Below are 144,179 nucleotides of genomic sequence, written 5' to 3' on the forward strand. Positions count from 1 at the left end.
AACGTACCTAACGTCTTCTTTCAAAATACGGTATCGAATCCCAGTATTGGTACGTCAGTTTTCTTATTCGTAAATCAGATTAACACCTTACATACGAATCCGAAAGCCCAATTATTCATTTTGCATGATGTTACAGCCAACATATGGCATGTCTACCAACGTAATCTCTCTCTCGCTAATTCAACCATTGCGAGTTAAGACACACACACATATTGTGTTTTTTTTTATTATTAACTGGACTTTTATTTATTTATAAAATTACGGCATAACTGCCGAGTTCAACATTACATCCGACTGGATTACTAAGATTTCCTAGCATAGCTAGCTTGTTACACGTACTAATAGACACCTTCCTAACCACATTGACCTGACATATCACTACTTAACATTTGCATTACTGGGGACGACGGACTTTGCAAAACATAGGAGTATCTTCGGCGACTGCTGCTTGTAAACCATGGTGTGCCAATAGTCTTTTTTATATATATGTGTGCATATGTATATGATTCGAGTCAAAATCAATAAACAGAATTGAACCTATTGTGAAAGCATTTTTTTTGCGCAGATTATCATTCTTTTGGTGTGGTCTTTAATTTTGCCCCTCAAATTGGTGGTCTTTAATTTTTGTCCTTCGCCTGATACCCCGAGGTTCTGGGTTCGAACCCTAGCTCAGTAAAAAAAAAAAAAATCAAGGCAGAGGTTTGGATTCGCAAGGCAAATTTTGCCTTCAAACCTCTTCCGTAAGGCAGAGTTTTGCCCAAAACTCTACCTTTGCGAAATTTTTTTAAAATTTTTAACTGAGCGGGAGTTCGAATTCGAAATCAAGGGGTTCTAACGAAGGGCAAAAATTAAAGACCACCTATTTAATGGGCAAAAATTAAAGATTACCCAAAAATAAGGGCATTCCTGCGAATTTCCCTTGTGAAAGCCTAAATCCGTCTTTGACTTATGACATTGCAAAAACATATATATGAGTTATACAAAAGATTTAATTGAGGCAAGTTATCTATATTATTTTAAAAGCATGCATATAAATATTGGTTGATCAAAATATCCTTCAAATATTGAACGACTTTTATATCCTTTTAAGTTGAAATTTTTCTAAACAATTATTTCATATTGGATAAAATTGTAATAGTATTTTTTTCCTAAAACTTAGGACTTTGAATTCAATTGGAAAGAACAACGAATATAAATGTTAGCTAACCAAAATATTCTTCGCTTATTCTTTCACAAAAACTCACAAGGAAGGACATAATTGAAAACACTGCATATTAGGATGAAGAGCTGTAGTACAATGGGTTTCTAATCCTATTTCAAATAAAATATTGTTATCAATTTACGTATATGTCTTTTGTGAAAAAACTTGATTTTAAATAAAGTAAATTATAAGCAGAAATTGATTGGAATGCATCTTCAAAATTTTGAAGGAAACAACACGTAAGGATACACAAAAATGTTTCTAATCCTATTTCTTTTTGTAAGTGGATTCTTAAATATTTACATTTTTCTAACACTATTTCTTCCACTACAATTATACACAAGAAGCTCTATTTATCACGAACTTTAGAATTCAATATTTAAAAAAGCATTATTGTTCGCATATTCTAAATTGTAAATAATAAGCAGATGTTTTTATATTTTAATTTTTATTTGCCAAATGACTTGCAGTAATGTTAAAGACACCCTTGCGATTAATTAATTAAAAAAGTATCTCAAATAGCCGTATACAAACGACTGTCGAAGTCAAGGCCAACAGTGCCGACGTGGTAGTTGGAGATAGGGGTGAATTCCTTTGCTTTGGAATTGCGTCGCGTAATGAAATTGGGTCAAATAATGGGTATAAAAATTGGGCGGGTCTTTTTAATTCTGAGTTGGGACGTGTCATTCCATTAAAAATAAGGGTATATTTGGATCGAAAGTATAACGGAAGGGGTATATTTGGACGAGCGGTATATTTAAACCATTTAACAGGGGTATATTTGGCCCTTTTTTGGTAAAATAAATGTACATAATTATAAATAATATATCTAATATTCCATCCGTCGCAATTTATATGAATTCTTTCTTTATTAGTCAGTCCCAAAAAGAATGACATTTTTCTATATTTAGTAACAATTTAACTTTAAAATACCATTTTACTCTTAATGAAATGATTTACAGCCAAACAAATATCTACGGCGTCTCATTTTTCTCCCACAAGTTTCAAATGTTTTCATTTCTTTCTTAAATTTCATGTCAAATCAAAAACTCTGATATAAATTGGAACGGAGGGATTACCTTTTACTATGATTGAGATTGTGAGGGAATAACGTGCAACTGCATGTTTATAGAGACTAGTATCAAGTAAACATATGATACAATGATATAATAACGCTAATATTCTCTATCGTTTAAATAATCCATACAAGTATCTCTTCTTTCTATATTTGATTTTTTTTTTTTTAAAAAAAAACTATTTTTCCACATGAATTAGTGAGCTTGCCAGAAGAAGCACAATTTGAACTAATCAGAGTAATATAATTTTTAAGAAAAAAAATGAATAAGAATACGTTTATCAAAATAATTTCTAATTAAATGACTCTTCAATTATCTTTTGATAAGAAAATTAGCATTCTTGAGTATTTGAAGATTTTTATAAAATCCATCTACCTCTACGGAGTTTTCAAAGTATTATCTTGAATGAAATGCATTTGTCAAAGAATTGATTCTCTTTCCTTGAAGCTCGATTAGACACCCAGTGTTTTTATATAAACTACGTTTTTTATTTTAAGTTTTAGATTTAAAAATTAGGTAATCATTGATTACAAATAAAAAGTTAGTTACTTAAATGCAAGAATTCACGAAGAGAATTCGAATTTTGAGATGCTAGTTCAGGAACTTAGCTGCTCGAGAAGACAACTCACTAGAACAAGAAAGAATATAGAGTAGACTAGAAGAGAGGAGAGAGAGATTGCGAGAAATAAAATGTATTATAATATTCATGATCTCAATTTGTACAATTCAATGTTTTATATGAAAGGAATACAATGAAAATACCTTCTAAGTAAGCCAGCTAAGTAACCGACTCCAACAATTTTAAAACTGTCAACTAACAGTCTAGTTGGCGTGTCTAACTAATTTCCGGAACTCAAAACTTATTTTCAAACTCCCACTCTTCAGCAACATATATTTGATATCAATAGCCTGTTCTCTAGATCCTTAACCTCAAGAATCAAACTGAGAAAATCTAATCTTAAGAGCATTGCAGTACTCTCATGTAGCATTATTCAGCAGCTAATCCTTTCCACTGCACTGAGACTTGGGAAACAACCTTATTTCCCTTCTTAACCATCCTCCTCTGTAGAATAGTTTCAGGAATGTGGATGAGCAATGTCAATGGTAGGTGAATAAGAGATCCGAGCAGGCACCTCATGACATTTCTTGATCAGCAAGGAGACATGGACACAGGGCCGGCTTTAGCGTAAAGCGGCTAAAGCACAGGCCTCTCATTTTTTTAGTAGGCAATGAATTAATCTTTTTTTAAGAAAAAACTTTGAATGGAGAAGTACTATAAAGCTACTATATTTTTATAAAAAAGGGAAACAAAGTTGTTTTAATTATGATTTTAACGATTGAGTATTACTTTTGAAAATAGGAATTTTATTCTCGATGCAAAAAAGTACTTTTTCAAGATCTAATATGAATAAAAAATATCAAGGAGTACAATCAAAACTACTCGATATAAATCCTAAATTATTTTACACATTATATGGTTGTCATAATTTAAATTTGATACTTTGTGCCATGACTAATTCTTGTACGGAAGTTATATCTTCTTTGGGATGGTACTATGTATATATTGATTGTTTTCCTTCTTTTACTAAGCGAGGTAGCGTTTTGAAAGATAGTTTATCTAGTCTAACTCTTAAATCATCGTCATAAGCACGTCAGAAAAATCGTATTGAAAGTAATAAAATAATAAGATTAATTTCATACTCCACAAATTAGTAGAATTTAGCGAGGATCCAAAAAAAAAACAAAAAAAAAAACATTTAGCGAGATATGAGCTTGAAAACATAATAGTCATCCTGATATTGATGACTTGGACTTTTTTTCGAATTAAAAGTGCTAAGGGAAATAGTATAAGTAGAAGATAATACTTTAACTAGTGTACTTGCCCGCGCTTCGCGCAGTTATAAAAAGAATATAAAATATAAATAGATATTATTTTTATAATTTTATAAAAGGAACAATGAACATCTTTTCATGAATTAACCAAATTTTCATGATTCTTTAGATAATCTATATATAGTCTTTTGACTGAAAGAATATGCGAGAGACATCAAGATAGTATATGAAACTACTCATTTAAATTAATATGTGATAACTTGAATAACAAACAAACCAAAAAAAGTAATGAAGAAGAGAAAAAAAATGTAAAAATTTGGAAATGCAAACCTAAGAAGTAGTCTGATTTTGTTTAATCCTTTATAAATGATATCTAATATGGTTAAAATATACAAAAAAAAAAAAAAGTTAGATTCATGTGCATATGTGTATACACAAATTTTTTGAACTTATAGGGGTGCTAATATTAATTACAGAATGTTGAAAATATAGATCTGAAGAGGACATCTCCAATAATTTACCTAGCAAAAACAATGAACAAAGAGGAGATCAAGCCAAATTTTTTTTTAAAAGAAAATAAATAATTACTATTATGAACAAAATTAAGCCATGCTAATATCCCGATTAGTAAGAAAAAAAATACATCGCATGTGGTGAAAAGGTGATCACCATTATTTTTTTTTGTAAAGTCAAATTAAAAGAACATTAATCTTAAGCTATTTAGATGAAGCAAAGAAAAGATTACACAAAAGGATATTCATATCAAGTGGCCAATGATTATATGCCTTGGCCCTTATCCTGAAATCTCCTCTAGTCATCTTCTATTCCTTTTTATCTATCCATCATTTGATCTTCTCCTTATCCTTGCAAGAGACAATACATCACAAAAATTATTGTACTATGAATGAAAATGGTAAGTAAACAAAGTAAAATTTTACATGTTAGATTCTTTTTTAGAATCAATATAGGATAAAAACGAATTTACTAAATGAAAATCTTAAAAAATATGATCATACAAGAAGTCTTTGTTATTAATACATTTTTACACAAAGGTGCAACATATGGAAATAACATGAATAAAAAGACATATATAGGGCCAAAAATAGAGAGGCAGAGGAATAAATGACTCTAGTTATTAGTGATTAATATTAAGAATTACTCCTGGGATACACATTAAAATCATTGATGCACAAACATGGGCAGACTTGAGGAAAGGAATGGAAAAAACAGCTTTTGACTTCATCGTAGAGAAATGTAATGTAGCAAGAAATATGTTGTCGTGGGCTGAATTAGCACCGTTTCTTTTCATTCAAATAGAATACAAATGAATAGTAATAATAATGTGGATTTGCTCATTTTTAAAGGGAATGCAAATAATTGTTGATATTTGGCCTTGTCCGGGGAACGCAAAAGGCAAAATGAAACCGATAAAATGTTACAGAGAGTTCAACATGGAGTTAATTTAATTTATTAAGCTTTTGTTTTTGTTAATCTAATTAATTACTTATGTAGAGAAATGGAGGAAAAAATGCCAAAAAAAGGAGAAAAAAGATAAATAGCAATGGTGGCCATTGAGAGGTGCCACATCACCTTGTCTATGCCTAGCTTTATAATATATATATATATATATATATATATACACACACACACACAATTGAATACTACTGTACTAATTAAGTTTTACATACGTTTTGCAAGCTTGTAAGGAGGTCATATTGTGATGTTTATATGCCGAGAAATGAAGCTCCACCTTCATAGGAATGGACCATCAAATTTGAAGAGCGACTCCATTTCCTTTGCAAATCTTCTTCCACATATATAAATGATTGGCTCAATATTGTTATAGGGTGTTGGTATAATTAATATTCTAATGTTAAGCATTTCTAGTTGGAAAAGATCTAAAAATACATATAAAAAACCACGTCGGAAAAGGTCTCAATACATATCACAAAGACAAAATCTACCTAAAATAAAGAAAGTAGAAAAAGAAGAAAAGAAAGAACCGATAAAATTGAATAACGGAGAGGAAGGGATGTGTAATGCTACAGGATGAGGGAGAGGTCATAACTCATATATAAGATTTAACAGAGGATGTATTTGAGTAAAGATGATAGTAACATGTCCGTTCATGTATGAGGTGTAATTATGTAGGAGTTAATGAGGTAATTGTTAAAAGAATAGGAAACGGTTGGAAGTTTTGTGGAGGAATACACCCATGAGAAGGACGGAAGAAAGCATAATTGGGTTTCAATGCAGCCAAGTTTATTAGCATTAAAGTCCTCTACTACGTGGGTTGATATCAATTTTTATTTTTTGAGGCTTTTTAAAGTCATTTAATTAGTAGATTATGTTATAAAAAAACTTTAAAAAAAGGAGAAAAAAGATAAATAGGAATGCTAGCCATAAAGAGGTGTCACATCACCTTGTCTGTGTCTAGCTTTATATTATATATAGATTGATATATTCAAACAAATAAAAGACTTGATTTTTTCAGATGCCTATATTGTTTATGGAATAGTGTTAACAGTTTCTATAACAATTGTCTATGTGGAACATAGAAAAATCTTACCTAAATCAACAATGTCTAAAGATATATTGATTTGATTAGCTAATTATCAATTTTAATATAATTATTAGAAGAAATCACTTAGAAAATAATTATTAACATCTATGCATCTAAAAAATTTAGGAAATAAGCCTAAAAAAATGGAATTTTTCTAAAAATATTTTTTAAAGCCTCTTATAAAAATTTGGCTTTAGGCCACAATGATCTCTGAACCTCCCCTGCATGGACAGTGGGGCGTTTATTCACAGAAGCTGGAAACCAGATCAAAGTGTATAGGCCACTGAACCAACCCTTTTAATAACTTGAAATAGACCATAATACCTAGCAGCCAATTTATGAAATGACTAAAACAGTCTTTCGATGTGGGAGATTCTGTATGCTTCAAAATTCAACCATATAGGCAACAGACTGTTTTCAATAAGTCATTTCATAAATTGGCTGCTGGGTACTATGGTCCATATATAGAAATATACAAAATATATATATATATATATATATATATATATATATATATATATATTGGTTTCTAGTTAAATGATAGTTATTTTCAATATTTCAATAAGTCATATAACTACCCCTCTTTTCAATATTCGATATGAGTACGACTGTTTTCAATATTTCAATAAGTCATTTCATAAATTGGCTACCAGTTGTACTAATTTTTGGCGAGCGAATTATTTGGCCGCTCGGTTTACATAATTATTGACTCTAGCTAATATACAAAAAATACTCCTTCCATTGAAATTTATTTGTCTGCTTTTGACTATACACAAAGTTTAAGAAATTAAAGAAGTTTTTTGAATCTTGTGGTCTTAAAATAAAGACCTGTAGAATGTATCAAAATGTCTTTTAATCTTGTGGTCTAAATATATCATGTCGAAAGATAGAATTAAAAGTGTTGTCAAAAGGGAAGATAAATTCCTTTTTAAACGGACTAAAAAGAAAAGTAAGACAAACAAATTGTAACAGAAGGTGTACACATTAACAAATAATATACGTTTCTGGCTATTATTTTTGATGGGCGACTAAACAGTATAAAAATCTCTTGATTCTTTCCAAATAGATTAAGAAGGGCAATTTGCACGACTATCCTTATTCAGGGGTGGTCTTTAATTTTTGCCCCTCAAATTGGTGGTATTTTATTTTTCGCCTTCGCTAAAAACCCCTTAGTTCAGAGTTTGAACTCGCGCTCAGTCAAAAATTTTTAAAAAATTCGCAAGGTAGAGTTTGGATTCTCAAAGCAGAGGTTTGCCTTAAACTCTACCTAATCAAGCAGAATTTCAAACATTACCTTAAGGCAGAGTTTGCTTCAACTCTACCTGATCAGGCAAAGCTTGACTGCAAACTCTACTTAAGGCAGAGTTTTGCCTTCAGGCATAAGGCAAAACTCTACCTTAAGGTAGAGGTTTGCATTAAGGCATTTTTTTTTACTCAGTTGAAATTTTGTAAAACTCTACCGTAAGGCCTAACTTTTGCTTGAGGCGTATTTTTGTTACGAAACTTTGCCTTGCGAAATTTTTCTTTTTTTTTTTTTACTAAATCGGGGTTCGAACTAAACCTCATGGCATTAGACGAAGGGCAAAAATTAAAAACCAGTGCCTTTGAAGGGCAATCCGCACAAAAAAAAATGGATTAAGAATGGCTGGATGTACGGGCCTTAAAGGTTTTTTTTTTTTTGTGCGGATTGCCCTTCAAAGGCACTGGTCTTTAATTTTTGTCCCTCAAATTGGTGGTCTTTAGTTTTTTCCCTTCACCTAATACCGCGAGGTTCTGGGTTCGAATCCCAACTTAGTTAAAAAAAAATCGCAAGGTAGAGATTTGTAGCAAAATTAGACCTATTCAGGAAAAAGTTAGCCTTAAGGCAGAGGTTTGACTTAAGGCAAACTTTTACCTAAAATTAAGCCTTAAAGCAAACCTCTGCCTTAAGGCCTAACTTTTGCCCAAAATTAGGTTTATTGGGGCAAAAGCTAGTCCTTAAGTCAGAGGTTTGTAAAATTTCAATTAAGTAAAAAAAAAAAAAATTGCCTGAAGGCAAAACTCTACCTTAAGGTAGAGTTTGAAACTCTGCCTAAAGAATCCAAAGTCTGTCTAGCGATTTAAAAAAAAAAAAATTGACTGAGCGAAGATTCAAACCCGAAACTAATTAATTTTTATTGAAAGACAAAAATTAAAGACCAGTGCCTTAGAAGGACAATCGTGCAAATGACCTTGAGCCGTTTGGGCCTATACGTGGTTGAATAAGGGCAATTGCAGGTTCGCACTTCGCTGGTGATGGTCTTTAATTTTTGCCTCTCAAAATGGTGGTTTTTAACTTTTATCCTCAAAATTCTGCCTTATGACCCAAATTCTGCTTGCATAGGCAGAATTCTGCCTTGCGATTTTTTTTATTTTTTATTTTTGCTGAGCTGGAGTTCAAATCCACAATCTCGGGACACTAGGCGAACAGCAAAAGTTAAACACCACCAATTTAAAGGGAAAAAATTAAAGACTGGCCCAAATGAGGGCAATCCGCACAAAAACAAAGGTTGAATAAAAGAAAGAGAGACACTTTTCATTAGTTCATCGGTTCTATGTTTGATAAAAAAAAATTGACGATGTCGTCTGATGTCATAGTTCGACTAGTGCGTCTGCCCCAATGGTGACCCTATTGGGTCCATCCCCTTATTTTGAGAAAGAAAACACCTCCCTTATTTTAGGGAAGAAAACACCTCCCTTGATTTGAGGAAGAAAACACTTCCCTTGTTTTGAGGAAGAAAACATCTTCCTTGTCTTTGAAAAATTGTCAAGTGCTTGCTTGAGTCACTAATGACATCAATAGGTTCATCTCATACCTATAAATAGGGAATCTTTCCCATTGACTAGACACACCAAAAAATTGAAGAAGACAACACATCCCATAGAGAAAAAAATCTAAGAGAAATACTCTTAGTGAAAGGCTTAAGTAAGAGAAGTCTTGAGAGAATTTTTAGTAAAACTTCTTAAGTGTAATTGGGATTGGGGTTGTGAGGTTGAGTGTTGTAAACACTTGTAATATTTCTTCTTTAATAAGATCTGCAGCAGCAACATGGACGTAGCTCTCACATTGAGAGTGAACCACTATAAATCTGTGTGTGCTATTTATTCTTCGCTTACATCACGACGTAAGTAGGTTCTGTCTAAGGAGGTTGGTATTTTAGTGGTCCAGTTGTGACCCTCCAATATTTCCTGGGAACCTGCTTACAAAGGTCGAATTTGGGATTCAAATCCTAATAACTGGTATCAGAGCAACAGGTTGTGTTATGATTTAGAAACGATGGGAGGCGAAGATGGTACGACGCACGGCATCGGTAAATTCGATGGTACAGATTTTGCGTTCTGGAGAATGCAAATTGAAGATTATTTATATGGCAGAAAGCTTCATGAACCTCTGAGTCCGAAACCAGAGGAGATGAAGCAAGCAGATTGGGATCTCCTCGACAAACAAGTTCTGGGAGTCATTCGGCTAACGCTGTCGAAGAACGTTGCTCACAACGTGGCAAAGGAGAAGACCACCGCAGATATGATGAAGGTATTGTCTGATATGTATGAGAAACCTTCGGCAAATAATAAGGTATTTCTCACGAAGAAACTATTTCATCTAAAGATGATGGAAAATGCTCATGTTGCTGCACACATAAATGAATTCAATACCATTGTAAATCAATTGTCATCGGTAAAAATTGATTTCAATGATAAAGTACAAGCTCTAATTTGTTGGCATCCCTACCAAATAGCTGGGAGCCAATGAGAGCAGCGGTTAGTAATTCTGTCGGCAGTGACAAACTAAAGTTCAACGATGTTAGGGATCGTATCCTTGCTGAGGAGGTGCAGGACAGATTCTGGAGAGGCATCGACGAGTTCTGCTTTTAATGTTGAAAACAGAAGCAGAAATTATGACAGAAACTACAATCGAAATAGGGGCAGATCGAAGTCAAGGAATGGCAGGGGTCAATCCAGACCAGGACGAACACTTAAGTGTTGGAACTGTGGAAAACCAGGTCACTTCAAGAAGAACTGCAGGGCGCCAAAGAAGGAGGACAACAAGGGGGCTGGAATCAACGCTGCTACGGAAGACATTGGCGATGCGTTGTTGCTATCGGTTGACAGCCCGACAGGCTCTTGGGTGCTTGACTCAGGAGCGTCCTTTCATACCACCCCACATCATGATATAATGACAAACTACGTGGCTGGGAATCTCGGCAAAGTTTATTTAGCCGATGGAGAGCCACTAGACGTTGTTGGCACGGGAGACATTAATTTGAAGATGTCAAATGGATCCTCGTGGAAGATTACAAAAGTTAGACATGTTCCAAAGCTGATGCGAAACCTGATCTCAGTAGGTCAGCTTGATGATGAGGGATATGATCTCAACTTTGGTAATGGGTCTTGGAAGGTGGCGAAAGGTGCTATGGTAGTTGGCCGAGGAAAGAAGATTGGCACTCTCTACATGACGACTAGTTGTCGTGATATTGTTGCTGTGGTTGACAACACAAAGAAGACAGATTTGTGGCATTGTCGGCTGAGATATATCAGCCAGAAGGGGATGAAGATGTTAGTGACAAATGGCTTAATTCCGGAGCTGAAGACGGTGGACCTTCATACGTGTGAGAGCTGTATTCTCGGAAAACAAAAGCGAGTAAGCTTCTCAAATGCAGGCAGGGAGTTGAAGGTCGAGAAGATGGAATTGGTGCACACAGACGTGTGGGGACCTACCACTGTCCCCTCTCTTGGAGGATCACACTACTACGTGACCTTCATTGATGATTCAACCAGGAAGGTGTGGGTTTACTTTATGAAAAATAAATCCGATGTGTTTAGTGTATTCAAAAGATGGAAAGCCATGGTTGAGAATGAAACAAACCTCAAGTTGAAGTGTTTGAGGTCCGACAACGGCAGAGAATACACTGATGGTGATTTCAAACGGTACTGTGCCGATAATGGGATCAAGATGATGAAGACTATTCCTGGAACGCCGCAATAAAATGGAATAGCCGAAAGAATGAACCGAACGTTGAACGAGCGTGCTCGGAGTATGAGAATACACTCTGGACTGCCCAAGACATTCTGGGCAGATGCAGTCAATACCGAGTTGCCAAAGATGAGATGGATTCACTATCGGCAAATCATACATGGGAATTAGCCGAGTTGCCAAAGGATAAGATGGCATTGCAAAACAAATGGGTTTATCGGATAAAGGAAGAACCCAATGGAAGAAAGCGTTATAAATCAAGGCTGGTTGCAAAGGGATTTCAACAGAAAGAAGGCATCGACTATACGGAGATCTTCTCTCCCGTAGTCAAGGCTCGAGTTCAGCTCTATATTTCCAAAAATCAAAAACAGGATTGCAAGGGTATGTTGATGCTGACAACGGTGGTGATGTTGATAGCAGAAAGAGCACATCCTGGTATGTTTACACCTTCGGAGGTACTGCAATCTCTTGGGTTTCCAAGTTGCAAAAGATAGTAGCTCTCTCTAGTTGTGAGGCTGAGTACGTTGCTGTGACGGAGGCCACAAAGGAAATGATGTGGCTACAATCTTTTCTGCGGGAATTGGATCAGGACCACGAGGGAAGTGTGCTATATTGTGATAGCCAAAGTGCTATTCATTTGGCAAAGAACCCGGTCTACCATGCTCGAACGAAGCACATACAACTCTGGTACCATTTCATTAGATCAGCTTTGGAAGATGGAGCGCTAGTGCTTGAGAAGATCGCAGGGAGTCAGAATCCAGCAGATATGCTGACAAAGGCAGTGACGATAGACAAACTGAAGCTATGCTCAGCTTCAATTGGCCTGCACGAAGTATGAAAGTAGGAAAGAGCTGCTGCATCGATCAAAGTGTGAAGACAAATTAAATTAGTCTTCAAGTGGGAGATTTATTGGGTCCATCCCCTTATTTTGAGGAAGAAAACACCTCCCTTATTTTAGGGAAGAAAACACTTCCCTTGTTTTGAGGAAGAAAACACTTCCCTTGTTTTGAGGAAGAAAACATCTTCCTTGTCTTTGGAAAATTGTCAAGTGCTTGCTTGAGTCACTAATGACATCAATAGGTTCATCTCATACCTATAAATAGGGAAGATTTTTCATTTGCTAGACACACCAAAAAATTAAAGAAGACAACACATCCCATAGAGAGAAAAATCTAAGAGAAATACTCTTAGTGAAAGGCTTAAGTAAGAGAAGTCTTTGAGAGAATTTTTAGTAAAAGTTCTCTCAGTGTAATTGGGATTGGGGTTGTGAGGTTGAGTGTTGTAAACACTTGTAATATTTCTTCTTTAATAAGATCTGCAGCAGCAACGTGGACGTAGCTCTAACATTGAGGGTGAACCACTATAAATCTGTGTGTGCTATTTATTCTTCGCTTACATCACGACGTAAGTAGGTTCTGTCTAAGGAGGTTGGTATTTAAGTGGTCCAGCTGTGACCCTCCAATCTTTCCTGGGAACCTGCTTACAAAGGTCGGATTTGGGATTCAAATCCTAACAGACCCCATCACCCTCAAATCTTGTGCCGCTCTGCGCTACACCTAATACCCAAATTTTTTTTTCTTGATAGCAACGTGAAACTATATTTACACACCCAACATGAGCCATGGTGCATGAGTGCGAGGAATAGAAACTCAACGATACTAACTTATTATTGTCGACTCTATGTAATGATTTGGAATTATATTCAACTGATAAGGGAGAAATTACAAGATAGCAATTCTCAACTTAGGGAAAACAAAAAGGGAAAACAGAAAAGGGAGATTCCAGAGTGCTAAAACTTTAGCTAAAGAAAAATAAGATGCCAGTTCTGTCATGCCCTATTCTAGAGTTCCTGTGTTGTTTATATAGGAGGGTCTTGATCTGAATATTCCTTGACAGCTGGTGCATTATCTGCAATGGTCTTTGGCAGGGGTAGTGGTCCTTTCTTGGCCTTAGGGACCACATACTCATCCAGGTATTTTGGGGACTGTTTGTCCCTGTTGCTGCGCCTCAGTGTACCCGAGTGGTCCTGCGGGTTTGTTACATTGCCGCCCCCATGAAGACGAACCTTTTCCTCAAGGTTCAAATCAGGAAAACGATGAGTGAGTGCAGGAAGGTCCTCCCAAGTGGCCTCAGTAAAAGGCAAGCCATGCCATTTGATCAAGAACTGGGTGATTTGATGTCCCCCTTTTGTGATAACGCGTTGCTCCAAAATTTCTTCAGGTGTGAGCATCAGAGAGGAGTCTTGGTCTATAAGATCAATGGGAGTAACCTGTTGATCAGGGGTCCCTAAACATTTTCGTAGAACCGAAACGTGAAAGACTGGGTGTATTTTGGAGGAAGACGGAAGGTCCAGTTTGTAGGCAACCTCACCCACACGATGGATCACCTTAAATGGCCCAAAGAACCTTCGACTGAGTTTGGTATGGCGTGAAGGCGCACAGAGAGCTGCCTATAGGGACGTAATCGAACATACACCCAATATCCAATCTGAAAGTTTGCATCTTTGCGACCCTTGTCAGCATTCCGCTTCATACGTTCCTGGGCAGATCGTAAATTGGACTTCAAGAGGGCCAATGTTTCATCTCGGCGACAAAGGGAATCAGCTACATCTGGATTGGACGTGCTGTCCATGATGTATCGAGCTACTATTGGTGGAGGGCGACCATAAACAACCTCAAAGGGAGTAAGCTTAGAGTTATGTTGGTATGATGTGTTGTACCAAAATTCGGCCCACGGAAGTAGACGAAACCAAGTGGCAGGTGTATCCGCAGCAAAACATCGAAGATACATTTCAAGACACTTATTAAGAGCCTCTGTTTGTCCATCCGATTGCGGATGATAAGCGGAGCTCTTAGCCAATTGGGTTCCCTGCAAGCGATTGATCTCAGCCCAAAAATCAGACAAGAAAATAGGATCACGGTCTGAAACAATTGAGGAGGGGAATCCATGTAGTCGGATGTATTCTTGGACAAACACCTCTGCGACCTTATGACTAGTGAATTTCGGGGGCAAGGCAATGAAATGGCCATATTTGGACAATCTATCCACTATTACTAGAATGACGGTGCGGCCATGAGAAGGTGGAAGACCCGTGACAAAATCCATAGAAATATCCTCAAAATTTGCAGCAGGTATAGGAAGTGGAAGGAGAAGTCCGGCAGGTTTGGAACATGTATCCTTCATTTGTTGGCATACCTGGCAATTTAGGACGAACTGCTTGACATCCTTGCGCATACCCGGCCAAAAAATATTGGAGGAGAGGCGGTGAAAGAACCTCGCAATACCAGCATGACCTCCTATTTTAGACGAATGAAATTCTTCTAAGAGCAAATGTTTTAGTGCCGGATCCGGGGGAATTATCAGACGTTTACGAAAGAGAAGTAGGCCATCCCGAAAGGTGAAGTGAGGCAGGGAATCAGGATCATCGTGCAATTGTTGCTGGAGTTGTAGCAAATAAGCATCAGTTTTGTTCAATTGCTTGAGTTTGTCAATCAAAGCTATTTCGGTGACAGCCAGAGTGAGGGCCATCAAGGCAGGCACTCGAGATAAGGCATCAGCAGCTGAATTTAACTTGCCAGGGCGATAAACAATCTCAAAGTCATAACCAATCAGCTTGCATAGCCACCTTTGTTGTTCAGGTGTTTGAATGACTTGACTCGTAAGGGACTTCAGCGGTTGTTGGTCAGTGATAATGATGAATTTACGATCCAAAAGGTATTGACGCCACTTTTGGACAACTTCGGTTACAACAAACATTTCCCTGGTGTAAGTGGAAGCCGCTTGCATCCTTGGTGATAATTTTTTACTAAAGAAAGCAATGGGATGCCCTTCCTAAGATAGAACCGCTCCAATGCCCGTACCAGAAGCATCAGTCCTGACAGAAAATATTTTAGAGAAGTCTGGTAAGGTAAGAACCGGAACAGAGCTAAGGGCTCGTTTGAGGTCAAAAAATGTTGTAGAGGCTCTGTCAGACCAAACAAAAGAATCCTTCTTTAGAAGGTCTGTGGGTGGTGAAGCAAGTTGGGCATATCCCTTTACAAATCGTCGATAATACCCTGTTAAGCCCAAAAAACCGCGAACTTCTTTGAGAGAGGAAGGCAGCGGCCAAGATTCAATAGACTGAATTTTTTCGGGGTCAACTTGCAAGCCGCATGAAGAAATAATATGGCCTAAATATGTAATAGAAGTCTGTCCAAATTGGCATTTGGACCGTTTAACCACCAAGGAATTCTGCTTGAGCAGCTCAAAAGTACTGCGCAAGTGAGCGAGATGATCCTGCCAGGTATGACTATAGATTAGTATATCATCGAAGAACACGAGGACAAACTGGCGAAGGAAAGGCTTGAAGATTGAGTTCATTGTCGCCTGAAAGGTTGATGGGGCGTTTGAGAGGCCAAATGGCATGACAAGAAACTCAAAGTGACCGGCATGGGTCCTGAAGGCCGTTTTTTCTATATCATCTTGATGGACACGGATCTGATGGTATCTAGCCAACAAGTCCAACTTAGAGAAGAAACACGCACTGTGGAGCTCGTCAAATAATTCATCAACTGTGGGAATAGGAAACCGATCCTTAACAGTGATGGAGTTCAATGCCCTGTAGTCGATGCAGAAGCGCCAGGTGCCATCTTTTGTTTTTTACCAAAAGGACGGGTGAGGAATAAGGGCTAGAGCTGTGGCGAATGATACCAGATTGAAGCATCTCAGAGACCATGCGTTCGATCTCGCTCTTCTGAAAATGTGGATACCTGTATGGGCGAACATTAACAGGAGAAGAGCTGGAAAGTAGTGGAATGCGATGATCGTGTGGCCTTGATGGTGGCAGGGAATTTGGGGCCGAAAATACATCTTCATAGGATGATAACATGCCTTGAAGATCAGGAGGATGATCTTGTACTATAGATGTGTCCGGGGAAAGTAGCTCAAGCCGGAACAAACATGCAATAGAGTCTGTCGCCGCGAAGCGTCGAAAAGCTGAAGGTTGAACTTGCTCCAGTGAGGTTGGAGGATTTCCGAACCAAGTAGCACGTTTTCCATTGCTCTCGAACTCAAATTGGAGTTTGGAATAATCTGAAATAGTCCGTCCAAGTGTCGCGAGCCATACCACACCTAATACCAAGTCAGCACCATTGAAATCCAGAACAAAAAAATTTGTAGTAAATGAATGGCCCTGGATAGTGACCAAAAAATTGTGAATAACTCCCAAACATGGGAAACGACCGCCATTACCCACAACAACAGAGAATTTGGGTGAAGACTCTACTGTGAGTTTGAGAGCCTTAGCAATACGAGGGTGTATAAAATTATCGGTGTTGCCCCCATCAATTAGAATCTGAGCCGACAAGCCCTTAATATTACATGTAAAACGAAGAGTAGTGGGGTGAGAACCACTGTTAAGAGCTTGGGAACTAATGGCGAGGAAAGATGATTCCTCGGAGAAAGCGGATAAATTGGTGTCCGGAGGAGGTGAATCAATATCCAACGGAGGAGGTTCCTCCACTGGTTCATCATCAGTGACGAGGAGAAGAAGTTGTGGAGAAGTAGCACAACGATGGCCCTTTTGAAATTTCTCATCACAGTTAAAGCATAAATTAAGGTCGCGTTTGCGTTGTAGTTCTGCTGGAGAAAGTTTCTTGAAAGGAATGCGGCCAATACCGGGAAGTGAAGCTGTCGGAGCAGATGTCGAAGACGGGGAAAGAGGTGGGGTTGATTTGTGGTGCGATGTCTGGTGGGGTGAGTAAGAGAGAGATAGATTTTTTGTGTTAGCAGTGGGCCGGGTCGGTGCTTGAGCTTGGGCCAAGAATTTTTGCTCCTGTACCAAGGCCAAACTAATAGCCTCATGAATGTCTTTGGGCCTAAATGATAAAACATCACTTTTAATATCTGGAGTCAGCCCAGATACAAAAAAATGACGCATCATCTCTGGAGAAGCATCTGTAGTGCGATTTTGCAAGCTGCTCAAATCGAGAGAGGTATTCAGTGACGGTGGAGGTCATCTGTAACTTCCCCAAAAGTCCCTCCGGTGCTTCAATGGATTTCGAACCAAAACGAGTTACCAAAGCTTTGGTAAAGTGATCCCAACCAACCAGTTGATGGTTCTTATACATCCATTGATACCAATCTCTAGCCATACCCTCAAGACAGAATGAGACAAGTTTTAAACGCTGCTCATCTTGGACATTATAGGCGTCAAAGTATTGGTTTGCTTGGAAAATCCAGCTTTCAGCAAACTTGCCGTAGCTGCCAAAAAGCATAAGCCAGAAAACACAATATGTGCTCCAGCTACACCTTCGTAACTCCAAATACCCGGATTCGTTACAGTCCCCCCTGTGATACTCCAACCGCCCCATGAATTGGTTATTCCTAAACGAGTCATGAAGGGTATAACGAACATACCCTGTCTCCACATTGGATCAAGAACAGGATCAGAAGGATCAAAAACCAAAACGGGCTAGATCTATGGGTGCTGGTTTATCTCTGCGAAAAGGGCCAAAAGGGTTGTGGTGTGGAGCAAGGGGCTGTGGTTGTTGTGGGGGGTTCAACTGCGGGACTGGGGTTTGTGGGGGTGGTACCGAAGAAGAACAAGGGTAAGAGGTTTGATTCTGGGTCTGGGTGTTTTGATTCTGGTGGAGAGTGGAGATCTGGAAAATAATTTCTTGTAGTGTGGAGTTAATGGAGTCAAAAGCCTTACCGTGAGAATCAACTGTGTCTTGTAGCTGCTTGACGGCCTCGTCCATTGTGCGCAAACGTGTGTTGGGAGCACCATCACCCATTGGTAAAGGAGGGTCAATGAAAGCACCAAATGTAATGATTTGGAATTATATTCAACTGATAAGGGAGAAATTACAAGATAGCAATTCTCAACTTAGGGAAAACAAAAAGAGAAAATAGAAAAGGGAGATTCCAGAGTGCTAAAACTTTAGCTAAGAAAAATAAGATGCAAGTTCTGTCATGCCCTATTCTAGAGTTCCTGTGTTGTTTATATAGGAGGGTCTTGATCTGGATATTCCTTGACAGCTGGTGCACTATCTGCAATGGTCTTTGGCAGGGGTAGTGGTCCTTTCTTGGCCTTAGGGACCACATACTCATCCAGGTATTTTAGGGACAAAGGGGACTGTTTGTCCCTGTTGCTGCGCCTCAGTGTACCCGAGTGGTCCTGCGGGTTTGTTACACTCTAGGACATGCATGTAGCGGGAAGCATGGAACAGATACAATGTTCTTTACTTTCTTTTCCTTTCCATTAACCATAATATAAAGGTGTAGTTGATGCGCTTCGCAATTTTACATTCCTCACTAAAAGATGTAAAAGCTAATGAAGAGATCCATAGACTATAACTACAATTTTACAATGAACCAATCCTTACCGAGGTTCCAAATAAATACACACTATGATATTCCTTCGTGAACACAAGTGTGCAGTGGCTGACGTCGACACAATTCACATTAACAAAAACTTGCAGATGCATTTTATCTTAACCAAATTGAGGCTGTTTAACAAAAAATTCCAGTAGAATCTGTCGAGTATATTACAGTCTAACCAATCAAAATCATGGAAAATCAATGGCTGAAAACTTTCGCTGAAAAGTAGTTTAACAAGTATGCTTTGAAGTATAGTTCCTCCTTTTCCTCATCTACGGGAAGAGCTCGTTTTCAGTTCTTGGCCCTGCTAAGTTAATAATGTTAAAACACAGTACATAAAAGAGAAGTGAATGTAACGACAAAACATCCATGTGACGTCTAAGTTGTCCACTACTTACGTGGTTGTATCTTTGGATCCTTCTTTTGGTGGATCTTCTTCTGATGACTCTGACGTTGGGAGGGCTGTCAGCTTACCGAATGACTCCTTAGCATCTCCGAAGAAGTCCTTCACTTTATCAACGACCGTTTTAAGCTTATCTGGGGTGGGAAGCTGAAAGGTTCAAATGAAGATTAGAATGATGTCATCTAGCGAAAAGCATAATAACGTGCTACTACACTAAGCAGTACACAAGGCACATACAGATCATTACTGAGAACTACATGGACCAACTCGATGTTCTTGCTCTCTAAACTTTTTCAGATAAATTTGTTCTTCAAATCAATGCCTTTAGCAAAACCGTATGTTTATAAGCTACATGGTACATATTATTTGGACAGATCATAATTTGATTGGTTAGTGATGCAGAACATGCTGTTGGAAATTGGTTAGTGATGCAGAACATGCTGTTGGGGAATAGCTAGTTTCATTTAACATCATAAGGCCACACTGTAGAAGTCTAGGGTCATATACAGAGGAAGTCAAATGAAATGATTAATAAACCTAAGAAATAGAACAAAATTTTATAATATAAAGGGTGCAAAACTCAGAAACAGGTGATACAGAGTTCCAGAAAGGAAATTATGCTGATTCTCAGACATTAATCTTTAAATAAACAAACAACAAATATGTAATAACGATTAGGGATTGAATTGTCTTTTTAGTAGATAAAAAAGAACCAGAATCCTGGAATGCAGTAGAGATTTCTATGTCAACGACTTGGCCTCAGTATTTCTTCTTTTCTTTTAACAAAGTCTTTTGCTCCTAAGATTTTGTTTATTTTCCCATGGTTTTGTATAATTGCTGTATACAAAAACCTTAAAACTGTTGTCAGTTCCATACCTCAATCACACCTGAGGTAGAAAGGGCGGCTCTCACATTGTTATTCTCCTGCATATCAGACAGATTAATAAAAAAGTTAGCTCTTTCTTTTACAGGTGTCCTATGAATTAGCAAGAATGCAAAATAAAATAAAAAATCAATAATAAATGGTACAGGGACTGAGAATATTACGACAAGTTTGTATCCATATCTAAATTCTGTCGCCGACCTCAATACACGATGCTGTTTCATTGCCAATTTCTTGATTTCCTTCTCATCCTGTTCCAAGTAGAAAGAAAGTTAAAGCATCTCAGAAACAAATTACTGTAAATAAACTTTACCAAAAAAAAACAAATTACTGTAAATAAACACTGCAATAATGTTAGGCGTATAGTTCTTGATCATTTACTCATTTTTCTGGATACTAACAAGGGACTAAGGTCTAACCAGTTATTTCACAGGCACTTACATTGTAAATCACTGCTGCGAGATTCCTAGCTAGAGTATCTTTGTATATATATTTCCCAAGAAAGTTGTCTTTTGCAGCAACCATAATTTTTGCAGTTGTGCCACCTGTTACGATATTGAGGGGGTACCAAAGGTAAACCTTCCCCAGGAATAAAACAAAACAAGAATCAGAATTTCCGCAAGAAAGATCTTGAGTTAGATTATGTGAAGGAAGAAATAAGAACAAAGCCTCAAAGTTTTAAATTTTAAAGTAGTCATGAGCTGCGGAACTACCTACATTCATTTCAGTCAATTCCATTTGACCTCCTATAGGAAGCGATGAAGGATGCCGAGTTAAGATGATAATAGGGGAACATGAGGATCAACTAGTAGAGACCTACTCAGCATACGAATTGTTTTCTATCAAAAGATTCAGTATCACTAGCTAATCATATGCAACTAATTATATCACCTGATTTCAAATCCATCCATCTTACCTTCACATAAGCTTTGAATTATTCAACTGAAATCTTGCTTCTAGTTTTGGATAATAGCACACATACAAGACTAGCCTGCTTACCGAACAAAAACGTACAAGTCCAGCCTTCTCTCTCAACCGTATCGGTACAACAAGCGTCAAGAAAATGGACATTTTTTTATAATGGTAAAAGCAGTGTCAAGAAAATGGACATTTGTCTATTCCATCTCAAAAGCTAGCTCGAACAAAAATGTACAAGTCCAGCCTTTTCTCTCAACCGTATCGGTACAACAAGCGTGAAGAAAATGGACTTTTTTTTTTTTTTTGATAATGGTAACAGCAGCATCAAGAAAATGGATATTTGTCTATTCCATCTCAAAAGCTAGCTCATGTGATGAGGATTGTCGAAGAACACAACAATTCACTCCCTCAACCAATGTATGATACCAAATGTCCCAACACACCTAGGATCAGATATCTAAAGCATGGACACAAAACATGGGGCCCAATATTGGATAAACCAAAAATTGAGATGAGTTCGACTCTGATATCATGCAAAGAAAATGAACATTGAGCCTAAACCAACCTTAAAAGCTAGCTCATGAGCGAAAGATTGATTGAGACAACAGCTCATTCCCTCAACCAATTAACAACAAGAATGTCAAAGGAGCTAACTTTACTATCCCAATTGACAAAAAAATGGCACAATTACAAATTTGGACTGCTCAAAAGAATAATAGCCAGAAAATGTATAGGTTTAGTATATTAAGTATAAATATACATATTATATACACAAAATATACATAGAATATACACAGAATATACTTGCGTATACATATAATATACATAACACTTTATAAATTTTGTATATTTTGGCTAGTGCCCGTAATTAATTTCCGGCTACAGGCCAAAAATGAAAAAGGCCCAAAAAATTCACTAATCTTTACCAGCTATAATCTCAAACTACAGCAGAATAAAGTAGTAATAAGTACAACAACAATCATAATCATTGACCCCAAGTGAAGTAAATAAAAGGCAAAAACATATAAAATAAAGAAAGTGGTTAAAGTTAGAACTAACATTAGCCATACGAATAAAGATAACAAACTTGGGGTTGCCATCATCTTCAATCTTTGGCATAGGTGGAGCCATACGTTGGTATTGACGAGCTGCCATTCCTCCTTTCCTTCCTTTTGCTTCAACCACTAACAATCTTCCATGTTGCCTCTTTTGGGTTGTTGTTGTTCTTGTTGTGGAGGAAAGTGAATGTTTAACAAGTGAAAAATCTTCATGTGTTCTTGAATTTGATGAAAGGGGTAATCTAACTAGTGGATTCAAAGACATGGCCACTTCCATATTGCTTTGTTATAATTTTCTCTGCTACTACGAGTTTGAGTTTTCCTTTTTTTTTTTTTTTTTTTTTTAAATGTTTGTGTATGGTTTTTGAGGTAGTTTTGCGAGGTGGATGGAGAGACAAATCACTCGTAGTGCTTGTGAGTTGTGAGATTCTTGGATCACCTTATCCACAAATTTCTTTTTTGTTTGCGACTTTGGTAATGAAAACTACTATATCTAATAAATATGTGCCATACACGTGCCATGGTAACTTCGTTTAAATTCAGGATAAAACTTCTACGTAGTAATATTTACATTTCAACCTTGTACTAATTAAAAGTGTGAAAAGCTTGAACTTTTTGGTATGCGTTGCCCTATTGTAAAGGGCATAATTGAGACTCTATCATGATTTGCTTTGGGACTAACGTCTGGATTGGTGAAAATTAAAATAATTCACCCAAGGTACATTTTATGTCTTGAATTATCCATCTTGTAAGTTCAAACACGTTTTATGTCTTGAATTATGAACATCTCAAACATTTTATTTTTTGAATATTTAATTATATTTATACACTATGTAATTACTCCCTCCGTTTCAATTTATATGAACTCATTTGACTAGGCACGATTTTAAGAAAGAAGGAAGACTTTTGAAACTTGTGATTCAAAATAAGCCTTGAAAATTTGTGTGGTTGTAAATCATTCATAAAGTGAATTTGTTTCTAAATTAGAAAAGATGTCATTCATTTTGGCACGGACTAAAAAGGAAATAGATTTAAACAAATTGAAACAGAGGGAGTATATAATAACAAATTTGGTGACATAACATGTTTTTTTGTACAAATATGTTTTGCATAGACAGTTAAATCCATTTTTGTAAATTAGTTTCTTTTGAATTTTTATATTTTTTTCAAATACTTTGATATGTTTATAATTGATATTTTATTATTTTTCAAAGTTCGTGAGACTTACGTTCAATGCTCGCGGATGAAGTAAAAGGCCATGTTCACCTTTTAAATCCTATTAGAGTCCGGAACCAAAATGACTCAATAAAAAAAGTCTTAAATCCAAATACTTTAGGAAAAAAAAAAAGTGGCACAAAAGTACTTTTAACAAAGTAAAATACTGCGTTAAAGGACTTAACCGAAGGACTTAACCGTAACGGCACGATTAAGTCCTTTAATGCAGTATTTTATTGCGCTAAAGGATATTCCCTTTCCCCTTTAGCGCAGTAAAATACTGCGCTATAGGACCTATTTGTTTTACTGCACTATAGGATCTATTTGTTTTAGTTAAACTCTCTTCTTCTTTTTTTTACATTTTCACACTTTTTTACGTACTTTAGCCATATATTAATCATGTTTCGAGACTCCAGAATTTTAATATTTTAGATAGAACCCTACTTATTTTTGTGCGATTAATAAGGTAGGTTCAATACATCAAGGATACGCAAAACTTCGGATTGTCGTTTTAGTGGTTGAAAAGTGCTCGAAGTCCATTTTTTTTAAAGACTTGTTGTCATTAGCTTTAAGTTATTTATGTTTTAGGGTTTCGTGTTATTTTTAAATTAATGCGTAACTTTATTTTGAATATGTCACGATTTTTTTTATTATCAATAGGAGGTGACACTATAAACGATAATAAAGACTAAGATAATAGTTATAAATATAAATAGATATACGATAAATATATAATGTTTACTTAAACTGTACAACTTAATTGTATATACACTATCGTGGATGGGTCCCACATGTGGTATGCCTGAGACTATCCTTAGGCCTAAGGCTCATACCATCCCCACCGCCGTCGCCATCGTCTCTGTCCCCCTTTTTCCTCTTAATAAGAGGACGCTCTAAGCAATGATCATCCCTCGCCCTTGCGCCCTTTTGCGTAACGTGCTTCTTCTTGAGATCTAGTCCCGCTAGTACGCTCGGAATCTCAAGCTAATCTGAGTCTGGAAACGAGACCTCATCCTCGTCGGGAGATGTCACCGCAGGTGCAGAAGGATGAATTTGAAAAATATATAAAAATGAGTATCAATTCTTATTTATATTGAATACTTTGATGTTTGTTAAATAATCAAACATGTGTATCGACGGGTGCCTGAGTAGGCTCCTGAGATTGGTCTGGTGCAGAATATGAAGTAGTCTCATGGACGAGATGCTATTCGAGGTCCAAATAAAGGTTAAAAAAATTAAATAAATATTCACCTTATATTGAATAAAATTAATTTTTACTAAAAATGTTGCCTGTGGCTCGAAAATCTCATGAGAAGACACCTCTGGCTTGGCAGGCCCATGAGAAAACGCCTAAGTGGGTCGCTCTGGTGGACCCACTGGCGCCGAATCCTAAAATATGAAAATTACAAAATACTACTCCCTCTGTTTCAATTTATGTGAACCTATTTCCTTTTTAGTCCGTGCCAAAATGAATGACCTATTTCCTAATTTGGAAACAAATTCACTTTATGAAATGATTTACAGTCACACAAATATTCAAGACTTATTTTGAACCACAAGTTTCAAAAGTCTTCACTTTTTCTTAAATATCGTGTCCAGTCAAATGAGTTCACATAAATTGAAACGGAGGGAGTAATTAACATATATATTTAAAATTAGTACTTAAAATAATCAACTAAGTATTTTAAACATTCACCTTGTATTGAATAAAATTAACTTTTAATAAAAATCTTACCTGTGGCTCGACAGTTTCATGAGAAGACACCTTCGGCTTGGCAGGCCCATGAGAAAACGCCTGAATGAGTGAACCCACTAGCGCCGAATCCTAAAATATAAAAAATTATGAAATAATAAGTAACATATATATTTAAAATAAGTACTTTAAATAATCAAATAAGTATTTTAAATACTAGCCGGGATTAAAAAGTCATCGAAGTCTAGAATCCTGGGACCGCCTAAATTTCTCACTGGCCGCTCATCATCTAATAATGCGCGAAACGCCGCCCAATCGATGTCATCACGTTCCTCCATGTACGCATTCTGACTAGGCTGAGATGAAGACCCAGATATCTTCGCAAGTTGGTGCGCCGGCATAAACGCAGGTGACTGTCCAACTGAGTGCCCACTGGCGTGGCCTGAAAGACTGCGGATGGACTTGAGTGGGAATAGCCTCTAGAATGGAAGTGGCCTCATCTATCTCATCTACCAGATGGTGTCCTCCACCACCAGGTCCTCTAGTAGCACCGCGCCCTCTAGCAGCATCGCGTCCTCTGGCAGCACCGCGTCCTCCTCCTCGCGCCGCCTGGTATTCACCCTCTGGAAGAGGATCATCCATATGCCTAAACTCTCTTGCCTACCGGATACCGTCCTCGGATATCAGTACCATCTCCGCAGCAAGCCCCGCAACCCTAAGGTAAGACATGTTCTAACCCCAATATGTGTAATTGTTGTACGGCCACCAGCTGCATTTGTGTTCAACAGTAAAAAATAGTTATTTTTAAAACATAATAATTAATACAATTGAATACATCTAAATGCGATAAACTTACCAACGCCTCGTACTGCCCCGCGAGTGCTACGTATCTTACATCCCTTGCGGGACGCAAAGCTGGGTTGCCAATCAATCGCGTGTGATCCTATAATACCAGTGCAGGTAATCCATGATGGGCGTCGCATGACCGACCATAGCTAAAGTCCCTAATCTGTCCTGCCAATGCTAGATCTGGACACCCATGAAAGCCAGAAATGAATCATTGATGGCCGCTCAATCGTCCCGCTGGTAGTGTCGGAGCTCATGACGAACGTCGGGGGATATATTCTGTATATGTCCAAACTGTCGTAAGACGCGCTCAGACATGTGGTCATCAACTATGTCTAGGTGTATCAATCGACACCGCGACCTCCACACGGCCTGACCAGCCCTGCAAAAGGTCGGCAATCCATCCAAAATAGCAGCGTACGACGTCCATATAAATAGCTGCATAAAATATATATATATATATATATATACAAATTAGTCATCACTAAGTAGAAAAGACGTTTAATTAAATTAATAGTGTAAAGTTAAATAGTTTTACTGCATCGTCCGTCATTTGATCAAGCTGGTCCCGGAATGGAAGAATATTATGGTGCATATCCATATCCCGTTCAAACCCTACTGTCCACCTCCTCGTGTAGGGCATGTCAATATCGAGGTGATGCCTAGGTACGGGCTGAAAAGGCAGCATCCTCTCCCACGCTCTTAACTGAAAGCGATATTAGAAAATACGATTTTTTAGTCTTCGATTCAAGAAGTTTGTTTATATTAAAGGAACACACACGTAAAATATTACCCGGAGAAGAGCAAAAAATCTACACACATCGCTGATACGGCCAATAGACGCTCGGCATAGACATCGATAGAGGTATGTCAAAGCAGCATCGCCCCAGCTGTAGTCTCCCAAGCGGTCTAGATGCTCCAAGAAGATCAAATATCGTAAGCTAACATAGGCACCCGATGTGTTCGGGAACAAGATGTCCCCGAATATAATGAGCAGATACAAACGGGCATGACGATTAACAACATCCTGATGAGTGTCGTCCTCAATAGGAGGCTCTGCGAGCAAATAAGTGCAGAGTACACTAATCTGCACCCAACTCAATCCCGAGACCTGGGCCACGACAACAGGCACGAAGTGGGTGAGCCTAGTCAACTCCGATACCCATGTCCTACAAGAAGGAGGCTCGTACCGACTGTATAATGGCTCTCCATCTACCTACAATCCAAACAAGACCACCACATCCTGAAGTGTAATCGTGGCCTCACCAGTGCGTAGATGGAAGGTATGTGTCTCCGGCCTCCACCACTCAACCATGACCGTAATGAGCGTCCAATCAGGCCGTACCCAACCAATAGACACGCAACGATAGATACCGGCTTAAAACAATATCTCTAAGATGCGGGGGTGTGGGGGGCGCTCGCGTAAGAGTCCACGCTCTCTACGACCTATAGGGACGGATCCTAGTCACTATCCCTATAGCACCAGTCCATAATAACTCAGACCTATTATTGTCTTGCAAAGAAAGTACTGATCTATCATCAGGCCCCGGGTGAACAGCGAGTCCCAAGTGAACATTCAGATCCATAAAAGAGTCGTGTCTGTATAAACTAAACTATTCATTATTCTAGCGTTACATCTCGGAGATTTCCGGATTGTCGTCTTGTGAGTAGACTAATGCGAGCTTAATATGAACACGAAGTTCTTATGATATTAAGTAGGGTATTTAATAGTTTTAAGAGCATACCATAAGATTTTGAAGTCGTATGAATATGTGAAGTTAAGTTTGTCAAAGGAGTGAGACGCAAGACGTGTTTGGAAAGGTTTTCGCAATAGCTGATTCGATGCGTATTTAGAAATGTCTTGAGGGGCCGCTATAGGTCCTATTATATGGTTGATGAAGAGTTATATATGTTCCACAAGGATTGGAAGTCAAACGAGTTGACGAGAATGAAATTCGGGAAGTTCCGGTTTGTACGGCCATTTGTACGGACCGTATAAATTATACGGCCCGTATAATGGTCCGTAGAATGCTTCCAGAGAAGGGTGACTCCTGGTGAGATTATACGGTCCAATTATACAGACCGTATAAATTATACGGCCAGTATAATTGGCCGTATATTCGGGTCGGGCCAGAATTCATTTTTGTTATATATGGCCACCCTTGTTCATTATTTCATTTCCCACATTTTCCCCAAGTCTTGAGAGCTCCAAAATCCTTCTCCAAGCATATTCCACTCAAACTCAAGAGAAAACAAATATCAAATAGCAAGAATCAAGGTATTCGTGTGTTGGAAGGCTCACTAGGGTTAGTAGACTTCAAGAATAACTTGGGTATTGAAGCTAGGGTTTCCATATAAGTTGATAGCTTGCTCCAAAGTTCATTCTTATGAGATAAAAGGTTAGTTTTCATGCTTATTTCATGTTATCAAGAATGCTTAGTTATTGAACAACTTGGGTAGAAGGAGAAAGTGGAAGATGAGGTTTAAATGTAGTTTTCATGATACTTTTGAGTAGTAAACCAACTTGAGTCATGATTTTTAGTACTGTTATGGATATAATCTTGATATGAAGGGTATTAATGATGACAAGGAAGTATTGTATAAAATTGTGCAAAGGGTAGATGTGAAGTTGTTGATGTAAGTTGATGAGAATGAATTTTGGAGGCTTAATTGAATATGACTACTTGAGTATGATGTTTTGGATGTTATTATGGTTGTTTGGGAGTTGTTTTGCGATATGGTGGAAGTCGATGAAATAGGGGAAATGCTGCCCAATTTTTGTTAGTTCATGAGTTGTTCTGGTTTGAATTCAATAGTGTCTCTAAGACTTAATCATGGTATGAATCCTTTTAAATGTAGATTTCTCAAGCCTTAGCGGTGAACGTTAGATAGTTGGGAAGACAAAGAGGTATGTAAGGCTAACCCTTCTTTCTTAAGGCATGATCCCATCGTTGTGTACCTTCATGTGAATTCTATAATGTCTTTCAAGATGACTTCATTCTTAGAATCACTAAGGATCATGATTCTTGATAATCTCATGATACCATTGGTCTCATCCTATAATAGTTGATCCTCTAAGGAAGGATATAATGAAGTAATGATGACAATGATGATGTTGAGGATACATATGTACCTAATATATATATATATATATATATATATATATATATATATATATATATATATGTGTGTGTGTGTGTGTGTGTGTGTGACTATTAAGAACACCGAGCTTATAGGCCGGGTATGATATCCATCGCGCGCGCACCACTACAGTGGGTACGAATAACATTGAGTCTTGGTGGGGCCAGGTACGTATAACACCGAACTTTGTTATGGTCGGGTACGTAAGACACTGAACCTCTATGGTCGGGTATGATACTACTATAAGTATAAATGTATGCAATGGAAGGTTCTCATTAGAAAGAGGGTAATTAAATACGACGAACGTCCCTAGAGGTATAAATAGCTCCATCCTCCCATGACTCTTCTATCTTATGTTATTTCTTATGCTTCCATTATGCTATTGATTATGCTTTACATACTCAGTACATTATTCGTACTGACATCCTTTTGTTTGTGGACGCTGCGTCGTGGACGCTGCGTCATGCCCGCAGGTGGACAGGGAGATAGACTTGATCCTTAGGCTGCTTATCCAGAGATTGCTTAGAGGAGCTCCATTTGATCCGGAGTTGCAGCTGTGGGTACTATTCTTTTGTGTATATATGGGCATGCCGGGGCCCTGTCCCGTCCTTATGATGATGTTTCATACTCTTTTTAGAGGCTCATAGACAGTTATGTATAGTAGATGTCTTTTGCCTTGTCGGCTCATACTTTTGGTATATTATTTCGTTAAGCCTCGTCGGCTTGTGTATATGTATATGGGCGTAGTTGTTGGTGTTGATATAAAAGTGTTTTAGCCGTTGGAAATGGAATTATTAAGGCATAGATTTTGTTGATAAGCCATGTGGCTCACCTAGATATGAATGTTAATGTACGATGAGAGGTGCGCGGTGGATTAGGTTCGGGTGCCCCTCATGGCCCTCCGGTTGAGTCGTGACATCTGGAAATTAAAGTGAAAATATATTAACTAATTAATCATTTATAGGGAATATGTGAATTATGTTGTATTATATTTTGTGAATAATTATATCTAATTACAATTATTCTCCTAACTACAATTAAAGAAATAATGAATTAATTTATTTAACGATTAACATGGGATAAACAAATAATTAACATGGGATAAACAATTTCACAAATAAATAAATTGACAATGCTATAATTAACAAATATTAGGAGATTACTATGTTTTTCTCTAATTAAATAATTAATAAAGAATTAACAAATTAATAATTCACAAACAATTAGCAAATAACAATTCATAATCAACAATTAACAACTAATAAATTAGCAATGACATAATTAACAAATAATAGTAGATTACTATATTTTTTCTAATTAAAAAAGTCATAAACAATTAGAAAAATAACAATTCATAAACAATTAACAAACTAACAATTCATAATCAACTAAAAAAAAAGTGCCAAAAAAGGGGCAGTCCAACAACCAACAAATGCAAAAATAACAATGATTTTCCGAAATTCGAGACTATCAAACGCTAAACATGCTTAGGATTATAATATATCTAACAAAATAATAAAAAAGTTCATGGTAGAATACCTTGATCTAGGCTTATTGTAGGGTTGTTTTAATTGAGTTGTACGTCGTTTTTTTCCAAAATTCAACCTTAGAATTTTACTCCTTGACTTGAATATACCGAGAATCTAAACTTTCCAAACGAAATTTGAATAGAAAACAACGTTTTTTGGAAGCGAGCCCTACCAGTTTTCTCCTTCAATGGCGTTTTTAATTTTTTTTCTTTTTTGGAAAAGGTTCATATATGCCCCGCGGACTATACGAAATTCCACGCATTTGCCCGTCGTTTAAAGGTCAGTCCGCCTATGCCCCTAACGTTACGTTTTGCGTCACCCATGCCCTTGAGTTAACGGAAACCTGACAAAAAGTATTGGAGGGCAAATTTGTGCAGCTCCGCGTAGTATAGGGTAATATTTGATCCACTGAAATTCCTAAATATTATGGCACAAAAGCAATAATATGACACAAAATATCACTGCATTCCAAAACATAAAAAACATTTGCAATTACAATTCATGCATCCACCATTACATTACATCTAAATTATACAATTAAAAGATCAAATGCAATTACAACCATCTTTTAAAGATTATTTTCACAAACAAGAGCACTATTTTACCTTTTCAAAAGATTTGTTTTACTAATGATAATATCTTTTTTTTGTCAATTTGTTGATGACCTGGATAATTCTTTCAAGATATTTTTTGTCTTCCCAGTCCCAATATCTACACGATAATGCATGCAACAACTTCTTATTGTACCAATAGTTCTTAGATTTTTTTTGTAGTGCACTTTATGCTAGCTAATGATTTTTTGATACTGCATTTTGAAACTTCATACTTATCATGCAACCCACACTTTTCTCTCTTATTCTTTCACTTGTTTATGAAATGTCGGAAGCCTCGAGTTCTTCAAATAGTTGTGAAAGGGTTCGTCACTCCATCTCACATCATGGACTCCAAATAATTCTACTAAATTTATGTTATGCATGGAATTCGCGAAAGGGCCAGACCACATTAAAATTTTATGTAAGACCATATAAATCCCTAAAATGTAATATTTTCTCTATTATTTCTATCAAAATTTCAGCACTGCAGGAGACTTTTTTTCAGGTGTCATAAGTATAATGTAAATTATCTCTTCTTCCTTGTGATTTTTTTGTGGCAGATCTGTGATGATTTTTTTTTATATTTATGTTTTGTGCAGCAATTGTTGCATGCATTATCGTATAGAAAGAGCTATCCAGATCATCAACTAATTGGAAAAAGAAGAAGATATTATCATTAGTAAAACAAATCTTTTGAAAAAGTAAAATGGTGCTCTTGTTTGTGAAAACAATCTTTAAAAGATGGTTATAATTGCATTTGATCTTTTAGTTATATAATTTAGATGTAATGTAATGATGGATGCATGGATTGTAATTGCAAATGTTTTTTATGTTTTGGAATACAGTGATATTTTGTGGCATATTGTTGCTTTTGTGTCATAATATTTAGGAATTTTAGTGGATCAAATATGACCCTATACTATGCGGAACTGCACAAATTTGCCCTCCAATATTTTTGTTAGGTTTCGTTAACTCAAGGGCGTGGGTGACGCAAAACGTAACGTTAGGGGCATGGATGGACTGACCTTTAAACGATGGGCAAATGCGTGAAATTTCGCATAGTCCGCGGACATATATGGACCTTAACCGTTTTTTGTTTAACTTTTGAGAGGGACTAGTGGTGGAACCCGATAGGTTTTTGTCGGGGTCTATAGCGCAGTATTTTACTGCGCTAAAGGAGAGAGGAAATATCCTTTAGCGCAATAAAATACAACGTTAAAGGACTTAACCGTGCTGTTACGGTTAAGTCCTTTAACGCAGTATTTTACTGCGTTAAAGGTTCTTTTATACCACTTTTTTTTTTCTGGGATATTTTGATTCAAGTCTTTTTATTAGGTCATTTTGGTTCCGGACTCATCCTATTCGATGAGAGTGGTCCGAAAATGTAAATGAGGTTAGTGTTTCGAAGAACTTAAACTTTTTTTGGAGGAAATAAGATCTCTTGCCTTTTTACAATTGAATAGAAGAAAATGTCTTTTCAAATCTCTTATATGTTTTTTTTTTCCAGATTTTTATGTGAAAAAAATGAAGATCTCTTATAAAAAAATCATAAAACTAAAAAAAGTTTATAAAGGACCAAAAATCCATTTATTTGGTGGGAAGGTTATTCTTATTATATACGAAAAAGGGCCAAATATACCCCTAAACTATCGGAAAATTGTCAAATATACCCTTTGTTATACTTTGGGTCTAAATATATCCCTACCGTTATACTATGAATTCAATATACCCTTTACAGTTAAAGTGGATCAAAATAGAGTTAAATCCTACCTGACATTAATATTTTAATGAAATAAATGTCATGCCACCTCACTAACAAATTCAATTTTACCCCTCCCCTCCTTATCTTCTTCCACCACCACCACCACCTCCTCCTCTACTACTACCCCTTATCCCCACCATCATTTTCACAAGCTCAAACTTAAATCCGGTGCATAAATACTTGGGAGTTGAGGGAGATGCACGCTCTTGTGTAATTGTTTTGTGAAAAAGAGAAAGGGATAAACAGATAAAAGAAACAAAAAATTCCAAGTGGTAAAGTGAGACGGAGGAAAAGGGTAACAGAGCAATTGGAAATTCTACTCAAAAACAATGGCTACACTTTGTAATTTGATTCTTCCCAAAGTTCCTCAATCCAGAGGAGGAATATCAAGTACTTGCGTTGTCCTAACGAGAGATTAGAAAATGAAGGTTCCTTATGAACTGAAGCAGGGGCAATCTCGTCTTTTTCACAAGCTCCCATCTGGTCTAACCATGGAGGTTCTCTTCCAAAAGGGCAGTGACCCAGATGAGGAACATAAAGGAATTACTAAAAACCCACCTTTGGTATTTGTACATGGAAGCTTTCATGCAGCTTGGTGTTGGGCTGAACACTGGTTGCCCTTCTTTTCGCAAAATGGATATGATTGTTACACAGCAATTGGGATTCCCGCTGATAATTAATGCATCGGCTTTGAGTTTGAGTTTGTGAAAATGGGGGTGGGCATAAGGAGGGTGGTAATAGAGGAGGAGGTGGTGGTGATGGAAGAGATAAAATTGGATTTGTTAGCAGGTGACATGCCACATGATATTTATTTCATTAAAATATTAATGTCATGTAGGATTTGATTTTATTTTGGTCAATTTTAACTGTGGAGGGGTATATTTGAACCCAAAGTATAGTATATTTGAACTCAAAGTATAATAGTAGAAGTATATTTAAATTCAAAGTATAACGAGAGGTATATTTGACCCTTTTCTGATAGTTTAAGGGTATATTTGGCCATTTTCCGTATTATATAACACATTCTATGATATGTTTTCCTATTTGGAAATTAGATATAATCTGAAACAAGGAAGGAATAAAAAAAGTATAAAAAATAAAAACCAGCAAAATCAGTTAGGGCGGAGGACTTGAAAACCCTTGAACGGGTCACATGAAAAGAATCAATCTGTCCAAATGTACACTTCATAGGGTTGAAATGGTACTAAAATTTTGCTACTGTTATTTTAAAAGATTGATCGTTTCTATCATTCTGGAAATTAAGGCTGCAGTGAACGTAACCTGTCAATCAAATGTTAATTTCTTGTCATTTCCTTCTTTTTTAATGGATAATTTAAATATTTTTATGTATTATTTCCAGCGAATTTGAGCTGACTAAACTGCGCAGTTCTATTTTAACCATACAATGAAATTCAAGAATGTACACATAATAGAACATTCAAAGAAAATGCCATCTTTGATTCTTGATCTGGCTGCTTATTTCTGTAGTCAAACTTCTCATCTTTTCAGATTAACCAACATAAGCTTCTTGATCTTCATTATGGCAAAGCCTGCAAAAAATAAGAAATTCCGCATATTTTGACCAATTCAATGGGGGTCGCTACCTCAGCAAACTGGGATAAAGTTGAGCCAGATGATCTTCGATTCAAGATAAATTTATAAGAAAGTGGCAGCTCTTTAGGATCTGCTTCGGCAGTGTCTAAGAAGACATGTAAGACACCGAGGGATGGGGGCTTCTTTATTGTAAGGCGTCTAAAAGCCCAATTTTTGGCTTTTAATTTGGTCATGTCTTGTGGGCACACAAACGTTAGGAAAGCCTCTCCATGGGCAGCATTTGCTTCAGCTCACAGCTAATAGGCTAATGACAAACTCTCATCTGCATTAACGACACACTATTTCCTTTGAGAGTTTTCATTCAAACTATGTCAAGTTACCAACCTTGAAAATAAGGCATGTTATTTGCCATATCTTAAATACTGATAGTGCTTTACACCATCAGTGGATATAAGTTAAATTCTCTTGTCAAATGGTCCCCCCAGGCAGCTGAAACCATAAAGGGAAACTTTAGGAATTTACATTAAAGAGCAAATTTACATTATTTTTCATTGTTTCCTCTCAAGTCTTAAGCTATGTACTGATCTACATACATTACATAAAAGAATAATCATGAATTAATAAATGAACTATTTACGTCTTAACTTCTAACAGGGATGAAAATTGCTACAAAAATCTCACTTTGCAACTAAATTACTACAAGAGCAGGAACCTGTGTCATTTCCTCTCTAATTCTCACTCAATATGAAAATTCATTGCCTCTGAGGGATATATACTTTTTGACCCATATTGAGATATCCTCTAAGCAAGCCTGAGCTTTAGGCGTTTTCTGAAGCACATTAAGGGTAGCAAAGTCATGTACAGCATCCTTGTAGTCAAGAAGAGGGGCATCAACATTCACTCTTCGAAGTTCCTCTGAATATGCAATGGCCCTATCTCGCATCCAATCATACTGTGCAACCACCGTAAGCGTTGGTGGCATATGCTTCAAGTTCAAGGATGTTTCATTTCCTGGTATAAGGGGATTTGCAGCAAGATGGTCAAGATTGAAATCTGTTTCTGGGAGGAAAAGTTTCCAAGCAAGAATGCATGTAGCTTTGTCATAGAGGTAAGAGTTTGCCAGTTTTGTCTCTGAATGTGTAGGAATGTTTCCAATGAAGAAAGGGTACATTAGAATTTGAGCCACTACTATTATAGGATCCAAACGTTTCCCTGCCTCAACAGCATATCGCGCAACATAATTTGCGATGTTGGCTCCACAACTTACTCCAAGGAGTACACACCTATAAGATCAGATTGAACCAAGTTACAAACACTTTCTTGGATAATTTCTCAAGTCATGATAATTTCTGTCTCTCATAAGGAATGTAATAAATTAACATGTATAGGTGTGGAAGGCAAGTAATTTGGTTTCATTTTTGCTTCTATAGATCAGCTAATAAACTGACAACATTCAAAAAGGTGCTCGCAAGCAGGTTTTTGAGGAGGATATATAGCTTAGTAATTAGTTATGATTTCATACTAGAGTCTTCTGTCTTTCAAACTGAATTTTGTCACACAATCTTACTCAAACTCTAATTTGGCCTCTTAGAACTCCCTGTTTCCCAGGTCTGCAGAATTAACTTAAAATACCATCAAAGGCCATCCCTGTTTACCTTACAGCTCAGGGAATCAAATGTAAGGATCATTCAAGTGGGAAAAAAAATAGAGTAAATGACTAGTACTTTTGTCTAATTTGATGTGTGATTTTGCATAATCCTAGCAGGTAATGTGCTATATATTAAGGAAATTCCTCAACAAACCACCTCATCTATCCGAATTGTAGCTGAAATTTCATAGATGGTATTAATTTCAAATTTGTAAATGATGAAATTAAAGCCAAATAATCTCCATCCTAAAAGTCTTAACTCTAGAAATGAAGCAAATATTCAAATGTTGTGGTGTGGCCTGGCGGTTACTGAATTGGATGAAAAACATGAGATACTAGGGATCAAATACTCGACAGAGACAAAAAAAAAAAAAAAAAACTACTATAATTGTTAATTTCTTCTTATCTGACTAAGCTTAGCTAAGGTGCACATAAATTGACTCAGACACAAGCGTTATAAAAAATAAAATAAAAAGTCAAAAGTTGAGTAACAGATCAAGGATTAGTAACTGAAAATTATACCTTGAAGGGTCTAGATGAGCTGCTAACCAAGGCTCAACCATAGAAGCCCCAAATCCATCAACAATTTGCCCATTAACAATCCTTTTATCCAAACTGGACCTGCTACATTCAGCCAAGTTAGCTTGTTTAGCTAACCATTTAATCGCCATAACCCCATCTTCAAAAGCAGCCGGATACCTACTCTCCGGTGCCAGCCTATATCCAATAGCAATCACAATAGCATCACAAGATTTCGCCAACTTCCTACAAAAAACATCATTAGAAACAGTATCATTACCCCCACTCACCCATGCACCACCATGAAACTGCAATATAACCGGCATTTTCTTGCAGTTTTTCGCATTTTTATCCGGTATATAACCCCCATAAACCCCTTCAGTGGAAATTAAAGCGGATTGAGGGAGGAAAATTCTGAGGGAAAGAGAAGTTAAAGGATCAATATGAAGGTCCTTAATTGCAACTTCATTGTTAGAGAAACTAGGATTAGAAGTGGTAATTGTTTCATCAGTACGTGAAATGACACAGTTAAAAGGGTTTGGAGTTGGGGGAGTTGAGGATTCGGTTAAGGCTTGTAATCGGTGTTTAAGGTTGTATTTGAAGAGTAAGCTATAAACTTTCACCATTAAACTCGGCATATCTCCGATGAATTAGCAGAAAAACAAAAGATATTTCAATTGAAAAAAAAAGGACTTGTGTTGGATTGGCACTACAAATCTCATTCAAATAAATTAAATGATCAAGGATGTTCTAGTGCGTTGTAGATTCGTATCTAAGATTTGTATCAAGTGATGATGCAACGTGAATCGCTAGAAACATGTGAAGTGTATGGCCAACTCAATAACCAAAGTTTTGTAAGAGGACTAAAACCTACTACCATGAGAAAAAAAAGAGATTTAATTCGGAACTATGGAGGATTTGAAAGCAGTACTAAGGATTTATTTATTTAAAAGTTGAAGATTAGGATATAACTGTTCCACCGCCGCGGAGGAATTTTGTTTTGTTCAAAGTAAAACTTTGAGAATGGACTTTTTTCCTAAACAATGGAAGCTTCGGTTCAAGGAGCAGTTGATACGTGTGGGCGTCAGCAATGAATCACTTTGAATTTGGCGCGGGATTTATTTAATCTTTTGAGATTTATTTACAATTAGTTTAACACACTTTTGAAGGAAAAAACTTAATTTAACACAATTACTACTCCCTCCATTCACTTTTACTTGTTCACCTTAAATTTCTTTCATTGTTTAAGAAATAATAAATGGAGTACATAATTTATCAATGTACTCATATTAATTGATGTATATTTTTATTGAATTTGAAAAATGATTTGAAGTAAGTAATTAATATTATGGGTAAACAGAGGGAATATATTATTTGGTTAAGCATATCTTATCTTAAAACAACTAAATTATGTGTTTGTGGTCCCTTTTTACATAAAAATACGATATAATTGTGATGATTAATTCTCAAAGAAATTAAAGTGCACATATCATATAATTGAAGCTTAAAATGTGATCGACAGAATCACAAGAATTAAAATTCGAATTTATCGATATTTTTGAGGGGTGAAAATATTTACCCTCTTCAATTTTGCTTTAAAAATCAAACTCCCCTTCAACTATAAATAATAGACGTTCTCCCTCCTTTATCCTGTACAATGTCTATCTTCCCCTTGATAATTCCTATTATCCATCTATGTAATATCTTTTAAAATTATACATAATATTTATTTTTCTTAACCTAGGTATTTATATATTTTTATTTAAGTTAACATTATAAGTAGAATAATCCTTTTATGAATTTGTCACAAGATCTAATGCTATTTTTTATGATTGTTATTTTAATATCACATGCCTTAAGTATATATATATATGTATATAGATGGATGTTCAATTCTCTCTTATTCTCTATTATCTATATAAGCAAGTTCTGGTTAACAATGTTGTTAAAAATGGAATATTTTCTAATAGATGGATGTTCAGTTCTCTATTGTGATCTATATAGATAAGCGAGTTTTGGTTAACAACATTGTTAATAATGGAATATTTTCTAAATTATAATTTAAAATCCATTTACAATGTAAATAGATAATCTCTTAGGAATTTGTTATACTATAAACCTCTATTTTTGTTAATTATTTTTGTATTACCTGCATGGAAATGTGTTTATAAAGTTATTATTACATATTATTTTCACTTGCATAGATAGATATTAGAGTTCTGATTATAATTAATAAAACTTTTTTTTTAATTCTGATCATTTATTTCATTATAGAACGTCATTAAGTATACTCAATTAGTGTTTCTCCTTTTTATTTTTTCGTCTGAAAAATAGTACCACTATCTATTTTTTTCATAGAAAATTTGTAACATAAATTAAAAAATAAAAAAATATCATGATTTTAAAGAAGTAAAATAAAAAATACAAAGGTTGATAATGTAAGGTACAATGGGCATTTAAAAAAGTTAATTAGGATAAAGGGGGAAAATATCTATTCTATAAAGTTGTGGGGGGAGGGGGGAGTTTGATTTTTAAAATAATGTTTGAGAGGATGAATGATTTTCACCCTATTTTTGAGGGATTAAAAGACAAAACTGCAATGGTAAAATATGTCAATTTCTGATTCTTTTTTAAAATTTCAAATATATGTTTTGAATAATATAAATTTAATATCCACCTCAAGTCCTCAAAGCTATCCAATTGGGATACCTTAAAGGTCAAAATAGCCGGTTGGATAATTCTTCGCTGTGATCCCAGGAAACGACATACAAAGATTCTAGAATTCCATCACTAACCGGAGCAGTAAATTTTCAAATGGTTACCTTGATGAATTTATATATTAAAGTTACTCTGCTTATTTTATATCAACAAAATAACTTAACTATTTTTATTGATACAAAATAAAACAAATCACTTTAGTAGATAAATTATCAATTTACTGAGAAAGTTTTACTCCTAATCGGAGATACCATTTAAATTTAAACGGAAATTTTAAAATTAATAGCATTGCATGATAGTAAAGAGAAAAGGACATAAATGGTCCCTTAACTATGAGAGTAGGTTCAAAATAGTCCCTTAACTATGCACTTAACGGTTTTGGTCCTTTAAGTTTGCCACAAGTTAACAAAAATGGTCTCTCAACTATGAGGGTTGGTTAAAAATAGTCCCTTAAGTATGTACTTAACAGTTTTGGTCCTTTAAGTTCGCCAAATGTTAACACGTTTAGTCTTCGACAAAATATTCATCGAACTCTGTTTATTAGATTTGACGAGAACTATGAAAAAATTAGCGAGAACTCACATTTGGGTGTACGCATTACTAAAGAAAAGGCCAAATACCTCAGGATAAAACCGACTGACATCAGTCGGTTATAGGAAAAAACCGAGGAAAAAACTACAGACTTGATAATGTCAGAAAATAGTATCTCGGAACAAAAAGACCGACGGATTCTGTCGATTAAAACCGACAGACTCCATCGGCTAAGTAAAATACACTAGACTCATTTTTACTGAAAACCCGAAAAAAAATTCTTCCATCATAGTGATTCTTTAAAAAAAAAATAGTTTCTGCGCATTTTCCTTGAAAATAACCGACGGACGTTCGTTGGTTTTCGTAAAAAATAATAATAGCTAAAAAAATTTAAAAAATAGTGTCCCTCGATTTTATCCATCGGTTTCCGTCCATCGTTTTTTTCGCTTGTTTTTAGTAGTGATAATTTTTGTAGTTTCTGCTATTTCTAATTTATTTCTAAGGTCTGGTGTATTTTTTTTCGGGTTTTCAGTAAAAATGAGTCTAGTGTATTTTACTTAGCCGATGGAGTCCGTCGGTTTTAATCGACAGAGTCCGTCGGTCTTTTTGTTCCGAGACACTATTTTCTGACATTATCAAGTCTGTAGGTTTTTTCTCTGTTTTTTCCTATAACCGACTGATGCCCGTCGGTTTTATCATGAGGTATTTGGCCTTTTCTTTAGTAATGTGTACACCCAAATGTGAGTTCTCACTAAATTTTTCATAGTTCTCGTCAAATCTAACAAATAGAGTTCGATGAATATTTTATCGGAGACTAAAAGTGTTAACATTTGACGAACTTAAAAGACCAAAACTGTTAAGTGCATACTTAAGGGACTATTTTTAACCAACCCTCATAGTTGAGGGACTATTTTTATTAACTTATGACAAACTTAAAGGACCAAAACCGTTAAATATATAGTTAAAGGACTATTTTGAACTTACTCTAGTAGTTTAGAGACCATTTATGTCCTTTTCTATCTGATAGTAAATGTATGAAATATTTGTTGGGAACCAAAATCTGAATAAACAGAACTTCCAGAGAACTCCAGAAACAAGCCAGAATATTAGCTCTCTGTGCACCATCCCATGCTTCCAGAACAATCTCCTTTTCCCTTTATATTATCACATTCCTCCAATTTTCTCTATGTCTGAAATTACAAAGATAAAATGGCTCACTGCTTATCAAGATTTCCAATTTCTCACCCTTTTTCATTTTCAATCAATCATCACAACCCAAAATATTCCCACTATAGCTACTCTGTTCCAAATTCTGGCAGAGATGGTAATAACACAGTGAAGGTCATGGCAGTTGATGAAAGACACAATCTTGATCACTTGCAAAGACAGAACAAGCATCAATCTCCTCAACTCAAAAAGAGATCACCCCAAGTGGCCCCTGTTGGTAAGAATCAACGATGCCTTTTGATTTTTTTTTTCTTTTTTTTATTTACTTTTTTTTTTGTGCATATATAATGCATGGTGTCAAAGTGCTTGATGATGAATTTGGCTAAGGGGTATGGGCTAAACTGGTTAAGGGGAAGTATGCACCAATCATTTTAGTAATCTTGATCTTTGACTTGCTACTAATTATCTCTACTTATCTTTGACTTGACACTAATTATCTTTGATTTGATCCATCAGTGTACAATTTAATTTTTTTCCTATATTGGTACTTATTTCATTTATGGGCCACTTTTAGGTTCACATATTTAGTAATCTTGATCTAGGCACTACCAATGCTATAGTTCACATTTTTTAATTTGAGCCTTTTTTTCAATTTATTTGATGATCGAGTTGATTCAATAGAGAACTTGAGTCTTCTTGAATATTTGCGGCAGGGTTATGGGATAGGTTCCCAACAGCAAGAACAGTCCAACAAATGATGGAGACAATGGACAGAATCAAGGAGGACCCTGTTGCTTTTGATGGAGGTTGGGTTGCAGGTATTGGCGGATTTAGAATTTTAATTTGATGTGTTGATTTTTAAACTCTTTAACACTATTTTTAAAATTGTTGGTTCTAGATATCATATTTATTGATATTTTAGTGATATTTTACTTACTATATACCTATACTCTGTATCAAAAATATTAATTCAGTTGAACTGATTAATTATGTCCGATTGCAGGGCCATCAACTGAGGAAGTTGGGTACAGAAGGGGAAGGACGCCATGGGAGATAAAAGAAAGTGAAGGAGAATACAAAATGAGATTTGACATGCCAGGTATGACTAAAGTGTGGGGTCCAGTCCCCTATCCCATATTTTAAGAAAGGAAGATTTTTCTTCCTTTGACAAATTATACATTGGCAATAATTGTGGACTTGGCTAACAAGCCAATTTCTTTATTCACATTTTCATGATGTAAGCGCTTACCTCATCATAATCGTGATGTAAGCGCTTACCTCACCATAGGAAATTCATTCCTATAAATAGGCAGCTTATGGTTCATTTGTAACACACCAAAATCTCAGACAATACATCTGAGTGAGAGCAAAAGTGAGGTATTCCATAGACTGTAAGAAAATAGTCTGTGAAGAAAAATAGAGTGTGAGTGATATTGTAGTGAGGTGGGAAAATCAAAAGAGTGTTATTTCTTTTGAGGGTGTAGTGGTCTTAGGAGTATTTGTACTCGTTACTACACAGTGTAAAATTCCTCTATAGTGATATCAGCTGCTCCTTTTGGCCGTGGTTTTTCCCTTATTCAGAAGGGTTTCCACATAAAATCTTGGTGTCATTATTGCTGCATTTTATTCTTGCTGATTTAACCATAAGTTAGTGTTCCGCGTTTATCACTAATACCGTGAATATTATTTTTGCGGGTCTATTTTATTCCCATCTAGTGGTATCAGAGCCAAGGTTCTGTCTGAGTATGCTCTGTGGTTGCAGCACAGTCTGAACTTCCACATCAGAAAAGAATTACTTTGGTCTTCGAATAAAATAATATTTGTATTTGTGATAAACGATGGAAGCCAACACTAGTAGAATGGTTACTTTAAGTGGCGTAAATTATGCCATTTGGAAGGGCAAAATGGAAGATTTGCTCTATGTCAAGAATTTTCATCAACCTGTCTTTGGAAATAAAAAGCCTGATAATAAATCAGATGAAGAGTGGAATTTGTTGCATCGGCAGGTTTGCGGCTTTATTAGACAGTGGGTTGACGATAATGTGTTGAATCATATTTCTGGAGAGACACATGCTCGGACCCTATGGGAGCATCTTGAAAGTTTGTATGCTCGAAAAACTGATAATAACAAGATGTTTCTGATAAAGCAAATGATGGGTTTAAAATACCACGATGGTTCCGCAATGACAGATCATCTGAATATTTTTCAGGGGATCATGAACCAGTTATCTGCTATGGGTATTAATTTTGATGAAGAAATTCAAGGCTTATTTCTACTTGGTTCCCTACCAGATTCTTGGGAAATTATTAGAACTTCATTATCAAATTCTGCTCCGGATGGTGTGATCTCTATGGATCTTGCCAAGAGCAGTCTTTTAAATGAAGAGATGAGAAGAAAATCTCAAGGTTCCTCCTCATCAGATGTCTTGGTGACTGACACTAGGGGGAGAGGCAAGAATCGTGGTTCTCAAAATAGAGAACATCATAGAAGCAAATCCAGAAGCAGACTTAAAGATATTGACTGCTATCATTGCGGGAAAAAAGGGCACACAAAGAAGTTCTGCCGGATTTTGAAAAAAGAGAATAGAGAAAAGGAGGAAAAGAAAGAAGATGGCAATCGTGTTGCCGCTGTCACTACAGAAGATCTTGTTACTGTCCTTGATGCGGATCTGATAAATATTGCTTGTGATGAGTCAAGCTGGGTTGTGGACAGTGGTGCCGCATCTCATGTGACATCAAGGAAGGAATTTTTCTCATCCTATACTCCGGGTGACTTTGGAACTTTGAGTATGGGTAATGAGACTGTATCCAGGGTGGCTGGTGTTGGAACGATTTGTTTGAAAACTAGTATTGGAACTAAACTAGTTTTAAACAATGTAAAGCATGCACCTGATGTTCGTTTGCACTTGATCTCTGTTGGTGTTTTGGATGATGAGGGATATGTCAGTACCAATGGTGCTGGAAAGTGGAAGCTTACTAAAGGTTCCATGATTGTGGCTCGTGGCGAAAAGCGTCGTGGTCTATACTGGACTACGGCCTCTACCTGTGTTGATATGGTGAATGCAGTTGAGAGCAATAGCTCTTCAACGTTATGGCATAAGAGGCTTAGCCACATTAGCGAGAAAGGACTAAATGTTCTGGCCAAAAAGAAATTATTGTCAAATTTCGAAAGTGCTAAATTAGAAAAGTGTGAGCACTGCTTGGCTGGAAAACAAAATAGAGTTTCTTTCAAGTCTCATCCTCCTTCAAGAAAGACAGAGTTGCTTGAGTTGGTGCATTCAGATTTATGTGGTCCAATGAAGACAAGGACTTTGGGTGGTGCACTTTATTTTGCTACCTTTATTGATGATTGCTCAAGGAAACTTCGGGTCTACGTCTTAAAGACTAAAGATCAAGTGTTGGGTGTCTTTAAGCAGTTTCAGGCCTCAGTTGAAAGAGAAACTGGAAAGAAGCTGAAGTGTATTCGTACTGATAACGGTGGTGAATATTGTGGACCGTTTGACGAATACTACAAGCAACAGGGTATCAGACACCAGAAGACTCCTCCTAAGACTCCTCAGCTTAATGGTTTAGCAGAGAGGATGAACAGGACCTTGATGGAAAGAGTCAGATGTTTGCTTTCTGAAGCAAAGTTGCCGAATTCCTTTTGGGGTGAGGCTTTATTGACCGCTGCACATGTTATTAATCTATCCCCTGCGGTTGCTTTGCAAAGTGATGTTCCAAACAGAGTTTGGTATGGAAAGGATGTTTCCTATGACCACTTGAAAGTGTTTGGTTGTAAAGCTTTTGTACATGTGCCTAAAGATGAAAGGTCGAAATTAACTGCCAAGACAAGGCAGTGCATCTTCATTGGTTATGGCCTTGATGAGTTTGGTTACAGGCTATATGATCCAATTGAGAAGAAGGTTGTGAGAAGCCGTGATGTTATCTTCATGGAGGATCAAACCATTGAAGATATTAACAAAGCGGAGAAGATAAAATCTTCAAGTTCTGAAGGTTTAGTTAATCTTGATCAAGTTCCTCATACAAATGCTGATGAAGTTGGTGGGCTCGATGACGATGGTGATGCCCAGAATCATGTTCCAGATCAGCATGTTGATGATGATAACGATGCTGCTATTGATGAAGTAGATGCTCCTACTCATGAAGTCGTGGATGAGTCAGATATTCCACTTAGAAGGTCTACTAGACAGCATGTTCCTTCTTCCCGTTATTCACCTAATGAGTATGTATTACTCACTGATGGGGGAGAACCTGAATGTTATGAGGAGGCCATGGAAGATGAGCACAAGGATCAATGGATTGAAGCCATGCAAGATGAGATGAAATCTCTGCGTGAGAACCATACTTATGAGTTGGTGAACTTGCCTAAGGGCATGAGAGCTTTGAAGAACAAGTGGGTGTTCAAAGTTAAAGCCGAAGAACACAGCTTGAAGCCCAGATACAAAGCTAGATTGGTTGTTAAGGGATTTGGTCAAAGGAAAGGTATTGACTTTGACGAAATATTTTCTCCTGTCGTGAAAATGTCCTCCATTCGGACAGTTCTTGGTTTGACTGCTAGTCTTGATTTGGAGATTGAGCAGATGGATGTGAAGACTGCTTTTCTTCATGGTGACTTAGAAGAGGAGATTTATATGGAACAACCTGAAGGCTTCAAGGCAAAAGGTAAAGAAAATCTTGTATGCAAACTCAAGAAGAGTCTCTATGGATTGAAGCAAGCTCCCAGACAGTGGTACAAGAAGTTTGAGTCTGTTATGGGGAAGCAAGGCTACAAGAAGACTTCTTCAGATCACTGTGTGTTTGTACAAAGATTTTCTGATGGTGACTTTATCATCCTTCTGCTATATGTGGATGATATGTTGATTGTAGGCAAAAATGCTTCCAGGATTGACGAGTTGAAGAAACAGTTGAGTAAGTCTTTTGCAATAAAAGACTTGGGTCATGCTAAGCAGATTTTGGGCATGAGAATTACTCGTTCGAGAGATGAAAAGAAGCTTTATTTGTCGCAGAAAAAGTACATAGAACGTGTACTAGAGCGCTTCAATATGAAGAGTGCTAAGTGGGTTAGCACACCTCTTCCTGGTCATCTGAAATTGAGCAAAAAGATGTGTCCTACAACAACAGAGGAAAAACAGAGAATGGCCAAGATTCCTTATTCCTCTGCCGTCGGAAGTTTAATGTATGCAATGGTATGCACTCGACCAGATATTGCTCATGCAGTCGGTGTTGTTAGCAGATTTCTCAAAAATCCAGGGAAAGAGCATTGGGAAGCTGTGAAGTGGATACTCAGGTATCTAAGAGGAAGATCAGATGAATGCTTGTGTTTTGGAGGATCAAATCCAATTTTGAAGGGCTATACAGATTCTGATATGGCAGGTGACCTTGATAACAGAAAATCCACTACTGGATATTTGTTTACTTTTTCAGGGGGAGCTATATCATGGCAGTCAAAGTTGCAGAAGTGTGTTGCACTATCTACAACGGAAGCGGAGTATATTGCGGCTACTGAAGCTGGCAAAGAGATGATATGGCTCAAGAGATTCCTTCAAGAACTTGGATTGCAGCAAATGGAGTATGTTGTCTATTGTGACAGTCAGAGTGCAATAGACTTGAGCAAGAACTCCATGTACCATGCGAGAACAAAACACATCGATGTCAGATATCATTGGATTCGTGAGCAATTGGAAAGCGAATTGTTCCAAGTCAAGAAGATTCACACGAATGAAAATCCTGCAGATATGCTGACCAAGGCGGTACCGAGAGACAAGTTCGAATCGTGCAAAGAACTTGTCGGCATGCACTCAAATTAGAAGCCAGTGTACCCTCCTTCAGGTGAATGGGACTGGAGGGGGAGATTTGTGGGGTCCAGTCCCCTATCCCATATTTTAAGAAAGGAAGATTTTTCTTCCTTTGACAAATTATACATTGGCAACAATTGTGGACTTGGCTAACAAGCCAATTTCTTTGTTCACATTTTCATGATGTAAGCGCTTACCTCATCATAATCGTGATGTAAGCGCTTACCTCACCATAGGAAATTCATTCCTATAAATAGGCAGCTTATGGTTCATTTGTAACACACCAAAATCTCAGACAATACATCTGAGTGAGAGCAAAAGTGAGGTATTCCATAGACTGTAAGAAAATAGTCTGTGAAGAAAAATAGAGTGTGAGTGATATTGTAGTGAGGTGGGAAAATCAAAAGAGTGTTATTTCTTTTGAGGGTGTAGTGGTCTTAGGAGTATTTGTACTCGTTACTACACAGTGTAAAATTCCTCTATAGTGATATCAGCTGCTCCTCTTGGCCGTGGTTTTTCCCTTATTCAGAAGGGTTTCCACATAAAATCTTGGTGTCATTATTGCTGCATTTTATTCTTGCTGATTTAATCATAAGTTAGTGTTCCGCGTTTATCACTAATACCGTGAATATTATTTTTGCGGGTCTATTTTATTCCCATCACAAAGAAGATGTGAAGGTTTGGGTAGAAGAAACATTGTTGGTTGTGAAAGCTGAGAAAGTGGCCAAGAATAATAAAGAGGAAGAGGAGGAAGAATGGTCTGCTAAGAGCTATGGAAAATATAGTACAAGAATTGCTTTGCCTGAGAATGTTGACTTTGAGAAAATTAAGGCTGAGGTTAGAGATGGTGTCTTGTATATTACTATACCAAAGGCTAGTTCTAATCCCAAATTTTTTGACATTAATGTTGAATGATAAATTTTGATGTCTGTTTAATGTTGATCCCAAGTTCACTTTCCGCTTGAAAAATTGAAATCTCTTTTTAATTTACGTACATAAATTTAGAAAAAATTATTTTTGGAACTTGTAAGTTTAGAATTTGACTTTTATATATTAATAAATGTAAAGGCTCATTGAGCTTTTGAATTTTCTTTTCGGATTTTTGTCCACTCACAAAGTTTAATTATATATTGAAAGTTTGAAACTAGTTAATTCGCCCGCGCTTTGCAAGGTCATAAAAGAAGATATAATCTTGTAATAAATTTGATCGAAAGATAAGAGATAATCGTTTAATGTATGTGCATACAAAAAAGTCTATTTACAATCTCATTTCAGTCAAATCCTAGAAGTAAGAAAAATGATTTGCAGTTGATGATCCCGTAAATTTCATTCAAATCCTAGAAAAAAGTCTATTTAATCTCATTTCATTCAAATCCTAGAAGTAAGAAAAATGATGCAGTTGATGATCCCGCACATCACTACTCATGTTACACCTCTGAGTAACCTATTATATAATGCACATGTTATCAATGCATGTTTGTATAAATGTAAAATGAATATTCCTACCTTGAGGCTCCCATCAATAAAATATTTCAAAAGACTTATTTGTGAATATGAATAAAGGGCAAACAGGGAATTCTGATTTAGTATGCATCTGAAGAAGGAACTCTTGGTTTTGCTAATATATGCGGGGAGCAATACAGAAAAAATAGTACCAACGCTTGCTCTCCAAGACTTTCTTCTAGGTGTCTCGAGTAAATAGTTCTTATCAGTGTTTCACTGTATTTTGGTAGAGCTCATATTTCACGACATAGCTCATTTATCCCTCACTTGTATAGATTTAACAAAGACTTGTTCTTATGAATTTGGATATTTTGAATGAAAAATAGAAACACAGCAGCTGAATATTGAATTAACCTGCATATTATTCACCAAAACATAATTTAGAAGAACAGGTTGATTCCTCTAATTAAAAGATAATCAAATCATCTTCTAAGCATATGGGAGAAGATATGGGAATAGACTAACTGACAATTCTGTTATTTGTGAAATTAAATGCATATTTCATTTCATTCAATCAAAAGAAACTTCATACCTGAACAGACGTTGTGTTGCTCGAGTTAGGAGAATGTGTTTCCATCCTAGTCATTTGACGATCAAAATCTTATCTCTATGTTGTTGTGTTTAACCAGTGTAACATCTGGTGATCCCCACATAATTTAAGTAGCTTTCCTGTTAAGAAGCTTCATCCATTTATTTATTTTAGTATTGTCGAACAAAGCACCATGAAATGCTAAAACATAAAAGAAAAACGAACACTAAAAGACATGGCCTCAATATTATTTTAATATCAATATACTGACTTGTCTTAGAATCTATGTTTCGTAAACTTTCCTTGCCTCATACACGGGTAATGGGGATTCAGTTCACAAAAGTCCATGCTTCATGAAGTTCTTGACAACATTATAACTGTCATGATCAATTATTTTCCCAAAAGGCTGCTGATTCTTCAGAGCTTGCATTAGTTGGAATTTTTTTATCTGAAAAACTCTGCATACGTAAAACTCAAGCAGCTTCAAAAAAAAGAATCTCAGTCTAATTCAATTGTAGAATGAAAACAACCAGAAGATGGCTGAAGTTCATAAAAAGTAAAAGCTATTGCTAAATTACTGAACTACATTTTTGGGATACCAACCATCATTTTTATTTTAAAATGAACATATTGACAAAAAAGAAGTATACAAATTGGGTTAGAAATTAAAGATGGCTAACTAATTCCAGCTTTACAAGTAAAATCAAGCGGCACATCTTAGTAACAAACAGATAAACAATTCCAACAAAAACTCTTAATCAACTTCAACTTTTGGTCCAGCACCGCTTCTATTTCCAGCATCACCACCAACGGAAGGATCATCTTCATCCATAGAAGCTCCATTGGCGTTGGTGATGGATCATCTTCATCCATAGAAGCTCCATTGGCGTTGGTGATGGATCATCTTCATCCATAGTAGCTCCATTGGCAATACCTTGATACATCTTAGCAATGTCTGGATTGCAGATGCTTTCCAATTCCGTCCTTTTGTTTTCAAATTCATCAGCATCTATAAGTTGGCTCATATTTCTCTTCCCACTCACTTCAACACAATCTATTTATCTCTACTCATCACCAAACGTCGCACTAAAAGCAGGCTTCTCCTACAAGTTTGTTTCACTGCATCCAAGAAATGGACCCAATCTATGGAGATGCTTTATACTCATGTTCCCCCACATCATGTCACAAAATCACATTAGAAAGATAAAAAAGTGATTATTGAATAATGGTTGAAATAACAGCAAGAGGAGGAGGCAACTCAAAACAGCAATACAAAAATGGTAAAATAATTAAACAATAGTAACTTCGAGAGAAAAGATAAATACAAGCTTTGACATGTCCCCCTGATACGATCCGGAATGGCTCAAGTGCTCAATTTTATCCAAGAACTTGTGCTAGAAGCGCAGACAAGGACTTTCAAGCTTTAGAAGCCATGTTCATGGAGAATGAAGCTATGGAAGCACTTAAAGGGAGTCATTGGAGGGCCTTCAAACTATGAAAGATAGAATGGAGGAAGAAGTCAAGAGACCAAGAGTCCAAGGCCCAAGGCTTGCCTCTTAAAGTGGCTACACTTGCAAGCTTGGGTGATTCAAGGCCGGAAGATGGCTATTTGCGCAAAGGGCTATTTGTGCAAGTGGCTACTTTGCGCAAGAAGGGTTATGCTTGCAAGAAGGCCATGCATGCAAGGTTGATTAGAGGGCCATCTATGCAAGGAGGGACGTGTTTGGCCATTGAACGTCAATCCTTGAATTGAAGACTACACTAAGAAGACTAGCCAAACAAGGCCCTTCCCTCATCAATGACATTTTTGTAATAACTTAATTAGTCTTCTTTAGTCTACGAGTATAAATACTAGACTTAGACATTTCATTTACTTAGATTATGATGAATTGAGAATACTCCTTTGGAGAGATAGATTGTTTAGCTAGGATTAGCTTTAGATTAATAATAGTTAATGATGAATTCCATTGTTGGTTTTGAACCGATTTCCATTGATTTCATGAAGGGTTGTTCATTTGTGGATTCAATTGAATTTTTCTTGCCTTGATTTTAAATAGTATATAGGTTCTTTGAATTAAATCAAATTGAGAGGGTCTAGGTTTCATATACTTAGGTTTGCTCATAGGTTCATTATTCATTGGGTCTTGCTTTTATCCTCTATTTCTCATCCCCTTTTTCTTCAACTCTCATCCCAATTTCTTGTTATCCTTTAATTTCGCGTTTTAGTGTTGAATTGGTGTTTTCCCCCAATTCAAATCGTATCATTTGGTATCAGAGCATAGGCTAAGAGATTTTTCCTACAATTTCTAATCCTAGGCTCAAAATTTGAAAATCCCAAAAAAATCAAAAATTTGAAAAATCAAGAAAAAAAAATCGGAAATCAAGGTTTTGATGTTTGTTTGTTGGATTTGAGGTTGAATCTGTGTTTATTGCTATCTAAAATCTATAAATCCAAAGTTTGGAGTGGTTTGGTGAAGATTGGAGCATTTCACCATTGTTAAGGTTTTGAAGCTCTTGAAGAACTTGAAAAAAAAATTGAAATTTTTCTTGTGTTGTTTTGGTGGATTTGAAGTTGGATTTGAGTTCCTTGATATTGAAAACCTCTAAATCCAAAGTTTGAGAGTATTTGGACAAGTTTGGAGTAATCCACCATTGGAGGACCTTCAAGCTTTGAAGAACACAAAGTGGGTTTGTTGATTATAGGTTTGATTGAGCTTAATTTTGATAGTGGGATTTGTTCTCCTAATTGAAGGGAACTTAGATCCGGAATTTGGGAGGAGGTAAAGAGGTCAAAAGTGTTTGTGGGCCCAAGTATCCCCAAAAAAAAAATCAAAAATATTTAGTCCAATTTTCTGATTTTTTTTTTTAAATGGAATTGCCACGTCAGTTGCCATGTCATCGCTGACATCAGCGCCTAACGCGCCTCTGCACGCGCGTGGGGCCCAAATTCAAAGGCTCGAATTTTTCAACACTTGAAAAAATTTCTAAGTGTTAGGTAGATTTTGGCCCAACTTTGAGGGGGCATATCTTTGTGTGTGTAAGGAGTTACGGGACCCATAATATATCTAAATTCAAGTTCAGAGAGTCTACTTTCCAAGTCAACAAGCCGTTCTTCAATCAGAGCTCTGTAGAAATAGTTATGAGCGTTTTAAAAAGATGCTGCAAGCAGCTCCGAATTTTCTAAGTGTTGGACAAAAACTTCTCAAATTTGTCTAAGTGTTTGGCCAAGGTTTGTTCACTTCTTCTTCTCATTTCTTTGATTGTCCTAGCTAATTAACAACTAGTAATTGATCCTTACTTGGTTGTTAACTAGTTCTTGTGTCCAAATTTCATTTCGTGCCAATTTCTTCCAAGCTTTCTCTTTTATTTCGTTGAAACTTTATTCACTCTTGTCCATTCACTTTGAGTCGTCCTTCTTTCATCTAAACAAGAATCTATTCTTCCCCAAAGCTTAGCAACCTTGTGAAATTGATTGGATAAGCGGTTCGTGACCAACTTTGGAATAAGCTTTAGGTTGAGAGGTAAGGCTTGAGTGTAAACACGAGTGACTTGAGAAATTTTACTACTAACGTTGTTTGCTAAGTTTTGCAGGTTTAATGTCTAATCTTGGAAAATATTCCCAACAAGGGAAGGACCCTAAGGCTATTATGAATTCACTTTCACTCATCTATAAACTCATGGACAAGCTAAGTAGGGGTATAGGAGGAATAAAGGAGACAATAGGAAGTCTGGAGTCTAGGTGGGAACAAATTAAGAGAGGAAAGATTGAGAGGATTAAGGGAGTGAAAAGTGACAACCCTAGAGTGAAAAAAGGAGAGGTTGTGAGGAGTGATGTGAAAGGGTTGTCACGACCTTTTTCTAACTCATGTAACTTTTCTTTTGTCTCTATTTGTCTTGATGATGTTGTAGGTATTCTTGGGAGCAAGCCAAGTGAAGAGCCTCAAGTGTCGAAAATACATGAGGCAATTAAAGGCTTTCCAAATGAGCAAATGGGCTATAAAGTTGAAAACCAAGGTAAAGAAGATGCTTTGTATATGCTTTAAGGTAAAATGGCTAAACTCAACTCTCCAAACGTTGTGAATGAGCATGATAATTCGAGTGTGAGTGATAGCTTATCCTTATGTGAGCTTAATATCCCTTTACCATGTGTTGAGTCTAATGGATCTTTAATGAATATTGACAATGTCTTTGATGTTGGTGTTCCAACACTAGTTGATCCTTTTGATGACCGAATTTATTCTCTTTGTGAGGTCAATTTGAGTCCACCTAGTGTTGACACTTGTGATTTGCATGTTAGAACGTTGTCATATGATATGATAGCTCACACACTAGTTGATCCTAACGATGACCGAATTGATTCTTATAGCAAGATCAATTTGAGTCCAACTAGTGTGGGTACTTGTGTTGATCAACTTGCTTGTAATGTTAATCCACTATTTGAGGAATTTTGTGTTGGGCTTAATGAACCTCAAATTAGTGATGATCTTGAACTAGTTGATAATGTGGAAGATTATGAATATGACACACCACCCTTATTTGATACATATGAAGATGAGTCCCTTGATCTTACCTTATTAGCATTTGATGAGACTTAAGTTATGATAGTGTTGTGTGTCATGTAGATAGTCATGAAATGGAAAGTGCTTTGAAAAATGATTATCTTTATGAGAGTAAATTCACTTGTTTTGAATCCTCACCATGTAGTGATTGTCCTCTCTTGAAAGATAATGTCGTATTTGATATTGACATGACTTTTGAAAATGATATACCTTGTGGAATGTATTGTAATGATGAAAGTGTAACCTCTTTTGGGGACTACAAGGTGTTTGAAAATCCACTATGGAATGATGACACTCTCCCCTTTGATGGAGATTTTCCCTTAGGGAATTATACTACATTTGTGGGGAAGAAATGCTTTGAAAAAGAAGGTGATGTTTGTATACAAATTGGTACTTCTTCCTTGTGTGCTCAAAAGTCTAGTAGTATGCTTGATTGTGTTCTTGAACCTTCTTGTAATACTACATGTGAAGGCACCATAGATGAAGTTATTTTAGGAGACACCTTTCTTTACTACTTGTTTGCTTATGATGACACTTATGCTTGTGTTGGAGGTACATCTTATGTTGAGAGAGGTCTTATTGAGGCATATTGTTGTTGTCTTGATTGAGATGTGTGTGTATTCTTCCCTTTTGACCTCAGTGATGTCTTAAACTTGCGTGAGTACTCTTGTTTGAATAATAAGGATCACTTGCTGACCATGCTTGCTAGGACCAATATAGTCTTACATGCTTTGTATTTTGAATCCATTGTTTTCCTACCATATACTTGTTTCATGATATTTGGAGGAATCAATTTTTTGATGCCTCATGTGTGGAGATTTTATTCTTAGTAATCATTGACCCGTGGTTGTACCACAAGTTTGCACATCCTTGGTATGAGAATAAAATTATTGTCTTTTGTGCTAACCCTCATGCTTTGAGGACCATGTTTTCGTATGTCTTCCCTTGATTTTGCTAGGTTCGGGTTCGAGGACGAATCCTTTTGAAGAAGGGGAGGATGATACGATCCGGAATGGCTCAAATGCTCAATTTATCCAAGAACTTGTGCTAGAAGCGGAGACAAGGACTTTCAAGCTTTAGAAGCCAAGTTCATGGAGAAAGAAGCTATGGAAGCACTTAAAGGGAGTCATTGGAGGGCCTTCAACCTATGGAAGATAGCATGGAGAAAGAAGTCAAGAGTCCAAGGCCTAAGGTTTGCCTCTTAAAGTGGCTACAATTGCAAGCTTGGGTGATTCAAGGCCGGAAGATGGCTATTTGCGCAAAGGGTTATTTGTGCAAGCGGCTACTTTGTGTAAGAAGGGTTATGCTCGTAAGAAAGTCATGCATGCAAGGTTGATTAGAGGGCCATCTATGCAAGGAGGGACGTGTTTGGCCATTGAACGTCAATCCTTGAATTGAAGACTACACTAAGAAGACTAGCCAAACAAGGCCCTTGTCTCATTAATGACATTTTTGTAATAACTTAGTCTTCTTTAGTCTAGGAGTATAAATACTAGACTTAGACATTTCATTTACTTAGATTATGATGAATTGAGAATACTCCTTTGGAGAGATAGATTGTTTAGCTAGGATTAGCTTTAGATTAGTAATAGTTAATGGCGGATTCCATTGTTGGTCTTGAACCGATTTTCCATTGATTTCATGAAGGGTTGTTCATTTGTGGATTCAATTGAATTTTCCTTGCCTTGATTTCAAATAGTATAGGTTCTTTGAATTGAATCAAATTGAGAGGGTCTAGGTTTCATATACTTAGGTTTGCTCATAGGTTCATTATTCATTGGGTCTTGCTTTTATCCTCTATTTCTCATCCCCTTTTTCTTCAATCTCATCTCAATTTCTTGTTATCCTTTAATTTCGCGTTTTAGTGTTGAATTGGTATTTTCCCCCCAATTCAAATCGTATCACCCCTCTTCCTATCGAAGGATGCATGGTGTCGCCTAACTCTAAGATCACAAATAGATTAGGAGATTCACGAGATATTTTTAAAATAGATAGAGTATCCTTCGTGTATTTTTTATAGGACACAAATAGTCCGGCAGTTTCATAGTTACTAAAGTGAAGACGGAAAGATAACGTAAATATTTATCATTTTCCTAGAAGAACAATGCAAAAGATGGTAACATGTGCTAAAAAAATTGATCTTAAACTGGGCACGCCCCTTTTTAAATTGTTACCCCATTCTTTCTTTGGTTTTCCCTTTGTCCCAAAGGAAAAAGAAAAAGCTAACAAAAGATCAGAGGGAAGTGAGGAAAAAAGAAAGGGAAAGTAGATAAGTCTGCAAAATTTTATTCTGCGATGACTATCCCTAAAGAAGGAATGAAATTCATCATATAAAACCAATTTGGCAGGGTATATATATTTAACTGGAATTTCAGAAATTCATGTACCAACCCTTGCTTTTGCACTAGAATTTAGAAATTCATTCCCCATTACCCTCTTTTTTCTCCCTCGTCAGTCATCACAATCTTGGGTTTTTTTTTTTTAAAGCTTTCCTCACCTTTCTTCTCTTCCTCCTTGGTTTCTGATTCATACGCCTCTTTAACTGTCACTTGCGAGTTCGTCAAGTCAAGCTCTCCGCAATATTGATGCTAGTTGGTGAACTCCTAACATTCTTTTAAACTAACTTCAAATTTGAAGGAGTTGAAGAGAATCGAAAGCTTTAATGATATAAGAGATTCGAGTTATAGACTGCACCATTGTGAAAGGTGCAAAGAACATAGAATCATTAAATACTGAAAGTTATTAAGGAGTTCAGGAAAAAAGGTAAAAGGTAAAAGATTGAAAACGAAATTATTATTTGACAGCGAATACAAATGAAAAGTGTAAAAACGCATAATCAGAGTAACAATTAGATGCAGCAACTGAATAAAATATAAACTGACAGAGAATAGTAATCCATACAAACCCAAATTAATGGGGAAAAAGAAAATACAAGTCTAACCTTTGATTCTCTGCATATGCCTTTGGTTTCTTCTTGATACCTTAGGACCTTATAATGCAAGGTTTATAACGCAAACCTAAATCAAGCAGGACACCATAATACAGCATACAGAGGTACATGAAACGTTTAAAAAAATATAAGAAAAAACCAAAAATCGCAAAGGTGGCAAGATGGAAGTTACCTTGGTGGCAAAGAGTGATTGTGAGGTCTAATCGACATTGGGGATGAGCCGTAAATGAAAAAAGGGAATGGAAAGAGAGACTCAAAAAAGAAGTGGCGTTTCTGAATGTTTGTGACGGGGTAAAGAACGCGGCTGTTGAAACTTTTTCAGACGGGCCTTTTTTTTTAAATGAAATTTTAAATAGAAAAAAGGCAAAATTCTATTAAAAAAGGTAAATGTGTTATAAAATAATAACTATAAAGTAAATATACGGAAGAAATATGTAGAGAGAATATGTAGAGAGATATCAGTTTATATTACTTCTGCTCTTTCAACATTGCATTTGTGCATCCTATTTATAGAGAAACAGGACATGAGATATTTTGAGATATTTTGGGATATTTTGGGATATTTTGGATATCCACTATTTGGGATATTTTTGACACTCCCCCTTGGATATCCATTAATAGATGATGTGTCTCGTTAAAACCTTATTAGAAAAAACCCTGTGGGAAAAAGTCCTAATGAAGGAAAAAGAGTGCGCATATCTAATAATACGCTTTGAGAGTTGCCTCATTAAAAACCTTACCAAGAAAACCCAATGGGACAAAACTTGGTTAAGGGAAAAAGAGTACAACACGTATTTCACTCCCCCTGACGAAGACCAAGATTCAGATGTCGGAGTCTTCGCATTCCAATCTTGAATATCATCTTCTCAAGAGTTGAAGTTGGCAAAGATTTAGTGAACAAATCTGCAGGATTGTCACTTGAACGGATTTGTTGCACATCAATATCACCATTCTTCTGGAGATCATGTGTGAAAAATAACTTTGGTGAAATGTGTTTTGTTCTATCTCCTTTTATGAAACCTCCTTTTAATTGAGCTATGCATGCAGCATTATCTTCATATAATACTGTGGGTATTTTTGTATCACACTTCAAGCCACATCTTTCTCTGATGAAATGTATTACTGATCTCAACCACACACATTCTCTACTTGCTTCATGAATAGCGATTATCTCAGCATGATTTGAAGAAGTAGCAACAATGGACTACTTGGTCGATCGCCATGATATAGCAGTACCTCCGCATGTAAACAGATAGCCCGTTTGAGATCGAGCTTTATGTGGATCAGATAAATAACCTGCATCTGCATAACCAACAAGATCTGTACTACCTTTGTTAGTATAAAACAGACCCATATCGCTAGTTCCCTTCAGATATCGCAATATATGCTTAATCCCGTTCCAATGCCTCCGTGTAGGAGAAGAGCTATATCTTGCTAGCAAATTAACAGAAAATGCTATGTCAGGTCTTGTAGCATTAGCAAGATATATAAGTGCACCTATTGCACTAAGATATGGTACTTCAGGACCAAGTAGCTCTTCGTTTTCTTCCTGAGGTCGGAACGGATCTTTGCTCACTTCAAGTGAGCGAACAACCATAGGAGTACTTAAAGGATGCGAATTGTCCATGTAAAATCGATTTAAAACTTTCTCAGTATAGGCAGATTGATGGATAAAGATCCCTTTTGCGAAATGTTCAATTTGCAGACCAAGACAGAGTTTTGTCTTTCCGAGATCTTTCATCTCAAATTCTTTCTTCAAATATTCAATCGCCTTTTGGAGCTCTTCTGGAGTTCCAATGAGGTTTATGTCATCAACATAAACAGCAAGTATAATGAACCCTGATTTTGTTTTCTTAATAAAAACACATGGACAAATGGCATCATTTATATATCCTTCATTTATCAAGTATTCACTTAGGCGATTATACCACATACGCCCTGATTGTTTTAAACCATATAATGATCTTTGTAATCTGATTGAATACATTTCCCGAGACTTAAAACCAAATGCTTCAGGCATTTTATATCCTTCCGGAATTTTCATATAAATTTCATTATCAAGTGAACCATAAAGATAAGCTGTAACCACATCCATAAGATGTATTTCAAGGGTTTCATAGACAGCTAAACCCATGAGGTATCGAAATGTTATAGCATCCATAACTGGTGAATATGTTTCTTCATAGTCGACGCCGGGTCTTTGAGAGAATCCTTGTGCAACAAGGCGTGCTTTGTATCGCACAATTTCATTTCTCTCATTTCTTTTCCGTACAAAGACCCATTTGTGACCAACTGGTTTTACACCATTAGGCGTTTGGACTACAGGTCCAAAAACCTCACGTTTAGCAAGTGAATTCAATTCTGATTGAATTGCTTCTTGTCATTTTGGCCAATCATATCTTCGTCGACATTCTCCGACAGATTGAGGTTCCTGATCCTCACTGCCCTTTATAATATTTAGTGCAACATTATATGCAAAAACACTATTCACCACAATTTTCGAACGATATAGTTCTTCACTCACTGAAGTCTCGGGTTTGCTGATTTCTTCAGGAATATCAGAATTAATCAGATCTTGAATCTCTTCATGAGATCCTTTCATAGTGTCATTCTGATCATTGTTTGTATTTCTTTTTCTTGGATTTTTATCCTTGGAGCCCAATGGCCTACCACGCTTCAGGCGTGGATGAGATTCAGAGGCTATGACACTAGTAGATTGTCCCTTTGGAACATCAATTCGAATAGGCACATTCTCTGCAGGGATATGCGACTTAGTTATTCTTTTCAAATCAGTAAATCCGTCTGGCATTTGATTTGCTATTTTCTGTAAGTGGATGATCTTCTGGATCTCCTGCTCACATATAGGGGTACGTGGATCAAAATGAGATAGTGATGGAACTCTCCACGCAATTTCTCTTTTGATTTCTTTTCTCTCTCCCCCTAATTGTGGAAAATTTGTTTCATCAAATCGACAATCTGCAAATCGGGCAGTGAATAAATCTCCCGTCAATGGCTCAAGATAGCGAATAATGGAGGGTGATTCAAACCCAACATATATTCCTAACCTTCTTTGGGGGCCCATCTTAGTGCGTTGTGGTGGTGCTACAGGCACATATACAGCACAGCCAAAGATTCGGAGATGAGCAATATTTGGTTCATGACCAAACACTAATTGTGACGGGGAGTATTTATTATAATGAGTCGGTCTAAGACGAACAAGAGATGCTGCATGTAAAATAGCATGACCCCAGACGGTTGTAGGCAACCGTGTTTTCATAAGTAATGGTCTTGCTATCAATTGCACACGCTTAATAAATGACTCAGCAAGGCCATTTTGGGTATGAACATGTGCTACAGGATGTTCAACCTTTATCCCAACTGATAAACAATAATCATCAAAAGCTTGGGATGTAAATTCTCCAGCATTATCAAGACGTATAGCCTTTATAGGATAATCTGGGAAGTGTGCCCTTAAGCGTATTATTTGTGCCAATAATTTCGCAAACGCCAGGTTGCGAGACGATATGAGGCACACATGAGACCATCTCGAAGACGCATCTATTATAACCATAAAATATCTGAATGACCCACAAGATGGGTGAATAGGTCCACATATATCCCCATGTATACGATCTAGAAAAGCAGGGGATTCAATGTCAACTTTCATTGGTGATGGCCTGGTTATCAATTTGCCCTGATGACAAGCGACACATGAAAACTCACTACTTTCAAGAATCTTCAGGTTCTTAAGTGGAAGCCCTTTTGAATTTTCAATAATTCGTCTCATCATTATTGATCCAGGATGACCCATTCGGTCATGCCAAAGCACAAAAGTTCCTGAATCGTTAAACTTCTGGTTTACGATTGAGTGTGCTTCCATTGTACTAATTTCTGCATAGTACAGGCCAGAAGACAAAGTTGGTAATTTCTCCAAAACACATTTCTGGCCGGAGACATTCTTTGTAATGATAAGATATTCATCATTTGTTTCATTTAATGTCTCAACGTGATACCCATTACGGCGGATATCTTTGAAACTCAACAAGTTTCTTGGGGATCTAGAAGAGAATAGTGCATCTTCTATAACAAGTTTCGTCCCCTTAGGTAGAAATATAGTAGCTCTTCCGGAGCCTTCAATTAATTTCGAATTGCCAGAAATTGTATTAATATTTCCCCTTTTTCTACGCAATTGAGAAAAGTATTTCTCATCTTTGAATATAGCATGCGTTGTTCCACTATCAATCACACAAATATCTTCATGATTTGTCATTGATCCAAATAATATTTGAGGATTTTCCATATATTCTTCAAAACGAAAAAATAGGCAAAGTAAACATCGAAGTAGATATTTTGATTAGACAAAGTATTACACACACTTTATTACTTATATATGGAAACATAACCACATTAGCTAATACAAATGACATGTATGAAATATCTAAGTTAATACAGATCCATCACCGATCAGATGATCTATTTTTCCTTCAGGGATTTCAAAGAAATCTGCCACATCTAAATGCATAGGCTCAACATTATCTTCAGAAATAAAATTTGCTTCGGCATCATTTTCTGCCCTTTTGAGGGAGGCTTGATATAGATCAACAAGGTGCTTTGGCGTACGACAGGTACGTGCCCAGTGCCCTTTTCCTCCACATCGAAAGCAATTATTTTCTGAATTTTTCTTTTGCACAACATCATGCTTTTCATCCTTCCTTTTACACTGCTGGTGGTGAAGGGTATTATATGGTGCATAACGAGAATCATGATTAAAATTCCTTCCTCGACCACGACCATGACCACGACTGGGGCCACGACCTCTTCCACGCCTAGAATGGCGAAAATTTGCCTCATTCACTTCAGGGAATGGGGCAGTACCAGTGGGTCGGCTTTCATGATTTTTCATCAGTAATTCATTATGTTGTTCAGCCACTAAAAGATGTGAGATTAGTTCAGCATATTTCTTGAACTTCATCTCTCGGTATTGCTGCTGCAGGAGCATACTCGAGGTAGGAAAAGTGGAGAATGTTTTCTCCAGCATATCATCATCAGTAATATTTTCACCACATAATTTCAATTGAGAAATAATTTTAAACATTGCAGAATTATATGCCTTAACAGATTTAAAGTCTTGGAACCTTAAATGGAGCCAATCAAAACGTGCTTGTGGAAGTATGACCATCTTCAGGTGATCATATCTATCTTTCAGATCATTCCACAGCGTAAGAGGATCTTTAACCGTGAGATATTCCATTTTCAAATTCTCATCAAGATGACGGCGGAGGAATATCATTGCCTTAGCACGATTTTGGTTTGATGCCTCATTTTTATCTTTGATGGTGTCTTCCAGACCCATCGCATTAAGGTGAATCTCGGCATCAAGAATCCAAGACATATATCTATTACCGGATATATCTAAGGCTACAAATTCACATTTAGTAAGATTTGCCATTAGTAAAGGAAAACGAAGAAATCAATACCTTCGAGGTTTTGAAGTATTTGCTCGAGATAACAGAGTCTCGTGCTGATAACGTGTTATAAAATAATAACTATAAAGTAAATATACGGAAGAAATATGTAGAGAGAATATGTAGAGAGATATCAGTTTATATTACTTCTGCTCTTTCAACATTGCATTTGTGCATCCTATTTATAGAGAAACAGGACATGAGATATTTTGAGATATTTTGGGATATTTTGGGATATTTTGGATATCCACTATTTGGGATATTTTTGACAAAATGCTAATTTTGGGCTTATAGAGCGCTAGGGGTGTCAATGGTTTTCAAAAAACTGACTTAACCGACCGAATCGTATCGTACCGAACCGATTTTTAGGTTTCTTTTAATTAAACCGACGGTTTTTATATAAATTTATAACCGTACCGAATAATCAGGTTGGTTTTTAATTTTATAAATATAAACCGAAAAAATAACGAACCAAACCGAATAAGTATATATATGTAAAATATATTTTATATATTAAATTTACATATAATAAAATATTAAAAAATTTGCCTTGGGTTTGGGATGATGAAAATGACTACAAGCCGGCAACATAATTAGCACCTAAAGTTCCAACTCTGAAACCTATTATATTAATCCTATTGAACTTAAATTAGTTCTAGCATCTCGAGTAGTAACTAGTAAGCTACAAGGTATTCCAACGATTTTGGATAGAAAGCTACAAAATATTAGATATTTTTCCTCTCGTATGATTTTAAATTCTCTTAGTCTATACTCAACCTTAGTAGTCTCAGTTCTTAAGTCTCATCTTCATTGATTTTCCCCCCTCGTGCGATCTAAAATATATTTTTTTTTGCTTAACATTATTTTACACTACTGTAAAATAGTGGGATATTGTTTCTTAACTTTTACTATTCTTATCGTCTTTCATGTTTTCTTGATTCATCACCTTTTAATCAGTAAAAATATCTAAAGAGTTTTTGTTAAAGCCCTATAGAAATATGTATGATATTGTTTCTTAACTTTTACTAGTGACTATAACATGATGTTCTTTTAAAAAAAAAAACCGAAACTTAACCGAACCGTATCGATACCGAAGAGAAACCGACATGATGGGACGGTTTTGAAAAGTCGAATTTTGGTTCTACAAAATGAAATAACCGAAAAATTGATACGGTATAAATTTTATAAATTAACCGCCTGAACCGTACCATTGACACCCCTATAGAGCGCCATGTCACCGGGCTATGTCTTGCAATTATATATTTATAGTAAAAGTTAAGACACAATATCATACATATTTCTATAGGGCTTTAACAAAAACTCTTTAGATATTTTTACTGATTAAAAGGTGATGAATCAAGAAAACATGAAAGACGATAAGAATAGAGATTGATCCCACTATTTTACAGTAGTGTAAAATAATGTTAAGCAAAAAAAAAAATATTTTAGATCGCACGAGGGGGAAAATCAATGAAGATGAGACTTAAGAACTGAGACTACTAAGATTGAGTATAGACTAAGAGAATTTAAAATCATACGAGAGGAAAAATATCTAATATTTTGTAGCTTTCTATCCAAAATCGTTGGAATACCATAGAAAGCTACAAAATATTAGATATTTTTCCTCTCGTATGATTTTAAATTCTCTTAGTCTATACTCAATCTTAGTAGTCTCAGTTCTTAAGTCTCATCTTCATTGATTTTCCCCCCTCGTGCGATCTAAAATATATTTTTTTTTGCTTAACATTATTTTACACTACTGTAAAATAGTGGGATCAATCTCTATTCTTATCGTCTTTCATGTTTTCTTGATTCATCACCTTTTAATCAGTAAAAATATCTAAAGATTTTTTGTTAAAGCCCTATAGAAATATGTATGATATTGTGTCTTAACTTTTACTAGTGACTATAACATGATGTTCTTTTAAAAAAAAAAACCGAAACTTAACCGAACCGTATCGATACCGAAAAGAAACCGACATGATGGGACGGTTTTGAAAAGTCGAATTTTGGTTCTACAAAATGAAATAACCGAAAAATTGGTACGGTATAAATTTGATAAATTAACCGCTCGAACCGTACCATTGACACCCCTATAGAGCGCCATGTCACCGGGCTATGTCTTGCAATTATATATTTATATACATAATAATTACATGTATAAAAAGTTACCTGACCCCCAACTAGCCCAATTCACAAAAGTTCGAGAAAACTCATAACTAGGTTAGGGGGTAAGTTCAAATGCCCCATTCCCATCATTAAACCGGCCCTGGGCTGAACCCTTAAGAGTGGGCCTGATTCAGCATGGAATCGCTTAGAGCTCACTCTTATTCAAACTATATAAATCATTGTATTGTAAATAGGGAAAATGGCTAAAAATACCTCTAACATATGAAAAATGATTCATAAATACCTTCTTTCCACCTTTTGATCTACAAATATCCTTCTTTTTGGCTAAAGGATACCCCTCAGACTAACGTCTTAAATTTAGATCTAATTTGGCTCTTTAAAATAGTCACGTGACCTATTATGATTTGTCAATTTTTAATTCAGAATTAAGTTAAAATCCACTCATTTTTAAACCCTATTGCCATTTTTTAATTCAGAATTAAGTTAAAACCCACTCATTTTAAAACCCGATCATCTCCTGATAATCCTGATACATTTCCTTTAACACTTAAATAGGGGGGGGGGGGGGGGGGGATTTAAAGGTAGGCGAGGGTGTTCGGCAAAAAGTTCCACTGTATATATAGGGTAAATTTTCTGAGTTTATGTAGATATATATATATTTTGAACACCCTCAACAACATGGAAAAGGCTAGCTCAGCGGTTTCCGAACACCCAGGATGAAAATCCTGGATCCGCCACTGCCCTTAAACCCCCAGATACTTACCCTGAGTGCTCACTGATCACCACCCGAGATTAAATCTCGGCTCCAACACAATTTTTTTCGCCTATATACTTGTATTTTCGCCTTTGCTATGTTATTAGTGACCAGTACGACACGGTATTATCCCTCGATCGTCATTAAAATTTTTATTGCGGTGTATGTTAAGATAATGATGCTCCCGCCGTCTTAAAATCCAGGGTCCGCCTCTGCATACATCATGATCATGCTCCATAGTAATCTAAAGATTATACGTATCTAACAATGATCTTAAAGGATTATGGTCATGAAATGCGAACAGAGGATGGATGATAACCTATCATTTTTGACATGGAACATTAGTATTAGTATTACTACTTAATATAAGAGCTGATCCATGCTTTTTTGTCGTCCTCACATATGGTTTGATCCTATAAGGCTGCTACACGTGGCAGTTTTTGGGATCTCTTTTATCACTTATTAGATTAACTTTTTGGGTCATTTGCACTTTTACCCCAGCTTTGTGCTGGTTTTTAGCTTTCGCCCTTCAAATGGGCATTTGACCCTATGAAATTGCTCCACTTGGATGCTATCTTTTGTATTCTCATTTTTCCATCATTGATTTTCTTAACACAATTTACTTTGGCCTTTGTAAAAGGTGTAATTTTTTGTGGATTTTTTCTTATCTCTTACTTCATCTGTTTCAATTTATGTGGTATTATTTTTTTTTTAGTCTATTAAAAAGAATTATCTTTTTATAATTAGAAACAATTTAACTTGAAAATTTTCTTTTGCCCTAAACGAAATAATTTATAGACACATAAATGTCTAAGGTTTGTTTTAAATCATAAATTTAAAAAATCTTTATTTATTTCTTAAACATTGTGTCAAGTCAAACGGTGTCACATAAATTAGACGGGAGAAATATTAGAGAAACAAATATTTCAATAATCACTTTGAAGAAGTTCAAACTACCTTGAATTTTGGTCATTATATGATGTCATATTTTATTCGTATTGAATCAGTGAGATTCTCATGTAATTGATTTTTTTCCAAACTAATTTTTTAAACTGCAAAAGAAGATTTTGTGAACAATTTTATCCACAAAACTTATCAACAACAAATGATTAATCTACCATTAGATTAAATTAATTATGCAGTAAAAAAATGTGACACAAGTAACTATATTTTTTTAATTAAAATTATTATTTCTCTATCATGAGTTTGGGCTCGGGCTTAGCACGAGCCTCGTGGAACTAGTACTATATATAATCAAGGATTGCCAAAATTTGTCGTCCTCACAGGGACTGTATAGGAATTTTGATTTCTTACACGTGGCTGTAATTTGGCTATTGATTGAGTTGTCCTCAATTCATTTTCGGAAGTGCACTTCCGCTGACCTTACAATTGGTATATTGAGTCACTTTTTTAAGAGTCCTCTTTTTTCCAAGTGGGTCCCATGATCCAATTCTACTCTTACACGTTATGTATTACCTTGCTTTCCATCTTATTACTTCGATTGCCTGGTATATTCTTGTAAATAAGGTCATCTTTACATGCCTTTCTATAAGAAGACTTAACTGGCATTTTCCATTTGTAAGAAATGACATGCTATCAGACGGACCACAATTAAGGCCTTCTTTTAACCGTAGAGGCAATCCAACAATGCAAAAGGCCCTCTAATTCGAAAAAAAATAAAAATATCGAACTTATTTTGGATAAAAAATATCCTTTCCGTCCTTAAAATTTTCAAATATATCCCTATTTTAACAGAAATTATCCCCCCAAAATCTTATGGTGGGTTATTATTTAGTTGGGTAATAGAGCGGATTTAAAAAATGATTTGTTTTATGGGTTATTATTTAGTTGGGTAATAGAGCGGGTTTAAAAAATGATTTATTTTTATTTTGAGGGATAATTTCTGTCAAGACAGGGGTATATTTGAAAATTTTAAGGACAGGAAGGATATTTGTTATCCAAAATAAGTTCGGAGGATATTTTTAGCCTTTTTTTTTTTTTAATTAGAGGGGTATTTTTGACCCTTTTCCCTTAAATTTTTTATCCTAAAGCATTCTTGATCTGAACATAGGAGTAACATACTTTGTAAACAACAATTTTAGAACTATATCTAAAAGCTTAAAAACAATTCTAATCCTTCAAAAATTTGCCACAATTTTATTTTTCATCTACTCCAGTATAAATTTACTTGGGAGTGTGGTATTTTTATTTTTTATATCTAATTCAAAATAAATAATTTTTCTATATAACTAAAAAGATAGTAGTAGTTTTTCTTCTTCAAATTTACCCTTATTTAGGTAAGTGCATTTTTACATAATTAAGAACACATATTACATTGATATTATTTTATTAAGAATATTTTAGGGAAAACACTTCTTACATTTAGGGGTGAGTGATTTCTTAAGGTGTATGTTCAAGCTAAAAGCACCTATAATATGGATCGAAGGAGTACCTTTTACATTAAGTTGTCCTTATACATTAATTTAGATAACTTTTGAAGCAACATCTCCTTTTTAACTGAAGTATTTATTAGGGCTTACTTTACATATAAACATGGCTCATGTCATATGTTCCTCTCCATATTCTTCTCTCTATTTGGTTTAAACCTCCAAAAGTTTGCTTCTTTACATTAAATTAAGGAAAAGGAAACAAAAATTATTTGTTAACATGTATCTTTTGGAAGGAAAAAGAAAACTTCGAATAAGAACAATTTAATTTCATTGACTTTTTAATATATTTTGTTGTGATTAAATTTGAAAAAACATCTACAAAAGTATCTTACAATACCAAGGCTCTTTATCTTTATTTATATGTGAACTTTTTTTTATTTCATCATACAACAATTTGAATATTGAAATATCATTTTACAAAAATAAGTTAGCTAATGTGGAGTCAATTCATAGAAACAGGAGAAAAGCTCAATTTGAATTATTGGAGACTATATTCTCAAAAAATTCAGTAAAATAGAAATTAGGAGAGCTTTCATTTGTTTGATTCTTTTGAGTCTAATATATAAACTAAGAAAATATTTCGCTTTAATTTTCAAATATATTTTTTTATTTTAAAATTTTTAAAAAGTGTCAAACTGATGTTATAAAAATAGAGAAGTAAGGACAGAAAAAATTTAAAAATATCTACAAATATAATTTTAATGTTAATTTGGACCCGGGCTAAGCACGGGCCAAACGGCACTAGTAGGTATATACATAAGAAATCACTAAAGTTTCTATAAATATTGATTATGTACCTATAATTTCAAAATTGCAATGCGTTCAACTTAAAATATAAAGGTTACCTATTAAGTTTCAACTCTCTCTAAATATGACAGTTACGTTGTGGGCCCTATCACTTTGAACCTGAATAACAAGATTTTTCCTTTTCAGCAAGGATCATTGGCCAGTCAAATTCTTTACCAAAGAAAAGGAAAAATCAAAGGTCAATTTGGTGGTATCCTTGAACTAAAAAACAAAGGTTCAGGATATTCTTAGTCCAAAAGATGAAATAAGGGTATTTATGAACTATTTTTCATACGTCGGGGAAGTTTGTGATTCTTTTCCGTTGTAAATCTATCCTGTTTCTAAACCAAACGACTTCAGATACTAGTAATAAATAACGGACTTTAGAGTTCTATTAAGACCCTATTGCATTCCAGGAACCACCATACACCAACATGGATCACTATCCGAAGAACTACTTGAGTCTTGATATATATAGCTGATCATTTGTCATAGCTACTCAAGCTAAGAATCAACAATGAATCTTGAAATGGAAAGTCTCACAATATTTTGGGTTGTGTTATTGTTAATATGTTTCACTTGCAACATCATCCCTCGTGAACTGTCTAGACGTTTGTCCTTTCTCTCCACGTAAAAATAAGCAGTGTGACCTATTGATGAGAAATTAACATGTGTTAGAGTGATATGATGAAATAAAGAAAATAATGAACGAAACACATCGATCGTTGCACTTCTCGTCCAATTACCGCTAAATTCTGATTTTAATCATTATAATAGTTGGTTAAACATATTTCATATGCAATTAACTGTGATCCTTTTTTATATAAGAAATACATGATATTTAAGCTATTTTGTTGAGCTATTACCTCAAATATGAAGTAATTGTACGAATTTAACATATGACATCGACAATTAAATGATTTAGTTTGATATATTTGTGATGATTAATGGCCAAAGAAATTAAAGTACACATATCAACTAATTGAAGATTAGATGTGTGTGACAAAAATTAAAATCAGAATCTGCCGATATCTTTGAGAGATTATAAGCACAAATTTCCCATAGTAACTAAATATGTGGATTTCTGACTTTTTTTTTTTTTTTTTGCTAATATGTTCCAAAATAGTATTAATTCAATATTCACCTCAACATTATCCAATTAGATGCGTTAAAGGTCAAAATAGCCGGTCGGATAATTCTTCCTTGATCCTAAGAAACGACGTACAAAGATTTTACAATTCCATCACCAACCGGAGATACCATTAAGTATTTTGATGGAAATATAAGATTAATGCATCGCATGATTAATTTTCTGTTTGGCTTTAAAAAAAAAAGAAGGTAAAATGTGCCTTTTGGATTATTGGATAGTGCACAGTGGTTTACCACCGAAAAAGCTTACTCAGGCTTTGTATTTTCACGAATTCAACAAATAGAAAATACATGTCTTCACTGCTTCACATTTATTTTTAGGGATAATTTTAGAGACCTTTTCTCACGTTTGACTTCGTAACACTTTCCTCCTTTGTGGTTTATAATATTACGCTTACCTCCCTTATTTCAATTTTTGTGTAACAATTCTTTTTACCTATTTTTCATAAATGTAAATAAATAAGAGTTTGACTACTTTGCCCTTACTAATATACTCCTTTGTATATTATATTCTTTCCTAAATTCCTTTAAGATAGCTGCCAAAGACTAACACACAAATATAATCATGAATTTGATATATGAATTATATAATCATGCTTTACATAAATCTTAATGAGGTTTAACAATTTTGGTCGATGATTAATTTATAACACCTTTAATAAATATATTAAGAGAAAAAGAGCACATCTGGGCGTTAAAGTATAGCATCAAAATCTATAGAATAAGAATTCTTAAAATGCAAAACCAAACGCCATGGCATTTGCAAATTAGTACTCCGCGATTTGCTTTCTTTTGCGTAAAAGATTGATGATGATCTTGCTTAGAAATAAAAGAGGAGACGGAAGATGAATTAAAAAATGTGGATTCTATGGTTGTCGAGAATTAGGACTACCTCAAATTTCTTTTCCTTTTTTCTTTGTTTTCTGAATTTTATTCCTAACATTCACTAATAAGTGCAAACTGTTAAGATTTCAGATGTAATTTATTTCAGTTCCTAAAACTTGTAAATTACTTTTAGATTAAAATTATAAAAAAAAAATATACGAAGATGATTGTTAATCTCATATAATGAGTATGACAATGATGAAGCAAAATTCCAATGAAAATTTTTCACCTTTTTCCGGAAATCGTTTTCACTTTATTTGAAAATCAACGTTTGACCATAGAAATTCAAATACAATTTGAAGTTGTATTTGAAATTTGAAAAACACCAAAAAACTTATTTTCACTTTTTTCACTTTCAACACATTTAAACAATCAAATATTTTTTGCAAAAACTTAACCAAACACAACTTTATCTTCAACTCCAACTCCAAAATACCAAATAAAGTGAAAGATATTTGGTTTTCGTGGCCAAATGCCTACTTCGAAACTCTGATATTACTTGAAACTTCACTTTTTCTAATTTTGCTTTTGATTCTATATTTATTGTCAAATCTAGAACCACATTTTCCAAAAATAAAAAGAAAGTTCAGTCTTTTGCATATATTGGAAACACAATCGGTGAAAACATTGGGAAAATAAGAGAAAAGTTCAAAAGCTTTGGCTAGTATCAATATAATTTTACAAATAGAAGATAAGATCATAAAAATTTAAAAAAAAAAAAATTTAAGAAGAAGAAGAAGAGGAGGAGAAGCATACCAGTGATAAGTACAAAAGAAGAGAAGGAAGGAAAATAAGTGAAAGAGTGTGTGCTGACAGTGGACCCACCATATTCCACTTGTCATGTTTATATTTCTCCTTCACGCAAGTAATTATGCAGGGACGAGTCTTTTGCCAACGTTTGTTGAAGTGGGACCCAAAATTCACTTGGCAAAATATGAAAGGAGACTCACACAAGTTTTGTCTTCCACATCTTTCTTGTGCCTTGCGCATAATAAAATTTTCCAACTTGAAGTATTAATTTCCTATTCAAGTCATAATCATGTCTTTAGTGCCACGACGGCCATAATTGGCTATGAGCTAAATTCTAAATACTTGAAGACACTGCTTTGATTTTTTCCAATAATAATTTTATACTTGCAGAAAACTTATTAGTGTTTGGTCTATTTATTGTCATCAAGAACCAGTGTCATTTCACCAAGGACAAAAAGACTAGTAGTAAATTTTGCTTCTGTTAGATTATAACATTTTTCAAGAAAGAATGAAAGTTGAGATAGAAATCATCTCCGAAGTGTCAATCAAACCATCTTCACCAACCCCAAATGACCTTCACCATTACCAACTTTCATATCTTGACCAAATTACTCCTAATATTTTGATGCCCCTTGTTTTTTTTTATCCAGCAGCCGTTAACGATAACATCACTAACACACACAGATCAGATCAACTCAAGAAATCTCTATCACATGTCTTAACCAAATTCTACCCTCTTTGCGGACGTCTAGTGGCCAACTCCCATGTCAATTGCAACGATGAGGGCATACCATATGTAGAAGCCATAGCCAAATGCGACCTCTCTGAGTTCCTGCTTGATCCAGTTCCTAATGAACTTAACAAGTTCATCCCTTCTGATTTACATGATGTTAAAGATATTTGCTTACTAGTCCAAGCAAATTTCTTTCAATGTGGAGGAATGGCTATTGGTATAGCCATTTCTCATAAGATAGCTGATGCATTATCAACTTTCATGTTTATCAATACTTGGGGAGCTATTGCTAGAGGGAAAACCAATGTTCCTAGTCCAATGTTCAATTCTTCAATACTATTTCCTCCAAGAGATACATCAGAGTTAAAATCAAGCATCACAATTGGGAAGGACAACATTGTGACTAAAAGGTTTGTATTCTCTGCTTCGAAAGTATCAGCACTTAGGGATAAGTATACTGAAAAGGGCACCGAAAATATGAGACCTCCCTCGAGGATCGAAGCTTTGTCAGCTTTCTTATGGACTCGTTTGATGGCGAGTATTCATGAGAAAAGGGATGAAAACAAGATTTATGGTATAGTCCATACAGTGAACTTACGCAACAGAAGTAGTCCTCAATTGCCTGAATATTTATTCGGGAATGTAATGCAAGTAGTCGTTACACTACCAGCTATGGATAATAATAGTACTGCTGAGGAACAAGGTTTTGAGCTAGTGAAAAAAGTGAGAGAAGGTATAGAGAACATAAATAGTGAATTTGTATCGGATCTTCAGAAGAATGATGACAAGCACTTGAGTTTTATCAAAGAGAAAGCAAGTGAGCAGAGGAAAGGTGGCTTAGTCTTGTTCAACTTCACTAGTTTGTGTAGATTGCCTCTATACAAAGCTGATTTTGGTTGGGGAAAACCAATATGGGTGGGATCAGCTAGCCTTGTTCTCAAGGATGTTATCGGTTTTCTAGACACAAAATCAGGTAACGGTATAGAAGCCTGGATAAATCTCAAAGAAGAAGACATGGCTATATTTGAAGCTGACAAGGAGTTGCTCTCTTGGTGTAATGAGTGATCGTAAAATTTATAGGGTGGTATTATATAGACATTTACACATACTGCTGCTTTTAGTCCCTTGATATGTTATAATCTTGAAAGTTTGTTTCTTATATTCCTCGATCTTTTTGGAAACCATTTCTCATCTTCCGTATATATTGATGAACACAACCATCCAACTCCTACATCTACCATGAAATTAAGCTCTAAAAGGCCATAAAGATACCAAAAGACCCTCTATTCATGAGGCCAAAGGCTTTGCAACAAGACAGACCAAATTAAGAGGATGGTGAACTAGGTTGTACACTCACTTAAAGCTAAGACTGTCCTTTGTTTAAAAATATATTCCTCAAAGTAACTTTAAACTTAAAGAGACACATTGATGAAGAGGAACAGGGTTCACTCAAACAAACTTCACACACATAATCAATTGTAATTAGCAGTCTGATAAATCTACTAAAGGTGGACTACCCGACTAGAAACTCCTTCAAACAGAACAATATATAATTTCTGTCAATTATGTCCGAGATGGAGGATAAACAGTTTAATAATTAACTAGAAAGAAACAGAATATTGAATATTTGAAAAGGAGAATGAGAGAGTACAAGAAAAACATGCATAACAGTGCACTCAGTGTTAGAATTTGTATTTATCACCTAAAAGCTGTTCCTATAGAATTTGGAACTTTCTTGACCTTTTCCAAACCAAACCACTTCTACAGCCTTCTTCACCTCTCAAAAAGTTATTCACCTTCTTTTGCAACTTTCACAAGATATTTCCCCAACAATACAAAATTCTCACTCTATTAATGTTAGTTAATCACTCACGAGAATCACAAGGGTAAGATATAAATAGGTCCATCTACCAAGAGATGGATATAGTTACCAAGTCATATAGCGCTATACTCTCAAGACAGAAAAGTTAAATGGCTCAACCTGTTGAAAAGTTTGCTGTAATTCCCTTAAAAATAATGTTTAAAACTTCCTAAAAAAACTTCCCCTTTTTCTAATGAAAAATAATTCAACAGGAAAGCTTTAAATTGGTTTTGTGGCGGCGGTGGGGGGGGGGGGGGGGGGGGGGGTGCTGGGTTTGTGTGTGCTTAGTATCAGCTAAGGGGATACTTCAAGCAATTGGACTATAAAGATAAAATCTTGATTTTACCTTCAATTTTTTTATTTTTTGTTCTTCTGTAGTTAGTAGTATGTATATTGTTGTTTTGATTGAAGCATCATGAAGCTTTTGGTTCATTTCTTCTATAAGCCAGCTAATGCTTACAAATGGACTACCCAGACAAAGTTTAGTTCCTGAGTACACGAAGAAAATACGAGAGCTGCCGCATCCAGAACCTCTTTGTTCACAACCATTTGCTTGGATCCTTCAGTCTCACCGAAAGCCAAATCAGAAACAAACAAACAGATAAATAAAACCTTAATGCCATAAGTTAAGGCCTTGCTAAATGATTAACTGCAGGCTGCAGCCAGCAATGCTCATTCTAGAAATAACTGGCATTCTTTCACAATCAATTTTAGCTTTGTGATTTTCCAGTTAAACTAAACATAAGTGATTAATCTACTATCTCACCAGCTTCTGTAGCTTCTTTTATATGCGAAGATTCTCTTGACTCTTGAGCAAAATGACAAACTTACTACATCTTATAATGTATACCTCATCTTAAGAATTATAAGCATTTGTTGTAGAGTGGTATCTGCCAAAGGTTTACCAAAACAATGTATGTAGAGATGTTCAACGAAGTATAATGTTTAATAAAAAAAAACTTGCTTCCATATCATTTCCAAATTGCCAAAGTTAACACATATAAACAAATTATAGGTTACAACTACAGCTATCAGGATGAAACTGACCAAGGGAAAAAAGCCAATGACACACAAAATCCCTTTTCCCATGATAAATTCATTGCTTCCAAAATGTAAATTAACCAGAATTATGAAAATTAAGAACAAGGAAGAACAAGCATATCTTAACATTAAGTTCGAGAATGCCCAGTGGATGGCACAAGCACAGCTTCATTACTTGTAGTATTTTTGGCAGCAACTTCTTCTAATCGTTTCCATGTAGCTTCACGCCTTGATTTAATCTCATCTTCCTTCAATTCGTCTTCCTGAAACTTGTGCAAGCACTCCTTGAATAGCTCAGGATCAAGATCGTAGAAGATCTTCCGAATATTCAGTGACAAACTGTGAACAGCCTGATTCCAATGGTGTCTGGCATTTCTCTCCAATGCAGGAAAGATGATAGGCAGTATCACCTTCCGATTCTGCTTTATTAAATTCTCTATGTGATCGTTGTTCCACAAGAACAAAGCCCTTTCCGCCACCTATAGTGAAACACAAACACTAAGTCATCCAAATTGGCAAATCTGAAAATTAAGCAGAGCAAGCAAAAAAAATAAAATTTGAAAGGCTTATGTACAAGTTTTTGTTTTACAAATAAGCTCCTGCAGCAACATGATAAACACGACACAAGGTCATGATTTTCTCATTCTAAACATTCTATGAGTTCACAAGAACGATATCCGTCAATCACATTTGTGCACCAACTCATTGTGGAAAACATCAAATAGCTGGATTTTCTGAAGATATCTGAAATTTTCATCAAGATTAAAAAACCAATATAAATGTAAGGGAACTACTGTTCTACAGCAATCTTTAGTTTTCCAACATAGCAATTAGTTATACGATGTTTAGAATCAATAACTGTAAAAATTAAAAATTAAAAAAATTAAAGAAGAAGAAGAGGAAATTGCACTTTTAGTTCCTCAACTTACACAAAATTTCAATACTGACATCCTAAATCCCACTAAGCATACTTACCTTCAAATAACTGACAAATTTTTTGGTCTGTTAGTAGAGGGACCAAAAGGTGAGCTAGCTGCAATCAACATGTCGCACAACATAAAGCAACATGCAGCCGAACTGCCTGGCTTCAGTTCCACTTGACTGAAAAGTTGATCATTCTTGTTGTAACACAACTTTAAGATTATTCAAGCATAGACAAAGATCTCTACGTTCTTATCACAATCAATTATCAGGGTTTGACCACCCTTAAGGTTAAACGACAGCATGGTCTTCACTTCTTTTTTTTATGAAGTGAGACCATTGATGGCGTCAAGAAAATGCAAACAGTACAAAAGATAATAAGGACAAAAGTGAATTTGCAAGATCTATTACAGACAGTCCAAAAAAGGGGTCACGTGAGTTTATAAGGACAAAAATTACTCTAACTATGTAAACATAAAAGACATTTAGCCTTGAGTGAGTTTGAGTTGATATTCCATCAAAACGCCTACGGTTTCTTTCTATCTAGACACACCACAAATATAGAAGCACGAGAACTCTTTCCAGATTTTCCTCGTGGACCTACCAACTTTCCAGGAACTCCAGCATATATAGGCATCCTTAATATTCACACATCCACAGGCATGACCCAACTAAGTCCAACAACTAAAATTACCATGTTCCAAATATTTGCAACAATTGTATAGTGTAGTAGGAAGTGTCTGTTGGTTTCTAACTTTCTATACTTTGTTGATACATATAGGCTTGTAGCATCTGTTGACAATATGTGTGTTCCTTCTGCTTAGATTGTCTTGAATCAAACATGCAGTGTTGTCAAAGGCATGCTTAAAGCGCACTTAAGCCCTGAAGCAATGCGTGCAACAAGTTGAGCGCTTTGCCTCGCTTCACGAGCGCTTCAGTGTCGTCATCAAAACTCTATGGCATCTCTGGTTTCGGTTGAAAATTTTGAAGCAAAGAATAAAAAATGCATTGTTGGTTCGGCTTTGTCATCTGCTTCTAAGTGGTGAGGTAAGTTTTTTTTTTATCAAGTGAGGTGGTGAGGTAAGTTTATAGTGGACTTGTAGTTCATCTAAGAAAGGGTCATGTCTGGGCTCCAACGTTAAAAATCGAGCCTACCAAGTGTCAAAATCAGGTCCAACCACTCGCCAAAACATGCTAGTCCCTTTTGTTTGGGCCTTTCGAATACCAATGTTGATTCAATCTTCGACCCATAATTTTATAATCCGGTCTGGCTGTTTGTTTGAATTTGAAATAGCAACATGGGCTCACCCACTACTGGCATATACAAACTTTTGAAAGCTCGAGGATCGCCTTCTGCCGGCTTTGTCTTTTCCAATCGGCCTAAGTTTCATGTGAGAATCTGGCAAAATCGAATCTCAAAATCCCATCACCCACTTATACTTTTAATTTTAACGTATGCTCCACCATTGAAGCTGTTGACGAAAATATGAGCCCAAAAGGAGATGTTTTTTGTTCCTGGTATCTTCGTCGATTCCGATATAGCCATCACGGAGCTTCTTTGATGATGCAGAAAGTATCAAAGGACCATGCATGTAAAGGAATACCAAAAGCTTTGACCCAGCATTTCCCATTGGTTAGCACTGACCCAAATGTCGGAATCCACCAATCCAGTGATTAACTGCCTACCATTCCAAAACCAATCACCTGCCTTAACTTGTATTGCTTCTTGATTAGATGGAAGGTCAAACAGGAATTGGTTGTGACTTACTGGGGTTACTTTAAGGCCACCACACAGTTTCCATCTATTGATAAAGCATTTTTTTATCACCTCCTGGTTTGGGCTATGATTGAATGGCCATTGAAACAACCTGATACACATTTTAACAAGAATATTTGCTTGTCATTTTCAGTGCTTCTCTGAATTCCATTAGGAGTTGTTTTTGCTACCATTTCTAGCAATCGAAGGATCTTAATCGTTTTCGGATAATTCTGTCTGATGAGAAGCGAGATTGAACCTGGGATTGTGTGGTTTTCCTAGGAAGCTTACGACTTTGTCAGCAATGTCTCCCCATCCCCTGTTGTATTTTGATTCTAGGATAATCACCGCAGATTCCCTGTCCAACAACCAAGCTTCAATTCTCACAAAATGACCATAGCTGTTTTAGTTTTGAAATACTATCTATGTGTATGCTTATATCGTCCTTCCCTATCTCCTGCAACGACCCACACCCCCTGTGATACATATGTAAGAGCATCGCAAACCTATCGAGCACTTTCTTCATTTATTTTAATTCTTCTAGTGGATCTCTTGGTGCACTCAATAAGTTAGACCATCTATCAAAGTTGATCACTAATATTAATTAACTTGAAAGATTTTTCCCCGGAAACAAAAAAGATCCTCTGTTCCATCGCCAAAATGGGAGTGAGAAATCACCGCAAAAGAAGTTTACAAGGAAAGAAAGAGAAAGTGAATTTAGGAGGCCCATTTCCCAAGAAAAAGTGTTCTTCTCTTATAGTTCCCTGTCTCTCTCTATCAAAATGATTTCATTTACAGAGAAAACGGGTTACAACATGGTTTTCTCAAAGTCACTTACATAAAGTATGTTTTTATTTCTATCAAGAATTTTAGATAAGGAATGTTGTCATGAATTTGAAGCTTCAAGTGAAAATAAACCTACATTTGCAATATGTCCATTAAAATATCATAACCAATGTTCTCTGAGATACAAGCAACCACTCTGTATCCTCTCCTCTCCTGCCACAACTTCAAATGCTCCCCAAGTTAGCCCAAGTAATAATGTTTGGATATTTAGCTCACCCAAGTAATATTGTACATTAATCTCAGTTACTGCTCAGCACACCAACTGCCATATATATAGTTTTTTTTTTGATAACCGTGTTGTGCTGCCAGCTTGCGTGCACCTCGACTAATGCCATGGGATACCTGCCACCTCCCACCAGCAACAAGTACCAAGTAACTCTATCCATCAAGGCTAGGAGGACAGATGGGAAGAAATCACCTACTGTTTTTTTATCTCTGCTGGGATTTAAACCTAAAACCTCATGGTTCACAACCCACTTCATTGACAACTAGGCCACACCCTTGGTGCCACAAACTGCCATATTTCACTCATCGAAATGAGCATGTAGGCTATTTATTTGACAAACAGGTTTAGCATGAAGAGTGTATTGGCTGGACAAATAGGTTTAACAGGGTAAATAATGTTCTATTAGCTTACCCTGTCAAATAGCAATTACATGGATCATGACAGTCCAATTTGGCTGTACTATCAAAATCACAAATAGAAGCTAAATTTAAGTTTGACAACTCAGTATAGCAGTATTATTAGTGGCAGCAACGAAGTAGATAGCATGTAAACCCAGATATGACCCAAACTGTAGCCACGTAATCTGAATTATCCCTTCTTCTTTTTGTTATATAGAGGAACTATTTCTTCTTTGCTACAAGTAACATTTGTCTTACTAATCGATTATTACCTAATTTGTTTAAGTATTAGTACAGAAATCTTTTTAACAAAGTAATTTGTCTCCTCCTTTCAGCTTCCATTGGTCACTCCAATTATCAGACTAACAAATAAGAGGTTCAGTTCGCATCTTACACCCTCTTCTTCTAGTCAATTCTGCTGCACTCCTATTCTAGCTTAACCGTCTAACTGCTTAGATTGAAGGCCTCAAATAAAAGAAAATATGATTTTGAAATTGCTTTGTCTCACTAGCCTACACACACCAGGCACCTGTACAGAGTGGAGCAATCCTAGTCAAGAGAAACAAGCTGCATTATGACTTTGTACAGCATAATTTTCCCCTACTTTTTCCAGCACCGCTCTCACATGAATTAGGTAGGAAGCACAAAAGTCAACCATGTGTTTGAAATCAAGTGAACCAAGACCAAAGATCCTAGCGGACCATGCATTCGCATGATTAGGTGAATAGAGGTTTATAAGACTACATGATAAGAAATTCCTCTAATTCTTTTCCAAGCAATATTACTAAGTTTGGTATTATACAATCAATACTGCAGAGGAATTAAGATAGAATAGGTATAAGACATCCTTTAGTTGTTACAAGAGATTAGAGGTAGGTAGGAAAATACTTTTTGATTGGGAAAAAAAAATCTTTGAGCAGCAGTCTGAATGTGTGTGTGGCTATAAAACCTTATGTGTCACTCTTTTTGGATGGACTAATAAGAAGATTGTGTTTGTTGAAATGTGAGACCATCTCATTTAACAACTTAAATTGTTAGTAGAGACAGCACAGTTTTATTTAGTTAATTATGTCTTCAGCGCGCCCCCATCACATGCGAGCCTAATTCTTTTTCATGGGCTAAGCACGTGGAAATTCCTTTTTTATAACACATCTTGGTGAGACTCGTATCCAGGACCTACCTCTGCATGCTCTGATACCATGTTGAAATGTGTGGCACTCTCATCTAAAAACTTAAGTTGTTAGAGGGAACACACTTTTATTTACTTAATTAGGCCTTCAATAGTGCCAAACAAAATGAACAGGAGAGAGTACTTGATTATCAGTATCAGATGCACCAAATTAGACATAATCTTTTACTTTTATCATGCTATTATAACGTACGACCAAACCAGCCAAAAATAGTTGCTTCAATGACCGCATTTCAGAGGAATAACAAGAAGACTGGTCATACTACAAGACTCCAAAAGTGCAAGCACCTCAAATAAATGATAAACCACAACTTCAGGCCTTCATGCTATTCCTCAGCACTGACATAGTTAGTACAACCAAAAGGGACTAACTTTTTCAATCTAATAATCATGTCTTACAGCTAAAATCCGAAGATCCAACATTGGAACATGCTAGAGCCCAACTTTAACCTCAATCCGTAAATGATGGAATTGAAGACATACATCATTAACATCTGCCCAAGCAGCTGCACTGAAGCAGTAGCACTGGTAAAGCAGAACTCTCTGGGATCTGTTACAGTTTTACAAGTGCAGAAAAACCATTAATTGATTCATCCAATATCCCCATTAAAAGTGAATGCGGTTGCAGTATTTCGAGATCTTTAATTGTCATCTTTTATTGGAAATGTTCATGTTCCTTCTTCAATAAGCCCTTTACGAGCAATAGTAAATTCCACCATCATCAGCATGGCAATTCTAACAAGGGATTCAGGAAAATGAAAAACACAAATATAGTAAGTTTGAGCCACTTTCGCTACTACACTAAATGTTTGTTTCATTTCAAGGAGATTAAAATTTTTATGTAAATATATATATTCAAAAAGAATTTGCTTTTACTGTACTGCACAGTGCAACTTTCAGATGAAGGGGATTCAATTCCTTACATGTGACCGCCACTGATCAGCAGTTGATAAAATGGTTTAAACACATAAAGGTACAACACATCTCAGCACAAAATAGCAACAAGGGGAAAAACTCTCTGCAATTAGCAGGATCGAAATCAATAAGAGCACAAGCTCAAGAAATTACAGAAGCCCTTTTCTTCCTGCCCAATTTCTCTTTTTTGCTGATTTTTTTCTCTATTTTAAAGAACCAGAACTATATTTCATTTTTTTTTTTTTGATGACATGGGAACCCGTAGCCGCTACCCTTTGGGTGCTCACAGGGTAAACCCAACTCCTGTGCAATAGCTTGCAAACCACATAGGAGAGGTAACCCGCACTAGGCAAGCCCCGTGCGACGAGCTCGACCCAGAAGGCAAATCCCCTGCTGTCGTAGGCAGGGGGTTTCGAACCTAAGACCTCCATTATGAAAGCCTCATGCTCAACCAACTGGGCCACCCATTTGCTTGTTCTATTGCAGAACCGAATTACAGCTTTCATTTTTGATACTTCAATTTGATTATTCTATTGCAGAACCGACTTACAGCCAATCAGATCGATTTTTTTGGCTCAAGTTTGTATCTTTTTAATGGAAGTAATGCATTATATTAATACGCATCCAGAAGATGCTGAATAAAGTACGTCCTCACCAAGAGCCTTTAAAGCTCCTCTACATATGGCTTTTATGCTAAAGTTAGTTACGTAATTATCATTAAAACAAAGAAAAATATGCTAGAAAGTTGACATTTTTTATGTTTTTAGTTGTTCAAGAACCATAGTGTTTGCTTGCCATCTTACTGTATAAACATAGTGTTTGCTTGCCATCTTACTGTTTAAACATTATGTTTGCTTGCCATCTTACTGTATAAACATCCACCGATTGCGTCAATACTCAGCAGTACAGAATAACAGAACTAGTCTAGACAATTCTATTCACCTTCTTATGATGGAACTAAATTACATTACACAATTTGGGTTCTCATGCTAAGGAAAAATGAATGGGCATCTCAAACTCAAAGAGTAGCAGCTCCATAATATCTGACACATACTAATGCTATTTCATAATTTTTTGAATATTTAAGAAACCTGTCACTGCACAACGAAAGCTTCATTTACCATCACCAACAAATTCACTACTGCATAAATCGTGACTCATCTCTGAACACCATAAGACATGTTACACGTTCACCAATTGGAAATACAAACAAAACTATGACTATCACAAAATTGTGCCCTCAAACAAGCACAGAATATAAATGCCTCATCCAAAGGAAGGGGAGGGGGCAAAACAGTAAGGGAACTTGCAGATCATCCTAAACCAAAACAAGAAGACTAATTGTGGCTAGCTACAAGAAATTCAGTCTCTTGAAAAGGGAATTTTCTACTTGAAGAAGAAACAAGCTTTGGCAGGTAAGAAAAAAGAAGAAAATGAAATAGAAAAATTGCATATCAGTCAATTTTTCTAGCTTCAATTGTTTTCTATTTTTCCATTTTCCAATAGACAGCACATGGTCATTGCAAGTTATGAAACATAAGCATACTGTACACACACACACGCACCAAAACAAAAAAAAAAAAAAAAAAAAGAAAAAAAGGGCAGCCCAATGCACTAAGCTACCGCTGTACACATATAAACCAACACTGCCTACAAAGATAGGAAATTAGTGCTATTCTATAATGCATATCATACATGCAAATACTAATAAATAGAAGAAGCATATCTCGACATACCTGGAAATGCAAGCTAGTCAAACAATGAGCAATTCGACGAAACAACGGCACCATACACCTTTGGAAATCTGATGGTTGAGTAGCTTCCAAGATTTCCTCCAACTCACCAAGGAACATGACCTCTTTTGAGCTATTTGTTACTGGCCAATACTTTAACAATCCCCTAATAACTGTATCAGCAAGCTTGCAGTCTTTCTCCACAAACTGTGTCATACAATACGTTAACTGTTGATGGTACATGGCCAAGCATTTGGGTTTATGCAGAGGAATCAATGTCCGGACAAGAAAAAGCTTGTGTTCTTCTTTTAGTGGCAAAGCAAACCCATTGATTATGCTGCCCAGAATTTCCAGAAGCTCTGCAATCCCATTATGTTTTTCAGTCTCAAAAACAAAACGATAAAATATGTTATTAATAGCCTTCCTAATGTAAGGTCGGTGTACCATGAACTTCCCATAGACACGGTGCAGTATTATTTTCAAGTACTCCCTTTCCCTAGGATCCTCAGAGTCAAAAAGATCAAGCAATCTGAGAACAAAGGAATGATCTATATATCTTTTGGCAATTTTTGCATCAGTTTCGGGTGATGCAACAAACCTCAGAAGAAACTCATATACAATCTGCAGATGTGGCCATGACGGATCCATTGCAGGTTCGTCCTCTTCCACATCAAAGGCCACCATCTTGTTCTCTCGAGGTTGGGGCATGAGTTCCCTGAACAAATTCGTAGACACCATCTTTACTACTACTTGCATCACCACTTCTGTAAATTTTACATTTGCAGACGTTACGTACTCCACAAGCTCCAATAACGTCTGTCGCTTGATCTCCTTTTCTTTAAGGTTCTTTGTAGGATCAGTGAAGTCAAACAAAACACAACACATGTTGACCTTCCTAATGAACAAGTTCTGCTTCTCAGAATTAGGAACATCCCTAAAACTTGGCAATGCATCATAAGAAGCTGAAACCAGATTCCCATTCAGCTTTAAACTCCCATCTCGAACAAATTTATCCCCCGTTGAAGCTGAAACAGAATAAGGAGCTGAAATAACACTACTGTTAGCTGATACCCCAACAACTTTTTTGTTTCCTCCATCACTTTTCTTTGAACTCGTCGAAGAACTAGAACTAGACGTGCCACTACCAGCAGTCTTTGACTGCTTCTTAGGGTTCTTCTTACCAAATAACTTAATCATATTTTCTCTTCAGCCACTCAAAATTGCAACTTTGCAAAAACAAGTAAATATTCAACAGAAACTCAATAAAGTCATCAAACTAAAGTCAATTTTTCCTCCTCAGCTGAAACTTCCAAAAGGGTCAGCACAAAATGATGATTATTTCAAGAAATACCTATTCTTACCCCCTTATTCCAAGAAAGGGGTTAAAAAGAACACCCAAGAAACAAAGGCCTCAAAGAAATTCCAACACCATTCACAACTACAGATCAAGAATAGAGCACTACCTTAATCAATCTAAAGAAAAAGCCTCAGTTCTTCAAAATTCAACAACTTTATCAAAACCCCATGTGTGTAAAGTTTAAGCCCTTTGACTTAAAACCCAGATGTATACATGTGCAAAGCCACTTGAAACAGAAAATTATATCAATAAAAACTTCAGTATATTAAATTCAAAAAAAAAAAAAACCCCACCTTTTTCAACTTTGCTCTTCCATTAAACAATCATTCCAAATGGGGTTTACAAATAAAGTAATATCCCGACACGCTCTCTACACTTTTTCAAGAATCACTAAAATAAAGATTGAATTTTTAATAGAAATTGAAATCCAATAGAAGAGAAAAGAATTGTTCTTTTTTGCTTTTTCTTTTTTTGTGGGGATACTTTTACAGAGGAAGAAGGAATTTTGGTGAATCAATTTTGGGGTTCTTGATATTTTTATTTTAAATTTATTTTGGTGTTGTTTGTTGACTAGGTAAATTGTTCTTGGAAATGTATTTTAGCGTGTGCAGCAATAATATTCTGACTAAGGACCAAACGACCAAAAGAATTTGGTCTAATCCTCTAATTCTCTGTATAAGTCAAATGACCTAACAGGATTGAAAGCAACTAACATATGCAATGATATTGAAATGTTCAAAATATTCAGAATATTTGATGGTATTATTTGCAAAAATAAAAATATTAGATATCTTGATTTTATCGATTCACAAGATTGCAACCTAATGTACTTAATTACGGAAAGGTCACTCAAACTTATATTATAACTAGTTAATACGGTAATATTAATGACATAGCCTTGGTCGTTTTTCTAATACTGAAAAATAAAAAACTTATACTTCTATTGATTTAGTCACATTTGTTTCATAGTGATTTTTATTTAATATTCTTCCTTCAAATTTACATAGTTTCAGCTAAAAAGGGAATAGTTGTAAACGTCTAATTTTGATTCTCTCGTCTCAGTTGTTTTTAATTTTTTTTGTAAATATTAAGTTAAAAACGTATCTTTTCACCATTTTAGAAATTTAATAAATCTATATCCAAGTGTTGTTTTACATCTCCTTGTGTAAAAAAAAAAATTCTTTTCTAATTTTTTAAATAAATAGAATAAAAAAGATGACATTTTTTAATTTCGTTCACATGCCGTAAATCATAATACACATTTTTCTCAAGGAAAAAAAAACATTTTCTTTTTTTCTTCATATTCATACACTTAATTTCTCTAGAAAATCGACAATTGGTACCATTCATTGATTAACCAAATCAATTCCTTGTTCTCCTCCTGCTAATAATCTTATTAAAAATACCAAGAATCGCTATTTTGGCTAATTCCTCCTATCATTAGGATATATTATTTTATTTATAAATTTTGATTCAGAGAAAATGCAACCTGAGAAATACATAGCCGCTATCATATGGTGAAGTATAGCAACTTTGAAAATTTTACTGCAATAACCTCTTTAAAACCTCTCAAATCCCACTTAACAGATTTGAGGGAGTAGAGTCCTTTTTGTGGTTATTTTTCTTTCTTTTTTTGTTTGTATATACAAACGATTTCATTTTTTTTTTTAATAATGAGACAAATAATCACAATTTCAAATGTTATAGTTTGTTTTGGGAGCATGTAGAGATAATTATATTTTTGCAATTCTCTTTCTCTCTTCTTTTTTACTTAAACAATAAAAACATAACCAAATTCAACGTGAACTCAGTAGAGTGACTTCTAAAATTCAAAATAGGCTTTTAAATTAGGCCTAGCAAAACTCAAAGTTATTAAATATGAAATAACACTAAAACTAAAAGCCTGAATAGACTAAAAGAGTAACAACAAATTAAATACATACAATTTTTATCTTTTTCCTGTCGAGATCTTGAGACCTTAATTTCTTTCCCGTCTCATACTGCCTACATCTATCAAAAACTCAATGTCATCTTAAAAGCAAAAATGATAAAAGAGATTCTACACCAACGTGCATTACAAAAAACAAACTCGAAAGATTCTACAATCATGTGCATCATAAAAATTAACTCGAAAGAGTAACCTCCATTTTGCAAATTTTCACTGTATATCACGTGTCATTTACCTTCCGACTCAAGCTACAATCAAAAGAGATTCTACCAAAATGTACATTACGAAAAAAAATAACTACCTCAAAAGACTCTTACCTTCAATTTGTAAACGTTTACTCTCTCCTGTGATTTATCCTCCGACCTATCTACAACCATCTTCATTCACATAAAAAAAAAGTACTTAAATTTTGTATCTTCAAAAATGAAATCAATTCCTATATGAAAAAACTCACTATAATATCTATTGTAGATAAGTTAACTATAGAAATACAAGAAGAAAATGAAGGGCAAAACTAACAACAATAGCCAAAAAAAAAAGGACAACAAAAAAAGAGAAGAATCTTCCTGTGCAGAGATTTTGACATGTGAGGAAAGAAATGATAATGCTAAAGAAGAATATAGGAAAATGCAACGAATAGGATATGATTTATTAGTTATAGTAACCAATACAATTTGTAACTTATGAGTAATACAAATAGAAAGAGTAACTTATGTCGAGTGATTGTAATAAAATTAATATTAAGTTCATGATTAATTGTTATAAAAGTATTTCTTAAAACTGGAAAGAATGGTTCTTTTTTCCTATGGAAGAATAGATAACTCAAGTACGAATAAGAGGAAGTAAAAGGAAAAGGCCAAAAAAAAAATAAAAAAATAGAGGAAAAAATGAAACCTCAACTATTTCACTTAACTATTGCTTGAAGTTATGGCAATAGGAACAAACGTCTATATACCTTTAATTTGTAACAAAGTTAGTATTAAATGCATTAATTGTCATAAAAGTATATTCTAAAACTGGCAAGAATGGATAACTCAAGCAAGAATAACAGGAAGTATAAAAAAAAGCAAATATTCTAATTCCAATTTTCTTAAATGGCTTTTCAATTTAATTGAGCAATGAATGTGGATAATTATAGCCTTATTGACAAATTAATTTTAATTTCAATCAAATATTTTGAGGGAAATATAAGAGAAAAATGTCAAAAATTTGACTAAAAAAAGATAAATATCAATGGTGGCCTAGATGAATGTAAATAGTCGACGTGAAAAAAAAGAATAAAGAGTAACGTGAGAAGTTGTAATAGAAATAAGGTATATTGAATAATTATAATAAGTGTAATGAGTTTACATAATTATATTGAATAGTTGTAATGAGTGTATATAATTGTTGGAAATCTTACGGAAAATACTTGATCACAACACTTATAGAACTCTTAATATTTGATCACGAATCATGTCAAAAAATACTTGATCACGAACCTTGCAAGAAATTCTTAAAAGCTTGAGGCATGCCAATTAAGACACTGCCCTTAAGGATATTTCACCCGGTATGGGTGTATCCCCCAGAATTCAATAAGCCTTTCTAGATAAAATTAGGAGCCAGAATCTAACAAAGATTTCGCAAAGAAGAAAATCTAGCACTATATAATATGATAGGAGAATTTTGTATTGATTTATTTCTACCCCACGTAAAAGGAGAAGACATAGACTTTATATAGATAGGAAATACCATCTCATCAGATGGCTCAAAGATATACTCCAATGTTGGCAGTAAAGATGTCAAGAAATAAAAGCAATTAAGTCAAGGAATAATGGCAATTAAAATCTCTAATGATGATGATAACGGATGATATACAAGGGTATTAAAAGTGACCCATTGTCTGTTACAACACAAAATAGACGTTGGGATAGTTATGACAATCATCATATTAAAGACTCATTAACTTGGTGTAAAGAGAATGAATTTATACAATATTCTTTTAAGATATTAAATTATTTTTACATCAATAATTACCTATTCTCCTTAATTAACCACTATCATTCTGACCCTTTGTCTTCAACCGTTAATTGACAAATTTAAGATCTTATAAAGGAGACTTTAGTTTTAATTAATAAGGGATAGTAAAAAGAATTTAATTAATTGGACATTTTTGGAGCAAAATGAGAAGAAAAAATTCAAAAAAAGGAGAAAAAAAATAAATTTACTAATGGAAGTCGTAGAGAAGCGCCACATCAACTTGTCTATGCGTAGCTTTATATTACATATAGATTAGTGAATTTACTCGCCTTCAAACGGTCTTATGAAAATACTTTCTGGAATTTAAATAGTAATATTTTTTTCTAATCAAAATGTTGATCAAACAACTAATTAAGCTAACCTCGTCCAATCATACATGTTTTAGATTTAGTTAAGGGTATCTTGATCAATGTACAACAAAAATTGTCTGACACGATAACAATACTTATAGGGACAGAAAACGAATTCAAACAAAGACAATACAAGAAAGGAACGTGCCAATTAGAAATCTAAAAGAATCGGAAAGGTAGAAGAGAAATCATTTACCTCTTTGTTGGAACTTATTATGATAACGATGTGGTAAAACCTTATGATGGAATAATTTTTCTTGTTTTCAGTTTAAATTATCCTAAAATGTACGTGGGGAGTCTTTTTTTAAGAAATCAATTCAATGATGTCTTAGTTTTATTAGTTCGCTACCTTAATTAATTATTATTATACTTTGAGTCTCTTTGATTACGGCAAGTTTATTATTGGGAAGATGGAGAAGGAAAAGGAAAAGACATAATTGACATTCTCTTTTTCCGGGAAAAAAATAATCACATTTGGAAGTGTGTAATTTTTTTTCTAGTGCAGATATCGAGTTCGCAATATTGAGTTGGTATCATGGTGCTTTAGGTCTAGCAGTTTATCCATGAGGGCCCATTCTTCTAGGTCTAGAATTTACCACTGTGAGGCCAAATATTTAGGTCTAGCAGTTCTATATAAGTTGATATTTTACTCATTTATCTCTTCTTTAATTTTATATGTTTGTTATGTTTAAAAAAACAAAGCATTTATTGTGGTTTAACTCCCATTTTACCTGTTTATGTGAGTGATGAGGAAAGAAACCAACTGAAACCAAGTCATACAAGAGCTAAAAGGAAAAAAGTGAGAAAATTGGCCATAGGCGCAAAAACTGGCCAGCATTGTAAATCTGCAAATCTGGGGCTTATTTATCATATTTTGACTTGGAAAGATTGGGGATGTTTAAAAGTAAGACTTGGGGGAAATATCTTTCATCTATGGTCATATTTCCAAGCTTTGGAAGCTAGGTTCATCAACCACACCATTGGAGGAGAAGATTAGAACACTTTAATGAGAAATTTCTTAAACATTTCTTCTTTGGATTGAATCTCTTGTTTTGCCTAAGTATTGAATGAATTTCATTGTTAATGAAGTGAGCTAATTGTTTCTTTAACCATTCTTGTTCTTTAATGTTTTTTAAGGGATTAACTAACCCTAGTACTCGCCCATTTACTTCAATTTGAGCTCGAGAGAGAAAAATCAAGATTGAAAAAGATTAATTAACAAGAGGCGTTAACCCTCATTTAATAATTCGAGCTAGAGATAGGAGAATCACTTGTAGCCATATTCAGGTGTTAATGCTCTTAATTAGGTAGAGACAGTCAATTAAATAGTCTTGTTAGTGTCCTAGAGGAACTAATATAGAATCATGATCCGAGGCTAATTAACATACACTCGCTCTTATTTGTAAAATCGTGAAATATATTCGATCGTAATTTGAGAGTAATTTCTTTTGTAACCATGCATGTGACGATTGATCATTTTACTTGCTTTGGTCATTTTACTTGCTTTCTACGTTAGTTTACATTTTCACATTAGTTGTAATTTCTCAAAATCTAAATATTACTCCTATAAAGTGTTTGACTTAGTTTAGAAAGTGATAATCGCTTACTTGCTTGATTGTCTTTACATTGTTCTCTGCAGGATTTGACCCCGACTTATAGTTGGGTAAATTATATTGTATATGGTCGTGTACACTTCTATTCAACAGAGTGGATTTGAATGTTATCATAGGGTACGCAACTTAAGCTTAGTGGTTCTACCACGAGTGCCCATGATGTGATTATGAATTCTGCATATTGTGTTGCTTGTCCAGATTTATATCTGTTGTCGTAAATTGAGCTATGTGTGCATTATCTTGCTCACACATGTATTTATTTTAATGACTTTCTCCCAGGAGCATGACCGTGTGCGAGTTGGTGATCTTACTGCATTCTTGTGGCTCATTATTTACTGCCTTTGTACAGCTCCATTTACTAGTACAGTTGCAAGTCTTGCCTAATCTATGTTCGAGGTGGTATTCCAATTTTTGTTGAGAAGTGAGAAACACAGTTTTTGTGGTGACGATTGATATTTACCTTTATGTTTTATATCGGATTACATCCTCTTGACCCAATCTAGATAAATGCTTCATGAAAGTCAATTAAGAATACATGATGGTCAAAATATCATGTATCTCAAGTAATAGTAAAAACAGTACTTGACATGCGACTAATGGACATAATTCTTAGATTGTTTTCACCACCAAAATTTGACAAATGTTTAAGTTCATACTACATAACACGCTCAATTATATCGAATGCATTTTCTAACTTTATGATTGCCTTTCGAATATTAACTTAATGAAATGAAGCAATACACTCAATATGAATAATGTTCAAAAGATACATTCTTCTTTCAAGAACCGAGTACCTTACATGAAAAATACATTTTTTTTTAATAATGTTCATATCTCAATATCCCAAACAATAGGCGATGATAAAAATATGCAACCTAAGGGTGTATTTGGTAGGAAGAAAAATATCCACTATCAAAAAAAAATCCTATAAAATAAATATTTTTCTTACTTAAATTCTTGTGTTTAGTAAGTAGCAAAAATATTATCTCAAAAGACAAGGTGTTCATGGTTTGGTTTGAGTCGATTTCTCCTAAAAAGGAAACCAAACCATTTAAATCAGTTTTTCAAATATTAAAATCAAACCTATGATTTTTCATTGGTCCTATATTGTCGGTTTTTCATGTTTTTGTCCTTTTTTTTATTATAAAGGTGACATACACATCTTCGAGGATAACACTACCAAGTCAATTACTCTTTATAAAATATGTCATTTATCAAGATATCTTGATGATAATTAAATTAAATATTGATGAAAGAACTCAATTAAAAACAAATTGTTTTTAATACGGAATAGATTCATGGGCTTATCAAAATAAAAACTACAAATCTTATTTTTATTATTATATATAAGTGGCTAAGGAGGACCAACGCGACAATACCTACTTGTACTCAATGCTTTACAAATTGTACACGCAATGAATGCTTGTATCAAAAGCTATATAACTTGTACACTTTAACCAACTACTTTTTTATCCCACGTGGACATATGTCATATTACTTAATATTTATTCCCTTCTTATGTATAGACGTATGCACTTCAATTTTAATTCTTCGACACATTTATTTCCTCCGTGCACTTTTACTTGTTCACTTTTGACTTTTCACGTTCTTGCTGGATATTTATTCTCTTCTCATGTATAGACGTATGCAGTTCAATTTTAATTCTCCTACACAAATTTATTTCCTCCGTGCACTTTTACTTGTTCACTTTTGACTTTTCACGCTCTTGCTGAATATTTATTATGTATACACGTATGCACTTCAATTTTAATTCTCCGACACATAGTTATTTCCTCCGTGCACTTTTACTTGTTCACTTTTGACTTTTTACGTTCTTTAAGAATTAATAAATCTCACTTGGACATATGTCATAATACTGAATATTTATTCTCTTCTCATGTATACACGTATGCACTTCAATTTTAATTCTCCGACACATAGTTATTTCCTCCGTGCACTTTTACTTGTTCACTTTGACTTTTCACGTTCTTGCTGAATATTTACATATGTCATAGTACTTAATAGTTATTCCCTTCTCATGTATAGACGTATGCACTTCAATTTTAATTCTCTGACACATTTATTTTCTCCATATACTTTTACTTTTTCACTTTTCATGTTCTTGCCGAATATTTATTCTCTTCTCATGTATAGACATATGCAGATCAATTTAATTCTCCTACACAAATTTATTTCCTCCGTGCACTTTTACTTGTTCACTTTTGACTTTTCACGTTCTTTAAGAATTAATAAATCTCACGTGGACATATGTCATAGTACTAAATATTTATTCTCTTCTCATGTATACACGTATGCATTTCAATTTTAATTCTGGACACACATTTAATTCCTCTGTGCACTTTTACTTGTTCACTTTTGACTTTTCACGTTCTTACTGAATATTTATTCTCTTCTCATGTATACATGTATGTACTTCAATTATAATTCTCCGACATATATTTATTTCCTCCGTGCACTTTTACTTGTTCACTTTTGACTTTTCACGTTCTTTAAGAATTAATAAATGAAGTACTCCTTTCGTCCCATATTACTTCGCCACATTACTAAAAATATATGTCTATTTTTCTATTCTATATTTTTCTTATATTATATAAACGCCCAAGGTGGACGAACACAACAACAATAAGTTGTATAAAAAGCAACTAAAATTGTACTCTAAGCAGGGACTAACATGTGTACATTTCAGAAGTTGAACATTAATTCTACTTCTTGTGTGTTTACTTTTAAAGTCTTCACGGGTCCACAGTGTCTCAATTGTCCTTTCATTTCCTTCATTTGGCATATACTCCCCCTGTCTCAATTTAAGTGTCTGCGTTTGACTAGACACAAAGTTTAAGAAATAAAGATAGACTTTCAAATCTTATAGTTCTAAATTAAAAATGTGTATAATATAATAAAATGTCCTTTGAATCTTGTGATTATAAACATGACATGTAGGATATTTGAATTGTCAACTTACTAAATATAAAAAGAGACGGACATAACCAAAATAAGACAAATTTTAACCACAATTGAGAAATTAAGGGGAAAGATAAGAGGAAAAGAAAACAAATATGGAGACTCATGAAGAAGAATCGCGGTATCCTTTGCAAAATATATAAACCATAAAGACTAACTAAAGTGAGTAATCAAATTAATCATGTTGGGCCCCGTGCATCGCGCAAATGCAGTAACACTATATTCTTACTCTCATTACGATCGGCTCATTATTTTCGTATTTGTTGTTTTGATTCTTGAAGGCATTCAGTTTCATCATTTGGAGATTGACTAAGCTTTCTTATCTCTTTTACTTTGTTATTTCTATTATTATAATTATTTTGTTTAATATCTTTCATACGTTCTTGTTCAAACTCCATATCATTGATTTTCAAAACTAACTTGAATTAATGTTGTTGTTAAAGACCTCAAACAAATAAATTTAACTGATGTTTTTAATAAAGAAATGCTATTTGGGAAAATAGTTCTTTGCAATGAAATGGTTATACACTTATATACCACGAATAATGTAATGATAAGTATATAAGTAAATTGCTCACGAAACATTCGTGAATAGAACAACGAATGACAATCAACAATGAGACAAACAAAGGCAGCTCACAATATAGGTGCAAGACTATTTCTTAAAGTTATACTTTTGTTGAACGACGTTCATTTCTGAGTATGATTGAATCTTGGGAATTCAATAATTAATTAGATTATCCATTGACAACTAAGATTAAACGTCATTCATCCCTTTTTAGGTAAAAATACTTGTAAAATTATAATATATTTTTTGAGATTGAAATAATTTTTTTTGGTAAATAACTTCCTGTCTTTTTAATCATTTAAACATAAAAAGTGCTTACCAATATATTTTCACCAAATACACTAACTATTTATAATCAGTTTCCCCAATTCTATATCAGGAGAAGCAGCTCAAAGGAGAGGTTAGTAAAGCCTTTGTATTAGGCCCCAAAGATTTGAGGCCCCAAGCTTTTTTAGATAGTATTAAAGTTTGAAGAAATAATGAACAGGTAAAAAAATCCTTATAAGAAAAAAAAAACTTTTTAACATTAGAAATACTTCAAATCTTTAAATTAAATTACTTAAATCTTAATATTAGTAAATAATTTTTTACAATAAATATTCAGGTTAGTGTATTGCAAACACATGGCTAACATCTTATTATTAGTTGAATTAATTCTTATTATTATTATAAATAATAATAGTATTATGTGATAAATACTTTATGTCATTTACGAATACTACATTACAAATAACAAGTATGAAGAAAAAGCATTTTACTAAAATTTGACTTTAGGTCCCGGACTTTAATGAGCCTCCCTTGAGAATATTTTCTATAAAAGAAAAAAAATTAGCAAAATCAGGAATCGCCTTAGCTTGCAAACTCGAATGTCCGGTGGAAATTTTTAATAATTCCAAAATACCTATATACAATGAGGGAGGGGACATAAAACTTACTCCCTAATTCCATGAGCGTTGGACACTGACTTACTCTACACAATTTATATGCAACCTACCTATTATATCCAACTAAGCCAGCATATATGTAACGAAAAATGCATGTCCTATATGAGAGGACTCCTCCTCTTTAAAAATGAACTAGTGCTAAACTACTGCTTACGACACTAGCTCCCTCAGACATCCTTCTTCTCAATTGCGATAGTATTTCATATGTCATGCCTCATTCACTAGACACTATTAATGGAGGGACTGAATCTAGATGGACCAAAAATAGAAGTTACAAAAATTAAAGGATACTTAGGAAAAGCTGTGGAAGCGAGTCCTCAAAATATGGAAAATATTGAAGGCTATCTGCACTTTCCAGAATGCTGTAGCAAGGATAAGGATCCCAACTTTCTTAATCTGCTGTTCAAGCACCAACCAGAGCTCCATTGAAACCAAACAACTCACCACCAACCCTAGAAGCACTGAGAGAATAAGGATTATATTACAGGTGTAAGGAAAAGTATTTTCCTAGACACCAATGCAAGACAAGAGCAGTACATGCCCTTGAGGGTGTAAAAGTTGAGAAAGAAGTAGAACAACAAGAGGAGTTTTTAGATGTGGCTGAAACATTGGAGTAATGAGTAGAGATATCTATGAATGCTTTGCTGGGGCTAATTAATTCTAATGGGAAGATATAAACTATTAAGATCCTTAGGTATGCATGCAAAGTTCCCATGACAGTACTGACTTTTGTCCTCAATGTTTAACTTGTAGCAGTTAGCAATTTAGAAATGAAGAAATTGTAGATTGTATAACACATTTTTTTTAACAGCGAAGACCGTAATGAAGTCTAGATTTCGATTTCCTAAGCCTCTAAATATTTTTTAGCCATCATGAAATCTAATAGTTGACAGTCATTTGACCAATTTTATCTCAGTTGAACTGTTATGAATTTTTTGTTTTTTTACGGTTTTTTGGATGTAAAGGATATGTCAATGTGTTGCCCTTGCATCAGTATTGGATTGGGTCCACTTAGAAGCATCATCTTCTTAATCTAAAGATGTTAACTTGCTCAAATCTGTGACAAGATTGATAAGATGAAGAGAACTTGAGTCAGTTTGTAGAGAGAGAAAGTGTAAGATCTTATTTACTTCAAAAAAATGAATTGGTCCCTTACAAATAGAATGGGCCATCCTATGTGTACTGACCCGATTGAGATACAAATAATTGTGGGCCTAGCCCAATACAAAATAAATGAATGAGTACATAATTAAAATTAAGTGATGCCTTTGGTGTGTATTCTTATAGCCCCTCTCAAGTTGGAAGGGGAAACAACTCCCAACTTGCGTAAATGAAGATGATGGACAACACCAACAATAGGCTTGGTGAACATATCAGCAAACTGGGAAGCACTGGCAGTGTGGGAAAGATCAATGAGGCCTTCAGACAACTTGTTCCTAACAAAATGACAATCCAATTCAATATGCTTGGTCCTTTCATGGAGACATGATTCCTGGCAATGTGAATAGCAGATTGGTTATCACAAAATAAGGGAGCAGGTAATGACACTTGAACCCCAAAATCTGAGATTAGTCTGACAAGCCAAGAAAGTTCAGCAACAGCTTTGCTCATAGACCTATACTCAGCTTCAGCAGATGATAGAGACACAACAGGTTGCTTCTTAGATTTCCATCTTACTAAACTCCTACCTAAAAGCACACAAAAACCAGTAACTGACTTCCTGCTACTAGGACATGCACCCCAATCACTGTCACAGTACACATCAAGTGAGAAATCAGGAGAGTTGTTGAAGAACACACCAACATCAGAAGTTCCTTTTAGGTATCTGAGTAGGTGCAAGGCAGACTTCATATGAGGGATGCAAGGTTTTTGCATAAATTGGCTTAGATGCTGAACAACAAAACAGAGATCTGGCCTAGTATGTGTCAGGAAGTTTAAATTTCCTACTAAACATTTATATTCCTCTGGGTTGGGGAAGAGTTCCCCCATATCAGTCAAAAACTTTTCATGTAACTCCAAAGGGCACATAACAGGAGAGCAATCAGAGGAGTTAAACTGAACCAACAAGTCATGGATAAATTTTTTCTGATGCAACAGAACACCCTGAGGAGTATACAACACCTCAATACCCAAAAAATAGTGCAGGGAACCCAAATATTTGATTTTGAACTGAGAATGGAAGGAGTATTTAAGTGCAGATATTTCAGCTAAATCAGTCCCAGTCAATATAATGTCATCCACATACACAACCAGCAGAACAAGAGAGTCACCAGAACCCTTAGTAAAAAGGGAATAGTCATTAAGAGAGGAAGAGTAGCCTCTCGAACATAAGGCCTGAGACAGCTTGGCATACCACTGCCTAGAAGCTTGTCTCAGCCCATAAAGGGATTTTTGTAGCCTGCATACTAATGGAACTGAGGTGGAAGGAGGAGGATCAACAACCAGGCTAGAAGGAAGCTTCATAAAAACCTCTTCATCCAAATCCCCATGCAGAAAGGCATTGTTGACATCAAGTTGGAACAAAGGCCATTGTTTCTTAACAGCAACAATAATTAATGCCTTGACAGTGGACATCTTGACCACTGGGGATATCTTTCCAAGGAACCATCAGCCTTATGCTTGATTTTGTAGACCCATTTACAGCCAATAGGTTTCTTACCTAAAGGTAAGGAAACAATTTCCCATGTCTGGTTGGCATCCAAGGCAGTAAATTCATCCCTCATGGCAGCTTGCCATTCAGGAAGTGAAGCTGCTTGGCTGTAAGTATGAGACTCAAAAGTAGTAGGCTGACCACAAGTAGAAGTAATAGAGGAATGGACAGACTTGGAGCAAACTGAGGAAGAATTGCAGAAGTATTGGTCAAGGTGAATAAGTTGTCTCTTGAGTTTGGTGGAGTGTCTAGTAGAAATGGGTAGAGGTGATTGAACAGGAGGAGAAGGTGAATGAGTAATTGGAGAAAATGTTGTTGAGGAAAGGGTGGGGGTGGTAAGGGAGAAGCATAAATGGAAGGGTCAGGTGGAGAAGCAGGAGGAGGAGAGGAGAACTGGGAAAATAGAGGAGGAGTAAGTGGTGGATCATCAAACAAGGCAGAAGTAGGGAAATGAAGGACAGATGGTTGAGAGGGAAAGTTCTTATCAAAAGGAAAGAGATGCTTATGAAAAAAGACATCTCTGGAAACAAAATAAGAATGTGAGACAAGGTTGTATAATTTGTATCCCTTTTTTCCAAAAGGGTATCCTATAAAGACATAAGGGTTAGCCTTGGGTTGAAACTTGTCCCTTTGAGTTTTAGGTACTGTGGAGTAACATAAACAACCAAAAGCCCTAAGGTGTGAGTAAGAAGGTGGCTTGTGGTCTAAGATTTCATAAGGACATTTATTGTGTAAAAGGGGAGATGAAAATCTGTTTATTAGGTAAGTAGCAATCAGAATATAATCCCCCAAAAACTTGATAGGAAGCTGGGGTTGAAAAAGGAGAGCCCTGGCAGTTTCTAATAGGTGTCTATGTTTTCTTTCCACTACTCCATTTTGTTATGGAGTGTGGGAACAAGTAGTTTGGTGTACAACACCCTTTTCAGAAAAAAATTGAGCACCAGCAGCACTAGAGCCTAACTCAAAGGCATTGTCACTTCTGATGGTTTGAATTTTCAAGTCATACTGAGTTTCAATCATAGCAATGAAGGATTTGAGAATGTCCAAAGCATTACTTTTGGCACCCAATAGATGAGTCTAAGTGGACCTAGAGAAATCATCAACTATTGTTAGGAAATAATTGGAACCAATGTAAGTTGGGGAATGGTAAGGCCCCCAGGTATCAATGTGTATCAATTGGAAAGGCTGGGTGGTCTGAATGCTACTATCAGGGAAGGGCAACCTAGTTTGCCTAGCCAAGGGACAGACAGGACAAGGAAAAGACTGTTTAAGGGAAAATTTGAAATGATCAGCAAGGGCAGGGATGGTTTCATTTTAGAAAATGGAATGTTCCCAAGTCTATAATGCCAAATCACATCCATCTTATTTATATCACTCAAAGAAGCATTTTACAGAAGGTGTGACATTAAAACTATTCAAACTAGAGGTATCATTGTCAACAATGTCAAAATCAGAAGAGAAACTAGTAGGAACATCAAAAGAATGCATTACATGTTACACAACATCACTACTTAGACTAGGAACAGAGGCATTAGTAGCAGACACATGAGCAACACTAGTAGGTAAACCATAAGCAGAAGTTGGATGAACAGATGTAGAGTTGGAAGCATGTGTTGCAGGAACAGGAGGAAGCAACAACTTGTATAGACCATTATCCAGTTTAGCAAGAACCAGAGGCATCTTCAAAGAAGGGCCCTGTATGGTACAAAGAATCTTGGTAAAAAGAATAAATCCATCAAGTTGTTCTAGTAGTTTATGTATAGAAATAAGATTGTGTTGAAAGGAAGGGATGTAGAGTACATGATGAATAGTAAAATTAAGAACCAGATTTAAAGAACCTACATATATGACATGGACTTTGTAGCCATTTGGAAGTGAAACAAGGCAAGGAATGGGTAATGTATGTAGATTGAAAAGTAAATCTGTGTGAGGTCATATGGTCTGTTGCTCCAGAATCTATAATCCAAGTAAAACTATCTACTTTAGACATCATACATGACTTATGAGACATACTTTCCATGATCAACTTACCAGTAAAGTTAGCGGATGCTGAGAAACTAGGGTTCCCATATGAATCCACAATGAGAGGAGAATGCTTGAAAAGCATCATCAGCTAGGAATGTTGGTCTTTGGTGAGACCGAGTATTAGAGAGCTTTGAGGGTCATATGAAGATTCAGGAAGCTGATCAAAGGTAGCACGAGCAGTTGTTTTAGTCCTGGGTCCTGAACCCTTTGTGAACTTGTAATCAGAAGGATATCCATGTAATTTGTAGCACTTTTCAATGGTGTGGTTTGTTTTCTTACAATATTTGCAGAACAACCCAGATTTTTTTTTATCAAAGTTTACCTTAGAAGGGAAATATTGTCTAGAAGTGCCACCATTAAAAGTTGTAGATGGCAAGGTCTGCCTAGAGGATCCAACATTGAAAGATGCAGATGTAGATGAAAACTGAGATGTAGTAGACACTTGTCTCTGTTTCTCATCGGATAACAATATACTGTAAACAGTGCTGACTGATGGAAAAGGTTTAAGCATGAGGATATTGCTTCTAGTTTGGACCTAAGTGTCATTCAAGCCCATTAAGAACTGGTAGACCCTCTGAACATCCTTGTCCTTCTGTTACTCAGATTTAGCTCCACAAGTGCAAGAGTTCACAGGAGTTACAGAGAGAGCATCAATTTCATCCCAATGTTATTTGATTTTGTTGAAATAAGAAGCTATATCAAGAGCACCTTGGGCTATGTGGGCTAAATCCTTCTTGAGTTCAAAAACTCTAGCACCATCTGCCTTTCCATATCTCTCCTCTAATTCACTCCAAATATCCCTAGGAAATTCAGAATACTCAACAGTACGAGCTAGGTCTTTGGAAAGTGAGTTAGTTAGCCAGGACACTACTAAGTCGTTACACCTCTGCCATTGTCTTGTCAAAGGAGAACCTTCATCAGTTTTTTGAGATGTTCCATCAATAAGGTCCAATTTATTCCTAACAGACAAGGCCACGAAGATATTTCGTCTTCAACTCCCATATCCAGTTCCATCGAACGGCACAGGGACCAAAGAAGCCCCAAGAACATTAGAAGGATGGAGATAGAGAGGGTGACAAGGGTGAGTGTAGTCATCTTGGTGAAAGGCAGTACGAGACGTGCCCTCAGATGTCGTGGAAAGAGCAGGGTTAGTATTTTCATTCAAGTTGTTATCAGTAGGCATTTTCGTAGCAAAACCAAAACTATTACACAATTTGTATACAAAGAATAACTAAATTGGAACGAAAATACAAGGTTCTTCGCAATCGGAAGAAATAACGGCCTTGAGTACAGAAATCCCCAAATCGATGGAAGATCGAAACCCTAGCCGAGTCACGAACACACAATCAATCGAATAAACTCTGGCCGAGCCACGAATATCGAATCGAAACCCTAACAGAATCAACACCACAGAACAAATACCAAATTGCGCCGTCAATGAAACCCTAGCTAAGAACGAACCAATTTCTGGAGAAACAAACTAAAAACTTCAAACTTCAAAACTTCGAAACTGAAGAAAACTATGAGAATCAATGAAGTCTATCCTAGAAATTGATATGTAAACCACAAAATTAAAAATTCGAACAATTTTGATGCGGAAAAATCATAAAAATCGATGAAAACTTCGATGAATCACATCGAGGTTAGCACCGCTAGATGAACAATAACCAAACCCGTAAGGATCTGGGCTCTGATACCATGTTAACTTGCTCAAATCTGTGACAAGATTGATAAGATGAAGAGAACTTGAGTCGGTTTGTAGAGAGAGAAAGTGTAAGATCTTATTTACTTCAAAAAAAATGAATTGGTCCCTTACAAATAAAATCTATGTATACTGACCCGACTGAGATACAAATAATTGTCGGCCTATCCCAATACAAAATAAATGAATTAGTACAGAATTAAAATTAAGTGATGCCTTTGGTGTGTATTCTAACAGAAGAACTGTTGAAATACATCATTATTTTGTTTATTGATAATTACACTTTGTATTTCAATACAAGCACATACCATATCCTATTTCAAAGATTTCCTTAAATGTATAATACTATTTCATACTCTGTATAGGCAAGATATATTTAAGCATTTTATTTAAGCTCTGTCCTCAGAATTTCAATGTGAAATTTTGCTAATCCATCCATAAATATCTCATTCCTCTTCTGTTGAAGAACTGGGCTCATGATGTGTAAATCTTCTTCAGAAACTCCACTCATAATATGTAAATTTTTGTTAGGAACATTGTTAGTGATTGATTGAGGTCCTAGGCCACTCCTTGGTTGATTTATCTTATGGTCACTGAACTAATTTATCTCAGAAAGTCACCTTTTTTCTTGATATTGCATTCTCGGTTCAGTTTTGACACTTTCCTTTTTATTCATTTATTGATTTCTTCTCCAATGAAATGTTTGTGTATATTTTAGTTAAACTTAATAAGTTTCATGGATATATTACATAATTTATCGATTACTGAAGTTGCTAATTTAGCTGCTAGCACTTGATATTTCTTTCTTTCTTTTGCAGAAACAACAAGAAGTATGCTAAAGAAGTAGAGAATGGAAGAATAGTTCAGTTTCAGCTTTTGAAAGTAAAGGAGAATATGGTTTATGTTGTCAAGGAATTTTACAGATGATGATTGTCATTGAAGATTTGAGGATCTATAAAGGCTTCTTCTCCATTTACATGTGTCGTTTTCCTTACTTATGTCTATGTAGGATCGTCTAACCCTTGAAAAATCTTGCGGTTAACTGGTGTTTTTTTGTTTTTTACTTATGTTCTGGTTTAGAGCTCAAGACAATGTTGTATTGTTTATATAATTTCTACAAATTTGAAAATTTTCCTTGTTAGGAGTATCCACTAATCTCTGATGTGGAAGTCTTTGAGATTTAGCAGATCTTCTGATGTTACACTTCATTTTTGAAAGCGAAATGTTGTTCAGTTCTAAAGTGCTCTGAAATTTATTAGAGTGAAACCTATGCGCAAGACTTCACTCTATTTTTCTCTGATGTTGATATTATTTCCTCAAATCCTACAGTGTTCAGACCTTCTAAACAATAGGAGAATAAGAATGCTCATAAATGGTCTGAACAACCTTATGTACAAGGCACACATTATTCAAATTTCTTTATGGACATACTAGCTTAATTGTACACTAACCATGTTTATGTTACTTTAACTTTGTGATATTCGATGCTATTTTAAAATTTGTGATCTTGAGGGTTGCCCATATCTTGACTAGATTGGAGCTAGGTTGTTACTGCCATTTTTCAGCACTGAGTTACTATGCAAATCATCTAAAACTTAGCAACCACTTGTGAACGTAAAATGTTTGGATCAAACTAGAATCCGAAGACAAATTAAACAACTAGACTACAAACCAAGAGGCAAACATATTACTATCTACTGTAAAAATTTAATTTTTGATCTAAAAATATACAAATATATGTGCAATTACATTTTTTTATACGCATTTATATAGTCAGTTTGGTTCGATATTCAGTTATTTTTTGCTTAAAACCAAACCAAAATCAAATCGAGTCGATTCTAAAAATAAAAAACCAAGAAATCTATTATTTTTCTTTTCGCTTTTTGGTTTGGTTCGATTTTCGATTTTCAATGAACACCCTTATCAAAAGTACTTTGTGACACAATGGGGATGGGAGTAAGGCGTCGAGTTGGGGGTAGGTTTAAGGGTGGGTTGGTGTGTGGCAGGGGCGAGGATGAGGGCGAAGGACCCGAGATGAGGTTAGGGGTGGGGTGAGGGTAGATATTGAAGTAAAGTATATTCCTGAATTACTAAAGTGTGGATATATCATCATAAGCTAAATTAGAAGTATATTTCTCAAATCTAATGAATCATGATCAAGTACTTTTTATCATCTACATACCCCTTACATCAATTAACCATATCCGAGGCTAATGGAACTTTGGATCCATGGGTTTGGTTGAACCTAATATAGAAGTAAAATTACTAAAAATCCTAAATATTAAAATTTCGACTCATAATTTTAATTAAAATAAATTCAATATTTAAAACCATAAAGATTAAACTGATGTAACTCTGAATTTTGGATTCGTGACCCGATTCATATCTATTATCTATATCTTACTTCATGGGAAAGAAATACATCCAGACATTTTAACAAAATATACTATGACTCAGTTTATTCAATAACAAGCATGATCACAATCATGTGAAAGATTATTCAGTTCCTTTAATTTTATGAATCAATCAATCTATGCAGTAGTATAGATTAACAAATACGTAACATAGGGAAATGATGTATATGTCTACATATGGCATACATAGTTGTGGAAGTTTCCTTATTCTTGATGAGATTATATAGACGAAGAGACATTTAGGAGAATTTCTCAAACCTTCAAGAAGTTCTTAGAATAAACATTGCTGGCTTCTCTATTTTTTACTATTATTAGATTTCTTGCCAAGGCTCTTAAACCATTTGAGAAACTTGTTTTTGGAAGCATCTTTGCGTTTCTTCTTGTTATCTTCACGAGGAGGAGGGGGAGATTCAGGATCCCATTGATCAGCCCAAGAGAGCCCCTCAGACCGAAATACTTCCATTTTTTTTCCTTCTTCTTCTTCTTCTTCTTCTTCTTCTAATTGTATCTCCTTTGCATTTTCAAAAGCCTCGAAGGAGAAAGAAGTCTCTTATTTGTGGGAAAAAAATCCAATGGTTACTTTTGATTCTTTTTTTAAAAAAAGATTGGTTTTCATTTTGTTGGTTTGTTATTTTCCAATGAAGAAATTATGATATTCGTGAATCATTGAGTTTAGTCGCCTTGAAAATTACAAGGTGCAAATGTATATGATTTACAATTTTCTTGTCTACATATACTCCAAGCCGCTAATTGTAAACTTTAAGTATTTTTTTGTTTAAGCAAAATAATTGCCAATAAGAAAGTGCTTAATTTTATTAAGTATTATGGATTGATCTGTGCCAGTCAATAAATTTCATCAGTTGTTAATATTATATCAAAAACTTTCTTTTAGTACTGTATGGGCAAAAATCACAGCTAACACGTGGACAACGTGTAATCAACACATGTCAGTTTATACAATGACGTAGAGAAATCAGATGGTAATGTCGAGTTAAGCATTTATGGAAAGGTAGTTGATATCGACAATATGGTCAACGAAGAGAGCATCAACGAAAATAACGCACAAAACCATCTTGATTGCGCATTAAATAGCATTGATACAGTAACGGTAAAACGGTTTCTAACAACCAGAATCAAGGAATTAAATGACAATCATTAATTCAGCAATTAATGATTGCCGTTACAGACATATAACGGGAAGGGCACCAAATAGGACCAGATACCTATAAATAGGACTTTCACTTGTATATCTAAGGATCCAAGACTGACTAAAAGAGAGACGATTATTGATTATTCTCTGCTTGTTACTATTATCATTATTCTTTTATCATCAAGTTCTTACTAATTCTGTGGGAACGAAGAAGTCCATCACTGTTGTTCATCTACAATTAGCATAAGTTTACTTTTTCCTTTTATTTACTTATTCATTATTGATCTTTACATAATTTGCATGTGTTGACTCTGGCATTTGTATCAAATTACTACCAACTGTGGTTAACCTTAAAACTATTTCAGCTATTTGGGTAAAATACGAATTTTCACTCAAACAGTTTGGCGCTATCTGTGGGAATTCTACAGTTGGCTTTTTGATCTCTATTTTGTCTCCGTTTACGCAAGCGTTATTACTTTTTTTTTTTTTTTTTTGCATTCAGATATGACAGGAGTTACATCTACACCACCCATTGATGGAAACAGAAATGTCAATGAGGAAGCACTGGCTGATCCAACGAACGGGACAACAGGAAACACATCAGTGGCGGACCAAGATCAAGCTTCAATCCTAATAGGAGATTTGCGGGAGTTCCTAAAAGGAGAGATGGCGGAGGTGATGAAATAAATGATGGTTGAAATACGAAAAAATCCCAGGCGACCACCTCCATTGAATGGGATTGTTGGTTCTAGTCGGTTAATACCCCTTGAGCAAAGAAACATAAACGGAGAGCCGACCAATGCCGATGATCTCGGCGTAACAGTAGAAGCAACAGGTCATGGCGATGCTGATATCAACCCAATCATACCTGTTCCATTATTGCAGTGGTTCGAGGAGCATATGAAAAAATTCAAAGAACATGAGGAAAGAATCAGTGAAATACCTGGGGTACCAGCCGCCATAAAAAAAGAGGATCATAGTGACTACATATATCATCCATGGAAAGATTCTGCCGATTTGGAACACGTTCCAGAAAGTTTCAAATTACCAAAAATAAAAAAATATGACGGAACTACCGACCCTCAAGATCACATCACTGCCTATACATTCGCTATTCAGGCCTGTGATCTTGGGCCAAAGATGAATCGGTCTGTTATGATTAAACGGTTTAGGCAAGTATTAATAGGAGGAACGCTGGATAGGTATGCAAATTTGCCCCTAAATTCACTTGAATCCTTTGCGGATTCGGTAGATAAATTCAAGAAGGCACACACTAGAGCAAGGAAAGTAGAGAAAATAATGGAAGATATATTCAACATCACACAAAGGAGGGATGAAACCCTACAAGAATTTGTACATCGCTTCCAGAAACACTGCAACACCTCGCTGCAAATTGAAGGCAAATGGGCTGGGATTGTATTTCGACATGCATTACATCTCGATGGAACGGCGGCGACAAAGGATCTCACCAAACACTTAATCGAGTACCCAGAGAAGACATAGGACGATATATATTATCAATATTGTTCAAAAATTCGGATATAGTAGGATATCATCAATCCGATCACGAGGAAGTCATCACCATCAACTAGGGATACATCAAGTAAAGGCAATTCCAGAAAAAGCGATGGAGATAGAACGCATAGAAGAGAACGTTATGATCCATATTATCCACGAGGAAGCCATGAAGGTACACGAAGAAATAATCAATATCGGCATAGATCACCACCGACAACAAAGACTTCCCGAGGAAATTATAACACCGGAGCTCGAAAACTCACGAACTATAATTTCTGTGTTTCGACATCAGAAGTAGTTGTAGCATTGGATAAATTGGGAAATAGGGTCAAATGGCCCGGGAAAATGAAATCAGATCCAAGCAAAAGAAATCCAAAACATTTCTATGAATTTCACAAAAGGCATGGTCACAAGACTGAGGATTGCCATGCATTGCGATTGGAAGTTGCCGATCTCTTAGAGCAAGGACATTTGACGGAGTTGCTTTTGGAGAAAGGCAAGCAAGCATATTATCGGAACAGGGAGCAAGGAGCGCCGCCACCACTTTCCGAGCCAAAGCGAGTAGTTAATTTTATCGCAGGTGGAGCAGATATCAACATTACGGAAGGGCTGGACATCAACAAAGTCACTTACACCTCAGGCGTGAAGTTCAAAAGAATAACGACCAGAAGTGAAAAGAGGGATAGGGCTCTCGTCGAAGATTGTATCACCTTCGACAAAGCCGACGCCAATAATATGCAATTTTCGCATAATGATGGGTTAGTAATTACTTTGTGCATCTTAGATACTAATATTAAACATTTTTTTGTTGATCAGGGAAGTGCTGCCAACATCATAAACATCAGGGTCATAGAGGAGATAAAATTGACGAGCAATATAATCCACAAATCCGTCATGCTCCCTAGGTTCAATAATTCAACAAAAAGAACTCCGGGTGAAATCATTTTACCAGTAGTAGCGGGTGGAGTGGAACTGCAAACTGCCTTTTCAATCATGTCCTCTGCGATAGCTTACAACATGATAGTTGGACATCCCTGGAATCACGCCATGAAAGCAGTACCATCAACATAACACTAAGTGGTCAAATTTCCAATGCCGTGGGGCGTAGGCGAAGTTCGTGGAGAGCAAAGAATTTCCAGAGACTATTATGCCGTGATGATAAAGTAAGGCGTTCCAAAGGTAGAACATTTCAAACCAGAAAGCGAAGGTAAAAAGGATAAACAAGTCTACCGAATACTACAATAAATGGAATCAAGCATCAACGATGCCGAAAGAGAAACTATACAAGATCCTTTGATAGAGGAGCAATCAACGACAATAGTTGAGGATCTCGACCCAATGCCGTTTGATGATGCATCTCCGAAAAAGCGCACATTCATTGGATGCAAATTACACCAACCAAGTAAGTACATTTCATTTTTACGTGACAATATAGATATTTTTGCCTTTTGCCATACTGACATGATAGGAATAGCACCTGAGGTAGCAACGCATAAATTGCACATTGATCCTTATCACAGACCCGTAAAACAATCCCGAAGAGGTTTCCCCGATGATAGAAGTAAATTCATATAAGAAGATGTACAAGGATTGTTAGACGCCGGATCCATAAGATCGGTAGAGCATACGGAGTGGGTGTCGAATGGAGTAGTGGTACAAAAGAAAAATGGAATGATGCGAATGTGTGTAGATTTCACAGATCTAAACAAAGCATGTCCAAAGGACCCATTTTCACTCCCTCATATAGATCAAATGATCGATACAACGGCCGGTCATGAGTTGTTGAGCTTTCCTGATGCATTTTCAGGATACAATCAAATCAAGATGAATCCTGCAGATCAAACAAAAATAACATTCATAACGCCGAGGGGTTTGCATTGTATAATGTGATGCCGTTTGGACTCAAGAACGCCGGTGCAACATATCAGCGGTTAGTGACAACAATGTTCAAAGATCAACTTGAAAAACGATGTAGGTGTACATTGATGATATGGTTGTGAAGTCAGAAAGAGCTGAGGATCACTTGATTCATTTAAAAGAAGCCTTTGCAATATTAAGAAAATTCAACATAAAGCTGAATCCCGAAAAATGCGCATTTGGCGTGTCATCCAGAAAATTCTTGGCATTCATGGTCTCAAATAGAGGAATAGAGATAAATCTAGACCAGATAAAGGCGATAAAAAACATTCCCGATGATCTCAACAAAAAAAAGGAGGTTCAAAGTTTGACTGGTCGAGTAGCATCACTATCTCAATTTATTTCAAGATCATCGGAGAGGTGCCACAAATTCGTCACTGTACTAAAAAAGCAGCAAGATTTTGAGTGGACGCCAGAATGTAAACAAGCATTGCAAGAGCTCAAAAGGTATCTTTCGAGTCCGCCGTTGCTGTCAAAAGCTAACCCTGAGGAGAAGCTATTTCTATACCTTGCTGTTTCAGAGGTATCGGTAAGCGCAGTTCTGGTACGAGAAGAAGAAGGTAAACAGTCACTGATATATTATGTTAGTAAAACACTTTTAATGCCGAAACAAGATATCCACATTTAGAAAATTGGCTCTAGCTTTAATACATGCCGCTAGGAAATTAAAGCATTAGTTTCAAAGCCATCCAATTGTCGTGGTAACGACATTCCCCCTGCGGAGTATTCTCCATAGGACGGAATTGTCAGGCAGATTGACCGAATGGGTGATTGAGCTTAGTGAATTTGATATTACTTATCAACCTAGAAATGCTGTAAAATCGCAAATTCTTGCTGATTTTATAGTAGACTTTAGTTCAAAATTAACTTTAGAAGTGGAAAAAGAACCATCGCAACTTCAGGGTCATCCTCCGGGATATGAACCCTATACACTGATGGGGCATCTAATGAAGGTGGGTCGGGATTAGGATTAGTGCTAAAAGTACCTAGGGGAGAAATTGTCCGCCAAGCCATTAAATGCCTAAAAATTGCTAACAATGAAGCCGAGTATGAGGTTGTTGTTGCAGGTTTAAAGCTCGCCTTGGAATATGGAGCAGAAAGCATCAAGGTACATTGTGATTCAAAATTGGTAGTTAACTAGGTGAATGGAACTTTCAGTATAAAAGAACCATGAATGCAAAAATATCAAACGTAGATATCAGACCTTTTTGCAAAATTCAAAGACTGGGGATTAGAGCAGGTTCCAAGGGAAAGCAACGTCGAGGCCGATGATTTAGAAAAATTGGCATCAACTGCTGATCCCGCTGAACCAGGAAGCACAAGTGTGATCCATTTGTTACATCCAATTGGTTGCAAAATTGAAGTACGTGCAACGGGATCAACACATGATTGGACAAATGAGATACTTGATTATTTGCAACAAGGGACTCTACCCGCAGATAAGAAAGAAACACAAAAATCATGAGTAAAAGCGGCTAGATATTGCTTGGTTTACGGAAAGCTATATCGGAGAACCTTTGGAGGGCTACTCGCTAAGTATTTAGGCCTAACGGACACAGAACCTGCTATGCAACAAGTGCATAGTGGATATTATGGAAACCACTCTGGTAGGAGATCATTAGCTTGATGTTTGTTGCGTGCAGGTTATTATTGGACCACAATGGGTAAAGATTCACAAAACTTTGTACGACGATGCAAAGAATGTCAAGCATATGCATCTGCAATATATTAGCCTGCAGAACCACTTCATTTAGTCATTACCCCATGGCCGTTCATGAAATAGGGACTCGACATCATGGGACAATTCCCCGAAGCCAAAGGTAAAGTTAAATTCTTTCTTGTTGCAACTGACTATTTTTCTAAGTAGGTTGAAGGAGGGGAAAACACAATGATTGGATAGGAGCAAGTTATTAATTTCCTCCGGAAAGACATCATATGTCGATTTGGTATTCCAAAGAAAATAAGCTGTGATAACGCGAAACAATTTATTAGAGCGGAGATAACAAATTTTCTCCAAAATCTCGGGGTCAAACGAATAACGTCTTCACTGTATCATCCATATGGCAATGGACAGGCAGAATCAACAACAAAAATAATACTCAGAGTATTAAAAAGACAACTCGGCAATGCAAAAGGAAGTTGGCCTGATGTCCTTCCCGAAGTTCTTTGGTCTTATCGAGTTGCACACAAAACTAGTACTGGAAAAACACCTTTTTCGCTAGTCTATAGAGCGAAGGAACTAGTATCAATTAAAGTAATGGAGCCAAGCATAATATATGCACATGCAACAGATGCAGAGAACATGAAAGCAATGAAGGATGGACTTGATCTACTAGAAGAACACCAAGAACTGGCTCTGATAAGTTAACAATACAAAAATAACAAGTGGAAAGATACTACAATAATAAGACCAAATTACGTCAAATTAAACTTGGAGATTTGGTCATGCGAATGGTAACTCCAGCCATCAAGATGCCGAACGAGGGCAACTAGGAGTAAATTGGGAAGGACCCTATAGGGTTATAGCTGATGTAGGAAAAGGAACATTTCAATTAGAAACCTTGGATGGGAAGATTGTCTCCAACAACTACAACATAAGCAATTTAAAGCTCTTCCATTCCTAAACATCTAGTTGCATTCGACAAATTGTACTCTTTTTTCCTTACTCGGATTTTATCCCGTTTGGGTTTTACCGGGGAGGTTTTTAATGAGGCTGGTAAGTAGAGTGCATGGGAAATGAATTACAGGCATCATTGCTTAGTTCCTCATACTTCACAACAAAATAATGAGGGACTATCACCATAGATTGACAGTAGCGGCTATCACCCCAAAAATGTACGGAAAAGGCCTCTGGGCTCAATTCATAAACGTATAATCATGTTAGCAATAAAGTTGATTATTACATGATCTTTATAAGTTTGTATGGTGTATTCATGGTTCCGTTTATACACACATGTTACTGTTTTCAATTGATTATACAAATAATGTATTCATGATTCCGATCATATATACATTGTGTATATATATATATATATATATATATATATATATATATATATATATATATATATATTCATGATTCTGATCATACATACTAGTATGTATTCGCAATGCCGGAAGTTTCCGATTCCATTAGTTGATAACGATGGAATTTGACATAGGACTTCTTTATAATCCGAGAAGTCGTTAGCAAACTTCCCGAATACAAGTCTACTTACAAGAATTCTGATATTAAAATTCTTAATCGGATTGGTCCCCCGTGAAAGGTTTTAATTAAGAAAATGGCAAAACATGAATAAAAGAAATTTTATTCATAAAAAAACAAAGCCTTACAAGCTTCCCCAAACCGATGGAGTTTGACACAAAGTACAAAGCATTCAAACATGAGAAGAAGGAGCTGTTGAAGAAGAAGGGCATCCTTGGCGATTTGCACAGGAGTACCTTCGGAAACATCCCCGATATTTGAATCAATGTTTGGATCCTCTCCGATTACAGTATCATCAGAAACAAGAATAGTTGCATCTCCGGATAACAAATCCACTTCATCTAAGGTACCGACATCATTTTCCTCTTCAGTCATTTCTTCTTCAGCCATAGATTCATCCTTCACATCATATCCGTGGAGTTCACTAGCTTCTTTCATGTTCCGCTCAGCAACGGCGAGAGCCTGAGCATGATCAAAAGATGAAGGGTTGAAAGTCTTCAAAAACCCATGACGAGCTTTGATAATAGCTCAACTAAGAATCTTTTGTTTTTCATCCTCAAAATCCTTCTCCATATTTTTAATTTTTTGCTTGTACATGTCTTTCCAATACAAGAGTTGTTTTGCGTGATCATGCAATTTTTTAGAACGATCCATAAATACCGAGAATTTTTTATGGTTTTTCGCCAACATAACATTTTTCTTACTGAGATCCCGATCTTTATCCGTCAACTCTTTTCGAAGAGCTTGGATATCGTGTTTACTTTGATCTAGATCAATCAAAGCCTGTGCAAGCTCTCCGGAGTCTTTCCAAAGCATGGTAATTAGATTCAAGTTTGCTGATTTGGCGCTTTAATCCCAAAATTTGTTTTGAAGATCAATTTGAAGTTGATTTGATTCCACTAATTTTTGCTTTTAGATCGTCAATAACCAATTCTTCTTGCTTCGCTATGCGAAAAACCTCGGCTTTTTCTTTTTCAAGATCATCAATTTGTTTTCCAAAATTCCTTTCTTCAGCCCTATGCACCATAATCTCGTCTTTGGCCCTGTCCAATTTCGCAAAGGAAGTGTTGCGTTTTGCCTTGAAAATTTTCACTTCCTGAGCAAGTACGACATTCTCCTCACGAAGCTTTTGAATAAGTTTAGCTTCACTTTCATAATGTTCAAGACTCCCACATAAATATGTTTAAGCCTGAATCATAAGCCCGAGTGAAATCATGTCCATTTAATGAGTGGGCATATCTTTCAAAATCATATTCTCTTTGGGACCAATATAGTTACGAGCAAAACGGCTCATCACATGAGGATCGGCCAAAAGATTATCCTTATCTGACAGTTTAAATTAACGATTACAACTGACAGTGAGAGGAACGAAAGTATTCATCCACATAGTGGCAGGATCATCCGCCTGAAAAAGTTTTACTCGAGGATCAAGCTCGTGTAAAGTGTTGCCTTCTCTCCAAACGTTTTTCCCTTTATCAGCAACATTAAAGCGAGAAACAGGTTGAGCGGTATTATAAGGAATAGTAGGGGTACTTATTCCTCGCTATTGAAAAGGAGAAGTAGAAGTATCAGCAGAGATATCAGCAACACTGGCATCAATGTTTTTAGTATTGGCCAAATCAGCAACATCGGCTACAGCAGCTTCGCGAAAAGCGACTTCAACTTCCGCTTCATCAATAGTACCAGGAAGACAGGTCTCAGTTTTATCGGCCACAACATTATCAGTGGTATTCGCCTTAGGAACCTCAGTGTCAGCTTCCTTGTGGTACTCGGTAACAATTGTTAATTTCTCCATCTTCTTCACCGGAGATTCATTTGAAATGACAACAATATCAGAAGAGGTTGGAAACTCAACCCATCTGTTACGATGTAAAACTAAAGGAGGATCTTCCTCAGAATCAGTACTCTAATCAATCACCCTGAACTCACTAGGCATACCTTCTATCTTCTCGGGAACAATATCTGACAATTCCGTAAGAAATTGTTTTTTCGATCTTTTTGTCTTCAAAGCAGGCTCGTCTACAGCCTTAGAATCCTTAATCTCGGCATTAGACCTCTTACTAGTAAGAGATCTTATCTTTTCCAACGCCGACCGTTCGTCACTCGGAATAGTAAGTCGTTTCTTTGCTACGTGCTTCACCTTTTTCGAAGGACATGAGAAAAATAAAAGGAATAAAAGATAAACTCTTTCACCATTGCAAAGTAATATATTTCTTCAAATATCCTTACCTTTACCTATTGTAGAAGCTCCACCCGGCTTCATTTCTATGAGAGTATGAATACCCTGCGAAACAGCATACGCCCCCCCACGTACGAACACTCGCCGAAGCTCGAACCACAGCTTCAGTAAACTCCCTTATGTTTGAAGGTTTAACCAATCCAGGGTTAAAAGCTTTTGAACAAAAGAGGAGTTTAAAGAGAAGAATTAAGGCAATAAAAAAACAAAAATAAAAAATATTATCTCTCACGTTCCATTTCTTCGGGAAGGTACCAACATCCCCGTTCACCATGTCACGACCCTACTAGGGGCCATGACGGGTACCCGGGGCTAACTACCGAGCACCGCTCATACTATTACCCATCGTACTCATCCGACGTTCATTCATTATTCTCATACTCAAAATCATAGGAAAACGGTTTTCATTTTGAAACATATTTACCTTTATATACATAAGCCCTTCGGCTATCAAAATAATATATATATACAATGAGTAAATCGTGAGACCATACTACCCATACATACGTATCTACGAGCCTCTACTAGAGTAATAGACACATGGACGGGACAGGACCCCGTCGTGCCCAAAATATATACACGAAATCATAAGCAATGGCACCTCCGGAACAATGGAGTGCTCTCAAGTATGCTGATCGCTCCTATGAATCTGGATCACCTCCTGTCTACCTGTGGGCACGAACACTGCGTCCAAAGAAAGAGGACGTCAGTACGAGCATTGTAGTAAGGCATAAACAATAATAATACATCAATGAAATAGGGAGATATCAAATGAAAAACAACCTGTAACTGACTGTTAATTTGATAGAAATAAAACATGCTAACTCACTTCATAAACATCATCATATCATGTATGCATATCTATATAAGCTGCCCGACCATATGGGTACAGTGTGATCATCATTAGCCTGCGTCCAGGCCTCCCGCGTCCGGGGTAACCATCTCATGCCGCCCACTAGTGGTGTCTGCCCATGCCATCTAAACATAGTGTATACGCTGCCCGCTTTAGCGGTGTCTGCCGGGCCATATAGGCGCGGTGTAATATCATCATCATGTACATCTCATAGGCTTATCATAATCTTGTCATACTCTTATCGTAATGCATGCATAGGAACTCAAAGACAACTATACTTTATCGGGGTGACATAAGGTCGTGAACCCCCGATTCCATTATGGAGCATTCATAAGCATTCTGACTCACCTTCAAGGAATTAGCACACAAGGTGAGTGTATACAATAAACAACATCAATGGATCATAGTTAGAATCATTAGCTTTAGGATCTTTAGCCTTAACTCATCATCATCACTATCATACACATGACATATCTCGTTTATATATTTCATGTTAAGCTCCTTATAAGCATAGGCTCATAATTACCAGAATGTTAGAAAATCATGGGAGAATAGGAGAATTCATGCCATGGGAGTCATGCCTTAGAAGGAAGGGACTAGCCTCACATACCTTTTTGTTTAGCAACTTTATTTCTTGATCATTCTCCTTTAACGCTCACGTAAACCTTCAAGAGAGTTCGTATTAACATTAGCTAATCGATTATATGAACGTTCTTACTAAAGCTAGAGAAAATTGGGCAGCATTTCCTTTGTTTATACAACTTCCCTTGTATCATATATCAACTCCCAAATGTCTATAATAACCAACAATCTTCATTCATCCACATTACCCACATTTCATAATTTCACTTCAAGTCATCCATAATCATGGTCATAATATACTATTACATTTACTCACAATATAGTGCTTATCCTATGTCCTTAATATCATTTATAACATAATCATAATCACAATATATCAAGAATCATGACTCATTCCAAGCTACTACTCAAAGTCTCATTATTCTGATCATTGTAACCCATTTTCTATCTCTTTTCATAATCTAAGTCTTTCAACCTCTCAACATCTTAAACAACATGGAATGATCATAAAACTTACCTTAGATAGTGAGGGAGAGAGCCTTGAGTGGAAAGAATTCACTTGAGCCAAAACCCTAGTTTACTTCCAATGGAATCTCTTGACTCTGATGAACTCTAATGAGTTTCTTACACTTGATTTCCTTGGTTTGATGAAGTTGATCACAAATCTCTCTTGAGTTATTGGGAAGAAGTGTGGAGAGCTTTCTAGAGAGTTTTTTAAGTATGGAGAGAAATAATGAAATGAATTAAATGAGATTGGGTCCTTATATCAAATTTTAAAATATTTCTTGACACCACTCTACGGACCAACATACGGTCTGTATCTTTATACTGGCCGTATGTCTGGCCTCAGATTTGGTCTAGTGGAAGTCCCATTCTGGGCAGAACATACGGCCAGTATGTTGGGCCGTATAATTCCCAGCTTTCCGAAGTTCGTTCTTGTCGACTCGTTTGATCTCCAATCCTTATGGAACTTTCTTAACACTTGTTTAACACCTCATTACCAATCTAAGGGACATTATAACTCTTCTCCAAGACATAATTAAGCCATCATTAACTTGGTATTCAAAAATCTTGTCACGACCCAGCCCCGTGGGCCGCGACTGGTGCCCTACTTGGGCACCCAGACAGACAAACGTATCAAATTGTAACACATTTATCCAAATAGCATATACGGCCATAAATACTATATGCCGTCTCAAACTTCATCAAACTGTATCGGACACATTTTAGCACAACCATATCCATATATATAACAAAAGCCGACAAGGCTATCAAATGTATCAAAAGCCGACAAGGCTAACAAATGTATCAAAAGCCGACAAGGCTAACAAATGGCACAACGGCCCCAAAACATATACAAAATGCACGCTGACAAGGCTGCCATCACGAATGGGTACGCCCCAAACATAAGTCATGTTCATACAACGCAACAATAACTATATACAGACCCACACAGATGTCCACAGACCTCTAAGAGTAATGACCGTATCATATGGCGGGACAGGGCCCCGCCGTACCCAAATAAACACATATGAATTCAACATAAGGGAGTTATACCACAAGCTAGGCTCCGGAACAAAGGAGCAGTCAAAAATAGCTGAATAAGTATCATAAGCTGGCGGATCTCTGAAACGAGTGTCTGTACCTGCGGGCATGAACGCAGCCCCCCAAAGAAAGGGGGGTCAGTACGGAATATGTACTGAGCAAGTAAAGCATGAAACATAGTGATAGACTCATACTGAGACAAGGTGTGTAGGACCCAATACAACAAACAGAATTTTATAAAACTTGCCTTTGAACATATTTCATCTGTATCATTCTCATATCAATATCAATATAGGATTTTGTAATCAAAGCTGCAAAATCATTCTGTATATAACATATATAACGTGTCCCGACCCTTTAATGAGGGGCTCGGTAATTAAAATCATATCATCATAAACATAAACATATACGTGTCCCGACCCTTTAATAAGGGACTCGGTAATTAAAATCATAGCATCATAAACATAAACATAGACGTGTCCCGGCCCTTTCCTGAGGGACTCGGTAATAAGGAATATATGCCCTCCTGGCCACCATCTCCATATCATCATATCATCATATCATCATATCATCACATCATCATATCATCATATATATATATATAACGTGTCTCGGCCCTCTAGTGCGGGACTCGGTGATTAATATAGTAAACATGCGCACGAAAACGTGTCCTGGCCCGGGACTCAGTGAAGGATATAGCGGTAAGCACGAGCAGAATAATAAGCAACCACATATATGCAAATCATCTTTTGAGACTCAATAGATAAGTAACTGACCAGCTCTAAAATATTAGGATAATAATCATATTCAATTCTTTTCAACTCTCATTACAAGCCATAGCAAGGAACGTTTCAGCTTTCATGTACATGTATCAATTTCCATGATGTAGTTTTTTTTTTTTTGAAAGTCAAGTATGCTTCTATTTGTGCAATTCTTTAAGAGTAGGAACTTCTATACATCATTCATTAGTCAATCATATAGTAGGCTTGTGACAATAGCATTAAGGAAATATAGAATCATAAGTCATGCATGGAACTAGAGAGTAGAATTTACCCCAAGGTTCATATCATTTCATACTTACGTCTAGGACATGCCAAGAAAAGAAAGAATAAGCTTTACATACCTTTAGCGTTTAGTCGTATTATAACTTGTACTTGCTGCCCAAAAACACTTATCCTATATCAAGATATCAAGAGCTACAATTAGTCTACGAGGGAATTCAATAAGTACTTTAACGTTAACAATCCCTTTCAAACATTTAGACCACGTTTCGTTCGCATTCAAACCAACTACATACAACCGATCCAACGTCAATAATCATATGCTCAATACCAATCCGGACAGCCCACATAACATTCCAAATAGCCCACATTCACAACATTCCATAACGATTCACATACGGCTACTACATTCTCAAGTTACTCCTAATAATCCGTAGCCTTAACGTTTTCGTGTAACAACTTTACAACAACCCAAACAACGTAAATACAATATATATTCTTAACTATCATTTGTCTTTCCAATTTAAAGAAGACACATGTCCAAAACAGTTCCTAACCACAACACGTACAAAACAGTCCCTAACCAACAACATAAAGATGCCCGGAATTCTTGCGAACGTTTACGAACATACCAAGCAAACCACATATGATTCTTACACATTATTTCATGTCTTCATTTCATATAATTTTAGTAAAATACGACCAGCAGTCACACGATAAATATATCACCAAATTCGTACGCAAATAGCTACATTGTCGACACTAAAACCTTACAACGACAACAACATGTTTAATGACATTACTTTCATGATTCTTGGAACTGTTTTAGCATCATTTCCATTCTTACAACAGCCCACAATTCATCTCAATTTCAACTTGAATCATTATGCTTCACTTCCACTAAACGTTCATAACAAGAATCAACACTCAACACATACAAATTCACCTCTAGCACTAAAACAGTCCACTGTTTTGGACTGCTCGTATACTTCAACATAATTCATGATAACAACAACCAAAATACTACTTAAAATTAATTTTTCCATGCCTAATTAGAACAGCCTCCTACACTGCTCAATTTACATTTCAACACCAACATCTACAACTTCTTATATTCATCACATATCTACAAATTTATACAAGCTTAAATTGTCTCCAAAATGTGTATAAAAGAGATCAAATCTTACCTTAATCAACTTGACTCCTTAACCTTGATAATTTCTTAAATAATTTCAACACTCTGAGGCATTAATTTCCCTCCATCAAGCTTCCATTGCTCGGCTAAAAGCCACTTTGGGCGAGAGGCTTTTCTGTGCTTTCACTTCAAGAAAATGTTTATGTGTTCAACTACAAGGTGGAAGATGACTCATTTGGTGATATACATCTATGAGCCCCCTAGGCCCTACACGTGACCAGCCCAACAAAAGAAAAAGAAATCTGAATCTATAGTTGTATTTAGTCAATTGATTTTATTCTACTAATTTCCTTTACTTTGGGGAATTGGTTGGGTCATTATTGAAAAATCTGCCCGTATTGGCTCCACCTCAATAACAAGTGATAATATTAAATCTGTAAAGGGATTTAAATGGGTCCACAAAATTAATAACTCCATGCTTACCATTCATTTCCAAAACGTGTCCACTAGTACATAGCAATAGTCATATGTTGCTGCATACATCCACTTTGTCCTCCACTATAGTACCAATGAAACCTTAATTTAATGCCTAGCTTAATGTAATGATAAAACATACCATGTGCTGTAATCCAACTCTTTTACAAAGCACAAATATTTTATCCTCTTGTGTACGCATGGAATCATGATGTCTACTCCTAATCCCTTTAATTAAAGAATGCCACATAACAATATATATATAAATTTGTCATGCTAGTTGCTGCCACGTTAGGGGGGTGACATCCAAAATAATTCATCCACTTAATCCATAATCAAATAATTAACTTCTCACTAAGTTCATCAAATAACCATTTACGCATAATTAATTTCTTAAGCACACTTCATATACTCGTTATCATAATCATGTAGTATAACGTAGTCCATAGCCTCATTTGCCACACATAAAATATTATTTTCAATCATCGTCGTCACCCTTGTTAAATCCAAAATTATTTCGGGACTTCATTCCTTGTATACCCTGAATTCTTGATTTTTCATTCTTGAATACTCTCATATTGGACGGTTTAATTTCCTGGTCCAAAAATACAGAATATTATAGCTTGGACCGTATTTTATTCAAATTAATTTTGAACCTCGACGAAATTTAATTTTCTTCAATTTGTTCAACCTCAAATCCTTACGGTACATGTGTACCATCACTTTATCCACCTATAGGCTTGGGGGATAACCTCATGTCCGTTCCTAATAACATTTAACTCGCACGCTTTCCGACGTACGAAAATACAGGATATAACAAATCTCTCCCGATACACAACGTATACCTCGCCTTATCGAAACATCGTATACTTCTTGCCCTTCGTTAATTTATTCACTGTGCATGAACGTAATATTTTTTGGAGGTATAACATTCTTCCCCTCTTTTGGAACATTCGTCCTCGAATGTTAAGCACTCGGGAATTCTATGAAAATTTCGCTAGAGCTTCCCCTGTAATATGGCACTACCATCCTGTCACAACAGCCCATAATAATAATGCTTCACAGGGCCAGAACATAATAGCAATAAAGTTTGGACATACACGACCCGAAAGCATAAAAGAAAACATACATATCTCATAATCTTGATGTTTCCTCTTGGGTCTCTTCCGGGGGCTGAAATAAGTGCGGGTACTCGGACTTCATATTTTCTACCGCTTCCCAAGTCATTTCTTCTCGGTTGTTCTTCCTCCATAAGACTTTAACTGAGGCTACTTTTTTATTTCTAAGTCTCCGTACTTGTCTATCTAGTATGGCAATGGGTACTTCTTCATAAGCCAACCTTTCTGTCAACTGAACATGATCTATCGGAACAATTCTCGTAGGATCTCCAATACACTTACGGAGCATTAAGACATGGAAAACCGGATGGACTGATTCGAGCTCCGAGGGTAAGTCTAATTCATAAGCTACTTGACCCACCTTGCGGACAATTTTGTAAGGTCCAATGTATCGAGGAGTTAACTTCCCTTTCTTGCCAAATCTCATCACCACTTTCATTGGCGACATCTTTAAGAATACCCAGTCATCAACTTGAAATTCTAAATCTCGCCGCTGGTTGTTCGCATAAGATTTCTGGAGACTTTGGGCTGTCAACAATCGATCTCGGATGACCTTAACCTTTTCCACTGCTTGTTGAATCAACTCAGGGCCTATTATCTGTACTTTGCCTATTTCAAATCATCCAATTGGGGATCTACACTTCCTTCCACATAAAGCTTCATACGGAGCCATTTGAATACTGGAATGGTAGCTATTGTTGTACACAAACTTAATAAGAGGTAAGTGGTCGGCCCAACTACCACCGAAATCTAGTACACATATCCGTAGCATATCTTCCAAGGTCTGGATAGTGCGTTCGGCTTGCCCATCAGTCTGTGGATGAAATGCCGTACTAAGCTTTGCTTGAGTACCCAAACCTTCTAGGAAAGATTTCCAGAACTTAGCTGTAAATTGTGCCCCTCTATCAGTAATAATGGACATCGGGATACTGTGGAGTCGTACAATCTCTTTGAGATACAACCTTGTATAATCTTCTGCTGAGTACATAGTCCTAACAGGAAGAAAATGGGCCGATTTTGTGAGTCTGTCCACGATCACCCATATGGAATCATATTTACTTCGGGAACGGGGTAATCCCAAAATAAAATCCATGTTGATCACTTCCCATTTCCAAGTGGGGATTTCCATTGCTTGTAATAATCCTCCAGGCTTTAATGCTTGATTTTTACTTGCTGACAATTTGGACATCGAGCTGCAAATTCTGCTATGTCTTTCTTCATGCCATCCCACCAATATATTAACTTGAGATCACGATACATCTTTATTGCACCTGGGTGAATAGAATACCGAGAATAATGAGCTTCTTCTAGAATTCGACGACGTAATTCTGCAACATTCGGAACACATAGCTTGCCTCGGTATCTAAGAAGCCTATCTATAGAAGTTTCAAATGGAGACTTCTCTTTTTCATGTAATGTATCTCTATAGTGGCTCAACTGAGGATCTTCATATTGATGCTCTTTCACCTCTATGTCCAAGGATGAAACAGTGGGATTATTAATATCAATTCCTGTACTGTTTGATTCAATTAGATGAACTCCAAGATTAGCTAGTTGGTGAAGCTCGTGAATTAATTCTTTCTTCTCCGGAGGAACTTCACATAGGCTGCCCATTGATCGGCGGCTAAGCACATCAGCTACTACATTTTCCTTTCCGGGGTGGTATAAAATACTCACATCATAATCCGTCAATAATTCTATCCACCGCCTCTGCCGCAGATTTAACTCCTTCTGTTTGAAAATGTATTGAAGACTCTTGTGATTTGTATAGATATCAACATGAACACCATACAAGTAATGTCTTCACATCTTTAATGCATGAATAACTGCAGCCAATTCGAGATCTTGAGTTGGGTAGTTCTTTTTATGTTTCCGCAGCTGTCTCGAAGCATAAGCAATGACTTTACCGTGCTGTATCAATACACATCCTAACCCAACACCCGAAGCATCACAATATACAACATAACCATCTGGCCCTTCAGAGATTGTCAAGACTGGGGCTGAAGTTAATTTATCTTTCAATTCTTGAAAACTACATTCACAAGCATCATTCCACTGAAATTGTTCTGACTTCTGGGTTAGCTTCATCAATGGGGCTGAAATAGATGAAAACCCTTCCACGAATCTCCTATAGTAACCTGCTAACCCCAGAAAACTACGGACTTCGGTAGGCGTTGTAGGCCTTGGCCAAGTCTTCACAGCTTCAATTTTCTGAGTATCAAATCGAATGCCATCATATGAAATAACATAACCCAAAAATGTCATGGAATTCAACCAAAACTCGCACTTTGAAAATTGTGCATACAATTCTCGAGTTCGACGGATTCCAAGAGCAATACGTAAATGGTGTGCATGCTCTGATTCTGTCCGAGAATATACCAGGATGTCATCAATGAACACGATCACGAACAAATCTAAGAGAGGCCTGAATACATTTTTCATCAAATTCATAAACACTGCTGGGGCATTAGTTAACCCAAATGACATAACTCGAAATTCATAATGGCCATATCTCGTCCTGAAAGCTATTTCACGAATATATTCTTCTTTAACTCTTACTTGATGATAACCTGACCTTAGCTCTATTTTGGAAAAGCACTTGGCACCCTGTAATTGATCAAACTAGTCATCAATTCTCGGAAGGGGATATTTATTCTTTATCGTCACCTTATTCAATTGCCTATAATCGATGCACATCCGTAGAGAACCATCTTTCTTTCGCACAAATTGAACTGGTGCTCCCCAAGGTGATGAACTGGGCCTAATGAATCCTTTTTCCAGTAAATCCTTCAATTGTGCCTTTAGCTCTTTCAATTTTGCAGGAGGCATTCGGTAAGGAGGAAAAGAAATAGGCTCAGTATTCGGCAACACATCAATAGCGAAGTAAATCTCTCTTTCCGGTGGAAGGCCTGGAAGTTCATCTGGAAATACATCGGGAAATTCATTCACTACCGGAACGGATTAGAAAGTTGGTGGCTTTGCTTCGGTGTCTTGAACTCGAACTAAGTGATAGATGTAACCTTTTGCTATCATCTTCCTAGCCTTAAGGTAGGAAATAAACCTACCTCTCGGAGATGCTGTGTTACCTTTCCATTCAAGCACAGGCTCTCCCGGAAGTTAAAATCGAACTACTTTCATTCGACAAAATCGAACTACTTTCATTCGACAAAATCGAACTACTTTCATTCGACAGTCAGCATTAGCATGATATGAGGCCAACCAATCCATACCCATAATCACATTGAAATCTAGCATTTCCAGCTAAACTAAATCAACTTTAGTCTGGCGGTCACATATCAAAATTAAACAATTTTTGTATACTTGTCTAGCTATCACTGGATCACCAACCGGAGTAAATACCTCGAAAGGTTTAATTGGCTCAGGTTTTACCCCAATACGACCAGCAATATATGGAGAGATATAAGATAATGTAGAACCCGGATCTATCAATGCATATACGTCATGGGAAAATACGGACAATATACCTGTAACCACATCCGGGGAGGACTCAAGATCCTGTCGTCCGGCTAAATCATAGATACGGGGCTGAGTGACACCTGAAGTAGACGCTCCCCCTCTGCCTCTACCTCGACCTGCTGGAATCTGGGGAGTCTTCCCTGTTGGACGCACAGAAGAAAAACCAGCCGTTGATCCTGTGGGCTGAACCCCAACACTACTACTAATCGACGGGCAATATCATATCATGTGTCCAACCTGGCCACAGGCATAGCAAACATTTGAACCTCGACGACACTGTTCGGAATGTAATCTACCGCACTGGCTACATTGCGGTACTGGTGGTCTCCTTTGGCTATAATCACCCCCTAACTGGGAACCTGAAGCTCTCGAACTCTGACCTTGTCCTGAAGGAATGGAGCGGTCAAATCTCTTACCTGCAAATCGTAGAGGTGCACCAGTCACCGATTGGCCTGAGTGTCTAGGATATGTCTGCCTCGATCCCTCTCTAAAATCGCTACCTGCACCCATAGATCTGGCCCTCATGCTTTGCCCTCTATCAATATCACGCTCACCCCTTTGTGGATGTTGTTGTCCTTCTAAGTTCTGGGCATGGGTCTGAATGCGGGAAATATCCATCCCATCTTGCAATGAAGCCGTTAAACAATCTTTGAACAAATGTGGCCCTAGGGCACTCACAAATGTTTGCACTCTATCTCCCATGTCGGCCACCATAGTTGGAGCATATCTAGCCAATGAATTAAACTGGAGGCTATACTCGTGGGCACTCATATTTCCTTGCTTTAAATTTAAGAACCTGTCCGCTTTAGCTCGGCGGACCTCGGGTGTCAAATAGTGGCGGATGAAGGCATCTACAAATTCTTGCCAAAATGGAGGAGGTGAATTCTCTTTTCTTGATGATATCCAATTATTAAGACTGCCATATCTCGGAGTCTATAAGATGCCAACACCACAAATTCAGTTTCGGAGGCATGAATAATCTTCAATGTTCTCAACATTTCATCAATAAAACCTTGCGGGTCTTCATCCGGCTTTGACTCGAAAAACTCCGGAGGATTCAAACTTATGAAATAACGGGCTCTAGTACTAACTGCCCTGTCACTTGGACCCGAACTCTGCCGCTGTGCCTGGGCGGCAACTAACTACATTAATAGATGAATAGCCTCAGTCATTTGTTGACCCGAAGTAGCCGGGGGAGGAACTGGAGGCATCGAAGCTGAAACTGAAGCCCCTTCTTGTTCTTCTATAATAGGCGGAGTAGGTGAGGTATTAGATAGAGCCTCATTATGTGATTCACCCTCTTCTACATTAATTGGCGGCTCCCTTTCTACCCGCATTCCCATCGTAGTCTTGCCCTTCTGGGCAGCTGTAGCTTTTCTCTTTGGCGGCATCTCTGAAATCATAACATACCATCAGAGAGGAGAGAATCTTATAACACGACTCTATCGCACGATCTCATAAGAAGAAGAATGGTCATTTTTCCTAAATGCCCTGTAGCCTCCTGTTTATTAGTGTGGCGCGCAACACACCATAAACAAGCCTCTATTAGACACGGCTCGTAGACACTACCTAGGACTGAACCGCTCTGATACCACTTTTATTACAACCCTACTAGGGGCCATGACAGGTACCCGGGGCTAACTACCTAGCACCGCTCATACTATTACCTATCGTACTCATCCGACGTTTATTCATTATTCTCATACTCAAAATCATAGGAAAACCATTTTCATTTTGAAACATATTTACCTTTATATACATAAGCCCTTCAGCTATCAAAATAATATATATACAACGAGGAAATCGTGAGATCATACTACCCACACATACGTATCTACGAGCCTCTACTAGAGTACTAGACATATGGATGGGACAGGACCCCGCCGTGCCCAAAATATATACACAAAATCATAAGCAATGGCACCTCCGGAAAAGTGGAGTGCTCTCAAGTCTGCTGATCGCTTCTATGAATCTGGATCACCTCTCTATCTACCTGTGGGCACGAACACAATGTCCAAAGAAAGAGGACGTCAGTACGAGCGTTGTACTGAGTATGTAAGGCATAAAAAATAATAATACATAAATGAAATAAAAAGATATCAAATGAAGAACAACCTGTAACTGACTGTCAATTTGATAGAAATAAAACATGCTAACTCACTTCATAAACATCATCATGTCATGTATGCATATCTATATAAGTTGCCAGACCATATGGGTACGGTGTGATCATCATTAGCCTGCGTCCAGGCTTCCCGCGTCTGGGGTAACCATCCCATGCCGCCCACTAGTGGTGTCTGCCCATGCCATCTAGACATGATGTATACGCTGCCCGCTTTAGTGGTGTCTGTCGGGCCATATAGGCGCGGTGTAATATCATCATCATGTACATCTCATAGGCGTATCATAATCTTGTCATACTCTTATCATAATACATGCATAGGAACTCAAAGACAATTATACTTTATCGGGGTGAAATAAGGTCGTGAACCCCCGATTCCATTATGGAGCATTCATAAGCATTCTGCCTCACCATCAAGGAATTAGCACATAAGGTGAGTGTATACAATAAACAACATCAATGGATCATAGTTAGAATCATTAGCTTTAGGATCTTTAGACTTAACTCATCATCATCACTATCATACGCATGACATATCTCGTTTCTGTATTTCATGTTAAACTCCTTATAAGCATAGGCTCATAATTATCGGAATGTAAGAAAGTCATGGGAGAATAGGAGAATTCATGCCATGGGAGTCATGCCTTAGAAGGAAGGGACTAGCCTCACATACCTTTTCGTTTAGCTATTCTATGGCTTGATCATTCTCCTTCAACGCTCACGTTTCTACCTTCAAGAGAGTTCGTATTAACATTAGCTAATCGATTATATGGACGTGCTTACTAAAGCTAGAGAAAATTGGACAGCATTTCCTTTGGGTCATTATACCAAATTTTAAAATCTGTCTCGACACCATTCTACGGACTAACATACGGTCCCTATCTTTTATATTGGCCGTATGTCTGGCCATAGATTTGGTCCAATGGAAGTCCCATTATGGGCAGAACATACGGCCTAACATACAACTAGTATGTTTTATACGTCCAGTATGTTGGGCCGTATAATGCCCAGCTTTCCGAAGTTCGTTCTCGTCGACTCGTTTGATCTCCAATCCTTATGGATACTTCTTAACACTTGTTTGATACCTCATTACCAATCTAAGGGACATTATAACTCTTCTCCAAGACATCATTAAACTATCATTAACTTGGTATTCAAAAATATCTCTCGACACATAACGTATACCTTGCCTTTCTTGGCAAACTCTCTTCTCTTGCCTTGAACGTCTTTAAAATCTCAATTAGGATCATCAAATGCCATTTCTCACTTATCGAAACATCTTATACTTTGTGCCTTCGTTAGTATTCACTGTGCATTATGAACGAATTATTTTTTTCGAGGTGTAACATTCTTCCCCCCTTTTGGAACATTCGTCCTCGAATGTTAAGCACTCGGGAATTCTACGAAAATTTAGCTAGAGATTCCCCCGTAATATGGCACTACTATCCTGTCACAACAACCTATAATAATGCCTCACAGGGCCACAACATAATAGCAATAAAGTTTGGCCATACATGACCCGAAAGCATAAAAGAAAACATACATACCTCATAATCTTGATATTTCCTATTGGATCTCTTCCGGGGGCTAAAATAAGTGCGGGTACTTCGACTTCATACTTTCTTCCGCTCCCCAAGTCATTTCTTCTCGGTTGTTATTCCTCCATAAGACCTTAACTGAGGCTACTTCTTTATTTCTAAGTCTCCGTACTTGCCTATCTAGTATGGCAACGGGTACTTCTTCATAAGTCAACCTTTCTGTCACCTGAACATTATCTATCGGAACAATCCTCGTAGGATATCCAATACACTTACGGAGCATTGAGACATGGAAATCGGATGGACTGATTTGAGCTCCGAGGGTAAGTCTAATTCATAAGCTACTTGACCCACCTTGCGGACAATTTTGTAAGGTCCAATGTATCGAGGACTTAACTTCCCTTTCTTGCCAAATCTCATCACCCCTTCCATTAGTGACACCTTTAAGAATACCCAGTCATTAACTTAAAATTCTAAATCTCACCGCCGGTTGTCCGCATAAGAATTTCAGAGACTTTGGACTGTCAACAATCGATCTCGGATGACCTTAACCTTTTCCACTGCTTGTTGAATCAACTCAGGGCCTATTAGCTGTACTTCTCCTATTTCAAACTATCCAATTGGGGATCTATAATTCCTTCCATATAAAGCTTCATACGGAGCCATTTGAATACTGGAATGGTAGCTATTGCTGTACGTAAACTCAATAAGAGGTAAGTGGTCATCCCAACTACCACCGAAATCTAGTACACATGCCCGTAGCATATCTTCCAAGGTCTGGATAGTGCGTTCGGCTTGCCCATCAATCTGTGGATGAAATGCCATACTAAGCTTTACTTGAGTACCTAAACCTTCTTGGAAAGATTTCCAGAACTTAGCTGTAAATTGTGCCCCTCTATCAGTAATAATGGACATCGGAATACCGTGGAGTCGTACAATCTCTTTGAGATACAACCTTGCATAATCTTCTGCTGAGTACGTAGTCCTAACAGGAAGAAAATGGGCCGATTTTGTGAGTCTGTCCACGATCACCCATATGGAGTCATATTTACTTCGGGAACGGGGTAATCCCACAATAAAATCCATGTTGATCACTTCCCATTTCCAAGTGGGGATTTCCATTGCTTGCAATAATCCTCCAGGCTTTTGATGCTTGATTTTTACTTGCTGACAATTTCGACATTGAGCTACAAATTCTGCTATGTCTTTCTTCATGCCATCCCACCAATATATTAACTTGAGATCATGATACATCTTTATTCCAACTGGGTGAATAGAATACCGAGAATAATGAGCTTCTTCTAGAATTCGACGACGTAATTCTGCAACATTCGGAACACATAGCTTGCCTCGGTATCTAAGAAGCCCATCTATAGAAGTTTCAAATGGAGACTTCTTTTTTTCATGAAATGTATCTCTATAGTGGCTCAACTGAGGATCTTCATATTGACGCTCTTTCACCTCTATGTCTAAGGATGAAACAGTGGGATTATTAATATCAATTCCTGTACTGTTTGATTCAATTAGACGAACTCCAAGATTAGCTAGTTGGTGAAGCTCGTGAATTAATTCTTTCTTCTTCGAAGAACTTCACATAGGCTGCCCATTGATCGGCAGCTAAGCGCATCAGCTACTACATTTGCCTTTCTGGGGTGATATAAAATACTCACATCATAATCCGTCAATAATTCTATCCACCGCCTTTGCCGCAGATTTAACTCCTTCTGTTTGAAAATGTATTGAAGACTCTTGTGATCTGTATAGATATCAACATGAACATCATACAAGTAATGTCTCCACATCTTTAATGCATGAATAACTGCAGCCCATTCGAGATCATGAGTTGGGTAGTTCTTTTCATGTTTCCGCAGCTGTCTCGAAGCATAAGCAATGACTTTACCGTGCTGCATCAATACACATCCTAATCCAATGCCCGAAGCATCATAATATACAACATAACCACCTGGCCCTTCAGAGAGTGTCAAGACTGGGGATGAAGTTAATTTATCTTTCAATTCTTGAAAACTATGTTCACAAGCATCATTCCACTGAAATTTTACTGACTTCTGGGTTAGCTTCGTCAATGAGGCTGAAATAGATGAAAACCCTTCCACGAATCTCCTATAGTAACCTGCTAACCCCAGAAAACTACGAACTTAGGTGGGCGTTATAGGCCTTGGCCAAGTCTTCACAGCTTCAATTTTCTGAGTATCAACTCGAATGCCATCATCTGAAATAACATGACCCAAAAATGTCACGGAATTCAGCCAAAACTCGCACTTTGAAAATTTTGCATTCAATTCTCGAGTTCGAAGGATTCCAAGAGCAATACGTAAATGGTCTGCATGTTCTGATTCTGTCCGAGAATATACCAGGATGTCGTCAATGAACACGATCATGATCAAATCTAAGAGAGGCCTGAATACATTATTCATCAAATTCATTAACACTGCTGGGGCATTAGATAACCCAAATGACATCACTCGAAATTCATAATGGCCATATCTCGTCCTGAAAGCTGTTTTAGGAATATCTTCTTCTTTAACTCTTACTTGTTGATAACCAGACCTTAGGTCTATTTTGGAAAACCACTTGGCACCCTGTAATTGATCAAATTCTCGGAAGGGGATATTTATTCTTTATCGTCACCTTATTCAATTGCCTATAATCGATGCACATCCGTAGAGAACCATCTTTCTTTCGCAAAAATAGAACTGGTGCTCCCCAAGGTGATGAACTGGGCCTAATGAATCCTTTTTCCAGTAAATCCTTCAATTGCACCTTTAGCTCTTTCAATTCTGCAGGAGCCATTCGGTAAGGAGGAATAGAAATAGGCTCAGTATTCGACAACACATCAATAGAGAAGTCAATCTCTCTTTTCGGTGAAAGGCCTGGAAGTTCATCTGGAAATACATCTAGAAATTCATTCACTACCGGAACATATTGGAAAGTTGGTGGCTTTGCTTCGGTGTCATGAACTCGAACTAAGTGATAGATGTAACCTTTTGCTATCATCTTCCTTGCCTTAAGGTAGGAAATAAACCTATCTCTCGGAGATGCCGTGTTACCTTTCCATTCAAGCACGGGCTCTCCCGGAAGTTGAAATCGAACTACTTTTATTCGACAGTCAACATTATCATAACATGAGGCCAACCAATCCATACCCATAATCACATCGAAATCTAGCATTTCCAGCTCAACTAAATCAACTTTAGTCTGGCGGTCACATATCACAATTACACAATTTTTGTATACTTGTCTATCTATCACGGGATCACCAACCGAAGTTAATACCTCGAAAGGTTTAATTGGCTCAGGTTTCACCCCAATACGACTAGCAATATATGGAGCGATATAAGATAACGTATAACCCAGATCTATCAATGCATATACGTCATGGGAAAATACGGACAATATACCTGTAACCACATCCGGGGAGGACTCAAGATCCTGTCATCCGGCTAAAGCATAGATACGGGGCTGAGTGACACCTGAAGTAGACGCTCCCCCTCTGCCTCTACCTCGACCTGCTGGAATCTGGGGAGTCTGCCCTGTCGGGCGCACAGAAGAAGAACCAGCTGCTGATCCTATGGGTTGAACCCCAACTCTACCACTCATCGACGGGCAATCTGGCATCATGTGTCTAACCTGGCCACAGGCATAGCAAGCATCTGAACCTCGGCGACACTGTCCGGAATGTAATCTACCGCACTGGCTACATCGCGGTACTGGTGGTCTCCTCTGGCTATAATCACCCTCGAACTGGGAACCTGAAGCTCTCGAACTCTGACTCTGTCCTGAAGAAATGGAGCGGTCAAATCTCCTACCTGCAAATCGTGGAGGTGGACTAGTCGCTGACTAGCCTCCGTGTCTAGGATATGTCTGCCTCGATCCCCCTCTAAAATCGCTACCTGCACCCATAGATCTGGCCCTCTTACTTTGCCCTCTATCAATATCACGCTCACCCCTTTGTGGATGTTTTGCCCTTCTATGTTCTGGGCATGGGCCTGAATGCGGGAAATATCCATCCGATCTTGCAATGAAGCCGTTAAACAATCTTTGAACAAATGTGGCCCTAGGCCATTCACAAATCTGTGCACTCTATCTCCCATGTCGGCCACCATAGTCAGAGCATATCTAGCCAATGAATTAAACTGGAGGCTATACTCCCAGGCACTCATATTTTCTTGATTTAGATTTAAGAACCTATCCGCTCTAGCTCGGCGTACCTCGGGTGGCAAATAGTGGCGGATGAAGGCATCTATAAATTCTTGCCAAACAAGAGGAGGTGAATTCTCTTTTCTTGATGATATCCAATTATTATACCATAAGACCGCCACATCTCGGAGTCTATAAGATGCCAACTCCACAGATTCAGTTTCGGAGGCATGAATAATCTTCAATGTTCTCAACATTTCATCAATAAAACCTTGCGGGTCTTCATCCTGCTTTTACCCGAAAAACTCCGGAGGATTCAAACTCATGAAATAATGGGCTCTAGTACTAAATGCCCTGTCACTTGGACCCGAACTCTGCCATTGTGCCTGGGCGGCAACTAACTACGTCAATAGATGAATAGCCTCGGTCATTTGTTGACCTGAAGTAGCCGGGGGAGGAACTGGAGGCATGGGAGTTGGAACTGAAGCCCCTTCTTATTCTTCTATAATAGGCGGAGTAGGTGAGGTATTAGATGAAGCCTCATTATGTGATTCACCCTCTTCTACATTCATTGGCGGCTCTCTTTCTACCCGCATTCCCATCGTAGTCTTGCCCTTCTGGGCAGCTGTAGCTTTTCTCTTTGGCGGCATCTTTGAAATTATAACATACCATTAGGGAGGAGAAAATCTTATAACACCTCTCTATCGCATGATCTCATAAGAAGAAGAATTGTCATTTTTCCTAAATGCCCTGTAGCCTCCTGTTTATTAGTGTGGCGCACAATACACCATAAACAAGACTCTACTAGACACGGTTCGTAGACACTTCCTAGGACTGAACCGCTCTGATACCACTTTTTTCACGACCCTACTAGGGGCCATGACGGGTACCCGGGTCTAACTACCGAGCACCGCTCATACTATTACCCATCGTACTCATCCGACGTTCATTCATTATTCTCATACTCAAAATCATAGGAAAACCATTTCCATTTTGAAACATATTTACCTTTATATACATAAGCCCTTCGGCTATCGAAATAATATATATACAATGAGGAAATCGTGAGACCATACTACCCACACATATGTATCTACGAGCCTCTACTAGAGTACTAGACATATGGACGGGACAGGACCCCGTCGTGCCCAAAATATATACACAAAATCATAAGCAATGGCACCTCCGGAACAATGGAGTGCTCTCAAGTCTGCTGATCGCTCCTATGAATCTGGATCACCTCCCTGTCTACCTGTGGGCACGAACACAGCGTCCAAAGAAAGAGGACGTCAGTATGAGCATTGTACTGAGTATGTAAGGCATAAATAATAATAATACATCAATGAAATAGGGAGATATCAAATGAAGAACAACCTGTAACTGACTGTCAATTTGATAGAAATAAAACATGCTAACTCACTTCATAAACATCATCATATCATGTATGAATATCTATATAAGCTGCCCGACCATATGGGTATGGTGTGATCATCATTAGCCTACGTCTAGGCCTCCCGTGTCCGGGGTAACCATCTCATGCCGCCCACTAGTGGTGTCTGCACATGCCATCTAGACATGGTGTATACGCTGCCCGCTTTAGCGGTGTCTGTCGGGCCATATAGGTGCGGTGTAATATCATCATCATGTACATCTCATAGGCTTATCATAATCTTGTCATACTCTTATCATAATTCATGCATAGGAACTCAACGACAACTATACTTTATCGGGGTGACATAAGGTCGTGAACCCCCGATTCCATTATGGAGCATTCATAAGCATTCTGCCTCACCTTCAAGGAATTAGCACATAAGGTGAGTGTATACAATAAACAACATCAATGGATCATAGTTAGAATCATTAGCTTTAGGATTTTTAGACTTAACTCATCATCATCACTATCATACGCATAACATATCTCGTTTCTGTATTTCATGTTAAGCTCCTTATAAGCATAGGCTCATAATTACCGGAATGTAAGAAAGTCATAGGAGAATAGGAGAATTCATGCCATGGGAGTCATGCCTTAGAAGGAAGGGACTTGCCTCACATACCTTTTCGTTTAGCTACTCTATCGCTTGATCATTCTCCTTCAACGCTCACGTTTCTACCTTCAAGAGAGTTCGTATTAACATTGCTAATCGATTATATGAACGTGCTTACTAAAGCTAGAGAAAATTGGGCAGCATTTCCTTTGTTTATACAACTTCCCTCATATCATATATCAACTCCCCAACGTCTATAATAACATTCACAACAATATAACCAACAATCTTCATTCATCTACATTACCCACATTTCATAATTTCACTTCAATTCATCCATAATCATGGTCATAATATACTATTACATTTACTCACAATATATTGCTTATCCATGTCCTTAATATTATTTATAACATAACCATAATCACAATATATCAAGAATCATGACTCATCCCAAGCTACTACTCAAAATCTCATTATTCTCATCTTTGTAACCCATTTTCTATCTCCTTTCATAATCTAAGTCTTTCAACCTCTCAAAATCTTAAACAACATGGAATGATCATAAACGCACCTTAGATAGTGTGGGAGTGAGCCTTGAGTGGAAAGACTTCACTTGAGCCAAAACCCTAGTTCACTTCCAATGGAATCTCTTGACTTGGATGAACTCTAATGAGTTTCTTACACTTGATTTCCTTGGTTTGATGAAGTTGATCACAAATCTCTCTTGAGTTCTTATGGAAGAAGTGTGGAGATCTTTATAGAGAGTTCTTGAAGTGTGGTGAGAAAGAATGAAATAAATTAAATGAGATTGGGTCCTTATATCAAATTTTAAAATCTGTCCCGATACCATTCTACGGACCAACATACGGTCCGTATCTTTTATACTGGCCGTATGTCTGGCCGTAGATTTGGTCCAGTGGAAGTCCCATTCTGGGCAGAACATACGGCCAGTATGTTGGGCCGTATAATGTCCAGCTTTCCGAAGTTCGTTCTTGTCGACTCGTTTGATCTCCAATCCTTATGGAACCTTCTTAACATTTGTTTGACACCTCATTACCAATCTAAGGGACATTATAACTCTTCTCCAAGACATCATTAAGCCATCATTAACTTGGTATTCAAAAATCTCTCCCGATACACAACGTATACCTTGCCTTTCTTGGCAAACTCTCTTCTCTTACCTCGAACATCTTTAAAATCTCAATTAGGATCATCAAATGCCATTTCTCACTTATTGAAACATCTTATACTTCGTGCCATTCGTTAGTATTCACTGTGCATGAACGATTTTTTTTTTTGAGGTGTAACACACCAGCTGAGCAGTGGAGATAAATACGAACTCGTCAAACCAATGCCGATCCTGGCCATCTTCGCGGTCTTCAAACAATTTATTAGATCCCTGAGCTCTAAACATAATCATAGAGCCTCGGATAAAATGAACTAAATTCCAATATAAAATATGATCGAGATTAATGTTCACTCCCGCCAGATGAGCAACGTGCTCGAATAATTGAAACAGTCGCCAGACCCCGGGAGTAATTTGTACCATACAAATATTTAAGTGGCGGCAAAATTCTTCTATCAATGACGGAAGAGGCAAAGTAAAGCCAATAGTAAAAGGGTAGATGTACACCGCCGAATATCCGGGAAGATGAGCAGTTGCGGGCATATCCTTTCCTGAAACTACGATATCGAGATTGGGATTTGTTCAGTGACACCTTTCCCGGACAAAATCAAGAGACTCCTCAGTAACCTGAGAAATAATTGAAGAAACTAAAGCCATTCTTTCTCCGTCCAGCTTCAAAATATCACAGTTATCTCCTTTTGGAAGAGAAATCTTTAGATCTGTAGTATGTGAAGGATTCTTCGGAATCACACTATCAACAGAAGGCAGATTCACATTAACCATATCAGTTTCATCATCACTGACATCAGAAGTTGATGAAGATGAAGGCCTGGGAACAACAGCGTCAGCGATAGCATCGCCCATAATTTTTTTTGGGGGCATTCTATTCTTATGGTTTTTAGCGCCCACATAGGAAGGAAAAGCGTCAACAATGACGGTCTTTTTGAGGAAATATTTTGAGAAGATGAAGGAGAAGACGTGATTAAAAATTGAAGAAATCGTAGAAGTTGAAGAAAAGGAATTCAAAGTTTAGAGTTTTGGAGTGGAAAATTAGAGATGAAATAATGAAAAGGTAAAATTTGAACTTTTGTAGAGAAGGTAAAACCGCCATCATTACATTAGGAAACAACGAGAAAATGAAGGGACGGTAACGGCTACGTGCCCCACGTCTGACTTCATCATTTAATGCGAGTCTTTTCAATTCCTGCGATTATGCCACATACCCAGTTACAACGGTTTCTATTTCGCGATAAAAAGATTCAAATGACTAATCAAGGGAAGGCTGATGAGAATCGACAAAACAATTTCTCAAGGACATCTTTGTGATGAACCCGAAAAATTGAGGGACTATCTGTATGGGCAAAAATCGCAGCTAACACGTGGATCAACATGTAGTTGACACGTGACAGTTTATACAATGACGTAGAGAAATCAGATGGTAATGTCGAGTAAAGCATTTACAAAAAGGTAGTTGATACCGACGATGTGGTCAACGAAGAGAGCATCAGCGGAAACAACACACAAAACCCGCTTGATTGCGCATTAAATTGCATTGATACAGTAACGACAAAACGGTTTCCAATGACCAGAATCAAGGAATTAAATGACAATCATTAATTCAACAATTAATGATTGTCGTTACAGATATGTAACGGGAAGAGCACTAGATAGGACCAGATTCCTATAATTAGGACTTTTACTTGTATATCTAAGGATTCAATACTGACTAAAAGAGAGACAATTATTGATTATTCTCTGCTTGTTACTATTATCATTATCATTAGCATTACCATTATTCTTTTATCATCAAGTTCTTACTTATTCTGTGGAAACGAAGAAGTCCATCACTGTTGTTCATCTACAATTGGCATAAGTTTACTTTTTCCTTTTATTTACTTATTCATTATCGATCTTTACATAATTTGCATATGTTAACTCTAGCATCTGTATCAAATTACTACCAAGTGTGGTTAACCTTAAAACAAATCCAACTATTTGGGTAAAATACGAATTTTGACTCAAACAAGTACATTTTTGCTTACACATAAAATTGGCAAAGTGAGGGAAGCAAGGGTGGATTGTTCGAGCATGTGAAGAGGAGGTGTGCGGATGCACCAGTTAGGAGGTGTGAGAGGTTGGCAATAACAGATTCTAGGAGAGGTAGATGTACGCTAAAGAAGAACTGGGAGAAGGGATTACAGAGGACATGGCATATCTTTAGCTTACTTAGGACATGACCCTAGATAGGAAGGTTTAATAGTCGAGGATAAGGGGTTAGTCTCCTCGTCTAATCTTCTCCTTATTTAGTAGTATTAGTTAGTATTCGCATAGTATATTATTCTTCAAATTTTCACTGTCACCTATTGTTTCATTTGCTTTATCTTGCTATTTTGCTGTCGTTATTTTCCTCTCTATCGTGCTTTTAGAACACTTTTTTTAACCAAGGGTCTATTGAAAATAGCCTCTACCCCATAACGGTAGGGGTAATGTGTGTATACATCCTACCTTTTCCAAACTCCACGCGTGAGATTAAAATGGGTATGTTATTGTTGTCGTACTATATTTGTATCTTACTATGCCGACATCTTTTTTGTTTAATTACAAATTTGAGAGCTATAACCTTGTAGATTTTATATTTTCTCCTATTTTTATTTAATTTGTTACTGAGTTAAGAATTTTGTGGAATGAAAAGTTGATAGTAATTTTACTTATTCTATTAAAAGTACTTTCCCAAAAACCATAAATATTTAGGTTTTATAAAAGTAGAAATTCGAGAGCCAAAATACTAGGCAGATTTTCTTTACTTTTCTCATTTTCTACAAAACACACGTTAGAGCCTGTTTGGATGGGCTTATGCCTATAAGCTGCAAACAGCTTATAAGCTAAAAAAAATTGGGGTAGGCTAACTTTTTTTTTTTTTTGGCTTATAAGCTGTTTTTAGCTTATAAGCTGCTTTAGATAAGCTAAGTCAAATGGGTCCCAATTATTTTTTTGAGCTTATTTTAAGCACAAAATGACTTTAAGCTAGCCGGTCAAACACTCAAAAAAACTGAAAACAGCTTATAAGCAACTTATAAGTCAATCCAAACGGGCTCTTAGTTTACTTGTTAACTCCGTCTCCACCTGCGAAAGTATAACTAGACTCAAGTTTGGTTAGAAGAAAACAATTATGTTACATTAATAACGATTGCTATTTCTATGCTCCAATCACAAGTTAGCCGTGGTCAGCTATATAAATTTCTGCTTTACATTTTTTTCAACCCGGAACCATTTCATTCTAATCCAGTAGTTTTCTAACGCTAACTATGGTTATCCACATTTTTATTGATATAAACTTCTCCAGTGAAGTACTTAACTTCTTATATTTAAGAGATAATCATCAATAACACACTTCAACCAGTGACGGATTCAGGATTTTCACTCAGGGTGTTCGGAAAAATAACTGGACCTAAATATACATTGTAATATATATTCAAGGTGTTCAAAAGTTAATATATGTACATGAACACAGATAATTTATCCTAAATATACACTGTAATTTTTTGTTCAGGGTGTTCAGGTGAACACCCTGACCTCTTAGTGCATCCGCCCCTGACCTCAACTATTACTTTTTTTCGTGTTTCATACCTGAACTATCCGAAGTGAAGATTTCCTACTAAACTATCACCAGATAATTAGTAAAACACACCTGAACATTGACTAGACTAAATGTTTGACACCAAAATGCGCGTGAAGAACAGCTACATGTGATGAACTGACTCATTATTATTTTTTATATTTTTTTTAATTTTCCAATTAATTCTTTAAAATCCTAAGCTCTCCCTTTTCTTTTTCATATATCATTTCTCAACCATTTTTCTTTATTTTTGTTTCTCTTGTGCAAATCTTCTCATTTATTTCTTCTTGATTATTAGCCTTGTTCTACGTTTTCTCCCTTTTCTTTTTCATATATCATTTCTCAACCATTTTTCTTTATTTTTGTTTCTCTTGTGCAAATCTTCTCATTTATTTCTTCTTGATTATTAGCCTTGTTCTACGTTTTCTTGTTCTGTAAGAGCTAATCAGATTTTCTCCTTCATTTTGTTTCCCTTCATCTTCTTCATTGGTCATATTTTCTTATCAAAATGAGGAGGACTGTCTTTTGCAAATGTAGGCAGATTATCCATGTGAAATTAATTTTTAACCTAACAATTAGTTTTGCCACGGTGAAATTATTTATCCATGTGGCACGATTTTTAAACAAAAAAAGAGGGTGTAGTACACACACCATCATATATAAGTCGAGGTGTGTTTACATGGTGATAGTTTAGATAGGAAAATTTCACTTCGGATAGTTCATGTATGAAACACCAAAAAAAAAAGTAATAATTGATGTGTGTGTTTTGACCCTTATTTCTATATTTAATCTAATGTGAGGGTATCGTCATGACTATATAGATCTCAATTCTAATTAATTGCAATGCACTAGTAAATCTATCTTTTTGTAATGAGCTGAGTGATAGGAAAGGAAATGAAGAGCACCGGCTAAAAGAGTATTACACGTGGAGGGTCCAGATAAAGTGCCGGACGGCAGAGATTAAATTGGAGGTCCATTTCATTTTGTGCTTGTTTCCTTAATATTAATTCAGTTATTTCCTTCTTGTTTCCGAAAATATCCAAGCCCCACAAACCTCACCACACCACCCAACCACCACCTTAAAACACACCAAATTTAACCACACAAATTTCTCATTCTTTATTAAATTATTATAAAAGTAAAATAAAATATATAAAGTAGAAAATTTGGGTGGGTGGAGGGGGGGGGGGGGGGGGTTGTGTGGTGGTGGAGTGATTGATGTAATGCCACTTGTGAGACTTATTTTGAAAAGTTCTGAAAATATTTTTCAAATTTTTTTACCAAACGAACATGAAAAAATTAGATAATATTTTCCGGAAAATATTTTTCTCCATACCAACACACCCTTTAGTAATGTTTTAGATAATTGCATGTTGTGGGTGTAGTAATAAGTGTGAGATTTAGATCAATTTTAGTTTCAGAAAAACCCTTAGGGCGTATTCGGTATGAAGGAAAATATTTTCTTGAAAAATGTGTTCTTAGAAAATAAGTGAATTTCTATTTATTTTCTCGTGCTCAGTTGGATAGTGAAAAATAAGTAAATTTCTTACTTATTTTCTCATGTTCGGTTGGTTGATAGAAAATATTTTTTGGAAAATACCAACCTCACCCCAACCCCACCACCTCACACCCACCCATGACCCACCACCCCCCAACCAAATTCCACCCCCACCCAACCATCTCCCTCCAACCACTTCATCTTCACCCCACCCCTACCCCACATCACCACTCACCCCAATCCACCCCCACCATCGCCCAAATTTTCTATTTTATATATTTGATTTAACTTTTATAAAAAATGAGAATTTTTTTCTTATCCACCCCACCACCACCCACTATCCCTCACCATTATCCGCCCCTATCCCACCATCCACCCCACACAAAATTTAACCACACAAACTTTTCATTTTTATAAAGATAAAATTAAGTATGAAGTAGAAAATTTGGGAGGGAGTAGGGTGCAGGGAAGGGGCGGGGGGGGGGGGGGGGGGGGGATGGGTAAATCTGCAAAAGAAATGTTTTTCAAAACTTTAAAAAACAAATTAATTTTTTTGAAGGGGATGGTGGGGTGTTGGGGCCTGGTAAGAAATCAAAAAAGAATTTTTTTCCAAAACTTTTAAAAAAGAATTAATTTTTTTGAAGGGGGTGGTGGGATGATGGTGAGGTGGAAAGAGGGTGGGTGGTGTAAAAAACCAAACAATTTTTTTAAAAAAAATTTCTTTTTAAGAAAAGAAAAATCTTTTGGAGGGGGTGAGGGTCCCACGGGGGACGGGGTGGGAGGGAGGGGATGGGTAGTGTAGAAATCCCCCCAAAAAAAAAAATTAAAACTTTTAAAAAAAAATTAGGGGGGAGGGGGAGTTTGCCAGGGGGCGCGGGGGCGAGGGTGTGGGGGGGTTCGTGGTTTTTTTTTTTGGGGGGGGGGGGGGGGGAGGAGGTGGGAGGTGCATGGGGTTGTGGAAATTATTGGAGTTGGGTGATGGTAGGGTGATTGGTGAAATGTCAATTTTGGATTTGTTTTTCCTACTTTGATTAGGAAAGTCATTTTTTTCATTTTTAAGGTACTTGTTTTCCTAAAGAAAATATTCTCCAAAAATTTTGATCAAATGAACATGAGAAAATTATAAAACATTTTCCGGAAAATGTTTTCCTTCATACCGAACACACCCTTAATTTTCCTTGAACAGAAATTATCAACCTGCATTGAAATGCTACTGGCTTGAACAGTTTCATATGGCATAAACTAGATAGGACTTGGAGGCATTGTTGATTGTTTGATTGATTGAATAAAATGCTTTGTGCTCAGATAACCCTCAATCTGACTTGAAGATAAGCTTTTTACCTGCATTGGAATGATATGGGCTAGAGTAGAGCAGATCTATTATACAAATCTATTATTTGACCAAGCTTAACTCATTCTATGATTTCTTATCTCAATTTATTACTTAACCATGACAATTGCTGTAGTTTAATGTAAAAAATTCCTTATACATAGCTTTTCAAACAGGGCATAAGCTAACTATATTCTTTTAGTTTTTTCCACCCAGAATATGTGTATCCTCTCATGCTAGCACTTGGCAGTGGTAGTTTTTGCCTCTGGATCAGTTGATCTATTATGAGGCATCTTGTTCAATATAGTTCATTTGTAGGAACACCAATAGTTGATAATCAACATAGTGATTACTGGCTAATGGTCACAAAAAGGATTACAACTGCATTTGGATAACACTCATGGTTGCCATAGTATCACATTGATTGATGATTTACCTTTTTAGGGAAAAACAAAACAAATTCAGGGGTATCTTGACAACTTCGAAGGAGGACTTATTATCACAAAGAATCACTCAGGAACCTTGTTAATGCAGGTGGACTGAGATCGCTTCAGTGGTAGATCTAGAATTTAAACTTGAAGGATTCAATCTTCAAGGTTCTTAACATTAAACTCACTCTACTTCTTGAAATTATGAGTTCAGAATCTAATATTTGTTGAAATTTAGTAGTAACTTTTATTATATATCTATTTTTTGTGTCGAAAATACTAGGTTCGGTTGAACTCATAGTATATACACTCCATTGGCTTCTGTCATTCTTACCATCTGCAAGTAGTCTCAGTGAAAATGAAGTAGATTTCTAGAATCTAAAATAATCACTTTGCATAGAGCTTGAATCTTATATTTTATGTTAAAGAAATAGGAGCAAAATGTCAAAGGTAGCTTATCTTGTGATTTTTCAGCTTCTTACTCTCTTGGATTCAATTCTCTGTAAATTCATAATTTTGTTCCCAAAGTGTAATGAAGTTCTTATTTGTTCACCTTCAAATAGGTCCTAACCAGCTATGTTTTGTGTGTTTCTAAGTGATGCTCCAACTAACCTATTCAACCTTCTAGATATAGTTCAGTTTTACTATTTCTATTAGCAATGTGATTGATGCTATAGGAATAGCAGGTTCCAATTTAAGTTCATAGAGTGAAATTGGCAGGAGAATAGCAGTCAGAGACAAACTGATGGAAGATAAGCGTGAAATGATCCAAATAAGAAGGGACAATAGTAAGAAAAAGAGCACCAACACACATCGATTTTCACGTTTGATCAAGTCTTTTGCGATAATTATGCCTAATGAGGAAGCATAAACATGAAAAGGTTGAAAGAAGTATATTATAGGTTTCTTAGACTTCTGCAAGATTTCTACACTAAGCAGAAGCAAGTGATGTAACTACTTATGTCTATCAATGCACTTAACCATGAATAGAGGCAAATTCAGGATATAAACTCTATGGTTCAACTTTTAAGATTCGTAGTATTGAACCAATTGTATTTTAAAAATTATGAGTTCAAATATTCTACTTATCGCAATTTTAACAAATTTTATACTCTGCATCTAAAGTACTGGTTCAGATGAACCCGCACCATAACTCTACATCCGTCCCTGACCACGATGCAAGAGCAGCTGAATGGAACTTCCAATCAGATATTACAAATTACTGATTGTAATTTATTCTTTCGGCTAAATTCATGTTTGAGGGACGTTCGGAGGTTAATCTACCAGATATTCACTTTAATTGATATTTAAAGTAGATTAAGAGGATAAATTTCACAGATGGTCACTTAACTATCAATTTTTCCCCACAAGAGTCACTTAACTATCTGTCACGATCCAACCCCGTAGGCCGCAACTAGTGCCCGACATGGACACTCGTACATACCTACTAACCAAATTTCACATGCGTTTACATAGTATGAATCTCGTGCATACAAAATCATATACATATCATTTAAATCGTTACTTATATTATAGCACATAAACCGATCAGGTTATCGCAGTGTAGGGGAAAGCCGGACACAAACCAAATAAACACGACCCACGACCCACATACATGTCTACAGGCCTCTAACAAAGACAATAGAATCATATGACGGGACAGGGTCCCGCCGTACCCCAAAATAGTCATATACACAAAGATATGTACAACAGAAAGATCTGCACCAAAGTATAGGCTCCGAATCAAAGGAGCACTCCACAGTAGCAGAACGAGTACCCTAGGCTGGCGAATCACCACAACAAACGTCTGTACCTGCGGGCATGAAACGCAGCCCCCGAAGAAAGGAGGTCAGTACGGAATATGTATTGAGTATGTAAGGCATGGAATACAGAGAACAGAACCATAACCGGAACCACGGTACAAAAGTAAGTACATAATCCAGATTATCAAAGCGTTATTTTTCCCAATCACAAATCATGTATGCAGATGTCATATGTCAGAAAAGTGCAGACCCAGAATGTCAGAATGATTGTTTCCCAAACACAGATGATATATGCCGAAGTCATATGTCAGAAGAAGTACAGAGGGTACAGAATGCCAAAAAGCTTATTTTCCAAACACAAATCGTGCATATCAGAATCATATATCGTATATGTGCATATAACAGATCCCGGCCCTTTCGTAAGGGACGCGATGGACAGAATCATATAACAGATCCCGGCCCTCTGGTAAGGGACGCGGTGGATAGAATCATCAGATGCCAAAATCAGATACCATATATGCATGTAACAGATCCCGGCCCTTTAGTGAGGGACGCGGTGGACAGAGTAATCAATGCATATCAGAATCATATATCGTATATGTGCATATAACAGATCCCGGCCCTCTGGTAAGGGACGCGGTGGATAGAATCATCAGATGCCAAAATCAGATACCATATATGCATGTAACAGATCCCGGCCCTTTAGTGAGGGACGCGGTGGACAGAGTAATCAATGCATATCAGAATCATATATCGTATATGTGCATATAACAGATCCCGGCCCTTTCGTAAGGGACGCGGTGGACAGAATCATCATATGCCATCCTGGCCGCCATCCCCATATCATCATATCATCATATATAGATATACATATAACAGAACCCGGCCCGCAAGTGAGAGGGACGCAGTGAACAACGCAGAGGAAGATTCACGATAACAGAACCTGGCCCGGGGCGCAGTGAATAACATACTGAGGCTTGCACGAACAGAGTAGTGAGAAACCATATGCACACATACCCAGACTCGATAGATACATACACTTACCGACACTTGAAGATCATAAACACGTTCCGAATCAATCGGAGTTAGTATGTGAAAGTTACGGACATTTTTACCACAGAACTTTTACGGACATTCAAAGCAAACCCGAGATCTCTTACGAAAGTTAGGGACATCAAAACTTACAGAACTCTTTAGAAACAAAATCCTTTATGCTTATCTCATTATTCATTCATATAATAAGCTCGATTATATCGAGCGTACCCATATCGGAAGTGGACAAGAATCGTAGACAACTCGGAAACA

At 36.5% G+C, this 144,179-nt stretch overlaps 7 protein-coding genes and 1 long non-coding RNA gene across 9 annotated transcripts; 3 read left to right on the top strand and 5 right to left on the bottom strand.

The window, feature by feature from the left end:
• Positions 1-19,106: 19,106 nt before the first annotated feature.
• LOC132641224 (protein HHL1, chloroplastic) lies at positions 19,107-22,726 on the bottom strand. Its single transcript, XM_060358137.1, has 6 exons — positions 22,286-22,726; positions 20,750-20,887; positions 20,473-20,559; positions 20,302-20,349; positions 19,421-19,572; positions 19,107-19,326 (listed from the first exon to the last, which is right to left on the bottom strand). The coding sequence occupies exons 1-6, from the start codon at positions 22,559-22,561 to the stop codon at positions 19,314-19,316; spliced, it is 714 nt and encodes a 237-aa protein (XP_060214120.1). The 5' UTR covers positions 22,562-22,726; the 3' UTR covers positions 19,107-19,313.
• An 11,726-nt stretch (positions 22,727-34,452) lies between these two features.
• On the bottom strand, positions 34,453-37,726 carry LOC132641225 (probable carboxylesterase 16). The gene is made up of 2 exons (XM_060358138.1): positions 36,788-37,726; positions 34,453-35,900 (listed from the first exon to the last, which is right to left on the bottom strand). Exons 1-2 carry the CDS (start codon positions 37,420-37,422, stop codon positions 35,357-35,359), a joined length of 1,179 nt encoding a protein of 392 aa, XP_060214121.1. The 5' UTR covers positions 37,423-37,726; the 3' UTR covers positions 34,453-35,356.
• A 3,393-nt stretch (positions 37,727-41,119) lies between these two features.
• On the top strand, positions 41,120-51,015 carry LOC132641226 (small heat shock protein, chloroplastic-like). 2 transcript variants are annotated; one of them, XM_060358140.1, is made up of 4 exons: positions 41,120-41,477; positions 41,914-42,018; positions 42,204-42,299; positions 47,669-51,015. In XM_060358140.1, exons 1-4 carry the CDS (start codon positions 41,243-41,245, stop codon positions 47,911-47,913), a joined length of 681 nt encoding a protein of 226 aa, XP_060214123.1. In that variant the 5' UTR covers positions 41,120-41,242; the 3' UTR covers positions 47,914-51,015. The 2 variants fall into 2 exon arrangements, with proteins under 2 accessions (XP_060214123.1, XP_060214122.1); XM_060358139.1 differs by having other exon boundaries at positions 41,124-41,477; positions 47,666-51,015.
• Positions 51,016-70,709: 19,694 nt separating this feature from the next.
• On the top strand, positions 70,710-72,853 carry LOC132642646 (stemmadenine O-acetyltransferase). The gene has a single exon (XM_060359731.1). The coding sequence runs from the start codon at positions 71,417-71,419 to the stop codon at positions 72,704-72,706; it is 1,290 nt and encodes a 429-aa protein (XP_060215714.1). The 5' UTR covers positions 70,710-71,416; the 3' UTR covers positions 72,707-72,853.
• A 1,593-nt stretch (positions 72,854-74,446) lies between these two features.
• On the bottom strand, positions 74,447-84,526 carry LOC132641227 (serine/threonine protein phosphatase 2A 57 kDa regulatory subunit B' theta isoform-like). The gene is made up of 2 exons (XM_060358141.1): positions 82,531-84,526; positions 74,447-75,022 (listed from the first exon to the last, which is right to left on the bottom strand). The coding sequence occupies exons 1-2, from the start codon at positions 83,722-83,724 to the stop codon at positions 74,672-74,674; spliced, it is 1,545 nt and encodes a 514-aa protein (XP_060214124.1). The 5' UTR covers positions 83,725-84,526; the 3' UTR covers positions 74,447-74,671.
• Positions 84,527-95,560: 11,034 nt separating this feature from the next.
• LOC132639665 (uncharacterized mitochondrial protein AtMg00810-like) lies at positions 95,561-96,879 on the bottom strand. Its single transcript, XM_060356102.1, has 2 exons — positions 95,884-96,879; positions 95,561-95,797 (listed from the first exon to the last, which is right to left on the bottom strand). Exons 1-2 carry the CDS (start codon positions 96,877-96,879, stop codon positions 95,561-95,563), a joined length of 1,233 nt encoding a protein of 410 aa, XP_060212085.1.
• A 9,230-nt stretch (positions 96,880-106,109) lies between these two features.
• On the top strand, positions 106,110-106,835 carry LOC132639666 (uncharacterized). The gene has a single exon (XM_060356103.1). The coding sequence runs from the start codon at positions 106,110-106,112 to the stop codon at positions 106,833-106,835; it is 726 nt and encodes a 241-aa protein (XP_060212086.1).
• An 8,957-nt stretch (positions 106,836-115,792) lies between these two features.
• On the bottom strand, positions 115,793-118,424 carry LOC132642647 (uncharacterized). Its single transcript, XR_009583284.1, has 3 exons — positions 118,291-118,424; positions 117,226-117,278; positions 115,793-116,202 (listed from the first exon to the last, which is right to left on the bottom strand). It is a non-coding gene; the product is annotated as an uncharacterized LOC132642647 (long non-coding RNA).
• Positions 118,425-144,179: the final 25,755 nt, after the last annotated feature.

This window comes from Lycium barbarum, chromosome 5 (assembly GCF_019175385.1).
Source record: "Lycium barbarum isolate Lr01 chromosome 5, ASM1917538v2, whole genome shotgun sequence".
NCBI classification, from domain to species: Eukaryota; Viridiplantae; Streptophyta; class Magnoliopsida; order Solanales; family Solanaceae; genus Lycium; species Lycium barbarum.

Excerpts from the sequence above, each read along its gene's own strand:
- LOC132641224 (XM_060358137.1), bottom strand. The coding sequence starts at position 22,561 with ATGGAAGTGGCCATGTCTTTGAATCCACTAGTTAGATTACCCCTTTCA. Across the intron at positions 20,888-22,285 it reads TCTTTATTCGTATGGCTAAT|GTTTACCTTTGGTACCCCCT; the intron begins GTTAGTTCTAAC and ends TTCCTGGGGAAG. Across the intron at positions 19,573-20,301 it reads CTACCTCAGGTGTGATTGAG|CTTCCCACCCCAGATAAGCT; the intron begins GTATGGAACTGA and ends TGAACCTTTCAG.
- LOC132641225 (XM_060358138.1), bottom strand. The coding sequence starts at position 37,422 with ATGCCGAGTTTAATGGTGAAAGTTTATAGCTTACTCTTCAAATACAAC. Across the intron at positions 35,901-36,787 it reads GCTCATCTAGACCCTTCAAG|GTGTGTACTCCTTGGAGTAA; the intron begins GTATAATTTTCA and ends CTGATCTTATAG.
- LOC132641226 (XM_060358139.1), top strand. The coding sequence starts at position 41,243 with ATGGCTCACTGCTTATCAAGATTTCCAATTTCTCACCCTTTTTCATTT. Across the intron at positions 42,019-42,203 it reads TGATGGAGGTTGGGTTGCAG|GGCCATCAACTGAGGAAGTT; the intron begins GTATTGGCGGAT and ends GTCCGATTGCAG. Across the intron at positions 42,300-47,665 it reads AATGAGATTTGACATGCCAG|AAGATGTGAAGGTTTGGGTA; the intron begins GTATGACTAAAG and ends CCCATCACAAAG.
- LOC132642646 (XM_060359731.1), top strand. The coding sequence starts at position 71,417 with ATGAAAGTTGAGATAGAAATCATCTCCGAAGTGTCAATCAAACCATCT.
- LOC132641227 (XM_060358141.1), bottom strand. The coding sequence starts at position 83,724 with ATGATTAAGTTATTTGGTAAGAAGAACCCTAAGAAGCAGTCAAAGACT. Across the intron at positions 75,023-82,530 it reads TGACTAGCTTGCATTTCCAG|GTGGCGGAAAGGGCTTTGTT; the intron begins GTATGTCGAGAT and ends GTTTCACTATAG.
- LOC132639665 (XM_060356102.1), bottom strand. The coding sequence starts at position 96,879 with ATGTCCACTGTCAAGGCATTAATTATTGTTGCTGTTAAGAAACAATGG. Across the intron at positions 95,798-95,883 it reads TTGCTGAACTTTCTTGGCTT|GAATCATGTCTCCATGAAAG; the intron begins GTCAGACTAATC and ends TCACATTGCCAG.
- LOC132639666 (XM_060356103.1), top strand. The coding sequence starts at position 106,110 with ATGAAATCAGATCCAAGCAAAAGAAATCCAAAACATTTCTATGAATTT.